This window comes from Glycine soja, chromosome 10 (genome assembly GCF_004193775.1).
Source record: "Glycine soja cultivar W05 chromosome 10, ASM419377v2, whole genome shotgun sequence".
In the NCBI taxonomy this organism is placed as follows: domain Eukaryota; kingdom Viridiplantae; phylum Streptophyta; class Magnoliopsida; order Fabales; family Fabaceae; genus Glycine; species Glycine soja.
The window spans coordinates 5,435,105-5,577,147 of NC_041011.1; the positions used below are offsets into that span (position 1 = coordinate 5,435,105).

The following is a 142,043-nucleotide window of genomic DNA, read 5'->3' on the forward strand; positions in this document are numbered from 1 at the left end:
AGAATATATTTATTTATTAAAAAATTATATGTGATTAACTTATTAAACTCTTTAATATTATGATAAATCAAAAGACTGTAGATGTTGTTATATCATCAGTTAATAATGTTATTTAACAATAAAGATTAAAGTTTTAAAAAAATTACTAGAGGCTAAAATATAAACTTAAAAAGTCTTTAAAAAAAACAAAATAAAAACACTCTATTATAGGGAATTTAAGTTAAATATTTATTTAAATTAAAATACACAATGAATAAATGAAAAAGAAAGTAAATAAAATAAGAGAAGTCGCAATCTTCGGAACATCTATTGAAATACAGATTTAAATTTAAAATTAGACTCATTTGAATAAATATTGAAATAGGGATTTAAATTTTAAATTAGACTCATTTGAATAAATGAAATAAGGAAAGTTTTATTTTCTTTTATTTTGAAGTCAAGTCTAAACTTATGCTCGATTTAGTAAAGATGAAAGAAATTGAGCACATAAAAATATAAAAAATATTTAAATTAAAGATAAAAGGTATGACATCCCCGCTGATTTTTGAACTTTTCCCTCCTCTGTTTTATTTCTACTTAATCAGACGGAGGTTTTTAGATTGTTCTATGCAAACTATGATTTAGTAAAAAAGATAAGTAACTTTTAATCTGTTAATCCCTTCTACTCAAACTACAATCTAGAATTCAAAATTATCTTTTAAACACTGCTCAACTAGAATTTTATCCAAATATTATGAGAAACCATTAACCATCTTTTCAGTTCTCTAAAATTACTATATTGCCATGGAAAATGCTAGTTGTTACAAAAATGTTTTCGTAAAACAATATAGGAAGGAGTTGATTGATTATTTTTTTCAAATTATATTGTTCCTTGAATACTGTTGTTGTAATCATATACATACTATTGACATGTATACGTTCCTACAATTAATGCGTGAAAGCTTTGGTACACAATAGCAATCCTCTATAGTCATATTAGTTCTTTAAAAAAAAGTTATTAAAATAGTTTTTCAAAAGTTTAAATAATCATATTAAACTTCTAAATTTGTAAGCAAATGTCTTTAAAAATTTGAACTTGTCACCTGATTAACCCCTAAAAAATTTAAATATCATCATATGTTTCTTACAAGGTAGAAATAGTAACAATCAATGTTAGAAGGAGTAATTAAAGACAAGATCTTTGAAAGATTCAAATAATCATAGAACTTATAAGAAAATTTTTATATATAATACAAAAATAATTTGAAAACCAAACTTTTGAAATAACTATGATGATAATGCATGCAACTTCAGAGAAATAAATTAAGAGATTTCTTAAACTCAATCTACACTTTCCAACCTACAATTAAAAAATTGAAATCTATAATCCAAATACTCAAATCAACTCAATTGGTTCACATATTAATGATACTGGAGCCTCTCTTCCTAATAGGCGACGGTTGCTATGGTTCCTCGAGACTGAGTAAGCATAATTACGAAATACGAATATGAAAACAAGTGATGTTAGGAAAAAGAAGACAGGATAAACAGATAACAGAGATTCAGGTGCCCTGTTAGGGGTACAAATACAACATAAACTGTAACCAAAAAGGAGAAAGGAAAAAAAAATGAAAAAGAAAAAAGATCACGAACAGCAATATGAGAATTGATGCCTGATCGGACTTCAAATATATGAACTTATTCAAGTTTTATCTCTTTTCCTGCAACTTTTTCACGTTGTTTTCCCTAGACGGGGGATTAAAAAACCCCACACCAGTTAGAGTGTGGCTGTTAAAATTCTTCTCAATGATAAAAAATAATAATAATAATTCATAGCAGTAACAGAAAAGGAGAAATCACTTAATGAAAATCAGGCTTCTCTGGGTATGTGCAGCCAGGCCTTTGGATGATAACATTGGCTGCATAACACCCAGCTCTCACACATTCTTCAATGGGCTTCTGCTTAACCAATTGCGAAAGAAATCCTCCCACAAAAGCATCTCCTGCAAAAACAAAAGAATATAAGTATATAACATTAATTTTTTAAGTTTCCACACACATTTAAAAGAGACAAAATTGGAATCGAGCTTGTCACTATCATCAAAATGTAATAAATTGGCCATAAACTTAACTGTACATATTTAAATATTAAAAACAATAGGTTTATACCTGCTCCATTTGTATCAATTAATTTCTCTTTAGGTAATAGTATCACAGGATACAATTTTACTTTTCCATCCTCAGCGACACAAACAGGATCTGCACCTTGGGTGATAACAGTAATCCTTTTATGTTTTTCTGATGCTTTTGGCAATTGAGAAATCTTTAAAGCTATTTCTTCAACATTATCAGTCTGTTCAATAGGACAATAAGAAAAGAGTCAAAATACACAAATTAAAACTTAAACCAAAACTGCAAGCCTTCAGATCTGTTAATTAATGATTACCTCCCAGCCTTGAGCTTTAGAAAATGTTCTTGCTTCAGTTTCATTTCCAAAAACATAATCCATATATCTGAATCCCAGAATGAACATTATTAAGATCAATATGTATAATTTTCTTTCTTCAAATTTAACAAAGAAGGATCCTTACGGCAGAACTTTGTCCAGTGCACCCTTAAAGAACTCACATATAAAGGGAGCAGAAAGGTTCATCATGAAGATCTGCATACAGAAATAGAATACTTAATCTCAAAAACTGCCAGTAAAACAGGAATGCCAAGTTCAAATCATATCTAACCTTGTTATTTGCAGCTGCATGTTCAGCAACCAATTGTATGGAATCAGGAGATACAGTGAGGAAAAAGCCAGAAATGTAGTAATACTTGGCCTTTTCAACTATTGAAAAAACAAACACACAATAACAAAATGTCAGTCATCTGGAATATTCAGGTATATGAGATAGAAACAGAACCAATATCAACAAGGTACCTAATGCCCAATTTTCCGGTCTCGTCAAATGCTCAGACTTGTAGCAATTTGCAGCTGATAAGTTGGCAACAAGGGACCTACATTTAGATGCAATCAAATAGAAGGCTTCAAATAATTGTCTTGCAATCAAGTATTATGTTAAGTTGAAGAAGTATACTATAAAAAAACAGCATAAAATATCATTATTATTGAGTTATATAATAAGTAGAATAAAACAATCAAGGAAAGCTTGATCGTCTGACCTTTCACCACCAACCACACAAACAGCACAAGTTCCTGTAGGTGTATTGTCGATTTCATAATAGTTAACCTGATTTTTGAATGAATAAAGTCAATTTCAGAAATGGTATTCTTAGGTCAGGCACAAAGTAGCTTATCACAAAGAAAGGAGGAGACAAATCACAAGATTAAACTTACCTTTACACCATCTAGTGTACATTTCTTCTTCATCTCCTCTCCAAATTTGTCCTTTCCTATGCAACCTATATAACTTGTGGCACCTGGTGCTTGAAGCATCCACTGTTATGAGTGAAGTGAAGACAAATGATTAGCTACACAAGTAACACAACTACTCCAGACTCAGCTTATAAAAGAAAGTGCATACCTGAGCAACCCTGATTGAATTCTGAGTAGCACCTGCCAAAAAGGAAATTATAGGAATCATCATTATGAAATGTGCATTTCCATCCCTTTCTTTTTTCCCCCTCTCTTTGTCAGCATTTTCATGATATTAATTAGTAAAGCAAGAATCTGTGACGTGAAATTCAATAATTCAGATCAAGTGTATTACCTCCAGCAATGTACTCCACATTAGGATTGTTAGCCAATTCTTCATACCTGAGATGATTATAGGATAATATGAACAAAAATATCATAAAAGAAAATATCCTGCTATTAAAATAGTAGCTCGAAAAGAATTTAGTGAGGAGAGAAAGCTAAAAATCTTTCCAGAACGAGGTCGAGTATCCAATTATTACATCAAGTTCTTAATTTACAAATTTTCTAAAAAAATATACACATCAAGTATTTAGTATAATAATTAACTAAAACTTGAGATTTTTCTTTTCCTTAACAACAGTCAAGCACAAAGCATAGGAAGAGAGCAAAGAGGATGAAAAGTGGGTTATAACAGTTTCATACATCCCAAAGACAAGAATCACATAATATTATTATGTTTACGAAATTAAGAACATGCCACACTTACAGCACCAGAATAACAGTACGTTTAATAAAATCGTCAAACAACTAACACAAATTCCTTTATCTCATGTTTTTAAAAAATGAACATTGATACTTTATATTTGACTGGGAAAGGTAAAATAGTTCTAAATCTTCCAATAAGTCATTGATAAAAAAAATCTTCCAATAAGTTCCCCTAATTATTAAATGAAGAATGCATTTAATGCTTTTAGATTTCCAATATTACATAGATTTACTTTTCACATTCTATACTTTCTTTATAAAGAGAACTATTAAGATGCTGTACTACTATACAACATTTCTCTCTTTTTTCAAAAGCTACTAATTATTAAATGAAGAATGCATTTAATGCTTTTAGATTTCCAATATTACATAGATTTACCTTTCACATTCTATACTTTCTTTATAAAGAGAACTATTAAGATGCTGTACTACCATACAACATTTCTCTCTTTTTTCAAAAGCTACTATTTATTATTATTATTATTATTATTATTATTATTATTATTATTATTATTATTATTTTACAACATCATGAAAACATTCTTTTAATAAATATTAACTATTTTCCATATTTCAGGTTATACCGACACATGATAAAGTTTATGAATTAAAAAAAAGAAGTAAAAAGTACATGAATCAATAATAAATTTTAATGAAAGAATCTCTCGAACTCAGTGCACTTCAAAACAAGCCTGAGTGCATAATAACTTTCTTACTTTACATTCGCTTTAATTTTGTCCGTCTTTAACTTTTCTCCAGAAAAACCTGATCTAACTATTACAAGAGCTTTAAACTATGTTTTCATTTTCTATTTTTAAGAAAATTACTTATCTCATTCAAGCAACCAAAAAAAAAAAAAAGAAACAAACACGAAGTTAGAGAAGAGAAAAAAATCTTACATAGGTTTGTGTTTATCCTCGGCGAGAATCGCATCGTTCAACTTGATACCGTATCTGTTCACAAAAATCCATAGCCATAAAACGTTAGATCTGATCCCTAACATCTCGTATTTTTTTCCAGATTCACAAATCAATCACGCAATAAACCTCATTCAACATTCTTCTTCACAGTTCTAAGCTCATAATAGTAATATATTCAACACATTATTATCAATAAATAAAAGAAACAGAGAGAGAGAGAGAGAAATGTGAGATAGTGGTAATACTTTTGCAAGAAAGCGTCGTCGACGACGGCAGAGATGTCGAGGAGAGGGTTGCACATGCCGAGGAGAACGCCGTCCAACTCCATTGATGCGAGGAAGAAGGAAAACAGAGAGAAGAAAGTGTTAGGATTGGGTAAAGTGACAGTGAACGAATGAGAATGAGATGCAGATCTACACAAATAGTGAGCAAATGGCTTTCTTTTATAGGCGCTTATTTCACACTTTTGTTCGTTTTCGGGTTATACCCGGGCTTTATCGTATTGGTGGTTATTGGTATTACCACCTGTCAGATTCTTACGTTTCTGTGACTTTAATTACCATGTTTGAACTTAGTTAAATTGTTAGTATTTTTACAAAATTTATAGAAACTTTGAGTTTAATTTTTTACTAAGTTTTATATTACACTGGTGACAGTGAGTGAGTTAAAGTATATTAGTTGACAAAGATTAATTTTCATGTGCTGTATAGTATAAAATAGTAAGAAATAGTAAGTTCATCTTAAAATATACGTTGATCTTAAGTTTAAAATATATTAAAACCCAAACCATTAACTATTTTAAAAACAAATTCATTTTTAAATTATAAGTTCATATTAAATAGATTCAAATATATTGTTCCCTTTTTTGTCTTATTAACAATATCTAAGAAAATATAATTTTTATTAAAATACTATATTTTTGTTAACAAGAAAGGCTTGGGAAAGAAAAACAAAAGGCTATAGTTTAAAAAGGGGCATTTTACTCAATGAATGAGGATCTTTTCATGTTAATAACTAAGATGCTACTATGTCATGTTGAAAACTAGAAAAATAGAAAAGATTTATAGTAAAAGTTACTGTTATTTATATAAAGAATATTGTTTTTAATTTCTAAAATAATAATGCCATGTAAATTCTTTCTTTAGATCTGCTACCCTCACCAATCCCCGGGTCACAATCCACCCACCAACCACACCATACCCTAATATTCAAATCTTCGGTCACCATTTTCTTAATCACTACTATTCGACTACCGAAAGTCCCTCCAACAACATACGGAAAATAACATATTTGTATTTATTTTTGTTTGGGAAAGAAAATTAAGGAAAAAAATGAGAATAATTTGCAATTATAATAATAAGACAACACCACCCAGGCACCCACCACCAGCTTCAGCTATAATAACTTACCATAGCCGTGTAGCACCTACCGCGAACTTGAAATTCCTTTAAGCACGTTGGAAGACAAAATAAAATAATATATATAATATAGTCAATGACGGATCCAAGATTCTAAATTAATGAGTGTAAATTATAAAAAATAAAATCAGTGAATTTAATTATATAAATATAGATGAAATAAAATATAAAAATATAAAATTTTATTTACAAATTTAATAGATTTTAAAAAATGAGAAGATACGACACTGAATATATCGACTAAATCTTATTAGTAATAAATAATAATAACCAGCTTACCATCATGAATTCGTCATATGACTGACTTGTAGGCTTGAACTTTAACCTTCTATTTGATACAAAAATAAAAAGACCAAGACAGCCTAGAATGACATAGACTGTTGCTGTCCCAGCATCTATGGCATACTCAGAACTGAGAGAATGGAAAAAATTTCTCATATCTTCAACATAACTTCGAGCAAGAGAAAATTCAGAGAACATTGCTACCACTTGGTTCATTCAGAACACAAACAAGAGTGAAAGCAATATATAGATGTTGCAGTGGAGATAGTCAAATGTTCATCGTGCAATTTGATTCTAGTCTTGGCAGATGGGTAATGGAAATATATATTGTTTTTCAGTAAAGAATTATGCCCTTAAATGAAAGTACAAGGTGGGGCTACAAATTAAGAGAAAAACGAGATCCTTCAATTTTTTTTTTAAAGGCTCAAACTTTTTTAATGAGGGAATCACTTTAACTTTAGCAATCTAAGTTAATTTTATGAAAAATAAATTGAAGGAAAATTTTAATAACCAAAATATAAAAAAAAAATCCCTAATAAAACAATGAACAGAAGGATATTATTCTATATGTGTTATTATTCCTTTTGTCGCGTGTGCTTTTACTCTTATTTATTAGTATTTATTTTTATATTTGTTAAAGAAGAAGATACTTTCCTTCCAAATGTGTATTCCACGCTTAATAACTTTTGTATTTGTATTAATCAACTTTTGAATATTTTTAATCTTTTTTGGAATATTTTTTATATTTCTTATTAGATTTTGCTTTATATAATTGGAATTTTTTATATGTGGATTTTTTTTTTCAAAAAAAAATACAAGAATCTAGAATCAAAAGGTAAAAGTTATATTTGAAAAAAAGACATGTTGTATTTAATTAAAAAATAGAACAAAAGATTAACTCACTGTCAAAGAAGTTAATTGTATTTTTTTTCCGAAGAAAAAATAAAAAGAAAAACATGTGGTATCAGAAGAAAGAACCATAAGTCCATAACCTTACCCCCCGAAAAAAAAGAAGAAAGAAAACAAAACAAAAACGCATTAACTCACCTACCAAAAAGTAATACTCTATATAGGGATAGATAGTAAAGTGTACACATAAAATAATATCAAGAAAATCCCTCTAAAATAAACTTTATAAATGAAGCAGGAGCCTTTTTTTTAGAGCTGAAAAGAATAATTAAATTCCTCTTTAGTCTTTTGACATCCAAATGTTTTACAACATACGAAAGGGCGTAAACTTCCCCATACTATGCCCAATTAATTCGAATACAATAGCTGCCCTCTACAATAACACTGTAATTAACTTGAATGGTTTACTTTGTAACATTTTTTAATCATATGTTCTTCCATTATATATTCTATCAAACTGTTCAATTTTTTTTTATCAAAACAAATGAGAATAATAACTTTTACCTAACATTAAACCATTTAATAGTCTTAAATTAAATAATTTTGTATCAAAACTCACTGAATTAAAAATCTCGTTCACATATATTATATTTACAAACAGTTACATTCCCTTTTTTAAAAATAAAAAATTATATACACTTAAAATCAATTAAAAATATAATATAAAAACATAAGTTTTATTAATATTGCTCAATTTTGACAATGACAAACAATTTTGATAATATATAATTATTAAATCACAAACAAAATATTATTAATTTAACAGTTGCATTAATAAAAAAATCACATACTATGTAAAAGTTATTAATTTATAATAATACAAGTTACAGATATAATTTAATCTATCTTCGAAAATATAAATGTTTAAAATAACAAAATGTGACCGTCAAATTCAAATATGATCAACCATGTATCATAATTCACAAAAAAAAAAAGAAATCACTTATCATAAATCAAGTATATTATTGCCTTTGACTTTGTTTGGAATAATTACGTAGACCTGTGGTACAAAACCCAACCATTGCAATTAAGTCTTAAGTTAAGGAGCACAAACAAGTCACATTTTGTTTTTTAAATAAGATTTTAAATATAAAAAAAAATAAAGCAAACAATATCCTGCACAAAGAAAGATGATAAAGATGAACAAATGAAACATCATCTGGTGTTTTTTTTTATTTAGCACTATATTATTGACAAAGAATACTAAAACGGACTACCAAGGGTTATCAATCAATGTGCATTGTGAAAGGGTGTCCTCTCAATGCCATAAGACTGCACTGGGCAACGAATATTTGAATCCCTGCCCATTCCTTGTCTTTGGTTGTAAAATGTCACACAAACATGGGTGAGTTTGCCTTTAAGCTGAGGTAATCCCATTCTTTCCGATTAATTGGGGAAATAGATAGAAAATTGACTGAAATTCAAAAATCATAAGCAAGAATTTCTTGCTGACTCCAACCAAAATTTAAAGATGATCAATGATTGCTTTTGTGAATTCAGTTGTCTTTGAACTGCCACCGAGATCAGCTGTTCGGTACTTCCCTTCTGCAATCGTGTTGAGGATAGCTTTCTGAATCTGTTCTGCTTTGTCGTGGAGGTCCAAATGGCGCAACATTGTAACACCACTCAGCAGTAAAGCAGTTGGATTAGCCAAATTCTGCATAAATACACAAGAAAAATAGCTGAGCAACAACAAAAGATTATCTAGGTAAAAAAAAGTTACCTAGGTTGCCACCCATTTTGGAGGGTTAGATATATGCAACCTTACTCCCATGAAACACGATGCTTCTTCTATTAGAACTCATAACCAGAGTCACAAGGCAACAACCTTAATGTTGCACCAAACCCTCTATAAATATTGCTCTAATATAAGAGATCATTTTCAAAAGGAAAAGAGAACATATATATTGCAGACAGAATTTTCTTAGGGGAAACTCACATTGGTAGGTAGCTTGCTTTCTTGAAAGGATTAACTTTGATAAAGTAAAAATTATCAAGAAAAGAATTTAATTAATTGAGACCACAATGTCACTTATTACAATATTAGAACTTTCTACTTCTTGGAAAGAAAAACTGCTAGAGGATTATTACAAAGAGAAACAATGCTACATATCTGGGTGACCTACTAATGAGCAAATCCTTGAATATCATTAAGCTAAATAATACACCAAAGTTGATTTCCCAGTCAAACAATTATACCATAAGTCTCAAAACGACACCCAATACCGCTATGGTTTTGTCACATCTTCAATTCTTGTAATTTTCTTCCGCCCGTCTAATCAGCTTCATATATTAGATACAATTTTTACCTTCTCAACATTTTTGTTTAAAGCAGTATTTTTTTAGGCTTCAGCGTCTCCATATTACGTATAACTAAAACTAGATGTTAGACCTTAAATGCAAAAGAAAAACTACTAATTGCAAGCAGACACAATAATTGTCAAAGTGTTTTCAACATTAATCTATTAACAGCTCTGAGTAGGATAAGAGATGAGGATAAGCCAGACAACTTCTAAGGAGCTTACAGCCCAGTGCCCCTACCTAGATTCAGCATACCTTCACCTAGACTATTGAGCAAACAAGACTTCGGCTTCTAAAAAAGTGTATATGGCCTACTAGGATGACCCATTTATTTATTATTAGATATTATATATATAATACACAATTTATTACAAATTAATATATCATTTTAATTTTATAAAACAATAAAACATATAATAATTTAATCAAATGCTATACCAATTTGAATTTTGAAAAATATAAGTGTAATTTCTCGGCCTGGTTGTAGGCTTTCAAGTAATCTAAACCTCAACATAGGATTTCAAGCTAGACCAATCCCAAAAATGAAGCCTGTGATAAATAATAGGTCAGGCTCAGGCTAACATTTTGCAAATAGGCAAATGTTATCAGCTTAAGCTCATTTCCAACCTGAATTACAATGGTGCCGAAAGCTTGCCCTGTTAGTTTTATCCAATGCCTTACAAAGGAAATATTGATCATGAGTATGAAACAACCTCTTAAAAAAATTTCACATTCCATGACAACAGGACACAAAGAGGTTTAGGACAGACAAAATAAGGTAGAATGAGTATTTTCACAGCTCACCTTTCCAGCAATATCAGGTGCTGAACCATGTACAGCCTCAGCAAGTGCAATACCGCCCTCACCAATGTTGCAGCTGCAAAAGACATAAAACATTCTCAGATTGATATAATTGTGAGCTTAACATTTCTTTGGATAAAATACAAAAAATACCTTGGTGTTAAGCCCAATCCTCCAATCAAGCCAGCACAAAGGTCACTGATAATATCACCATAAAGGTTAGGCATCACTAGTACATCGAAAAGTGCAGGATTCTTCACAAGCTGAGGAAGGTCAGAAAATTAAGCAGTGTCATTAATTTCCTGATACTAACTATTTCCAAATGCAGTTTTCTCATACATCAATTTCACCAATATTACCATCATGCAGCAATTGTCAATGACAACTTCCTCATAAGTTATCTCAGGATATTTCTCTGCAACCTCACGGCAACACTATAAATAATTTTTTTTTTTAAAAAAAAGTGTTAATAAAATTCATGAATAAAATTTGAGACCAAAAATTTATAGGCATTTATATGTATTGGTGGACCTTGAGGAAAAGGCCATCAGTCTTTTGCATAATATTGGCTTTGTGTATGGCAGAAACCCTCTCTCTTCCATGAGCCTTGGCATAGTGAAAAGCATACTCAGCTACCCTTAAACTTGCTTGACGTGTAATGATTTTGAGACTTTCTACAACACCTCTCACAACCTGAGACCCATAAATGCTAAACAAATTATATTGATCAGAATTAAAATGATAGTATGTAACATCAATTGTTGTGAAATTTACCTGATGTTCAAGTCCACTGTACTCGCCTTCCGTATTTTCACGAATTGTAATTAGATTGACATTATCATATCGAGTTTTGTAGCCTGGAAGACTGTAGCAAGGTCGAACATTGGCATACAAATTGAGCTCTTTTCTCAGAGTAAGATTTAACGAACGATGCCCTTTTCCAATAGGGGTGGCCATTGGCCCTTTCAAGCCAACCTTATTTTTCCTTACAGATTCTAAACTTTCCCATGTCAGAAAGCTCTGCGTTCTAGGGTCAATTTCAGTTCCTACATAGTGCTCTTCCCATTCTATTGGGACATCAGCTGCTTGGAATATCTAAGTATTACAACAGTAATAAATGACAGAGCATTAGATTTAATTCAACCAAGCAAGTCAATTTCTATGAATATACAAATCTACATAACAAGAAACAAAAATAGCAAGCAATTTGAAATAGAATAAAGTATAGCGAATGTTGATCAGAGATCACTTTCAATAGCAACCAAGAGGAAATGATTAGAGCAGATAACAGATTGCACAGCCATGACATAGTGAGAAAAGTAAAACAAATCAATATACCCTTAATACAAGCAACATTAGTAGAAATCAAGGGATAGAAAGTATTCACACATATGATGCTCCATGTCTTCCAAGAAGGGCTCACAAAATATCAAGTCTTGAAACATACAACTTATATCAAGGAATTGTAAATCTCAAAAGCTACACTATTATGAACTATGAGTCATATTCCTTAAATCTTTAACTATGTGTGTATCTGTGTCCATGCCATGCAATCTTTTCATCGATAAACTCTTTACATCCCCGTGCCTTAAAATTAGCAGTATATTATAGAAGAGCTATTTCAAGTACAGCTTAAATTACTGGAAAATATATAAAACAAAAATCAGCAGAAAGATGAAACTTGAGCATATCTTTCAACTTCAATGAAGAAGTTAGTCGTATTATATCTATCACCAGAAACAGAAAAAATGCCAATTTAAACATGTAAAAAGTTTGTCATTGACAAAGAGTTCATATTCCTTTTCAAGTTTTTGATCCTGCAATATTGATAGACAAGACAACCATATACATGTCATCACTCGCACACATCAAACAAGCTATAGCAATACTGACACCATAATAATTAGCCCCAGCAACTCCTCTTATAGCATCATCCCATAATGTTATCTTGGTACAAATCTCTTGTTCACTACAATTCTATTAATACTGAGAAACCACACATAAATTAAGTCAACTGTGGCTCAATACAGGGCACATATCGCATGCTTAAAACATGACACCACAGATAATTACACATATGCCTCAATTTGCATTTTTTTTTTCTCAAAACGAAAAGCAAAAGTTATATCTTCAAAAATCAACGTCAACAATAACTAGAATTAGAATAAAAAAAAAAAAAGCATTCCCCAAACGTTTGTGAAAATAAACATTAAAGACGATTTCAAGGTAAAACGAATTCCCCTCAAACAACTATTTAGATTTTGTATAATTTTTGTGAAATGTTTTCTAAATATATACATATATTATTTTTCTAAGATGAGTTAATTCTAAAAAAAGTACGGCTCGCTCAAGAAATTTTAGAACAATGATTATTATTTTTTCAAGGTGCGTGGTCAACTATTGTAAATCAAAACCACACAATAAAAAGAATGAAGGCAACAGAATCGAAAGAAATTGAAAAGGGCGCAATGATTTATGAGAGAGGAAGGGACCTGTTTGACGGAATCGGCGATCTCGGGGCCGATGCCGTCGCCGGGGAAGAGAGTGGCGCGGATCGGAGTGGAAGCAGCGGAGGAGAAGGCCCTAGGGTTTGCAAGGAAACGACTTCCGAAGGTTCGTCTCAGGAGCTGAGAAGCCATGCTTTTTCACCACGCGCACTTTCTCACGCACAACGCAACACAACGCGTAACGAAGAACCTAAAATTAATATTTGAAACGAGACTAGAGCGCAATGTATTGAGTAGAGAGTATTCAGAGAGAAAAGGGTTAATACTTGATTCCAATAGGAAGCAAATATCGGATTGTTCGGTTAAATCACCAGTTGAAGAGTCTTCTCAAGGGTAACACTAATATAGATCAAATTAAAATGTGTTGACAAAAACTGATTTCAGACAAGTTTTTTTTTATAATTGAGGAATGATGTAAAATTGTTTTATACATTAATTTCTTTTTATTAATATCATACTTTGTATATTATATTATAGATGACCAGGTGAATGTATGATTAATTTTTTTATTATTTATAGTAGTGTAAGTTTTTTTTTATAGAAGTTTTATTATTTATAGTAATGTAAATAATATTTTTTTAGGGAGGTAATTTTTTAATATTATTATATTAAATTTGTTATAATGTATTAAGATCTTTGACTTATTTGTTTTAAATATTAAACATGTTGACGGCATAAAAACTCTATAAGCATTTTTTTTATGATAACCAACATAAAAACTTATTAATTAATAAATTATTGATCCGATTAGTCAATCCTTTTAAAAAGATTTTGAATTTAAATTTAGTAGATATTGTGTCTTAATGTCATAGTCACAACAAAAAGTTACTAAAAAGTAACTTTATATCTTATTTATAAATTTTATTATAAAATAGATTTTTTAACAAGTTATGAAAGAGGTTAAATTACAGGTGTTATAATTATTTTTTTACAAAATCTAATATGTCTATTTCCACTATTAATATTGTCTCATGCTCTTGAGTATAGGTGATTTTAATTTCTGCAAATTATAATTTGTTTTACATGCATTAAAATATATTTTTAAGCCAATTCACTAATAATCAAAGATTGAATACAATCAGTGAAATCATAAAGGACATGGAGCAAGCATAGGAAATGGCAGCCCTTGACAAGACATGAGCAACCAAATTGGTTTGTCTCCTTACAAACTTGACACAGAAGTTTTGATGAATGGAGAGGATATCCTTGCATTGTTTGATAACACAACCCACCTCATATATATCAGTTATGAGAGAGCTCAATTTATGAACTTAACATAGCATATATAGCAGATAAAAGACCAATTGCTTCTCTTTGTAGCACCTCATATAAGAAATTCTGCAGAACTGAAAACCACAACTCAAAAAAGCTTTCACTTCGTTTCAAGAATGGGGGAATTTTGTCCCAAAGTTGACTCGTGGCCCAGCACTCCTAACTTCCTTTGCAGCCTATAGAATACAATAGATACAGCTAGTTGGACAATCAACACCTATAAAATACCGACACCGACACGGACACCAAACATGACATAGACACGGACACGAACATATGTAATGTCCAAAATATATAACATAGTATGGGTGTAGTATCGGTATCGGACACTGACACGGACACGGACGCGTGTCAGACGACACCGGACACAACAAGGAACTGGACATGCTTCATAATTGAACATCCTTGCTTTGAAGTCTCACACGAGTAGGGATAACATCACAGCAAAGGCAAATTTCTCAAACTAGGTTACTTTTAGAAACTAATTTCCAAAAGGGGGCTGTTTTGAAACTTTTTTCAGGGGGATCTGTTTTTGAAGGGGACTCGCCAGTGGGGTTGGCGAGTTGGACACGTGGCAGCGCCTGGTGGACTCGCCAGTGGAGTTGGCGAGTTGCTGTCCACGTGGCGGGTCCCGCCACTCGTAATGACGAAATGCTTTTTACGTAAGCAATTTGATTTTTGGAGGAACTTTTGTTTTCCAAAGCAAGTCCCAATTTCCTTCCACCTTGACATGGGAATTGTCCACCACCCTATCCATGAAGGTTTTGTAACCTAACCTCATTTAAGTATATGCCTGGTGACCAAGACCCACCTCTAAAAAAATCCAAATTTTGTTGGCAATCTTCAACAATCTCCATCAAGTTGTTACTCCACTCTCGGGTTCCATCATCTACCTTTTTCTCAACCTCTGAGATCTTCACTCCTTTGACTGGGCGTCAAACGTAAGCCATCCTCGATCTCCTTCATCAGATTTGTCTGTGAGGAACGTTCCAACCAAACAAAGGCTAAGGTCATTTTGCCTCTTCTTCTCTTCCTCCGCATTGAAGGTGAACCCATCTTCTTCGTCTCCAATCAACGACAATTTTTCCAACTCCTTTTCCATGGTATCTCGATAGAGCAGTAAACTAGGGCCAACACACCATAAACGTCTCACAGAAAGAGAGAGGGAGAGCAAAATGTCCAAAATAAATTTTAGTAGAAAGATAAGGGGAAAAAATTTAATCTTTTGCATGAAGGAAATTATACTTATATAATTTTTTTTCAATATGAAATAAGTTATGTCAAATTTAACTATTAAATTTATAAATAAGTCAAGCCAATTTATGCATTGCTCTGTTCGACCTAATGTATTTTTACCTTTATCCATTAACCATCTTAACATATGCATGCATTTTATTTTGTGTATTTCTCTCTTTCTTAAGATAATGAAAATTTTCATGTGAATAATAAAGTTGCATACTGGACCAGTGTCTAGTCCAAAAAGACTACTCATCAATATTACATACATCAAGGAACTTCTAAAATAATTCCAAAAAATTTAGGGGCCATGTAGCTTTACAAAATATTTATTTTATTAATTAAAATCAAATAAGTGGCTTTAACATGTCAACCATTAATGGTCCCTAATTTTTGTTTTTTTTCTTGGGTGACAATTAAGGTCATTGTTACAATTAATTACATCCTCAAGGATAGCTCCAGCCTCCAACCAGGAAAGCGAAATTGATAAATCCCTACTAATGACAACGTTCTTGGCAAGTGGGTAAGAATTATAAGCAACCAAAGATGATATAGACTTGGCCTATGGTGGCTAAAGATACTTTAAAAGCTCAAAAAGCTTCAAGTTAAAATGTTAATTTAATTTGTTAAAATGTTAATTTATTAATTTATAAGTATTTAATAAAATTAATTATTAAAATAATTAAAAATGAAAAATAAAATATTATAAAAAGTAAAAAATTTGAATAAATATTTTAAGGATAAAATAGAATAAAATATAAAAAGTTAAAAACTAAAAGTTAATTTTTTTAAAAGTAACATTTCAAAAAAATATTAGAAACTACGAAAAAAACGTTAGAGGTTATATTACAAATATTTCAGCTAGTTATTAATTTTTTTATTAGCTAGAAAACTTATTTAATTATTCGATAAACATATTTTTTTTAGTAATTTCTCAATAATTTTTAACATTTTTTAAAATACCTGAAGTAACATATTTTAAAATATTAGTTTCTAACTTTTAATTTTTTTATATTTTATTCATTTTTATCTTTAATATATTTATGAAATTTCATGCTAATATTTTTTAAATAAATAATGATTTTATTATTTTTCAATTATTTTATCCTTTTTAGTTATTTCAGTAGTTAGTTTTATCGAACATCTATAATTTAACTAGTTAACTTTCAAACTTTCTGTTAATTTTTTAAATAGTTTTGTCAAACATAACCAAAAATTACATAAAAATATTTATTTATCAAACAGACAAACCAACTTTTCAACTAATAAAAAATTAAAAACTAAGTGAATTATTTTTTTGAATATAGTCTCGTTACAATTCCTAATTAATCTAGTTTGATTTTTGGTTTACTAAGATTTTTTTAAAGATAATTTATAATTTTAGAAACTAAAAGAATTTAGTAAGTGAATGTTTTCGAAAATTATTTTTAAAAATAATATTTCTTTTTAGTTTTTAAAATAGACAATTATGGTATTTTTAGACTGTTTTAAATTTTAATTACTTTACTTTTAGTTTCCTTTCAGATTATTTCAACAAGAATTCAAATTATAAAATATAAAATATAATATTTTTTCGTTCCAAAAGTTAATTGTTAAAAATCATTTTTCAAAACAAATTTTAAGAACTTAAAAAACAAAAACTCAAATAAATACACCCTAAAAATCTGTAGCGTCCCCACATGGACCGTTCCACATTTTTAACTTTTTTCAATGTATCCATAAATTTTTTTTATCTGTCTCGCAACTGTCAACAGTCTTCGGTATCTTATAATAAATAAATAAAAAATCTTCAGTATCTGTCACTTTCTTTCCTTGTTTTATATAGCTAAATAGTATGTAGTTCTTTATTATCTTTGTCACGAATTACAAAAATTTGAATCTAATTCTGTATTTGACAATTTCCAGTAGGAAAATTTAATTACAAAAATGTAAAACATCTTCTCAAAGCTAATCGCTAGCATAAAGAAACAAATAAGTATTATTCAAGAGAAAACATCCTTCACATGGAAGGCCATGTATTGATATTTGCACGCAAAGCTACGGCAAACAAATGGAATTCTATTACATTATGAATTACAAGTTCCTTGCATGGCATACATCAAGGAAAACTGGGAAGTTGTTGTATGTGGATTGATTTGCCACAGCCTTATATAGACAAACCAAATGCTTAATATCAACACAAACACGTGTACAGAAAAGAAACCACTCTTCAAGAAAACAGAAAATAAGAAAAACTAACATATTGGAAGAGGTGCCCCATTCCACTCCCCAAGGCATTCCAAAAGTGGATCAATGATCTTCCCTTGGCACAAAGCAGTGAACACTTTGTCACACTCTTCACCCGGTGAGATAACCCTTTCACCAGTTAGCAATGCTGTCCCCAACTCCTCTCTCACAAACTTGTACAAGGGGTAAGACCTGCATTCCTTGATCTTGTTTGGAATTGCACATTGGTCATTCTCATATGCAACTCTTGCACCTTCCACTTCCTTAGGCAAAAGGGTCTTCAACTCTTCCTCAAATGTTGCAATCTTTTGGAAGATTGATGTGTTTGTGTTCTTCTCGTTCTCTCCATTGGCCAATGCATAGTCCACAAGCACTTGCCTTAGCTTTTGCATCAAAGGGTATGTTCCACTGCAGGGGTCATCAATGTATGCAAATGTGTACTCCCTATCAACAACCTTGAGCAAGTCCTTCTCACAAAACCTTGAAGGGTGAAGCTCTCCATTGACACCTGTGGTGAGAGTCCTCTTAGCAACTTGACTCACAACGTTCTTGACCGTGTTCTTCAAATTCTCCTCCAAATGCCTCAAGTCAATGGCTTGGCAAAGGGCGACCAGGAAAGTGGAGGACATGAGCTTGAGGATCTCAATAGCCTCATGAGTCTTCCTTGATGAAATCAGCCCCAGAGAGTTCACATCTTGGTTGTGTTGCTCCGCGCTTTGCACGTGGCTTGTCACCGGATTCGCCAAATATTGAAGTTCAGAACAATAAGATGCCATGGCAATTTCAGCTCCCTTGAATCCATAATCCAAGCTGGGGTTTCTGCTGGCAGTGAGATTTGAAGGCAAACCATTGTTGTAATAATCATTGACAAGCTCAGAGAATTGAGCAAACATGAGTTTACCAATTGAAGCAAGAGCCAAACGTGTATTATCCATGGAGACTCCAATAGGAGTTCCTTGGAAGTTACCACCATGAAGTGCCTTGTTCCTTGACACATCAATCAAAGGGTTGTCATTGACTGAGTTAATCTCCCTCTCAATTGACTTGGTAGAGAATCTAATCACTTCAATTAGAGGACCAAGCCATTGTGGTGAAGTCCTAAGAGCATAACGGTCCTGTTTAGGCTTTTGTAAAGGATCAATCTCATGCAACTTCTTAGCAGCTTTCACGTAAGAGCTTCCTTCCAAAATGTGTTCCATAATAGCAGCAGCTTCAATCTGACCAGGGTGGTGCTTTAGTTTATGAGTCAAATGGTCAGTGAATTCAGGCTTTCCTTGCATAACTTCAGCAAAAATTGCTGAAATAACTTCAGACAAGACAGCAATGATGTTGGCTTCAAATAGAACAATTGAGGCCAAGCCAGAACCAACAGCAGTGCCATTCACAAGGGCAAGGCCTTCCTTAGGTTGCAACTCAAAGAACTCAGCACCGATGTTGGCCAATTCAAAGGCTTCTTTGGCATTCAGAATCTCACCAGAGGGTCCAACAGCCTTGGAGTTTGGTCTACCAGTTAGCAAACCAGCAATGTAGGACAAAGGAACAAGATCACCAGATGCTGTGATTGTTCCCCTAAGTGGCAAACATGGGGTAATGTTGTTGTTCAGAAGCTTTGTGATTGCCTCCAAAATTTCAAACCTGATTCCTGAGTAGCCTTGGAGGAGTGTGTTGATTCTCACTAGCATAGCTGCTCTGGTTGCTGTGTGGGGTAGGGTGCAATTGGACTCTGTACCATTGCCAAATATTCCAGCATTCAAAAACCTGAAAGCAAAAGAATAATTAAAAAAAGATTAGCAATTATGAATTTTTTTATAAAGTACCGCTCATTAACTAAAGTAATAAAATAATATGATGTAGTTAGGTGAAGGGAGTTAAGTTGAAGGCGTCAATATTTAAAGCCAAGAAAAATAAAAGAAAAAAAAAATCTATCAACATCTGTTTTTATATATAGACACCAAAAGAGAAATGGGATAAAAGCGGAAATAAATAATTGATATTATTATTAATGTGATGTGATGCCAAAAAAAGAGAAATATAAAAAATAAAAATATTAATTTAGTGTTTGATCCCGTTAGGTATCTGAAAAAAAAAATTAAAAAAATGGGCAACTTGTAAGTCAAAGATGGGGTGTTAGGACTTTGAAAGGTAGGAATTAGGAGAGGCTAAGCAGTCTCACCAACCCCACGTCACGTGCGAATAAACTACTCGTGTCGTGCTTTGAGTTAGCTCACCACTCGACCGTTTCAACTCAGTAGGACAACGAGTCCAGATCTAAAGGTAGTAGTGGATCGATGTAGACCAACTCGTTTTTTTTCACCACTCACCTAAACGATTAAATCCGCGTTTATTATATGTTGAAAAAATGTATTTTAATTTTTTTTCTCTAATATATATAAATATTATTGTTATTTTTATTTTTTATCAATTATTTTTCTGAAGAGTTTCTATTTTTATATATAAAATGATAATTTATCTCAAAATGTATGCAGGTTTGAACAGATATTGCAGTAATATATATTGTTTAAGAACGCTTTAAAAATAAGTATGATCTCATACGTTAAATACATTTGATAAAAAATAGAATTTATAAGGATTTTAAAAATTATTTTTATTGATAATTAAAATTTAAGTATTTGAAATTTATATTTTTCCCCTTCTAATACCAAAAAAGTATGATTTTAAAAATATTAAATTAATAAAATATCATTTAAAATAATTTATAATTTAGTATACTTTACGTCGTTTAAAATATTGAAATTTTTACTAAAATTCTTCTTTAGCTGAAAGTGAAAAATTCGTAAAACATGTTCTAAATAAATGAAAAAAGTAACTGTATGAGAAGAAAAACACATATAACTAAATTTATTTTTCGGGAAATCGTAGGACGAATTTAAAATATATATAACAGCAAACTAATTTTTTTAAGTTCAAGAAACCAAGAAAAATATTGTTAAATTTGCCATGTTAGGTAAACCAACTTATCCACATATTTTCTCAACCTTGAGGATCAATGAATAACAAAAATTTGTTAGGTGGTTAATATTAATTAGTTATTTTAGGTAGTCGAACAACACTATTGGGCATGTGTCCCAGTGTTCGTACAACAATTAGAAAATGATGCCTGAGCATGTAGACACAGATATAAACCGAAGAGGGCATATAATTTATATAAATATGATGTAATAAAAAAATTAAGAGTATAAAGTAGTTGTATATATTTATATAGATAGTCCATCTATAATTTCTCGTATAATAGTATAGGATGTGAGATGGTCAGATGCAAAAAAAAAAAAAAAGTTAAAAAAGAAGAAGAGAGAAATAAATGTTATTAAAATTAATGTGATAAAAAAATGCAAAAAACGTTAGTGTTATTTAAAACTAAAAATCACCTAATTTTATAGATATTTCACCTTTATTTCATATTCAACGAGTCTCCTTAATTTGATGTGTATAAATTAATAATAAAAAAATTATATTGGTTAAAAGAACGTATATTAGGAAATTAACGTGCTTCTGTTCCTCCGGTTGATGATAACGTATATTGTCACGAGGTGCAACAACAGTTGGCTGTGTAATGTAACGTTGCAGATCCAACAAGTTGGTTGGCTTAAGCAGGGTTGAGTTAGGTTTAAATTCACGTATTATAATTAATTACCCATAATAAGGGTTTAAAGTTGAAGTTGAATTAAGCGTTAATTACCTAATTAGCTCCTTCTGCAAGGCACCGCCCTGTTTGGTTCTCCGGTGGGAGGTAGCACCGAACCCGGTGGTGACGCCGTAGCTGTCAGTGCCCTTGTTCATGCTCTCCATCACCCAGTCACTGCTGGCCTTAACACCGGCCCTGGAGGACTCCGCCAGCTCCACCTTCACCCCCTGGTCGTGGGCCGCGATCGCCGCGACCTGCGAGATGGTCAGGGTCTCTCCACCGAGCTTGACGACGGGCCTCCGGTACTCCTCTAGCATGCGCTTGACCTCGTCGAGGTGGCTCCCAGCCATAGCCTCCGCCGCCGCACCCCAGTTCAAGGGGTCATTAGCACTAATGTAGCCATTGTTGCTAACATTTACACAGAAGTTGGTGTTGGCAGCATTTGCTTCTGATGCCATGTTATGGTGAGTGGAGGGAGATGGAGCTAGGTTTAAAAATGAAGGAATGAGGAGAATAATATTGTTATTGATTTTTATTTTCCTGAGGGGGAGAGGGAGAGAGAGTGGGTTATATATAATGAAGAGTGCTGGGGGCAGTTTCCAATCCGGAGCGTTGGTGCTTGGTAGGTGGGGATAAAGGGTGGTAAAGATGCACAAGGGGGGGTTGGTGGAGAAGTAATTGCAGTCGTTCGATTACGGGGCAGGATCAGCGGTTCTCCTTGCGCAACGTGGCATTTTCAGATGTGACTATGTGGACACTTTCTCACCCCTTCCCTTGCTAGCTGGGTGAGACAAGTTTGAGGTTACAAGTTAGAGCTCAGAGCTCATCCCTTGTGGACAAGAAATTAAGTTATTATCGTGTTGTTCTTTTAAAACGACGTTATTTTAAGAGTTGTGTTTAAAAATATTAACATAATTCTTAATATAAAATCATTTTTAAAAAAAAAACACAAAAAAAACAACTTGAAAAGAGACAATAAAAAATAAAAAAGCCAGGTTGTTGGCTGGCCGCATGAAAGACTCTCTCTTATGCAAAATGCATCATGTGGAACTCGAGATGCACACAATAGCACGAAGAGACCCAACACCAACTACTAAACTATGTGTTCAAAAATAGTAATCAATCCTCACATTGTTTATAAATATCTTCTTTTTTTCTCTCGATCTATTATAACTTTTTTTATAAAGATCAAGTTGTGACAGTTTATTCTACATTTAAGCAAGTAATACTTAAAATATTGGAAATTTTAACATGCTTATGGACTTAAGATCGATATCGAAATAGCTAGAAATTAAAAAAGAAACAATAAAAATTTGTGAGAAATAAAATAATAAATAAATATGTTTGGTTGAAGAAAAAAAGTAAAGAAAAATAAGTGTAAAATAGCATAGCAAATTTTACCCATTTAATAGTTATTTTTCTTTATTCTCTCACAAAACAAACATATGTATCTTGTTTCTATTTCTATTTCACCAATATTATATTTCCATCCACTGTTCCGAACACACTGTTAATTTCTGCTACTTACTACTTTAGTTTCTAGTGTCACGTATCGCGCTTTTCGTTGCAGTTTCTTGTTTCTATTAATAAATAATGGGACCGGAGCCTCGAATAAAGAAAAAAAGAACACCATATTTTTAGTAGAAACTATTAGATGATTTTACTCAATTAATTATTATTTTGATATATAATTAAGACTTATTGAAAAAAATGTAAATTAAAAAATTCAAATACTTATTACACAGAATTGATCCGGATTATAGACGTATAATAGTTTGAGACCACGTAATAATATTTTCATTTTTAGGATGTATATGTTAAGGAATAGAGAGATAACACAATAAAAGATTACAAAAATAATAAATGTAAAAAATGATATCTGGATGGAGAGTTTTATTATTTGTAACCGTTGTATCTCATTTAAATAGAATAGTCTCTTATAAAATATATATTTATTTTTTTTTAAAAAAAAGAGTATGATAAAAATAAAAAAATTATAATTTTCATCTTTCTTATTTTTTAAATTCATGACTTTAATCCCTTTGATTTTTAATCATAAAATTTAGTCGTCTTAATTTTATAAATTAACAATTTTAGTTTCATAATATATTATTAACTTAATAATTCTATTGATCATAATTATTAGTTAATAATCAATTAAGAAAATAAAAACCATCAATTTATAAAACTAGGGAATTAAATATTATAATTAAAAATTAAACAGACTAAAATTATAAATTTAAAAAATTAAAGAATTAAAATTATAATTTAGCATGAGATAGAAGAGAACCTAACCACCTAAGTGTATTATGATAATAAATCTTCAAATGGAGCGTGAAAATGATTGGGGCATGCCAGAACGCCAGAGTGACGTAGAGAAATTAAGAATTAAAGATCGAACAGCTATTTATGACATGCATGATGCATGTTTGGGTGTTGCTATTTTAGAAATTAAGTTGAAGATTCAACGACAGCTTCGTGAAAGTAATTACAGATTCATAAACATTGACGATAAATTTATTAACTCTGACAATGGTTATTTCAAAATAATATTAATAATATTGAATTAAATGACAGTTTAAAAAATAAATATTTATTTTATATAATTAAAATTTATAATTTATATTAAAAAATTATTTTATTTATAAATAATATATATTGTGATATATTATTATTTTATTTATTGATATTTTTAATAAAATATTTAAATTTAAATTAAAACTAACGATATTGAAAATGAGAAATTAAAAGGGATAAGAAATTAAGTTGAGGTGCTAAACTGATATTAAAAGAATAAGATGATATATTAACTCATGCATGCATTTAAATTTTGAATATAAAATATATATTTAGAATTGATTTTTGAGATTCATTTACAGATTGTTAATATGTTTCCTTACCCCAAAAAAAAAAAAAAAAACTTGTGAATATGTGTGTTCATCAATTGATATTAAAAAGCCATATGCATGTTAGGATAGGAAATATTACAACTTTATGATACGATAGAATAGTGGAAGCTAAAGAAATCGATGGCTGGCACGTTTATATAGAGAGAGATAGGTAATTCAAACTAAATAACTCAAGAATCTATATATTTTAATATAAAAATCTGTTTGTAGAAAAGATAAATCATATATATGAACCGGAGAATATGATCTCTCATTTTTTTGTTTCGTCCAAAGTGTGGGTGGTCCTCAAGATGTCTCAGGAGAATAACATATGTTATGTCCTAACCACCAAGACCCAAAGATTATTTTATTCTTTTATTGAATATAAGCATTTTTAAAATACTTCTATTTTTATTTAACATTTTTAAACTCTAGCCGTGTTTTTCTCATAGACATTAATTTCAGAATACTTATTTTTTAAAACGTAAATTAATCCTGCTCTTTTGATATATGGTGAAGAAAATTTACAAACATACATTCACTTTCTTTTTTTATTTCATCTTCTATCGACAATGTTTAGTACTTTCTTCTCTTTCTCCTCTCTTTCTTTCGATCATTCTTCTCTCTAGCTATTCTAATCTACCTCTACAATTGGGTGGACACTTTGATAATCACTCTAATTTTATGAAGACTTTTTAGAAAGCAGTTATATAATTGCAAGATACATTTTTATTATATATGCATGCACTATAATAAAGAGTATGTGGATAATAGTTACCTTAAATGTAACTAGGTTGATTATAAAGCAACAAGAGTCTTAGTGCATGTTTTGAGATCTGTTCTGAAACCTGTGAACAGACTTTCACCGATGAATGTCCCCCCTTCCTTGTGCGAATAGTCGTTGAATAGGTCTTGTAACGTGTGCTGCCACCTGTTGGACCAACCCAACAGGGAAACAAATGCAGTCTTACTAAGTTATTTAAACTTTCTTGTCTTTAAAAGTGAGAAAATTCCTATAAGATTTGACAGAGAATCAGACACACTTTTAGGCGGTTTTTGTTTTAAAGGAGAAAAATAATAAATAAAAGAAATTTTATATTATGAAATTCATACATCTTATATTTTATTTTAATTCAATTTTATCTTCTTTTTATTATTTTTTTTCTAAATCAAACAAATGATTGATTACCAGTGCAAGTAAATGGTCCTGGCCAGTACAAAACACCTCTGGTGCTTTGTACGTACCAAAAAAAAAAAAAAAAGAACCTCCTCGATCTGCTACTTCCTTCAGTCCCATAGTCTCCCAAGTTATGATTTATGTTATGACTTATGAACATGATCACAAGTCACAAGGGGCAATAAAAGGAGAAAAACGTGTAAGGTAAAGGATTTACATGTCAGTAGCAGCTTGCAAGTACCTCCATGTACTGTTGAACTTGAAAGTTAAAACTCTCAAATCCCAATGCCATATCCCACCAAAATTTGGGCAATCGGTCCAATAGCTGGGACTTGGACATAATAACATTATCAGCTTTCACAAATATTATTTTTTTCAATTTTATTTTAAAATAACAATATTACCGAAAAAAATGTAAGCAAAAAGTTATTACTCAATTCATTAAAATTTTAAAAAAATAATTAACTTAATTGATAACAATAAATTTATATTAAATTTATAATTTTTTTAAAATTATTTGGATTGTTAATATTTTTTCTTTTAATTATTTGTTAATATTTTTTTAACTAAGAGTACTTCTAATCTAAAAATAATTAATATAAAAAATATTATAGATTAGATCTTATAAAAAATATTATTTTAAAGTTGAGTGTTATACATAATCACACCAAAGAATGAGTAATTGAGTTTATAACTACTATTTTGATGGCTATTACTTTCCCCTAAATAAACGTTTTATTTTTAAGTTAAGATTAAAAAGAACTACTATAAGCCATTCATAATGAGTGTAATTTTTTCATTGAATTTTTCAACATGTATATTATTTTTAATCGGTAAAATATCTATGAGATTAGAGCTTCCCATAAACGGTAAAGACTAGGATTCATGCAAAAATAGGGGGAATTCACCTTTAGAAGTCATCTTTCCCTCCATCTCCATCCCTCTTTATCTTTTTCTATCCCCATCAATCCTTTGCAATTGTAAAGTCTCTCATGACAAGGAGAGACCAAACCCTCCATTATTGGAAGCCTAACAACCAAACGTCTGTGATGTAATTTATTTTCTATTATCTATTTAATGTTATTTCTATTTCATTGTCTCTTTTTTGTGCTTAAATTTATTGATTATGACTTGATCACCCATATTCATGATATGTTTTAGGATTTAGGCATTGGAAAATATTTATCTTCTAAGAACTGGGAAATGACATTTAAATGATTCATATCTAAGGATAGAATGATATTGTTTAGCCTATTTTATGCATCTCTATTCATAATGTAATTTAACTAGTTTATTCTCTTAAGGGATTAGGACAATGATTAGATAAATTAGGTTCTTTCACTGGAGAGATCATGATTAGAGTAAATGAGTAGATGCAGGTGATAATTGAAATAATATTAAATAGAAAAAAATAATTAATATTACATCGAGAGTAATTTTAACAAGCTAGGTTACAACATATTTGTATTTTGAATCAACCTTCGTTTCATCACCCCCGAAGTGTTTGTTTTTCTTACTCTTGCCTATTTTAAATAATTAGTTTAATTTATGTTGATTTATTTTAGTGTCCTTTTCGCAAACCTTTAAATCAATTTATTAATTGCTTAAAAATTGAGTATACACCAATCTGAGTACAAACAAAGTCATTGTAGACTCGACACTCAGATTTTCGTTTTATTTTACTATTTCGAACAATTTGATGCACTTACCTATGAGTTAACAATGAGATAGTTGAAAAAATAAATTATTTTAATAACTGATTATATAATTAATTACTATTATAATTAAAATCAATTTTGTTTAGGTAAGTTTGTTAAAAAGTAGCATGAAAATAACTAATTTTGGTTGAATGTAAAAGAAATATATTGCAAACAATTATAAAAAGAACTATAAGAAAAAATTTATTAAAAAATAATTATAAGCTACAATATTTAAGATTCACACAAAAAATGATTTTATAAAAAATTACTTTTTCTTAATTTCTACTAACATTCTCAAACAAGCTGAAAAAAATTCTAAAATAAGTTTTTTGAAGATAAACCGCTTAAACATTACTACAAAAAGCAGATTTAACCTCGTCATATTAACATCGTTTTTTGACAAAACTGATGTTAAGATAAATTGCGGTGGCATAATTATAAATAATGTGTATCTGTTAACATCGGATTTGTGAAAATCGATGTTAAGGAAGTGACGTTAACATCGGTTCTGGAAAAACCGATGTTAACATTAATTAGTTAACATCGGTTTTGGAAGAACCGATGTTAACGTAAGTTCGTTAACATCGGTTTCTTCCAGAAAACCAATGTTAACGTTAACATCATTTTGTTAACATCGATTTTTTATTGAAAATTGATGTTGGACTTACATTTTAAAATATATCAGACGCGAGCCCTACTTTGCTTGCACTCTCTTCTTCTCTGTCTAAGCTTCTTCTTCTCCACCTAAGTATATTTTGTGACTCTTTCTTCTCTGTAACATGTTCTATTGAATACCTAGGTCTGTTTGGGGAACTCGTGCTCACTGCAAGGACCTTTGCTTGTTTCTACTGCAAGGATTTGGTTTGTGGAACTGGTGCTCACTTTGCAGTCCATTTGGCATGCTCACTCGTGCTCACAGGGTCTCATTTCGATTGAGGTAAGTCGTGCTCACTTTGCAGTCCTTTGAATGCTTAATGTCTATTGTAATGTGTATAGCACCATGGCGGCCACTTCTCACTTTGAGTGCGTTGTTCCAATACTTGTGACCACTGTAGTTTTGGCGGAGTTTCCAAAAGTAAAATAATGGGTAGTGTAGTGTTGTTCATTTTGATTGAGGTAGCGTAGTGTTCCAATAGTTGTGACCATTGTACTTGGTCTCATTTTGATTGAGGTAGCGTAGTGTTGTTCACTAATTGTAATCAACATTTAATATCTAAATTTCATTATGTATTTAGTGTAATAGACAAAAAGGAAGCACTGAGTGTGGCGCTATTACGTGATGCACTAGATGTCCACTATAATCTTAGAAAGTTTCAGGAATAATTGAGAAATGGTAATTGTTTATTTCAAACAAATTTGATTTTCTTATCATTGGTATTACATTATTAACTTATGTTTTATTTGATCATGCAGTATTTTTATGATGTTTGACCATTGGAAGCAGAGAGATTGAAGGCGCTTCGCTTTCAGTGGGCACAATATTATCTCAAAGTTAGAAATCAAACTTAGGATGTTAGGGAACTATGTAATTTTAGGTTACATAATTAGTTTATTAGCTTGCTTTACATTTTTTACAATTGTTGTTTCATTTTAACATTGAATATTCTTTATTGATAGTTATTAATAAATTATTTATTCATAGTTATCAATTGATAGTTTACTAGCTAGCTTTTTGCTAAAAACTATTTGAAAGCATAAGTTAATGTTTTGAAGTTAACAAAAACGATGTTAATATACCCAAATAACATCGGTTTTTCCAAAAAATCGATGTTAACGTATAAGTTAACATTGATTTTTCAAAAAAACTGATGTTGTTTGTGTATATTAACATCGGTTTTGTACAAAAACCGATGTTAACTTCAAAACGTTAACATCGATTTCTGTAAAAAAATCGATGTTAACTTCAAAACGTTAACATCGGTTTCTGAACAAAAACCGATGTTAACTTATACATTAACAAAAACCGATGTTAATATAAAAAATGTTAACATCCACTACTAAAAAAATGAGTTTTAACATTGTCCTATTAACATCGGTTATTTAAAAACTGATGTCGTTAAGCACTTACAACATCGATTTTCAAATAACCGATGTTAAAATCACACTAAATTCAGTTTTAACATTTGTTATTTGAAAACCGATGTTGTAAGTGCTTAACGATATCGGTTTTCAAATAACTGATGTTAATATATATTTTTTTAATTATTTATATATTTTTAAAAAAATCATATATTGCGTTATTAATTATCTTTTAATTAAAAAAATATAATAATTAATAAATAATAATAAATTCAAAAGGTAAACATTTAAAAATTAAACTAAATTTTTAAAATGAATTTCGTAATTTTAATTTTATTATTTCATGATTATCATTTAAATATAACACATATTTATATAAATTATTTGATATTAGTTAATTTGAAAAAAAATTGTTTTTAATAATAGAGTTTAACTTTTATAGAATTTTTATAGAATGTTGGTAAAAATAATTATATAGTAAAAAAATTAAAATTTATTATTAATATATTATTATTTAATTATTATATTTGAAAAAAAAATTATATTTTTATTATTTTTCAACAAATTTTTCAGAACAAAAATAAAAATATTTTCATGAGACACGAAAATTATGTTTTAAGTCTTTAAATATAGAGTTAATTATAATCCACATGTAATTTATTTTTATTATATTTGTCATTTTTTTATTATTTTTAACTTCATTTGTTAATTATGTGAATTTTTTGTTAATAAATTTAATAAAAAAATTATTTAGGAAAGAAGAAACAAAGAAAAAAAATTATATTTAAATAGTGATGAATATTTTTTGTCAAAAGTTATTTTAATACTCAATTAAATATTTTTTTTTTTAGATTTACTTAATAAAACTTTAAATTTTAATTCACGAACTAAGTTTGAGAACAGGAATAACATATTAGGTCTGGTAACCACGACACACTCAAATTTAGTATGATTATCATTTATGAAATGATTATCACCGAGTTCTTATTATAAAAAAGTCATCCTTATTAATATTTAATATTGTATTAAAACTTAAATTTAAAATCACTAGTTAAATTAAAACAATCTTATCAATTGATTTATATACTTAGTAGCAAACAAAAATTGTTACAATTTTTTTATAATATCAATTAATTGAAAAATATTTTGATATAATTTTTAATATAATTGTTACAGAAATTTACGATACTATAACTTACTGTCAAAAAAGTCATAGAATGTATGCATACATTATTTATTTGATTAAAACATATTTTTCGTTCATCTATTTTTTAAAAACTATAGTTTAGTAAAGGTATATCCTAATAAACATTAACAATTTTAGGACAAAATGAATCATAAGATAAATTCATTTTCTCTCTCGTGTGAGGATGGAAGAAAGTGACTATATATATATATACACACACGTCAATCAATTAATGAGTTGAAAAATAATAAAGTAAAAACACAAGATAATGAATCTTAATAATTTTAGAGTAATTTTTAAAGAATAAAACAAATTATTTAATCACATTTCTTAAAAAATTTGAATGACATAAAAAAATCTCATATTGTATTAAGAATACAAATAATAAAATTTAATGATGATATTTTAATAATGTAAAATAATTTAATTTTATTATTTAACCATAAATTAATATTGATATGATTTCTAAAATAATTTAAAATTCATATACCATATAAAATTATGTACACAGCTAATGCATAGTAAATTTTCTAAATCATAATAGTTTTAGAAAAAGTGTATTAGATAGTACCAACACTCCAAGGTACATCCACGCATCTATATAAACTCCGAGTTCATGATTTTTGTTTTTTTATTATTTAATTTATTGATTTATTGCTAGCTGCGTGAAGTGCACCTAGCTAACAGGTTGATATAAATTTTATTAAACTTGGGGAATATACTATTGGGATTTGAAATGTTAAAAATGCTTGTTTGATATTTGAAATTAATCATAAAATTGAAATTAGATTTATTAATTTAAATTCATATAGTTGAAACTTGAAAGTCTTTAAAAATCAAAATTATAATTTAATATCACGGTTTTATCAATTAATAAAAAAATATTAATTTTAATTATCTAGCTGAAAATCTTTAAAATCAAAGTTATAATTTAATATCATGATTTATCAAATAATAAAATAATTTTTTCACGTTCTTTCTAATTCTTACTTATGTTTGTTTCAGATTATCAAGAATTGATTTTGAAGAAATATATATTACATTAAAAATTCTTGTAAACATTTTACTAATTTTTAAAAAGTTTTTAAAATTTAAAAAAGGTTATCCTATATTAGGTTCAGTTGGGTCTACGTAAAATAAGACCCGAAACCAATTATAAAAATCATTGTGTCCAATTTCTATTACCTAAACCCACTTTAACTAGATTTTTGTCAAACCAAATTCTTAAATTGGGCCTATACGTCATTTCTCCTGTAAAACCCTAAACCCTCAAATTGGTCCCACAATTACTGCAAGAGTAGTATTCACAAATTCAAATTTAATACCTCTCCTTGAAGAACTCAGGTGCGCTTCCAGGTGCGCTTCTCTTTCCCCCCCTCTTCTGTTGTCTTTTACGGTTTTTAGAATTCATTTTTATATATTACTCTGCCATTTGCATTAATTTAATTTTTGTTTGGTGTTCTCCGTAATTCATGAAAATGTCACATGTTTTCTTAATTGTGGAGCATTTTGGGGATATCCCCTCCCTGGTTGCGCTTGAGGTGATTATTAGGAGAAAAGCACGTGTGTGTTTTTCTTGCTTATTGTTTATTTTATTTTTCCAACAATTTGGGGTGTGTGAATGAAAATGCCTCTATAATAGGAGATTCAAGTTGACTAATTGTTGAAATTCTGGGGTTATATGGGAAAAGGAAAAATTGATGCCACTGACGTGTTTAGATTGTGACAAAATGTATCCACATGATTTATAACAATATATAGTTAAATTGTTTTTAAGAGTAGTAGAAATAGAAATTACGTTAATAATAATATATAGTTAAATTTTTTTTATTGGAGTTGCAATTATTTTTATAAAATATAATTGGAAAATCTACGTTAAGCCCAAGCTTAATAATATTTATAGTTAAATTACGTTAAGTTGATAAATTGTAAAGGAAAGTCTACTTTTTTTTTCCAGGCACGTTAAGCCCAAGCTACTTAACTTTAGATAAAAAATAATAATAAATTATTGGAAAAAGGATGATTTTGCTGAATTGATACTGATAGACTTTCGTTGCGTATAGAAGAAGTTTGAATTGAAAAATTCTTTCTTCAACAAAAAGTTCCCTTCCCAATTCCTCCATCTCTCTTTCACAAAAAAAGTTCTTCTCACCGCAAACTTTCGTTCCTTAGCAATTCGAAGAATGGTAGTATGATTTCTGTTCAAATACATTTTACTTGATTGATCCATTAATTTGTTTTATCTTAACTCTTCTAGTTTCTGAAGCTAAAACAAAAATTAAAGATCATTTTCAGCAATAAAAATAATTGAAACTTAATAGAATGAAAGATGAATTTTTATATAGATAATAGCTGAAACCTTGTGCGCAAACTATGGTGGATAGGATTTTCTTGCTATCTTCGAATGGGCTAGTCACTTGTTTATTAAAGTTTGCATGTGGGTAGGAAGGTTGCTATTAATTGGATGGTCTTCGATGGTGCAGAATTGTGATCTGGTTGCTATTAATTGGATTTCATAGTTGCTATTAATTGGATTTCTCTTAGCACCTAGCATTTTGCTTGACAGAATGAGTGGGGCAGGCTCATGGTGAGTGTCTTTCAAACTGACTTGGCAGTGGGCTCACCTTAGCTTCCAAGTGCTTTTTTAGGAATAAATGGTACGGCTTGAAAGTGATTTTAAAAAATAATGCAATATGGATCCCTGTAAATTCGATTGGTTTTGAAAGGACAAGGAAAAAGATAATATTAGGAATTCAAGACTGAAACTATTTCTATGTAATGTGACGAAATAGTTAAACTATTGTGTGACTGAAACTAATGAATGCTTGCAGTGATCCTGAAATTATGTTGCTCTATTTGTGGATTTTTCCATAAATGATTTTTCCATAAATTATGTTAGCCACGTAAGTAAGAGTTTGGGTGCAAACAACACTGTATCCTTTCCGCCATATTATCCTTTATTCTTCTTCAGATTTTGAGTGTAGCATTCATATTGATATCTATTTTTCGGAATGATGATTGATGTAGGTGTTCATTCAGTTATTTCTTTGATTCTTGCTTTCATTTTGGACCGTGCTGCTCATCATCGCAGGTACAAATGTTTGTTACCAATGAATATTTTTATTACGTGTTCACTGCCATTAATGACAATTGATATATGCTATATAAATTGTGTTCATGAAAAGTGAACCTTTGATTCCCGTTTGAGATTGGATGCAATGATTCTTGCGGACAGTTTGCATTAATCATTGTATTTAATCTTGAATTGTCTGTTTGGACAGTTTGGGGAGACTAATATTTTTATGGTAGATTCATGTGTTAAGGTTAAAATTATTTTGTTTAATTTGATGAAATTTCGGTAATGCATTTATAGTTGTTCTCTGGGGGCATACTTGATTATCGAAAAATTAATTTCACCGATTTCATGTTGTGTACTTGGAGATCAATGCGAAATGCTACCAAAATTTTGTCAAATTTAACAAAATAGAATTAACCCTGATGTATGAAGCTACCATAAAAGACGGTCTTCCCAAATGGGATAGGGCCACACCTATAATAAAAAAGTGAGATTTTCATGCATCGAATAACTTTGAGAGTATGACCGAGTTATTACTTAGATGGATCGAAGTTGGATGAATGAAAGTCGTATCAGCCCAGAATATGAGGAAGGCGTCGAGCAATTCTTACAATTTGCTTCAGAAAGAGGTCAACCGGATGAAGATGGAAAATATTATTGTCCTTGCATCAATTGTTTGAACGGAAGACGACAAATACTGGATGACATACGAGAACATCTGTTGTGTGATGGAATTAAGAGGAATTATACGACGTGGATATGGCATGGTGAAATGACAGACATGCAGAGTGGGCAGCAATCCGAACCGTTTGATGTAGAAATGGGAGATCGCTTGGAGGATATGATTCGTGACCTTGGACAAGAGTCTTTTCAGCAAGCACATGCCCCTATGTATGATACATTACAAACTGATTCAAAGAAACCTTTGTATTCGGGGTGCAAGAATTCGTTGACGTTGTTGTCGGCAGTTTTAAGTCTGGTTAATATCAAAACCAGATATGGGTGGAGTAACAAAAGCTTTAGTTCACTGCTTCAAGTAGTGCACGACATGCTTCCAGAGGAAAACACATTGCCTAAAAGTTACTATCAAGCAAAGAAAATATTGTGTCCCATGGGTATGGAGTATCAAAAGATTCATGCTTGCCCGAATGACTGCATATTATACAGACATCAATTTCAAGAAATGTCGAAATGCCTTAGGTGTGGGGTATCACGGTACAAACTCAAGGATGATGAGGAGTGTAGTAGTGATGAAAACTCAAACAAGGGCCCCCCAGCGAAAGTGTTGTGGTATCTTCCGATCATTCCAAGGTTTAAGCGTCTGTTTGCTAATGAAGACGACGCAAAAGACCTTACATGGCATGCAAATGGGAGAAACTGTGATGGAATGCTTCGTCATCCGGCTGATTCCTTGCAATGGAAGAAGATAAACCGTTTGTATCCGGATTTTGGCAAAGAGGCAAGAAATCTTAGGCTTGGACTAGCCACTGATGGAATGAATCCATATGGCAGTTTAAGCACGCAACACAGTTCGTGGCCAATTTTGCTAGTGATTTACAATTTTCCTCCTTGGTTGTGTATGAAACGAAAATACATGATGTTGTCTATGATGATAACGGGCCCAAGACAGCCAGGAAATGACATCGATGTTTATCTCAATCCCTTGATTGAAGACCTTACAAAGTCGTGGGACGAAGGAGTTTTAGTGTTTGATGGGTTTCAAAATGAGAAATTTAATTTACGTGCAATGCTTTTTTGTACCATTAATGATTTTCCAGCATATGGGAATTTGAGCGGTTACAGTGTTAAAGGCCATCGTGCATGCCCCATCTGTGAAGAAGACACAAGCTACATACAACTGAAACATGGAAGAAAAACAGTTTACACTAGGTATCGACGTTTTCTTAAACCTCATCATCCTTACCGACGATTGAAAAAAGCATTTAATGGAAGTCAAGAGCATGAAAATGCACTGGTACCGTTGACTGGTGACCAGATTTTTCAACGGGTTCAACACCTAAATACAATATTTGGAAAAATCCAAAAGAAGGACAAAAATAAGACTTGCATATGGAAGAAAAGGTCAATTTTGTTTGATCTTCCGTACTGGGTTGATCTAGATGTTAGACATTGTATTGATGTTATGCATGTGGAGAGAAATGTATGTGATAGTCTCATTGGGACACTCCTTAACATTCACGGCAAGACAAAAGATGGTTTGAATACTCGTTAAGATCTAGCTGAGATGGGTATCCGAGCGTCGTTACATCCAAGGTCTGATGGTAGAAAAATATACTTGCCTCCAGCTTGTCATACTTTGTCCAGAAAGGAAAAGATCAGTTTTTGTCAGTGCCTACGACGGGTCAAAGTTCCACAAGGATACTCTTCAAATATTAAGAGCCTTGTGCATTTGAAGGATCTTAAGTTGGTAGGCTTAAAGTCTCATGATTGTCACGTCTTGATGCAACAATTGTTATCGGTGGCCATACGAGACATTTTGCCTAACAAAGTCAGGCTTGCCATAACTCGGCTTTGCTTTTTCTTCAATTCTATATGTTGCAAAGTTCTTGATCCTGTGAAGTTAGACGAACTGGAAAATGAGGCTGCTATTATATTGTGTGAGTTGGAGATGTATTTTCCACCTGCATTCTTTGACATCATGGTTCACTTAATTATTCATCTAGTCAGAGAAATCAAATGTTGTGGTCTTGTTTATTTGCGATGGATGTATCCGGTTGAGCGATACATGAAGATCTTAAAAGGGTATACCAAAAATCTACACCGTCCTGAAGCATCTATTGTTGAAAGGTACATTACAGAAGAAGCCATTAAATTTTGTTCAGTGTACATTGAAAAAGCTAAACCTGTTGGGCTTCCCGAGTCTCGGCATGACGAAAGAGTAAGAGGTAAGGGTTCAAGAGGATTGCATGTCATCACTCCAAGTGTAGGAGATTTGCAACAAGCTCACTTGTATGTGTTGAATAATAGTAATGAAGTTTTGCCATACATAGTTCGTCATGAAAATTTAGTCAAACAAAGTAATTCAAAAATGTCGAAGAACTCAGTGTTGAAAAAACATAACAAGACTTTCCTAGATTGGTTTAAACACACAATCTTGGCTGATGTTAATGCTTCTGAAATGTTGAGAAAGCTAGCAGATGGGCCTAAAAGAAATGTTATAACTTGGCAAGGATATGATATAAACAAGTATTCCTTCTATACAAAAGCACAAGACCAAAAAAGTACCATGCAAAACAGTGGGGTTACCCTAAGGGCTGAATCTCAACACTTCGCTAGTGTACATGATAACAATCCTTGTGTAGCTTTCATCCATTACTTTGGTTTCATTGAAGAAATTTGGGATCTTAACTATGTCAAATTCACTGTCTGTGTTTTCAAATGTAAGTGTGTTGACAGTAATACCGGTGTGCGGACCGATGATGTGGGATTTACGTTGGTGGATCTTAACAAACTCGCTTACCATAATGATCCTTTCATTATGGCAGAACAAGCGAAACAAGTATTTTATGTCGAAGACCCTTGTGATCAAAGGTGGTCAGTGGTTTTACATGGAAAAACAATAGGTGTCAATGTTGAAGATGAATATTCATACATTGATACTTATGTTAGTCCTTTGTCCACACAATTGTCACCTAATGTCGTCGGAGAAGAAACTGACGATGTTCATGCTAATCGTAATGATCACGATGAAGGAGAATTAATTAACATCGTCTAATGTAATTTTTTTATTTTGTACTTAATTTCAATTCATTTAATTACATTCATACACATTTATTTTTGATAACATATTGAATTAATGTTTTTTTTTCACAGCCAAATGGCTACACAGCCAAACTCTCCTCCGCCTCCTCCTCCTTTTACTGGTGTAGCATCGCATTCGTCGTCACCACCATTGAAGCGGACTAGAAAGGCCTCACGCCTAAGATTATTGGCGACTAGACCAGTTGGGGCAGAGAGACCCCTTGTCCATGCGGATCCTGTTACTGGCAAAGCAGACGGTCCCCACAGCAAAAAATTTAGAACATATTTAGGGATCGTTGCTCGTGATAAGGTGGATGTCACATACGAAAATTGGAAGCATGTCCCTATTACTCAGAAGGATTTGATATAGGAAGATATTCAGGTATCATGTATTATTTCATGTTCCATATTGTTTGTTAGCCAAATATTTAAATTTAGTATTAATAAAACCTAATTTACTCTTTGTTAGGCTGAATTTGATATCCCTGAAGCATCTGATTTAAGGACAAAAAAGAAAATACTTCAAACTGTGGGGGAGCGGTGGAGACAGTTTAAGTCTGATTTGACGTCGAAATGGGCACATGCAGTTGACAAGGATAGTGTTGATGACACTGTATGCAAAATGTACGGCATTAGCAAGGAGAAATGGACCCAATTTTGTCAAAGCCGTAGAGACCCTTCATGGGAGGTAACTAATTTGTCATTTTCATTTTTTTTAACTTTAAATGAACTTATTATAATACATTGTAATCATGAGTTTCATTAATGTTTCATTTTTACAGAATGTGCAAAAAAAAGCACAAGCCGTCCAAAAACAAAACACTGTCCCTCACGTGATGTCTCGTGGGGGTTATGAATATTTAGAAAAAAAGTTGATGGATGAGAAGAGAAAGAAAAAACTAGAGGAAGCTACTCAATCCGGAAGCACTGACACCGTCATTGATCCTCCATCTCCCATCAAACGACACGTGAAGTGGAAGCTAGCCCGCACCAAGAAAACTGGTGACATGACATCTGAAGCAGCAAAGGAAATTGTTGACAAGATTGTAAGTCACTTTCAATTCATAATTGTAATTATTTTTTTTTATTGTGTGATTAAGTATAGAATAAATGTGTTCTTTACAGGATGCGCTTAAGGAGCAGGCCTCACAGGGTTCCTCTGTTACCCATGGACATCATGATATACTGACTGCTGCCATTGGGCGACCTGAACACCCTGATCGTGTGCGTGCTGTAGGAGCCGGTATAACTATCAAACAATACTTTGGATCAGCTTCAAGGACCTCCTCCATTGCTCCCGAATACCTGCAACAGTTAACGCAACAAATCAAGAACCAACTAGAGGATTCAATCACAGAAAAAGTCACTCGACGGTTAATGTTATCCCTCAGCCAAATGCAATCACAGGGACTCGCACTGCCTCCTGAACCTGATGTTGGTCCTTCAGCTGCTCGTGTCAGCACAAAGGAGAGTTGTGTTGATCCCTCAGGGAACGATCCAGACACCGGTGATTAAATGCTTATTTTTCCAATTAAAATGTTTACTGTGATTAAATTATGTCAATTAATTATGTTGGATAAACAGGGAGCTGTGAGACTCGCGAAACCTGCAGATAGGCCAGATGATGAGGTCGATGATCCGCTATATCTAATGACATTGACCATCCCATAACTTTTTCTGAAGCCATTGCAGGTTATGTGGAATGCTACCTTGTTTGGCCTGTTTAATGAAAACTTTCCCTTGTACATAAAGCATGAAGATTTGTCTGAAATTGCACACGGTGTTCAATGTCTCAGCATATCTGTTATACTGTTGTGGATTCTGTAAGTCAATTTAGATTATTGTTAATTACCTAATTTATTGTTTTACCTTCATGCATAATTTACTTTGTGTTAACAACAATATGCATATGACTGAGACAAGTATGCGAGCTAGGAATATCGATGTGTATGGATTCCTCGAGCCACAGTCTATCCAGAGATCTGGCCAATCACAATTTGAATCAGAAAATTACATTAAGAACTGGATGCAAAATTCAAAACGGGATGTGTACCTAGGAGCCTACTTGAATGGGTAACTTAAACTCAACAAATGAATTTAAATAATGTATAATAATATAATAACCTATATTGGTCTCCACTGCAGTGCACATTGGCAAATGGTCGTCATTTTGCCTAAGGAAAACGTTGTCATTTAGTTTTGTTCGTTGCATAATAAGCCAGACAACTACCTCAAATGCATAATTAATATGTCAGTGTTGTTTTTCAATACATTTGCATTAGCATTAGTCAGGTAAATCAAAATTTTAAATGTACAATAAGAATCTATCTTTGTATTCAATAGTGCTTTGAAAGGACTTGACGATACTCAACAAAGTAAATCCAAGCCTCCTGCTAGGTGGATTGTTGTTAAAGTAAGTTATTTAAACAATATGTTTTCACTTATATTTTAGTACTGTGTAGACTAATTTGTACTGAATGTTGCATATCTAAATTTCATAATGTATTTAGTGTAATAGACAAAAAGGAAGCACTGAGTGTGGGTATTACGTCATGCATTGGATGTTAACTATAATCTTAGGAAATTTCCAGAATAATTGGGAAATGGTAATTTTTAATTCACCAAATTTCATATTATTATGATTACTAATATATTATTAACTTATGTTTTATTATATCATGCAGTATTTCACTGATCCTAGACCATTGGAACCAGAAAGATTGAAGGCGCTTCGTAACCAGTGGGCAAATTACTATTTGAAAGTGAAAAATGAAACTTAGGATGTTTAGACAATTTTGTAATTGTAGTTTATATTTACTTGCTTAATTTACAATTCATGTCTCAACATTAAATATGTTTTAAATTCATAGTAATTAGTAAATTTCTCATTGAATTTTCTGGTAAAAACTGTTTCAAAACAGAATGAAAATTATATGTTGTGTGGTCTGATTTTAAAATTTGCAGGTTATTTTTGGGATTTATTGAAAAAACAGACATCATGTTAAAAAAATTTTTCTAAAACAACATCGGTTTTTAAAAAAACTGATGTGAAATGTTACTTACAACATCAGTTTTCTTAAAAACTGATGTTAAATGTCACTTACCTCACCATTTTTTAACATCGGTTTTTTAAAAAACTAATGTTGTAAGTAACATTTCACATCAGTTTTTTTAAAAACTGATGTGAAATGTCACTTACAACATCAGTTTTTTTAAAAATGGATGTTGATTTATAGATTTATAACTTTTTTTTTTCATAATTCGTATCATATAACATCGCCTATTTAAATAACCGATGTTAAATATCACTTACAACATCAGCTTTTTAAAAAACTGATGTGAAATGTTACTTACAACACCAATTTTTAAAAAACCGATGTCACATGTCACATTTAACATCGGTTATTTAAAAAACCGATGTTAAATGTCACTTACAATATCAGTTTTTTAAAAAACTGATATTGATTTATAGATTTATAATTTTTTTTCCATAATTTGTATCATTTAACATCGCCTATTTAACTAACCGATGTTAAATATCACTTACAACATCAGCTTTTTAAAAAACCGATGTGAAATGTTATTTACAACATCAGTTTTTAAAAAACTGATGTCACATGTCACATTTAACATCGGTTATTTAAAAAATCGATGTTAAATGTCACTTACAACATCAGTTTTTTAAAAACCGATGTTGATTTATAGATTTATAACTTTTTTTTTCATAATTCGTATCATATAACATCGCTTATTTAAATAACCGATGTTGTATTTATTAGTTAACATCGGTTTTGAAAAACCGATGTTAATGATACTACTTTCCACATCGGTACTTTCAACATCAATTAATAACCGATGTTGAAAGTCTTAAATAACCGATGTTAAAACCTTATTTTCTAGTAGTGATCGATTTTTGAGTGAAATTGATGTTAACGTTTTGAAGTTAACATCAGTTTTTATACAAAACCGATGTTAACGTATAAGTTAATATCGATTTTACATAAAACCGATGTTAACATTGAAAATTAATATCAGTTCTGTATAAAAACTGATGTGAATTGTCAACATTCATATCTTTTTTTTGGTGTAATTTTTATTATATAACATCGGTTATTTAAATAGCCGATGTTGTCAATTTTACGTTAACATCGATTTTAAAAAATCGATGTTAACGATAATACTTTCAATATCGATTAAAAATTGATGTAGAAAGTCATAAATAATCAATGTAAAAATCATATTTTCATATAGGGAAATCAAATGTTTTAAGCTTTTCCAAACATGCGGATTAGCAAGCAATTTTTTTTAAAAGGAATCAAGCAATTGTTTCGGTGAATGTTATATTATAGCCATATTTGTTTTGCTAAGAAAAAGCATAATTAGATAATATGAAGTTTAGTAATGTTTAAAAACAATTACAATCCATGAATAACAGGTATTTACATTTTTTTAGTTTAAGCTAGATTAAGTCATGGTGATATAAATTCAAAAAAAAATGTGATCAATGAGAAGAATCCCATTATTCCCATTGTGCAAATGTAAATGAGTACATTATTATTATTATTATTATTATTATTATTATATACATATATATGCACGCGCGCCTCGCGTTGATTCGACCCACTAAGAATGAGTTGGTGGAGGGTTAATAATGGTACTATATGATAACCTTATGCGAACAACATATAGCCAATCTTGTTATATTTGGTAATTGGTGCTGATGTGGTTAATTACGTGTAGTCCACATTTTTTTTTACTTGTACTCCACATTTAGTGTGAACTCCTTTGCTTGAGCAATATAATAATTTTTTTTGGGTTTTATGGTACATTGATACTCTAATAAGAACTACTTTGAATAGTATATATCATCAATTTTTTATTTTGAAAACCCATTTGGCTGTGATTTGTGTTAAGACTAATTAACTCGTCTATTTAATTTTTAAGCATGTTTCCTAGAGAAAGGAAGATGACTGCTTCTGTGTCTTATTATAGTGCAGGGAAAATGTAAAATGTTTCCTCATGCAAGTGATTATCGCTTCGGTTGAAACATTATAGTTCGAAAACTTTCAAAATTAAAAGTAAAATAAAATAAGGAATCCACTGTTGAGATTTTTACTCGCTGTATTCTTTTTCTTTTTCTAATGTTTCAGAGCACAAGAAGACTCTTTAAATCTCCTTACACTACTGTGAACGTGTGTGATTACATGCTCTGTACGTGTTTATCATTAGCTTGTTGCTTACTCACTATAAAATAATTAAGGAGTATTTCATAGAAATTAGTATAAGAGAAGAGAAGTGATATGAAGGTACGTAGTAGTGTTTATAGGTATGAGAGAATTTCAGTTATGAATATGTAACATAGATTTTTGGAATAGAATTAGCCAACTTATTGAATATAAGAATAATATATATGAAGTTTGACGTGTATAATACAGGCTATCAAGTTAAAAGCGTGTCCTGCAATTTGAGAGACACAAAAATTTCGAATTTCCTTATTGGATAAACTTTTTATTGGAGTTTTTATAAATAGAAGGCAAGCATATAGATAAGATTAAAAAAAAGAACATAAAATGGTCGATTTTTATTAAAACCAGTACCATAAAAATTGAGACTAGCTACCAGTTTAATCTCTAATAGACATGTGTCAGTTCGCATGCATATATCTAGTTTCATAAGTTTTTAGTTCACCAATCAAACTTGTCAGTTTGATCCGTTAGACGAATTAGGATAGTTTTTACGTCACACAATGATTTGTTTAGTTCTAAATTTGGTAATTACTTACTTAAGCTTGTATTATCATGTTACTTCGATTATAAGGTCAGGTTTAGATTCAGCGAATTAATTGGTCCGAACAAAATTAAAGACTACAACAAAATGAAAACATTACTTGTTCTGCAAACACTCCAAATTAATTACAGTAATATCTAAGGAATATGTAATTATATTAAGCATCTGTTTATTTTATTTAGAAGATATATTTTATTAATTTAGGGTTTTATAAATTTAAACATGATTGTATAATTCAAAAATATATACATATTTTACAAGACAGGGTTATAAACGAAACGACGCAAGTACATAATTAATTCTTTTACAAAATTTTAAAAATAAACAAAATGAAAGTACGTATTGTAGTATTTATAATTAAGATTATCTTTTTTATTTTTGTAACATAAAAAAAGAAAGTAATGACAGTACGAGTCCGATTTGAATATTGAGAAAACAACCACATTTTTTTTACAGCAAAGAGAACTATACATTTTTAGACAACCACATTAAAATTCAGTTAGAAAAGTTTTGTCTTCCTTAATAAAATTGACCCTATTCAACTCAAACAAATTGGGCAAACTTAAGCAGATATGTTTACATTGGTGAAAAGGAATGGAATAGAGAAAGACAACATATCATGGGGATGTTATGCTCCCATATCCTATTATATTTGTTTACCTTGGTTTTTCTTTCTCCTCCTTTTCATATAAAATGAAATTAATTTTAATTTAAACATTTCATCATAACATGACTAAAAATAACTAAAAATGGAAGTTTTATTCCATTAATTTTCTTTTCACTCTAGTATTTTATTTTATTCACTCCATCATAACATGACTAAAACATTTCATTCATTTGTTCTTATCGATATAGCCTAATACTTACAAAATTAAAAAAATTCAAAGGATAAGGTGAGTTTAAAAATAAACATCAAAAGCCACCCCGTTTGAATGGCCAGCCTCTGACTCACTCGCCTCAAACAGACTGGTAAAAATTTACGACAAAAACAACTCTAATTTTATATTTCGTTACGGCTTTGACAATTAGTTGTTTCTGTAATTGTATTTTTAAGAATAAAAACAAAGTTCCCTAAAAAAAAAAGTTAAGGTTCAACATTCGAGTCTCTAAATCAAAATTTGCACTTCGATCTCCGATTTACACATAAAGAGAACTCAAGTTGCAGTTTATTTTCCTGGCTAAGCTTTAGAAATCACTGATTCTGTTGAACATCAGAACCGATGTTATAAAATTTGGATAATATACACAACACAAGGCCTTAAGCTTTAATTTTTTTGTCTATCATTGTAAAAAACAATGAACTAGTTAAAAAATTATTTAATATCAGGTTTTTACGTTTCTTTACCGCCTAAATGGCAATCAACTTAGTAATAATATGTTTGGTTTTAAAAAATAAAGTGAAAGGAAAAATGAATAAAAAATGTAATGATTTTTTAAAGTTGTTTGATAGAAAAAAAAAGAGAAAAAAAATAACAATATACATATAAAATAACATAAACACCCTCAAATAAAAAATGAAATTTACAATTAAATTGTAAGTATAAGCATATATTTAGAAGTAGTTAATATTATTATTTTTATTGTGGAAGTCTGTGCATGTTTATATATATATATTGTAAAATTAAAAAAAATACATATACTTTTTTGTAAAATTTGGAAATAATTACACATAGGATCTAGTTGAGCTGTCTTTGAGTATTATAATTTTTTTTGTTATTGTGTTTAATTTTTATGAATAAAAAATAAAAATAAAAAATAAAAATACAGAATATATATATATATATATATATATATATATATATATATATATAAAGATTCAAACTCAAAATCTTAGGTTAAAATTGAATATCCTGATGTCAATTAATTTACACTATCAACAATAAGTGATAACATGATTTATATTTAAGAATTAAAATAAATACATGTAAATTACCAATTCTTGATTTAAGTGTTTTTCAACAAAAATAACAAGTAACTTTATAGAATTTTTCTCATTAATCGAGTCTCTTTGAGTTCTTAATAAGTAATTCAATATATTAAAAACTATAACTTTTTTATAGTAATATTAACCTAAAATAATTTTCATTTTCTCCTAATTAATTACTCAACATTAACATTTACTCATTTAAATTTATGTTATCTTATCTAACAATTTTTAATTATATCATATAAAATGAAATCCACTATTAACAAATCATTAATATAATTATTTTATAATATTAACTAATTATTGAAACATAAAATTTCAATACATTGTACTAATTCTCATATGAAAAAAATGTGTTAAAATTATCATAAGACAATGATTTTGAGTCAGGTCTAGGACGAACTATGCAAGCTTTTTTTTTTTCTAAGATATCATAGTCCACACTCAATAAGTCATGAGAGAGACACTTTTGAGTAGGAGCAATGCGTACACTTGCACGTGGGAAATCAACAAAACTGTCAGAGTATGTAATAATTAATAAACATACTAGTCAACTGTCTGGGATTTATATTCTCTTCACACTTTTTCTTTATTATACTAAATAAATATTAAATTATTTATGTTTCAAGACTTTCTTCTGCTCACATTTTAACTTTTAAGGGTGAAAGCGTTAAAATATTTAATCATTAAAATTTGTAAGTAAATAACAGATTATAATATTTTTCTTAAAAATGATTTCATATAAAAACTTACAGTTCGAGATAAACAAGTTAATAGTATATGTCCTAATAATATATTTTTTTTATATAATCTTATTCTTTAATAAAATTTGTATGATGAATTTATTTATTTTTACGTTAATTATCTTTAAAATCACATCTGTAATAATTTTTATTATTTCATAATTTTTATATTAACATTACATAAAAATTAAATACAAATAGCAACAATTAAAAATTATATCTATAATAAAGGGAGAGATCACCTTACACCAACTCTCCATACTCATCATTCTTTTATTTTGGATTTAACGGATAACATTAATAATTCATTACGATGGTTAGATTTCAAAAAAATAATAAAGAAGATGAAAAACAATTTTTTTAAAAAATACTTTTAGTATAAGTTAATTCCTCCTTTTATATATATAGATATAGATAAGATTTATTAATATACTCCAACTAAAAATAAGGGAATACATTCACAATCTTATCTATATATAGATATAGATAAGATTTATTAGCAAATGTACAATTTAATTTTTTTTTTCAATTTTAAATGTGCAACATGTACTTTATCCACCAGAAAATGAACATGAGTCTCTCTGCTCTAGCTTCTGGGTAGCTTTTTCTGGGCTAAAGACTTAAGTCAAATCTGATTTCTGAATTTTGAAAAATAAGGATATCGTTTATATATACTGTGTGCGGATGCATGAGTATGAGTAGGTGTAAATGTGCAACAGTCTACTATAAGAAAGAATCGCGTTTACTTTGTTGACCATAAATAAAGACCAGAAATTTTCACATCCATTTATTATTTAAATATTACAAATCAAAATCAAAATCAAATCTAATTAATTAATTAATATATATATATATATATATATATATATATATATAACTTTTATATAGAGAATGACGCTCATAATAATCTTATACAATTCGATCAAAATTATTTTTATTAAAGAATAATCGTTAAAGGTCTTGATGCACTTAAAGTTGATATACGGTCCTGCTATCTTCCTGTTCCTGTCCACGTATTGTCATGCTTGCTTTATATAAAAGCGTAGGTTTTTAGTTCTTTAAATTAGGGTTATAATTATTTTTGTCTCCTAATTTAAAATATTTTTTTTTTAATTCCTCTACTCGTATGCCAATATAGTGCTGCTTATAAATAGAAACGAAAAAAAAATAACGCAATAACCTTTTTTTCTTGTGGTGTTTGTTTACTAGGCCTTTGGATCCTTTTTCCACTAAAAGATAAATACACCCATACAACGTGTCACTGCTTGTGATTGTCATAACTCATAACTACATATTTTGATATGCTTTACTTATTTTATTAGCGAGTAATTTGTTCTTCACATAATTATCTAGTTCTTTAATATTAATAGTTTTTAATTTGCACCAAATAATAATAATTTTTTTTATCAAATGTCAAGATGTAGTACTTCATTTTCTACCACGAAAAAATTCAGTCTTGAAGTTTTGATGCTAAACTTGTTTATGGCATCATAAAAAAATAGTGAACATGTCTATTGCTTGATGGTACACGTATATATAACAAGTAGTGTGTTTATCACACGTATATATAGTTACTGTGTGAGAGGTAATGAGGTATTATTAATAAAAATATCTTTGATACACACTTTCAATTATTTCATAGAGTTATTTATTGTGTACTTTTTTTTATCATGGCATCATATGATGTTTCCATCATATTTGATAATAATTAATTTTTATCAAAAAATTTGATTAATCACTTTTAATAAAATTTTATTTTCCAACCATGTATTTATATAAGATTCAAACTTAATATTATTTAAGAAGATTCAACTCAATATTAGTAATCAATTACTTGTTGATACCGATAATTTAATTAACCTTGATGTATTTTTGTTTTTAAAATCAAGCCCTAATTTGGTGTAGTTGGAAAGAATTTATAGTCGTTCTTTATTATTTTTTAAAGGAATTGTTCTTTATTGTTAATCATTATACTTGAAAGGGTACGATGAAACTCTATCAACCAAACTCCAAATATAGTAAGTACCAAAACTATACTAATATAATAGCCCCGTTTTAATTAGAAAAATTCATGTAGTTGAAAGGGTAGGAGCAAATTACGCAAGATTTTCCAACTTGTGGTCGCAATCCACTCTCCACCTACCACTGCGATATTGCGTAGTTGTTGGCTTCTGGTGAAGGTGGGGCAGTAGTTGTAACAGGACTATGAGGTTTTTTTGTAACGGCTCACTGATAATGTTTTTTTCTTTTTCTTTAACTAAAGCTAACTAGTTTAATTAATCTCGTCACCATGATCTCATATTCAAAGGACAAAAATAGAAAAGAAACGACTTCTTCAATGTTCAATCAACTTATGTTTTTTCTTTTTCTTTACTTTAATAAAAATCGAATTATGATGACACTTCAAATGGTTCGCATGCATGTTACACTAATATTTTAATTGCCAAGTAATTATGTGTTGTCATATTAATTAAAATCAAATAATTTACAATTAAAGCATAATAATCATTTCAATACTTTTTTTAATTTATATCTTTAATCATTTGAATACTTTTAAATTCTAATAACTAATGCGTAAATTACTATAGTATGTATTTTTTTTCTATAAAATTATGTTATTAATTAATATATAAAAATTGAACTCATTTTTATTGAAAATAATGCGTGCAAATAATGACAAGTATCAGATAGAATATATGCATGCATAATTTAAATAAAAACTCAAAATTTTTAAATTTCCAAATTATAAATTAAAAACTCATATATTAGAATATAGATATTACTTACCATGGCTCACCAACCTTTTAATTTATTACGTGAGTAGTAGTCACATTCACACCAGCTACAACCGCTTCACTTCCCACCTTTTTAGCTCCTATTACTCGTATCCGAATGAAAAGAAAGAACTAAAGTTTTTCAATTGGTTGGTTACACATTGTCTTATATCCAATTACGTTCCTTATTTGTGAAGAAGGATCTCACCTCTTTCACACGGTGCACCTCGATCATCTTTGTGGTCGACATTGTTTTAGTTGGCAACAATATGTTATTGAAAGCAATGGAATTGATGAGAATTGGTGTCAAAGGTGAAACATTTTGTTTAAGTTTCCTTCCTTTTTAGAATATAAAGGTTTAGAGTAGGTTGTTGCCCCGTTAAGTCAACCCTCGAACGAACAAGCTGTGAAACTTACTACAAAAGTAACGAAAATATAAAGTGATCGAGTTGAAAAACCTTTCCAATTCCAACTTGTAAATATATACTATTTTTTTTTTTACTATGAAAATCTTATATTTTATACACATAACCAGCAAATGATTCTAATGGGTGTTTTTAGAATTTAGAGATATTAATTAAATGGAATCATCTTGACTTACTCGTATTGTTCTAAAAGTGATGAGTTAACTCTACCGAGCTAGTTCACTCTTTGGGTGAGCCAAAATGTACATTAAGTGGGTCAATGTATCAGAACATTACATATTAGTGAATTAAATGGATTGAGTCGAGCTAATTCGTTAATTTTTTTTTAAAAAAAAGAAAAATCATATAAAAATGTAAAAAAAAAAAATCAAAAACATAAATACAACAAACTCAGGAATATATTATTTCAAAACAGCAAACTCAATGAATAAGAAAATAAAAATATCAAAGAAAATTTAAAACCAAAAAAGGAAAGAAAAACTAAATTAAAAAACTTTTAGCAGAATAAAAATGGGATAACACCATTTGACTCGACTCATTTGAATTGACTCACCTTAACCCCCGATTAAGTGAGCCAAACTAAATCAGTTCATAAAAAAGTAATTTGACATATTTTTTTAACTTATTTTGCTCGTGAGTTAAGTTGGATTAGGGTGAATTATATAAACTAGAACTCACTTTGACACTTCTACTATAAATATCTCAAAGAAGATTAATCTTTGGAAAAATAATCGTTGTCATGTCATGTGTATATACACACATATTAGTACAACATATACTGAGTTATACAACATCTTATTCGCTGCCTAAGCTCAACTCAAAAGTTTCTACATTAAAATACAATAACAACCGATTATTAATAGTGTTTATTAAGTTTTATATATACAGTAATTGAATATCAATGTTGAAAATTAATAAATAACAACGTTTGTTCATTAAAAAATCTTACAAGTAGAAGCAGTTAAGAAATTTTGTTAAGAATTTCTAAGTATAACAAATCTTGTAAAAAAAAATTAAAATTGAAAAATGCGTCAACAATCAACATTTTACATTGGTTATACAAAGAATTCATCTAAAACGTATTCAGTAAGTTTGGTAAGGCACTTAAAAAAACTTATAAATTTCTTTAACTAGATTATAAGTTAGTTTGACCAATTAATTTTAGATTGATTCTTTGTACAACTATTATAGAAAATTTTAAAAGTTGAAAGAAGGTATACATTCTATATTTATTGTTTTAAATTTGATCTAGTAAATATATATTTTGTATCAATATCTTGGTATAATTGATATAAAAAAGTATCTTCCATAGCATGTAGAATATATACTCTAATATTAAAAAAAAACATATTGCGTACTATCTCACATGCTATAACAATTTTCAATGAACCGTGGTAAATATTTAATTAGTATTCAAAGTTTTTTTAGTTATATTAAATATCAATTGTTTAATTTTGTTCTTGTAATTTGTTTCTTCAATATATTTGTGATCAATTGTAATGCTGATATTTGGATGGAACCCGATCGACAAAATAAACTCCACGTTTCTTGGACTTTGAAGAAGCTTGGAGCACCACTTTTGGGGGAAAACTTCCATGTGGCTGTAATATTCAGTCTTTAATTTAAGCTTTCAATTTTCGTAATAATTTTCCATTCCAGCATTCATATTCTTGATTGGTGAAGTATGTAAAAACAAGTTTGGAATCTTTAATATTTATTGAAGTTTGGAGTTTTCTTGTTTTAGGTTGGCTGTGAATTGTGATCGTAGTGTTTTTTTTTTCGGATGAGACACTCCATATATGCATGGTTTTGGAAAAGGAAACTAAGACAACTGATATAGGGTAGAGTTGCTCGTATTATAAAACTGTAGACTGGGGAGGCCATTTTACTAAGATGGTATGTATATATAATTTATAAGTTAATTTCATGGTATAAGTTAATTTTCTGAAATTTGATTTTGGTTTTGTAAAAATAATTTCTAACAGATTATCGCTCATAAAAAAATGTGGCATTTTTTAATCATAAAAAAGTATAAATACAAAAATTCGAGTCCATTTTATATTATGTAGGTAATTTTTTAAAGAAAAATATACTAGTTTAATGATTTTTTTTTAAAAGATACCATTTTAATAAAAACAGCTGGCCGGAGAAATTCTCAACTTATTGAAAGAGAACATGTAATAAAGGTGTGATTCATAATAGAGTTTGTGAATTTGACAGGACAACTATTAAAAAAAAAACAATGAAAAGAGACGAAAAGGGATTTTAGGAACCATTTTGTCATTTTATTCATTTTAGGAACCAATTTAATCGCTCGTCACAATTTCAAAGACTGCGTTGATTAATGATGTACAATTTTAAGGAACATTTGGAATTTTATTAATTTTAACGATTAATTTAGTATAATTAATCATTACAATTTCAGAGAATAAATTGCTAATTCACCTTTACTATATTTATAACTCTCTTCTCTTTATAGATAGATGTATTTATCTTTTGGATGTGAAAGGGTTATTTCATTATTCAAAGAATATTTTTTGTAATATCTATGTAAATTGTTTCTATTTAGAGTGCTACGGGTACAATGTACATAGTTATGGATTGAGTGGCATTGATTCAACGCGTGAAGACGATGAATAATAAAAAATATAAGGAGTGAAGAAGTAGGATAGGTAAACTCGCAGGTCTCAAATGGTGGATGTGATCACGTGGGTGGGCTGGCTCAGTCAATATATCGTCCACTTTGGCGACAGCAATAATTTCATCTAAGAACTAATAATAAATCCTAAAAAAAATACTGAGATGTGGTCATAATATAAAATAAAGAAGAAATATAAGGCTATATTAAAAACAACTAAGAAACTCACACCATAACCATAATCGTTTTATTTGGTGCGAACCTGTTCCCTCCAGGGTGTCCCCAAGGTAACCAAGTTTATTTAAGGAATTCATCATTTTCAATAAATGTTTTCTACATATATGTGTCGTGGATGAAACTCATAATTACATGTTCTACATATTAAAAAGATAAACTTATTTATTAATCATTATACCATGTTGTTATTTATATTAGAATTGTTTAAAAGTAATACTTAAATAAATGTAATTTAGTTTAAGCTAAAACATGTTTTTGATCTCATAAAATTTAAAATGTTAGGATTTTATTCTTCCAAAAAATTTAGTATTTTTTTATTGTAAAATTAAAATATGTTAAATTTTGACTTAGAACTATAATTAATGATTCTTTATATCATTCATGTATATAAATGATATAAATATATCACTTTTTACATTGATTAGACATAATACTTAATTTGATCATTAAATTTTGTGAAAGTGTTCAATTGGGTTCTGATATTTTTAAAAATTCCAATCATTTCCTCAAATTTTTAAAATGCATCAATGTTGTCCTTTTTACAATTTAGACTAATGGTTGTTAGAAGAAGAATAAACAAAGACAAAAATACTTTTTAATTGCATTTGTCAAAATTGATGGAAGGATAACATTGATATATTTATAAAAAAATTTGAGGACTAATACTTTAATAAAACTTAAGGAATAAATTGAATATTAAACTCATTAATTATATATATTATGCATATAATTAATGTAAAAAGGTCATATACCTTATTCTCAATAAAAAAAGACATATTTTAATTTTATCAGAACTAAAAACATATTAAAAAATTACAATTTTTTTTTTGAATATTTTCAATTAGAACAAAAAAAATATTTTAGGCTTCGGTTTATTTAAAAAAACTATACGAGAATGAGAGATCACCGTAACTTATTTAAGAGTCTTTAATATTATCATACGACAATTTTTTATCCAATATTTAAAGTATCTATATATTTCGAATTAAAAATATTAATTAAATTGAAATAATATACTATAAGTTAATCACGTAATCAATGATATTCAGAAGTATTTAATATAGTATGGATGGTGGGTACCAAATTATTTAAATTTGATTTCAATGTCTATATATATTCCAGAGTCACTGCTTGCGCTGACCATCACCAATTTATTTTCAACTAATGATGTTAAGCACCTACCACAGTTATCCAATTTTGTCAGATCATCGTTCACCTACCATCACTAGTTCGTTTCTATTGTAACCAGCGTATGCCCTTTTTGTTATACACAAAGTGAACAAAAAATTTAATTAATTTAGTTGGTCAAAATTCTATTAGGCATATAACGATTTATATTTTGGGTTTGCACTAAATTCCAACATGCTTGGTAGATATAAAGATTATCTCTAAACTTCAATCTAGGAATTCATATTTTATTAATGTTGTTTTTGACAAATTCAAACAGTAATAGCGGTAATAGCATCGATCTCTTTGCCTTTGGTGTTGCCATTGATCCCAAATATCAAGATGCTTAGTATTGTGCAACCGAGGGATAAATCGAGAAGAGAATTTTATATCAATGAGTCATGAAAAATCACATAAATAAACTTTATTATACCTTAACTTAATACCTTAAGGCTCACACTTATATTCCAATAATCTTTCTTTCAAGTGTGAGTCTCTTTCACATGGTAGTCTTTCTCTCGAGCGGAAGATGCGTCTGGGGGAGTAAACACTGGAGAAATTTACACCAATGGGTCATGAGCAACCATATAAGTAAACCTGATACCGCACTTTAATTCAAAATCTTAAGGCTCAGGTTTATGGGTCTTTTTCTTCATTTATATGGTATTCAATTAACCTTCTCATTCCTACTCAATGCGAGACCTCACCTCACACTTGTACTCCAACAATCTTCCCCTCAACTGTGAATCTCACCCACATGGTAGCCTCTCCCTCGAGCAGAAGCCATTTTCATCCATGAGTATTTCCATGGTGGCCTTTAGAGCTTAATCATGGTTGCCACAGCTCATCTAGTCATTGTTGCCAACATGCTTTAGTACCTTGCACTGCCACAACACCAATGGGACCCATTGCCTGGCCTCTATGCATGAACTCACCTACCAAGAAGACTTTCGATACTAGGGATCTCCAAGCCAAGGATCTATCACCACCATTTTGCTCATCTGAGCAAGTCACCAAGTTGAATCATTGACTCTAATATTAATTGTTGAAGTACAAGTGTAAGGTAAAATCTCACATCATGTAGGAGTAAGATGATGTTAGAGTACAAATATGAGGTAAAGTCTCACATCATGTAGGAAAGAAAAGATTGAGCATCATATAAGTGAGGAGAAAACCCATAAACTCGAGCCTTAAAGTTTTAGGTTACGGTGTAGTGTTAGTTTTACCTATATGATTTCTTATGACTCATTGGTGTAAATTTCTCTAGTTTATCCCCCTCGATTGCACAACAATTGGTATCAAAATTGATGGTTTGACTTTGTAACCGACTCAAACAAGTAAGATGGTGGTGACAAATCCATTAACATGGAAATCCTTTGTATCAAAAGTCTTCTTGGTGGATAAGTCCATGTATGGAGGTCAAGCAGCGGGTCCCACAGGTGTTATGATGCAAAGTACTAGAGTATAAGTAAGGAGAAAACTCATAAACTTAAACCTTAAGATTTTGAATTAAGGTGTAGTGTTAGGTTCACTTACATGGTGTGTAAAATCTCTCATGTGTTTATTCCTCTTGATTCCCAATAGTTGACAATTATTGATGTAGATTTTTTTTTATTTTTAAAAAGAGGTATTAATAATATATTATCCTCTTTCCCACCGGTTATAACATAAAATTTTAAAAATTACTACAAGTGAAAACTTTTATTATTATTTTTTCTTATATCCTGAAGGATTAAAGCATTTCATGCACACGCACAAAATAGAAGTTTAACTTTGACTAATATATATTTTTCAGTTTAATTTTATACATGTATGAAAATTTACACCGTTAATAAATAAGAAATGACCGAAATATTTTTTAAATGATTATTATAAAATTTACTAAATTTATCATATATAAAAATTTGTGATTGAATAATAATATAAAAATAAAATTATATTATTAATATATATATTCTTTAATATATTTTTTTTACATTATCATCTAATTTTATGTTGTTTATGAACTAATATAACAATTAAGGAGAGTATAATTCTTTTATATATATTTTGAGTGCTTAGTTGATACTTTCTGTAGGATCTTGTCCCTCGTCAATGAATGCCTATTGCTTTGGACTATATTAAATTAGTTTGGTTTATTTATATATACGTACGTTTGATATAAACTAAATTAATAAACTTCGATAATCTTATAATTTGGATATAAATTTCTTGATTTGAAACTTGATTACTCCCTAACTTTGCTTACTGCACACTTAAGCCTTTTATTTTAATTTTACTAACATACACTATGACGTTGTCTTGACTTAAAGAGTTGATTATTTGAACTAATCTAAATCCTCTATTTGTTTATACATATTACGAGGAAGAATAGCATTCTCATCATTCATATATATATATATATATATATATATATATATATATATATATATATATATATATAAAATACGACTCCTGTGAGAATACGTTTTTATGCAAGAATATGAAAATAATTAATAATAATTATTAAATTATGATTAAAAATAATAGATAATTGAGATTAAAATATTTAAAAATCAAAATATAATATAATTATTAAATCTCTAAAAGATTCATCAAACAAATCACGTCCTAAAATATCTTAATTATCGTTGACCTATCACTATCATCATGACTGTCACTACCTCTGTCGGCATGATCATTGCTATTGTCATCACCATCACTGTCATGACCGTCATCGTCGTCATCACTGTCGTTGCCACCACCGCCAATGACAATGGTGACAACAACAATCATGGGGACAACGATGGTGACAGTTGATGATGGTGGTGGCGACAACGACAATCATGATGGTTATTGCAACGGTAGTCATGGTGGTGGCAACGACGGTGACGAAGGTCATGACAGCAAAGGTGACCTCAAATGTCATTACATGAAACACTAAGATTTTAACACGGAAAGATCCATTTTTAGTCCCTTTAAAACTCTTGAATTATTTTAACTAATGAAAATATGTATAACTTTTTTTTTTAATGCAAGCGTGTCATATAAACTTCACTCATAAAAGGTCCTCAAGTCCTAAAACATAAAAGTACATGTGCCCCAAGACACTACATCATCAAACATCATAAACAAATTTCCAAACAAAACTCAAGGGTTTCATTCATGAAATAAATACAGCATAGATCCATGAAGATATATAAACCCTAAACTAGTCCCTATTAAGACAAAACATAAATAAATGATGAAGGGTCGAATTTCGCCCCTAAGTCCACCACTAAGTCTACATCAACCACAAGTGACATACTCCTCAGAGGCTACATCATAATCTATTCCCGTATCAAATGACACGATCATCATAATTTAACAGAAAACCCAAAGATAAACTCATTTTAGAAGAAAATAACATATAAAAGAAATATAAGATCAAGATGTTAAGAAGAGATATAGAAATTCTCCATTTTTTCAATAGTCATGTACTAATACAACTCCTCAAGTAACTCATCATTCTTAAGTCACAATTATCAATGCACATGTCTAACTATCATGTTATGTCATGTTGGCTTTTTACTCCTAGAAGATTTTACCTTTTGAGTGATTAACCCAAGTGCATCTCTTAACATAGTTGCATGTTATGATCTGACCATTCGGGGAGACTTGAATTAACCCTGCGAAAGAAGTGTGGTTTTATCAAAAATGGATGAACGTGGGCAGTGGCTTATCTTAGTAAGACTTACAAAGACCTTAACCTATCTAGGAATTTGTCAACCCATCCATTCTATAGGCTCATTCGACGTTAGCTACCACCACAACCTCCAACACTAGGTTGAGGATCGTCCTAGCACCACCAACTTACTTACCTACTGACATGCAATGTCATTCATCAATACATGTATGTTATGATTATTCAAATCAATATCATACGCCATCACAAATTCATTCACCAATCTCAACATCATAAGAGGTTATAACATCATAGATTCATCATTCATACGTTCATCACACTCATAAACCCACATATAGTTCAATAAGCATGACAAGACATTCCAACACCTTGAATTCTTGCAAACAACTCACCAAAAACTCATATGAATGTGAATCTCATAATCTTAACATAAAGTTAACTCTAATGATAAAATAACATCATCTCAACTGCATCTCATATCATAAATTCTCAAAATAGTAAAACCATGCAAGGAAAACAAACATTAATCACATCCATATTAAAAATGGTCGTTGGACTCAAGATTGACTACTGGACTCGAAATTGGTCATTGGATTCAAAATGGTCACTAAACGTGAAAATGGTCACTAGACATTGGATGTGACACTGGGCATGAAAATAGTCATTAGACGTTGGACACAACACTGGACGCGAAAATAGTCATTGGATGCGAATTCTACAGAATTTAAAAATTTCTGCAAAATTACCTCTCAAGGCTTCCAAATCATCCCAAAATAAACTCAAACTATTTCTCATCAATTCCAAATACATAAACAACATCAAAACACTTCACAAATAAGAACTTTTAACCAATATTCATCAAATAAACAGCAACCCAAATTTAAAACTCAACCCCAAATGCTCAAACTTCCATTTTTAACAACATAATTCATTTTTCAGCAACCTTAAAAACAATTCACAACAACCTAAGCATAAAAAAGGATAAAGTTTCCCTTACCTATCAAACCCAAGAAACTTGCTTTGAGGTGAAGAAAAGGAAGATAAGAGGGAACTTTGGATTCAAGGAGGAAGTTTTCTTTAACTCCACTAGTAATTCAAACTACAAGGACATTATCCATACCCAAAACCAACCCAAAGTCAGATTCAAACCCAAAAACTAAGCCTTTTCCAGGGAGCCCACATGGGTGCCTTTGGAAAAAAAGAAAATGGAATATAAAAGGGGGAGGAGAGGTATTTACCACACAAAGGGACAACCAATGGACACCAAATAGAGGAGAAAAAGACCTGCTTTGAGCAAGAAAACCAAGTTCTCAACTCTTCAAGGAATGCGTTTTCTTGGAGAGAAAGAAGAGAGCAAAATGAGAGCTTTTGTGTAGATTTTTTAAAGTTGAATGAGAGTTTATGACTCTTGTAATTTCTCTTTTTCACACCTAAATCTTGCAATACACAAAAGCCCAAAATACTAAAACTCACTAACCACGTACGCGCATATAATCAAATCACCAAATTTATTAATGCATTCAAGTACTTAAACTAAATTTAATTTCTCTTATTATTTAATTAAATCACTTGAACAAACAAATTACAAAAACACAATGTTACATGTGGTGGCGGTTGATGATGGCAACGACAATTAAATTTTAATTTAAAATTTTAAATATTTTAATCTCAATCCTTTATTATTTTTAATCTTGATTTGATGGTTGTCATTAGTTGTTCTTAGTTTCTCACATAAGATAGTGTTCTCACTAATAAACGATTGATATTAAAATATTTAAAATTTCAAATTAAAATTTAATATATCGTCAAATCTAAAAAAGAAAAAACATAATTCCCGCCACCATTATGACCTTCTTCATCATCGTTATCATCATCATGACCACCGTTGTAGCCATCACCATGATTGTTAATGTTGTCACCACCATCGCCATCAACTGTCACTGTCGCCGCCTCCATGTTCATCATCGTCATCACTACCACCATCGACGATGACGACAGTGGTGGTGGCAACAACGACAACGACAACAGTCATGATGGTGGAGGTGGTGATAGTCGTGGTGATGACAATAATGACGATGACAACAATCATGTTGGCGAAGGTGATGACAATCATGGTGATGATGGTAGTAATAGGTTAACGAGAATTGAGATATTTTAAGATATAATTTGATTGATGAATCTTTTAGATATTTAATAATTATATTAGATTTTAATTTAAATTTCTAAATATTTTAATCTCAATTGTTTATTATTATTAATCATAATCTAATTATTATTATTATTAATTATTCTTATCGTAAGAAAGTGTTTACATGATATATATACTCTTGCATGTATTTTTAGGAAAAATTTGATCTAAAATTGTGATGGTGTGATTGAGAGCTGTTGCTACTGTTGTGTTTGATGAAGGATGGGCAAAGAAAGAAACTTTTGTTGGAGTTGGTAATGGGTTATTTGGTTGGAGAGAAGGGAAAAGATAAGAAATATTTAAATTAAAATAAAGAGATAAAGATATGAGTTTCACATACAAATTTAAAAGTTTCTTCTCATTTTTTCCTTGTCTGATCTCTATCAAATCAAGGATAAAGGTGATTGAAGCTGGAAACAAATTGAAAATTGTGAGGTCCACAAATAACTTCTATTTTTTTGGATACCAATGGTGAATGAGTGATCATGTGTAAGGATATACACTAATGACAACTTGGTAGTGGATATGTGTGTTTTGAAATTAAAAACACACACAATTGTAACTTTATGCTTTTTTTAAAATATTCCCTTCCCTTTCATTCAAACCAAATAATTTTACTATTTTACTTTTATCATATTTATCTTCAACCAAATAATTAACATTCAATTTTATTTCTACTCTATTTTTTCCTTTTTTTCATATGATCTCTTCTATTCCTTAAAAAAAAAAGAGTGAACTATTCTATTTTCATACACTATTTCTATCTTCATAATCAAAGAGAGCCTAAATCTCTTGGTACTCTTCTCCGGTAAACTTGCAATTGATGATTATATAGCTGAAAATTAAAATATTTAGAGAGCAATGTATCTTGTTGGATGTTAGTATGATGTTCCGTGAAGGTTTGTTTTTGTTTTCATATTCCGAAATGACTGCGAAATTGATTCTTTAATTCAACGTACGTTAATGACTATTTTGGCATGCGGATAACAAGTGCATATATGGCAAGTCTTGTGTGATATGGGGAGAAAGTATTTTAAAGATTTAAAATATTGATCTAAATTTCTTTCATCTAAAGCGTGTTCAATTGACATCAAGTTTAATTTGTTTCCTCATTTTTTTTTTGTCATTTAGCATCTTTTTAAGACATTATAGTATACTTCCCATTTTAGTTCTCGTTTTTACATCACCCTGGATTTGATTTTGTTTTGAACCAAATAACTGGTAAACATTGCAGTGTTAAAATAGAATGTGCAATTTTTTCTTTAAAAAAAATGTTCCGTTTATGTAAATGGATTCCGCTCCTTTAGAATAAGGAAAATGCTTAAAATACTTGTATACAATAATAGAGTGCAGTTATAGTTACTAATTTAAATATCAACATTTGAGTTGATCTGCACTCATGATGAAACAATAAATTGGAATTTTTTATATACAAGTATTATAAAATATAAACACATGTTAAAAAAATTAATTTCATTAAAATGTATATATTTCATACTCAAAAATGCATACAAAAGCAAAATATTACCAAATATTACATGTGAATAGATGTTTAATGTTTTGGATCGGTCATAATTACGCACTTAATTTATGATTCAATGAGTTAGGGACTAAAGACAAAAAAAGAGTCAATTTATTTAAATTTATTTGTTAAAAAAAAATAAAAATAAGTATTTTTCTATGTTTTTAGTGTATTTATCTAAAATTCTTTTAAAAAAAAAAACTGACAAGATTAAAGTTTTTTTGCCCCGTCAGTCAGTGAACCTAGTGTCTTCACCCCTATAATAGTCCTTAGGATCATGTCTACTTTGTCAATCAAAGTGGCACTACCTCATTCAACGAAAAATCCACTATCCTTTTTATCTTTGTCTATTTTTTGTATTGACAAATTTTAATTTTTAGTTTGTTAGCAAGAGGAATTACTCAATCAATCAATAATTTTTTGTTAGTAGAAGGGATTGAACCTACAACCTTCTCTTTTTATCTTTCTCTATATGTTTAATACTATGATCACCTATTTCTGTAAATCTATCATTCTCATCTTTACTTTTAAATTGAATTTGAATATTTTTTTAAAAAATATATTAAGTAGTTAAAAGTAACTTGTATCGCAATTTAAATTATTTATTATAAATCTAAAATATAATTTATAAGTTTAAAAATATTTTCTATTATTAATTTTAGTTATAAAATAATTTATTTATTCAATAATATTTATTTCTTATATATTTTACTTATATAAAAATAATATTGAATATGTACATTGTATAAGTTATAATACTAGTTGATTAGGTAACATGATAGGAAATTCCTATCGAACTCAGTATATTTTGCAGCAAAGAAAAGACAAAAACAACAACAAAGGGCTAAAGCCCCCAAGCTAGAGAAACTGTGTGAGCTCCAATTACAATTTAAATAAAACCCTACTATTCCCAATATTCCTTTATTCTCTTATATAATAGATTCCACTATGAAACTAACATGGTGTAGGTTGGTAAATAATCTTGTGCCTTTAAGTATAGGATCTTATGTTAGATTCTTGATTCTTACATATTAAATTAATCTCAGGATTAATTATTGGCTTTTGACCATGAATACAAGAGTATAATAGATTTGACCATCTTCTTTCTCCCGTAACTAAGCATAAGGAGGAGTTAAGGCCCTCTATGTTTGGGCCTTTAATAGGCTTCTCTCTATTGGACCGCTGCTTGAGACCCATAGGACTCGGGTTCCTATCATAACACATAAAAGTTATAATCAGGATGAACAGTATTAATAAGTATCCTATGCATTTTACAATTTATTGGGTAAATATTTAAAATATAAATTAAAAATATTTATAAGGAAAAACATTGACAAGCAAAAGAAAAATAAACGTAATTTATTTAAATAAATAAGTAAAAATATGTAAATAACTTTAATTTACGAGGACAATGATAAAATTAAAAAGAACTACTTTGATAGCATGAATAATTAGAGTTTGAAGCCTATGGTGCATATTAATGGTGTGTTTTTAGGAGCTGTACATTCCATGGAAAGGCACCAAATGCCATGGCCTCCCATGATGGGGAAGAACGTAGAGTTTTGAACATTAGAGAGATGAATGAGGAGTAATATAGTAATACACTCCCTAATACAGTTTTTTTTCCATACATATTCTCTTGTTCAAAATGTATTCAAAACTATAAAATTATGAATAAACTTCATTAAGTAAGAGTAAGACCTACAAAATTTAATGATTTCCAACAAATTTTAGATAATAGTAGAGAGTGTGTAGGCATTATTCCCGAAGAATTTGATAGCATAAGTGACTTGTTGCAGCAGCTTGGATTCAACACCTCCAGTTTTAAAAAAAATGCTGGGATAAGACCTTTGGTCTTCCTTCCAGATTGGAGATGGTTAAAGACTGACAAGGATTCTTTAAATTTTAATAAGGACAGATTTGACAATATTTTTGGTCCGAAGCATTTGTTGGAAGCTAGAATCAAAGGTAATAGCAATTGGACCTTTATTCAAAGTAACTTCATTATTGAGAGACTGAGAGAGGTACATTAGATAATGTGATTATTGATCGGGAGGGCTGTGCCAAAAAAAAAATTATAAGGTGGAGTTGGTTAACTTTATGCTCCCAAAAGAAAAAGTAGGATTGGAATTTTTTTTATTTAATATTGATTCGGAGAAAAATTACAATAGAAATAAGATCGATCGAAGAAAAAGTGAGACCTAAAGTAAAAATTGAAAAAAATCTTTTATATTTTAAAAACGAGAGTGATATATGAAACCTTTTAGTCAATGTGTGAGACTTTTACTTTAAAAATTAATAATAGATACTTTTTTATTAGTGAGCTTCAAATTTAAATTTTAATTACTTTATCCTTAGACTAATTCTTTTGGTAGAGATTTTCTTAGACTTACTTTGATGAAGTTTAGCTTTCCATTTTCTCTTAATTATTGGTGATGCCAATCTATACTCTTTGTGGTAAGATTATGATAAGTAACTTGATTGATGAATTTCGCTTTATGTTTTCATGTTCTTGAGACATGTTTAATGATGGGAAAGGAGGTTGAATATTTTTTTTATGATGATCATATTCACAATCACACCTTTACGTTCCATATAAAGGACTGGATAAGCGGATAACTATATATATGCAGGGGTTAGATTTTTCTCGAGATTGGAACATCATTTAGCTAAGAATGACTCTCATTTCATGCTTTGGGAAAATTGTCCCTCTAGTATTCACCTTAATTTACTGTCTGTTTAGATTTGGTATAGTTTATATCAGGGAGTAGAATGTTTTGTTTGTTTTATATCTACAACATTAAAAAATGGTATTTTGAATATAATTATTCTAAGAAATCTAATATTTGAAGAGAAAACAAAAGAATATTTTAACTTGTAAATTAGAAAATTCGCTACTATATCATAAATTTGAGTATTCATTTTGGATAGTGAGACTCTCTATTTTCTTACTTTCTTTTCTCCTTACACGTTGATCTATACACATAGTATATTATGAGAATGAGATTAATTTTTTAAGGTTTTAATTTTTTTAAAATCGTTATTATGATATTTTATTGACTATAAATTTAAATTTACATATAAAATAAATTATATTTAATTATAACAATTAAATTTTAAATTAAATTGTATTAATTATTGTTATTATGGATATACTATTATCTTCAAATCCAAATTAAATTCTATTTTATGTTAAGTTTTGATAAAATTTATTGTTGTAAAATATTATTTCTATTATATTAATTTGATTCATTAAAAGAATATAATAAAGTAATTTTAATTTATGCAATTAAATGGTTGTATATAAAAAATATTTACCCTGTATATTTACAAATGCTAAAAATGCTATTAGTTAATAATTTGATTTTTAAAAAAATGAAAAATACAAAATTAATGGCAAGGTCTTGAAGAAGAAAAAATGTTCTCACTCTCAAGAGTGATCATAACTTATTTTATTGCATAAAAAATTAAAAATGAAATATCGGCCCACCCAATAGAAACAGCACCCGCAAACCCATTCTGAATTTTCAAACCATCAATTGCATGGAGATGCTAGGTGCACCCAATATTTTTTAAAAATATCAAAACTATTCCTGTGCTTTTTACGTATTTGTGTTGGGTGTGCGTGACCGTAAAAGGCTTACGGATCAACTTGATTTGTAAGCCTTTTACGGATCAAGGGTATTTCAATTCTTCTTCTTCTTCTTTCCAGTGGTTCAGAAACTCTTCTTCATCACTGTGGTTGAAAAAATCGAAGCCTTTCTCTTTGCAATAAAGTAAAATGCATCAGAGAAATTCAATTCAATTCAATTTAATGGATGCGAATCGCGAGCAAATTGTTGTTGACGTTGGATCGATGGTGGAAATCGTTTCTGCTGACGACGGTCACGCTCCTCTATACAGCATCGAAAGTCTCTGCATGTGTTGCCATGAAAACGTAAAATTTTTTCTCCTTTAACGCTTTTTCAATTAATTCATTGTGTCAGTTTCTTCTTTTTCACGCACTTCCTACGTTTTGTAACTAAGCTATTCAATTTTCCATTTTTTTTTACTCTTACATATTCATTAATTGAGTCAGTGAACGTTAGTATGAAGTTTATGCATTGCTATTTGTTTTCTTCTCCTCCTTCTGCGTTTAATTGGTATTCAATTTGTTTTTACTCTTTTTATTTCTGCATCTTTATTACTCGGCGGTGATCGTTATTATGAAGCTTATATATTGCACTTTGTTTCCTTCCTCTTCTACATTTAATTTGTATTCAATGCACCATTTTTTTAACTCTTCTTTTTCCTTCCTAATTGCTCCCTCAATGTTGAGCTTTGTTTTTTTTCTTCCAAAGTCAAATGCATTTAATTCGTATTCAATACTTGATTTTTTTTACTCTTCTTTCTTAATTTACTCGGTGAATGTTTCTCAAATTTATTGAGGTGTCTTTTTTTTTCTTCCAAAGTCAATACATTTAACTTGTATTCCATACTCAATTTTATCTACTCTGTCTCCCGCCCCCCCCCCCCTCCCTAATTGCTCAGTGAAAAAGTTTTGTAGTTTAAAGGTCTTGTTTATTTCTTTCCGAGTCAATGCTTTAAGGTTGATACTAGTATACCATACGAATCAACTTAAAAGAGTTACGGATCAAGAATATTTCAATCTTTTTCCCTTAAGTACTGGGTGCACCTAGCAACACCCTTTTATTTATATTATGCCTACGGGCTACGGCACCTTATCCTTATCGTTATTTTTGTTAAAACTCAAAAAATAATTTATGAGCGGGTTGCCTTATATTAATCCAATTCGTAATAGATAAGTTGCTAGAGATAAACAAAAGAATTAATGTATGAAAAGTTTAATTGGAGCCTAAAATAGTTAAAGTGAAATGGTTGAAATAGAGTAGATTACAGTGAGTGCTTATCTGTTATTGATACTGTCAAAAGACAGAAACTCACAACCTCAAATTATGAAATGCATCTTAGACGTTGCCTTATCATACATCATTACTAAAAAAAGTAAAAGCAAAATACTTAATATGAGCAGAGAATAAAATAAGCTGATTTCAGAGAACTGGACCAACCAAAAAACGTAACCACTTCCATCATTTTAACGCTTGAAAGACTTGATGAAAACGAAAATTTGGCAACCATAACAGGTACCTTAATAAAAAAAACAAAAATTAAAAACACATCGATAATTTTTTTCCCTGTTAAGATGACAAGATGTCGACAATTTTCTTCCCATTTTGTTTCCCCACCTTGCATGCAGTAGCGAGTGAAGTAATGAAAAATAAGCCAAAATGGTAGAAGTCAGTTTCCATCTAACCATCTTTTTCCTTTGATTTTTTGTTGCAATTACATATAGTAACTCTAACCCTATGTGTATATAACATTACAAGGAAATAAAATCTGCAGCGAGGATTGGTACACGGAGACAGCAGTCTTGTGGCGAGGAACTTCCTATGGTAATCCTTTGATCTACAGCATGAACTGCTTCACAAATCAAAACAGCCCAAGGAACACTGCTTATGTTAATGCATAGTGAAAGGCAAAATGCTACAAGTATATCTTGCGAATCCCTTCTTGAGTAGTGCCAACTGGTTTGTTGGATAATCTACGCTTATACCGTTTGAGAACAGATGCCAAATTCTCCTTTCCCTTTGGGAAGGCTACGTCACCAGCAGCGGTTCCTGTGCGACCTTTCCGGCTGGAGATTGCTATCTCCACATCCTTGACCATCTCAAACACCACTGATGCAGTTGTGCATTTTCCACGGCCCGGTTTTGACGCAGGGGGCAGCATCCCATTGGAAGGAGGCGAGCTTGACTTCTGCTGGTAAGTCATGGGAACTTGAAGGCAAAAGCATGGGGTCATGGGACTACGAGGCTTGGAGAAAGCCAGATCAATGATGCCCTGTTCATAAAGGCGAGAAATTGACAAATAAGACCAATGAAATGTAGAGAACTAAAGAGAGTAGCCTTGACTAGGAAATGAATGGTTGTATCCTTTAACAGCAGATTATGACATGCAACCAACAATGCCTACATTATAGTGCCTACTTAATGGATGAGTTCTATGTTGATGAGTGATGAATGCATACAAATATCACTTTGGAACAACATCTCCAAGTGAACAACAACCAAAGGAAATACCCCACTTAAGAGAAAAAATATTTAGTTCTCCATGAGGCATGAAACAGACTATCTCCACAAATAGCATCTACTTTTAGACTGGTGAGTGCTTTGTGAAAAGAGCAGCTAAAACTCAAACTTCAAGATTACTAAAATTTACCTGGAGGCGATTGAGTACATAAGTGTACTTCCCCCACAGCTCTGGTCGGCTCTCCATTAGGGAGAGGTCCAGAACACGTTTGATACACCACACTCCAAAGCTTATTATTATATCTGCTCTCCAAACACATCCTTCCCCACAGTTAGGGATTGAGGTTACAGAAAAACTAGACCAATTTGCCTCATTATTCTTCATTGAAGAACAAGCCTTCCCATCAGAAGAAAGATATCGAGTTTCTCCCATATGATTGCGGTTCATCTCTGTGGTTTCAATTTCATAAACAAATTTCTCCCTTGCAGCAACACGGTCAATCAGATCTTCATCAGCCCCATCATTCTGTTTAAACAACCAATCAGACCCTTCCAATTTTAAGAGTTTCAAAATACATTGTCTAAAAGATTGAAGAAGCTTGCCATCAATATCCACAACTGAAGTAATTTCATGAGTAGTTGCACTAGGCCTATTTCCAACATCTTCTGTTGCAGCATTATGAATTTTATCATCCACCCCAAACTGCTCAAAAGGCTGTCTGGACCAGAGGGATCCAGTGCCAAAACCAGAACTCAACTGAGAAGAAAGTACACCACCGTAGACTTTTGATGGAGAGAGTACATCAAAGGCTAAAGGAGCTCCTGTACTTGATCCAGAATTTGAATATAATGACGGTTCATAATGAGTCCTACTTGCAGAAGATCTATATCCACCAACAGAATCATCCCATGGAGCACTTTTATCAGACAGGTAAACATCCCTGTGAGGGATGGCATATCCTGAAATGTCTGGCAAGCTGTGGAACTTCTTAGCATAGACTGAACTGACTGTACTATCCACAGGTCCGGAAGGGCGAGAATCATAATAGGACCTCTCAGATGGCAATTGGCTATTCTTAGAGACAGCAATGTTCGGGAATCCTGGGGGTTGGCTTAAACCAGAACCGTTTTGCAACTTTTTACCCAAAGCAAATGCAATAGAATTCCTGTAGTTGTTTGTATTACCCATGGAAGGGGATTCCCTCAGACCATTTAATTTATCAGAATTTGTGTCTTTACCAACTTGATTAATATATGATGAAACCTGATAACCATGTATGGTAGCTGGCTGATAATCCCAGGCTGCAGATGTAGGTAGATTGTGCACACTAAAATAGCGCCTTTCACCAGCATCAAGGAGATTGCGGCTGGAGGTCTGAACATATTCATCCATAAACTGGACAGGATTTGCCTGCAGTGAGGAAGAACTCCTTTGAGGCCCAAAGGAAGCCTCTAAATTACTTTGCATCCTATTCAGCCTGGGAGATTCATATGGAGCAGAGTTCATTAAAGTATCTGGAGCTCTACTTCCTACAGATTTGAAGTATTCATAACATGCCTTACATGAATCCATTTTTTGCAAAGAACCAGTGAGTGTTGAATCTACTCCCAGTAAAACATCAAGTTTCTTGGCCTTAGCTTCCTGGGTAAATTGACCATGGAAATGAAAAAGTTGTCCCCAGAATTCATCAAGAATAGCAGCTAGTTGACGTCTTGCACCGCGCCCTAAACCTGCTAATCTTGAAAGACTTCCAATGCTATTCCCTCCATCATCACTTTTCCCACTAAGGCTCCTGAATGATGCTGGGCCATCTGATGCTGAAGATGGGGCTAGTGAGACCACTTTTGGTATTTCTTCAGTTTCCCATGAATCTCCATAATCATCATCCCTTTCGGCATTTGAATCTCCCTCAACTTCTACAGTTTTCTCAACAGGGGCAGTAGTTTCTGTTTTCAAAGTTTTGGAATCTCCCAATATAATATCAGAAGTCTCATTACTTACAGCTGGTACTGCCTCTGATTCTGAAGTGGAAGCTGATTCCTTAACAACAGAAGTTGGGGAGAAAGGAAATGATGTAAATGGATGAGTCTCCCTTACAGTAGTCACAGGAACATCAGGCTCCATGATAGTTTCAGGTAGATCATGATGAAAACTTGCAATTGGTACATCTGAGTATTCCAGGGTCCTTGCTAGAACTGGTGATGGTTCCTTCACCTGAACTGATGCATCTCCATGATATCTTGTTTCTTTTAAATCTGTTTCCTCGTTATCAATCCGTGACTTTGGTATGGCTTGTGGCATGTCCCAGTTCCATGCCTGATCATCCAATTGAACACTTGCAGATTTTAAAGGTGTGGCAGCTAACCAAAGCATCAGACAGAAAGATGCAAAAGCAGTGCACAGAAGGACCAAATAAGAGAGAGACACACCAGTCTCCACATTCCATCTCAAATTGCCCACCCAATCACTACTGCCAAATACCATTTCTACAACAAAGACAATATTCAAGCCAAGCATCCCAATGAATATGATCAATGCCAAAAATTCCACAAATTGAGGGATCTTGTGTACCCCCATTATTGATCTAGATGAGGCGATCCGAAAAAGGGGGATCACAGAAGAAGGAAGTTGCAGAGCTACCACAATCTGAGTGAATATAAGTAGTTGATACATCCCTTCAGCTCCTGAATTCCAAACGCAATAAAGGGCAGGCAGAACAGCAATTACTCTAATTGTAGCATAATGAAGCCAACCCGGAATATCCAATTTTAAGAAATTTCGCACTACTACTTCTCCACCGAAACTCCAAGTTAATGCTGTGGTTTGATTTGAAAAAAACAGAATGAGTAAAAAAGCAAGCATGGCTATTGGACTACGCAACACCTGCAATAAGAATCTTAGAATTAGTTTTGTTAGGAATGTTTAAGACAGATGTGGCTTTGTAAGTTGTAAATAAATATCTAGATGTAGATCAATCATGGGCAGAAAGGAGACCTGTTCCATTGGCGATAATGCGTCCTGAAAAGTAGTCAAAACAAGACCCATACTGTAGAACTCATTTGCTGCAGCATTCATCAGCACATTATTGACCAAATAAAGGCCACTGAAGACACACATGATGGCCAAAAAATGGTTATGACACAAAGCATCCTTAGAAATGGTAGTTGATCCCTGATGCCACTGCAGAAAAAGTAAACCAAGTCTCAGATTGACAAAACAGAAATGAATATGAAATGGTACACTATATGCAGTCCTTACAAAAAAATGCAAGAAAGTAATCAGATCAGACAAGCTTAAGCAATATATTTTCATGCAAGGGTTCCTAAGACTGGACTAGACTGACCAAATATAACCTCACTTAGCCGTGTCTGAGGAAAGGATTGTGATCATGACCTCCCCACTCAGACATTTATACAGGGGTAGTCTTAATGATGGTTCGAACACAAGACTAAATTAGAGAGATTGCTGAAATTCTAGTGGGACATTGAATGAGTAAATTGTATATTCATGATGATCACCCCATAGGACATTCTTTAATCAGACACGGGTGGTGCAGCTAGCAGCTTAATTACAGTCAAGATGTCCTCAGAGATCATAGGCTGAGATATTCTCACATGTACAGAACTGAGGTATTCCTGCTTGGTACAAAGCCCCCTAATCCCTAGCTTTTAAGAAACATTGGGGCTTATAAACTGAGGTTTTAGAAGAGGTATTCCCGGATGGTACACAGCTCCATAAACACTACATATGCATAAGCAGCAGTATCTAAGTGTAACATGAAATCTTCTAAGTTTTTTAAAGTGAACCACCCAATAATATCATTTTATGGTTCCAGAAACAATCCTGGGCACATGATTTCTGGAGAATTTTAAAGTAAAACAAGGCAAAGAACAAAACTTCTATTAGCTTATTAAGCTATTCTCAATTTTTATAATGAAGAGATTATTTTTACACTATTGACCTCATACTTAAGAATAAACCTATAAAATACATTGTGTTTTCTGAAACGCCCCCAAAGTTCCTCATTGTTGGACCATAAATTTGTTTCATCAAGCTTTTTGTTTTAGGGTCTTAGTCTTAGAAGTTAGAGCAGAATCAGAAAATTATCAAAAAAAAAAGGGAAATGCATTCTGAGAACAAGAATCAATTATATTAGTAGTTTGAATAGCGCAAAGGGCATCACCATGTGACAATCAATTCAAGAGCCTATTAACGAATGTTACATTTCCCCAACAAAAATATCTGGCGATAAAGTGTTAGTTTTTCCCTCTAGTTTTTGCATGACACCCAATTATAAAACAGTTCCTGATTTTTACCCACCAATAAGCAAACTTTCCCAAGCATGTAATATCTAATTACCAATCCATATCCCAAAGCACTAGCATAGTTGGTCCTTCCTTTTACAACTCTACTTGCAAGACTAACTTTAACCAATAGGAAATTCATGTTTTGGTTTAGAGTCTTTAGACCATTATCAGATGTAGGCAAAAATGATACTGTGATTACTTATTTTATGATGAGCACTAAAATCATGTTTTGGTTTAGAGTCTTTAGACCATTCAAATTAGCAAGAAATGCAAACATTGGCAAAATAATATTCAACAGATTATCAGATAAAAGTAACACTCTGATTTGGATAAAATAGCTGTAAAAAAATAAAGCAAAATAAAAAAATTCGACACACAAAGATTTGGATAAATCTATGCAAAAACAAGTAAGGAAAATGATGGAACAACAGGCAAACCACAAGATGTAAACATATCCAGAAGAACACAAAAGATATAAGCTTGGAAGCAATGAAGCATGCTATGATGCTGATGTTAGAAAAATTAAAAACCACACGAAATATTACCTGTACAATAGAGGAATGAAGGTAGAAGTTGTGAGGCACAAGAATTGCTCCTAATAGACTCATCAGCACAAATGCACTCTCCCCATTCAACTTTGTTAGTATTCCATTAATGGATAATGGAATGTCTGGTTGATTAATGAGTGTTCCAAGTACAAATGAAAGAAATACAAAACCTGACACAAACAGTCCCAGGATCTTTGCCTTCTCAATGTCCTAGAGAAAGGATATATCATAAGTGTATTGTAGATCAACAGAGATTCATGAATAAACAAATAATGATACTTACAAGGATGACAAAAAGAAGGAGATGGAAAACAGCACCAGTAGCAGTTAAAAAGACACAAGTGAACAAGTCCCACCCAAAAAGAATATTTAATCCATGTGCCATGCCCAATATCTTGCAAAAACAGGTAAAATCACATGATCATGTCAAAATAAGTTCAGTCATGTATATAGTGCCTTAAAGCACTGATAAATCATATTCTTTGCTAAAGAGACACGAAATCATGAGTGAGAAATATTACCATGTTAAGGTCTAGCATAATCACCGAAAGTTCTGCTTGAACTCCAAGAAGCATGCACGTCCAATTATCGTACTCATCACTGCAAATCTTTGGCACAGAGAAAGTGAAGCCCCATAAGCAAAACACACTGATTTAAGATTATGCATGAAGTTACTAGAGTGTGTATCTGAGTGGATTTGTAGGATAGAGAAATGCCGGAAACCAACTACCAACTTAGTAATCAACTTAACACGTAAATTAAAGAAACACCAAACAACCCAACCCATAACCCGTACATTACATAGTATATCACACCGCCAGACACATTCCTTTACTTATCATTTTTAGGATCAAAGAAACAATTAATATTAATACGTATAATGTCCTTACTTCCAAGTTGTATCTACAAGGGTAGAATTAGGATAGAATAGAAATGTCCATCAATCAACATATTTTTATAAACTTCTAACTTATAAGTCAAATAAAACACTGACAGAGAATGGAAATAATCATCAATATTCTTAATTTCCTGATTAACTAAAACTAGAAACATAAAAAAGGTGGGGGAACACAAAAAATCTTTCTAGCTTCATTTTCTCTTGACAAGAACCTTCTTTTCTATAGCCTTCCATCTTATCATTTCCTACTATGCAATTGCTTACTTGAGAGGGGTGAAGGACAAACATTACAAAATCACAAACCAACAAATTGTTCAAAACCTCCTTTTATTGTTTTGAGGGGGGAGCCCAGAAAATTTTCAAATTGTACAATTGTACTGCATTAACAGTGAATATAAATCCATGAACTGGAAGGTATAATACCTGAGCAAGATCTTTTCCTGTGATAACACCAATTTTTGCTGCTATGTACTGACAGAAGATGGCAGCAAGATTAAAGATAAGTGTGAAGGCCATCAGATCGAACCCAAATCGTGCACCTCCTTCAGCAATTGCCACCCACTTTCCAGGGTCAACATATCCTATTGAAATCAAAAGCATAGGCACAACAGCAGGAAGCGACCGGTGAAGAAAACCGGGAGGGTGATTTGCGTTCAAAGTCTCTGCTTCCATTCTTCCTCTTCTACTAGTACCACCAGGATTAGGTCTACAAGCAATTGGAAGTACCAATGCTCAGCGAGCCATAAATTATATTGCTGCTAGATAAATACTATATTACTAGCAAAACATTCCATCTATTACAATTTACAAGTCATCCACCAAGATGTTAGCAGCTTCAAACATTAACCATAATAATCCATATAATTAAAGGACAAAGGACTTTCAACTTGCAAGCCAGTCCAAGACACCTTCAACAATTCAACAACTAGCTTCTCTTCCTCGTACCCCAACAGCAACCCAGCGGATGATGTTCCAACATCAACTATGATCATATATCATGCATAAATCTGACTTCATTAGTAAAGTCAACCTGCTTCCCATCCCAAAATCTCTTCACCACAACCTTACAAATGATTCCACTCATTGATAAATCAATCCAATCCATCTCAAACTTCCAAAACAAAGCACTCCATGATAAATCAACCTCCTCGAACTCCTCAAATCCTGCATCGAATTAGTTCACATAAACAACAACACAACCGCCATAATAGAAATAACAAATTACAGTGAAAAAAATCCATCAACAACACAAAAAAAAATCATTTTATCTTTCTTAAATTTGATTTAAAAAGCACCAAAAAAAAACGGTAACAAAAAGACCACCACAGCAACAAAGTTTACAGCATCCACCACAGTTAAATAATTACCAATTTATCAAGGAGATATAAGGTTGGTTGGGTGGTTAAAAAAGGAAGGAGAAAAAAATGGTGGATTCTATCTTCTTAGTCTCTGCTAACAAACTAATAATTAATATTTTTTATAAAAAAAAAAGTTACATAATTAACAACAACAAAAAATTAGATCTCTAGAAGAAAACAAAACGCTAAAAAATGTTGAGAAACTTGGAAGCAAAACAAAAACCCTACCCTGTGTACGGTCATGAAATAGATAAAAAAAAGAGGAACTGAAAGAGTTGGCGTGGATCTGATGCAAGAAGAAACACAGGAAGAAGGAAGAAGAAAGAGAAAATAAGGGGGAAAAACAGAAGCACGAATTTCGACGAGGACGATGATTGGGGTTTCACGACTAAGAATTAAAAAGACCGTACAATACAACAGAAAAACAGTTTCACCAGAGTCTGAGAGTAGTTGTTATTAGGGTTCTGAAATCTCTCTACCTTTTCTCTGAGTTTCTTTTCAGCTGCCACAAGTCTCTGTCTCAGCTGTGCTATTTACTCCTGCAAAGTAGATCTCACGGATCATATATATAAACATTAAATCAAATTAATTAATTCATTGTTTAATAATTTAGCATAGGTAATGATGTAAGGTACTACTACTAACTTATGTGAAAATGGAGAGAGAGATTTTCCCGGAAAGCTGAGAGAAAGCTAAGAAAGAAAAAAGAAAATTTATGGCATGGGTGAAGGGTTTCAACTTTCTAGGCCACATTGAAGAGAGAGAAAGTGTGAGTGAATGAAGCGAGAAAAGAAGGAAAGAAAAGTTTCATATTTCATAAATGTGTTCCAATAAGTATCTCAAAAAACGAAAAACGCTATTAACGTTTTTTAGTATTTTTCTCTTTTATTTGTCTTTTTTATTTTAACCGAAAGATATTTAAAACTTCTATTTCACACTCAATTAATATTCTACCATCACAATTTTAATTCTTAATTATTACTTATGTCTAATTTTTTAATAAAAAAATTGGTTATCATATTATTCATAAGGAATATCTACACGCTTTTATTAGTAAGCAATCTCCATTAAAAAAAATTGATGGACTAAATTTGATGATTTTTCAATTACTATTTTCATTCACATTCAAACATGAGAATTGAATCTAGTGCTCCTCTAATCAATATCTCATTGTTATCTTTTATAAAATTTATTTATATATTTATAAATAAAAAAATGTATTATTATGCAATTTTACTAAAACAGTGAGGTGTCTACAATAAATGATGATTGTGGATTTTATCAATGCTAGTGTTAATATTGGTAATGTAATCCTTTGTACGTTTTCATGGTGCATATCAGATTACATATCTATGAAATGATAAATCAGAGATTAATTACTCAACAATACATATCTTTGCACTTACGATATTATAATTAAACTTGAAAATAATATGATTAATTATACTAGATGATAAAATATATGCTCATATGAATATATAATAATATAACCAATAAAAACTAAATCTGTATAGATTAACTAATATTTTTTTAAATGGTAAATCTCATTTTTTTTAATCTCCAATAGAAAAGTTGTCTATACCTAGTGTTTAAATATATCTCGGATAAAATTATTTCCTATGAAATATTGTTTTAGAAGGAACTTAGTTTATTTGAGATAAAAAAAAAAGACATTAAATATAGATACTTTTTTTTTACTAGATGTAATGCATCGCACAAATTTATTTAAATATGAAAATATAATTTGAATATATAAAAGTATATTAAAAATTAATTTTTTTATGATTTTACAATTTATTATAAACAATTCAATATATTCAAGGAAAAAAATATTCATAATAAATAGTATTATAAAGATATTATGTTTTTTTTATTAAAATTAGTCATATTAACTATCAACTTTTTTATTATAATATATATATTATGTAGTTCATTGAAATAATTAAACAACTATTTTTTAATAAACTATATATCTCATATTCATTAATACTTTAAAAAAGAAAAGTAAAAAATATTTAAGCTATTTCTATAATCATTGAAGCTTTGAATTTAGTTTTATAGCATCTAATCATAGCAATGGTTTGAGTGATTTTATACTCATCAAATAATATGAAACAAAAAAATATGATCATACATTTTTTTTTGTCCATGGATGTTTTAATATAAAAAAATAGAATATATTCTTAATAATTGAATGATATATATATACACACAAATGCTGGCCTAATTTAAAATTAAAAGTATGCTACTTTGACTATCTATCATAGTTAAATTTAATTAATTTTATATAAATTAAGAAGAAGCAATATTCAAATAGAATTACAGTTTAAAAGATTAGATGTACTAACTACATGAAATGATTAGTAAAACATAAATATAGTTAAATCAATTATATTATGGGTGTACTAATTTTTATTAATATTTTCTATTAAAAATGTTGATCTTTTTCTTTGAATGTGTAGTATTATAAAAAAAAATCAATATTATTCAACCATTAATTTATATAGATTTTTTTATGATGATTTGATCATCTCCTACTATAGGTTATAAAGTGTCAAAACAATGAAGCATCAATTAAAATCTTTATTAAGAGAGATATAGTAAAATAATGATGTAAAAAAATTTCGTGTGTTGAATTTGATAATATAAATAACACATGACAAAATGAGATTTGTATACACTTTTGCCAAGGAATAAGGGTGCTCTTGGATTGTTTATTTAAATAACTATAACCATAATTAATAAATAACTAGATTATAAGTAAATATTATAACTATAACTAGTTATTTTTATTAATTATTTTTTTTGCTGATACTAGTTATTATTTTTAAAAAGCAATTGTATAACCTGTTATAAATAAACTAATATAAAATCAATTATATAATAAGTTATATATAAATTCAGTTACATAACCGAATATGAATGAATTAAAACCAGTTATTTAAAAATATACTTAATTATATAATTGATCTCTTAATTATAATTAAAAGATCGGTTGAGTCTCTTAATTATTATAAAATTCAATAAAATCCTTTAATTATTTAAAAAGATTCAATTGGATCCTTCATTTGTAAAAAAAAATGGTTTAATTATCCATTTAATCTTTATAGTTTTCAAACTTATCCAATTTAGTTTCTATACTTAATAAGTTGTTTTTTTAGTCCACGTAGTTTACCTTTTAATTCTCAATAGGTCCCTACCGTTAAAATTGTTTAACACTGTTAACGAACATTGGCAAAACTCCCTCTGCACCGCACCGCCGCGCAACGTCCTCTGCATTTTCAATTCATCTCCCTCTCGGCCATTGTCGTCCATTGTTGGGAATTAAAACTCATTGCGATTTGCTGCAACCAAGGGTTGGCCCATGTCATCCATTGTTGCAACCAACTGAAAACCAGACGTGTTCTTCTTTAACAGAGGATGAAGGCACGAGCGGTGCGAGGTGTCGTGTGGTGCAAAAACACACCTGAGCATTTTACATGCAAGTGAGAGTTATGAGTGAATTTCCTTCCTTTGCACGCTTAAAACTATTGAATTCCCTCCCAATTAAAAACTCACATATACAAAACAGTGTTAAACAACTTTAACGGTACTACCGTAGGGATCTATTGGAAATTAAAAGATAAACTACATGACTAAAAAAACCACTTATTAAGGAACTAAATTGAATAAGTTTGGAAACTATAGGGACTAAATGGATAATTAAATAAATAAAAAAATCAATGGTATTCTTTAAAGTTTTTTTAAAAAAATCAATTAGATCTCTCAATTATTAAACGACTCAATTAGATCCTTTAATTAGGTCCTTCAAATTAAGAAGTTCAATAAAAATAATTATATATTTTATTATAAAAAAAACCTAATTGTAATGTTTTAAATAATTAAAAAAACTACTTTTTGAATTTTTAAATAATTGAGGGATTCAATTGAAAAACTTAATTAAAATTTTTAATAATTGAGAAACTCATTTTTAATAAAACAAGTTAAATTTATAATCAGGGACCAAATTAAGTCTTTAAAATAACCTTTTCTATAAAATTGTTTATAGTTTTATTACTATAATCATTTTTAATAAAACAAGTTATTAATTAATAAATCATAAGTCTTTGAGAGGAACATACTCATATTGGCAAGGAAGCCCAAAGTTCGTACTAACCAGGTCTTGGCAAGGAAGGATTAATTAATAAATTATAAGTCTTTGAGAGGATCAATATGCAAATCATTTGTTTGAATCATGTTTGGGATGGTCAAAATTACATTTCTCAATCTCTTTTATGTTTTGATGTAAAGCTTGCAAAAGCAATAATAAATATCAATAAATATAATTTTTGTGCCATTAATTTTTAGTTTTAGTGTTTCTCAATTCTCATTACAGTGATGACTCTATCAAGCTAGAGTAATCTACATGAACGGATACATAAAAACTGAGATGTGTCATAACTCATAACTAATGAATTTTTTTAGATTAAATTGTAATTTTGTTCTTTTTAAAAATTTAAATTATTTATAGATAAGATAACAAATCACTAACATATTAACTTTATTTAATAAATTACATTAATATTATTTTTTATATATCATTAGTAAAGAGTTATTAATTTTTTAAAATTATTAAAATTTATAAATTAAAAAATATTTAATATATAAATATATTTAATTTTATTTTATATCATTTTATATGTTTTTATTTTGAATAATTTACATATTTTTATTTTACCAATTTATAATTAAATTTTATAAATTAATATGTAAATTATTTACATAAATTTTTTTAAATTGATTTTAATATACAATTTTTTTACTATGTAAAATTAAAAACATATATGTATTAAATATTTTTTAATTTATAAATTTTTATAATTTTAAAAATAATAATTTTTTACTATTGGCACGTAGAAAGTAATGTTAATATAATTAATTAAATAAAGTAAGTATTTTATTGTCTTGTTTATGAATAATTTTACATAAATAATCAGAGTAAAAATAATATGTTTGTTAAAATCAATTTATAAAAAAATTATGTAAATAATTTACATATTAATTTATAAAATTTAATTGTAAATTGGTAAAAAAAAAACTATTCAAAATCAAAACATATAAAATGATATAAAATAAAATTAAAAAGATTTATATATTAAATATTTTTAATTTATAAATTTTGATAATTTAAAAAAAATAATTGATTAATGTTATTTTAAAAATAATATTAACATAATTAATTAAACAAAATATATATTTTAGTGATTTATTATTTTGTCTATAAATAAAAAATCATAAGTTCAATTTCTATTAAGATATTTTTTATTTTTTATTTCATTTAATCATTTTCACATAAACATAAATAAAAAAACTAAATATCATGATTTAAAGATTGAAAAACCAAAATCACGAATTTAAAATATATAACACCAAGATTACTGTCTACCCTAAAAATCATCATGTTACTCTTTTCAAATTAAAGTAATTAATAGCCACCCAAACAGATAAAAAAAATTATCTTCCCTATCAAACTCCCCTTAAAGTAAGAGTCATTTTATAAAGATTTGAGTTAATCATTTGTATATGTGGAAGAGTGTTCAAAGCCAATTAAACCATGTGTAAGTTGTCTCTTTCACACAACTGATTTTTTTTTTTACTGTTTTCTTGATAATATAATTTTATTTTGAACTTTTTATATTGTGATTTATACTTCCTTTTACCTTGAGGTTTTCTCTCCTAGTTTATTTTGAAGCAAAAGGTTGAATTATATAATTTTATGTTCAGATTAATGTTGATATATTTTACTTGTATGATCTTGCTGACAAAGTTATTTAAGAATAATTATATTGGTCTTATATATACACAAAATCAATTATAAGAACTCTGATCCTTGCCTTGCCAGCATATTTGGATTGCGAGTGCCCCACTAAATAATTCCCAACATTCAAATGTATGGATAAAGTTATACCCTGCTTTTATGGAATTTTATTTCTCTATTGTCTCTTTCCATATTGTTGATGTACTATCCTATAAAAAAAAATTATATTAATATTTAATAATAATATTTAATTTTTAAAATCATTAAAACTGTATAATTTTAAAGAAATAAAACGACAGCACAAGAAAAGTCAGATCGGTTTTTATGGTCAACCGTCATCCTGAAATTTTTACTCGAAATCGAGCACTTTTAATAAGGACGCATTATATCTCATGATTCACCTCTCTTGTACTCATTTTTTTTTTTATTATGCATGAATACTTTATTAGATGACATGAAATACTACTAAATCAGAGTCACTTTGTATCTTAGATATTAAGAGGGTTGAGCGTCCTGATCACGATATATTTTTTGGTTTAATTGTAATTTTTACATTCAACATTTTAATTTTTGATGAATTTTTTAATATATTAATTTAATGCACTTTACTCATAATTTTTATGAAATTTGTAAATTTTACTCTTTATTAATTTATTTATAGTATAATTATATTTTTTACTTTCAACCTTTTTTTATTTATTTTGATAAATTTTATATTCAACTTTTTTATTTTTTGATGAATTTTACTTTTAGTTATTATTCTTTTGGGTAAATTTTATCTCAAACTTTTGTCTTTATTAATGGATAAATGGCATAAATAAAATTTATAAATTTCTTAAAATATGGAAATTAAATATGTCAAATTAATTTGTTGAAAGTAAAATTTATCAAAAATGGAAAAGTTAAAGGTAAAAAGAGACTATATTTTTTTTTCCTTACGATTTAACTCTTCATTAGCAGCGGTTTGGAAAAGTGTACTTGCGAAAGATAGTTTGGTATTTAGTTATCAAAGGAGTTCGTGTTACCTTCGTGATCAAAATAGTATAAAGAGTATTAGTTTAAAGTTTTTTTTAATACTATCAATCAATTACCCTATTTATATATATAAAGTCAATGCTGGTAAGTCAAGAAAGCTAAGGTCTTCCTAATAAGAAAAGTAATTTCTCTGGTTCGATAAAGAAAATGAGCAAGTGTGATTTTCTTGTAATCATATCCATTAACAGTAGATAATTCATTGGATAAAGATTTTTAAAAGTCTTTCTAGATTATGGTCCACAAGATGTACATTTTGAAGTGAAAAACCAATCATTTCAATGATAAAAAAAACTTGCTGTTTGATTTGCATCAATTTGAAATAATATCAAATCTAAAATAATTTAAATTGAACCGATCATTTCAGTTGTTTTCTTACTCTTTTATATTTTTAAAGGGATCACATGTTTATTTATTTTTAGAGCATTTCCAATGAGAGTTGTTTAGCTATATTATACCCTAGTAGTTTTGTAAAAACAAAACCATATTTTTTTATGTCACGTATTTTTAGATTACTTGAAATTAAAAAGAGTTGCTTATATAATAATTATTCTTTGTGGATTCTTAGCATTTTTAGAGCAATTCCTTTTGTAGTTGCTATCCTGAGAGCAGCAATATTAGTAACCAAAAACTAAAATTTGCACCATTGGAGAGTTGTGTGAGATCCACTTAAGCTTTGGGTTACTCCCCATAGCAATCCTTTCTTATCTCTAAATTGTGGGTTCTGAGTAAAATATATCATTATAATATTGCTTGGAGTAAAAATTATATAGATTCATTTGAGAAACATTAGTGAATTTTTTGATTGGTGTAAAAATTATTATATAGTAGAAAGTATGATATGTTGTTATAGAAAAGTGTGAAATATTATTAAAAAAGATGTATATAATAGATAAATTCATTTGTAAATATAAGAGAGAAAATATGAGACGTTGAAGAGAGATAAAAAATATTTGTAAGTTAAACAAGTTATTGATAGAAAGTGAAAATTAGTTAAATTCATTAAAATTGAGATAACATGCACGAATCCATTTAAAGAAATAAATTGAGTTATATATATATATATATATATATATGAAGAGCATTAAAGATCCTCCTTGTCAATAAACAAATAAAATTTCTTTAACCAAAATATGAATATGTTTCCTATTCTAGGCTAAATTAGAATATAGCACAAACATTTGTAAAGTTTTATATTTTTTTATATGTAAAAATCGAAAGTAGATGCTAAGGAGTTTATAAAGTATTGTATATAATTTTTAAAAGTGTTAGACAATGGAGTTCTATCTTTATGTTAACTACTAAACATAAGCTAGTAGTTAGTTAACGTAATGATAGCCTCCATTGTAAATCTTTTATCAGCACAAATTATTTATCTTAAGACTTCTTCCATTATAAATCTTTTACATAAATTAATGTAATGTCTACATTAAATTTAAAGTAGTTTCTCCAAAGATTTTTACTGATGAGGTCATGTTTTCCATAACAACAAATTCGCGACGCAATCTTCACATTGGACCTTTGATATGATTTTGTTCGAATTTCATGGTCTAGTTACTTTTTTTTTTTGTTGGCTTTAGGTTGCTATCACCATATTCACGAGACATTCAAACGTAGAATGAAAATCAAATATTCGGGACTACGATGAGGATTTTTTTATTATATTGACTTAAACAATTGCTTTTGAAATGCGCCACCATATTTGTGACTGTCATAATTTTGTGTCAATTAGCATATTCCTTCGTTGAATTTGTGAAATTTGACGATTTCTTAAAAGAAACTATAAATATATTCTATGGGAAGTAAATATTATGCTCAAATCAGGTAGAATACAGTAAAGTTTTTCTCCTGAGTATTTAGTGGAGTTCTATACATAAAATTTGAATTTAAAACTATTATTAAACTGAAAACTTCCTCAATAAAAAATATCTGAGTACAAAGAGAAATATATATTTTTAAGCAGGTACAAAGAGAAATATGAACTTTTAAAGAAATTATTTTACATTTACGTGCTTTAATTCTGACTATATAATAAATAAATAATATACTATTACTATTCGTAGAGATTGGAGGGAGGGAGAAGAGAGAGACAATTAATTAAGGATTTGGCTAGCATACATCAGCTAAAAGAACAAATCATAATGTATTTTGCAAAAAACTATAATATTGTACTTTAATTTTCATCACACAACAATATATAATAGGCTTAATTATAGATTTTATCATTTAATTTTTATTATTTTATAAATTTTATCACTTAAAATTTATTTCCATAAATTTTATCATTTAAGTATCAAATTTTTAAGTATTTTACCACCATTGACCTATCAAAAAAAGTTAAAAATAAAAAAATTGATTTCATTTTGTTACCAACAAAAGTCAAAAAATTGGATGATAAATTTATAAAAATTAAAAGTTAGGTGGTAAAATTTATGAAAAAAATAAGTGATAAAATCAACTAAATTATAAAAGTTTAATAATAAAATTTGTGAAAATAAAACTTAAATGATTAAATTCAAGTTATAATAAAAGTTTGATGATAAATTTTACAATTAAGACTATATAATAATATCCAATACCCAATACTTATTTCTTCTACTCTCGTGCAAAATTAAGTTCACTCGTTTCATATAGTATTTTCTTTCTATTCTTCTCATGGTGTGAAACGACTACGCAAATTCTTCCACCTTTTGACTTGCTTTCAATATTTTGCTTGGTTTAGTAAGTACGAAGTACTCACGTTTTGGTTTTTTAAGCTAACAAACTATCTCCCAATGCATGGACGGTTCAATCTCTCTCATCTATATCCTGTTGGTTAATCATTCAGTGCATCGCATAATTGCATATGATCCACGCCACATGTTCATTGAACTTAGCTTACTAAGTGTAATGCACAGTCTTCCACTCATTAATCAAATAATTTTACTAGTTTTTTCAATTGAAGCCACAAAATTATACTTTTTCATATAATTTCTCTAAAAGATAAAAAAAAAACATCTACATGATCAATCAACAAAGAATTGATTTTAATTTATGAAAAAACTCATTTCATTTTTTTCTCCCAATAGTATTTCTGAAAAAATTTACCCAAACAGACATATATACACTTCTTTTTTTTTTTATCTATATTCATCTTTATCACTGAAAGCTAGGGGTTAACAACTCGGATCCATGTGTAACCAACATGGTCCAAACCACCATGCTGCCAAGAATTTAGTATGAGTATGTGTATATTTGTTTACATGACCTAGATTGATATTTTTGGGCCACTGTGAATTCGATCTGTGTTCAAGAAATATACATAAATTAAACTGTATGCGATTAGAAAAATATTTTTCTTTTTTGTTTGTAAGAAAATGATAAAATAATTTTGATCAGTGGTTTAAGGGTGACTTGATTCAACGCATCTTATCCAAAACTAGTTGGGCCAACTCGTGAATTGGCACGTGTCTGTGTAAAGAAAGGGTATTATGTGCATCATTGAATGAAACTCGTGTGTAGCTCTACAGTGATACCAAAGTGTAGATGGGAAAAAGATAAAGAAAAAACCTACATATGTATACTGTAACATACCTTATTCTCATAGATGAATCTTCTTTTTTCTTCTTCACAGGGCAGGGTAAAAGTGATGTTCTGCTTTGCAGCTGTGCTTTTTCTTCTTCTACGGAGTGAAATTAGAGAGATAAAAAATCCAAGCACAACAAAATATCAATGAATTATTAGTTACATTGATTTTTTCATCTCATTTCTCTTTCTAACTTTTTATGTTAGTTGGTGGCTAATCTGTGATTTTCTAGTAGTATATATTTATCATTTTCTCTCTATCTGTTTTCTCCCTCAACTCCAATCATCCCAAAACAGTCTGGGTTGACACTTATAATTTTGCATGAGTTAGTAATGAGATTTATTAATGAAAATTCTATCTTTTTTATTAATATTATCTCCATAAAATTTTTAGTGAATGATCTTTTTTAAATTCATATAAATTGTTTTGTCATTAAGTGGTAGAATAAGAAAACACTTTCAATATTATCAAATAGAAAGTAAATAGTATGTTGATATAGCAGGGTTGTTAGTAGATACTTACTTAGAAGATTATTGAATAATAAGTAATTTTACTGTTTTAACTATTTAAATAATTTTTCAGTGTTGAACTTGTCTTCTCTGTTGTTCTTTTCTAATTTTTGTGTTGTTCCTTCAAAACGACGTCGTTTTGAAGGGACAACACGAAGACATCTTGAAAAGGGACGACAAAAAAATTGATAAAAATGATTGTCTATCAAATGAAAAAAAGTGATTGTATTGTATGAATATAGAAATTTATGTCGAAAAAATGAAAATTCTTGTGTTCATCCTTTTCATGTAAACTGGATTGATTCATTTTTATTTTTGCTTTTTATCTAATTGGGATCTCCTACTGAGTAATTTTAAATTGATAATAGTTTTTTACACCCTATTCTTAATACCCATTTTACACACGTTTTATTTTAATTTCCTTTTTATTATTTTATCATCTATGACCTTTCCTCCTATCCACGGTCTATTTTACCTCTTTAGCCACGTGAAAACATTATTTTTTGAAATTTGAATATGCATTACTCTTATAATTAAATATCACTTTATCTATTTAACTATACTCCTATATACTGAATGGGATCCAAATCTTTCTACGTTAACGTCAATAGGGTTTCTTTTGTGCAATCTTAGCATAGGACCTTTTTTCTTTACTGCTTTAAATTACTTTCCATTCCCTATTTTTTTATGGCTTTATTCAAGATTTCCCTCGTGGCTTGATGGTGACAAACTTGACGGCCGCATTGACCAGTCATCTTGTTTTCCAGTTGTTTTCTTATCTTGTAGATATTATATTTTTCTTTTGTTAGTAAAATAAAATATTTATAGATTTGATGTTTTCATATTAGTTTTAACTTTATATTTTAGCTAGGTTCGGCTTTTCCAACCATCATTGGACCATAATGAGATAACATACATATTAAAAGTTAATTTTTATTTTTTAAAGGTGTATAAATCCTTTTTTTCCCCGAACTAAAACTCTTTGTTAAAGGTAGATATCTAACTTTATCTTTGTTAACTCTAGAAATAGAGTGGAAAAGCTAAAATAAAAATAAAAACTAAATTTTCATTATTTATTTAAGAAGAAAATAAGAAAGAAATAAGTTATTTCTTTTAAGAAACTTAGGAAAAATTCTCCTTGCAGAATGGTATGAAATAGACGGAATGATTTTTTTTTATTTACGTAAAAATTTCTTAAAAATCAAATAAATTTTTAGTAATTTGATTTTGTTAAAAATAATGGAGTAAATGATATTTTAATTAATATAATTTTTATATATTTTTAATTAATTAATTTTCAAAATTTTATTTTTCATTTAAATAAGTAAAGACATTTTTTCTTTCTTTCTTATTTCTATTCGTCTAAATAATGTTTCTCTTTAATTATATTTTTGTTCTTTTTCTCTTTCATTTCTAATTTAAATAAATTAAGAATAAATAAAGAAAACTTAATGAAGTGTCATAAGTGCTAATTAAGTGGAGCAGGAAACGAGACACAAAAATAAGAAAACATATTTGAATCCCTCTTGTATATATTAAGAACGGAAAAAAAATGAAAAATGCTAATTAATTAAGGTCACACTCTCTCCTTTAAACACACCTAACTTAATGCCATTAACAGTAGATCACATGGCATTGACGTTTAGTACCTATACAAAAATTCTTTTTATGTTTTACTCCCTATCAAGTATCTCCCTTTTATTTTGTGTTCCCTTTTTGCTTCATTCTTTCCTTTTTCCACATCAATACCTCTTTCCTCTTTTTATTTTGTGTGTGCGTGTGTGCGTTTTTAAAATCATCATACGGCTAATTATTCGAGCTAGGTTGCAGAGTTTAGATGCACTTTTTGAATAAGACAAGGTAGTTTAATTTGCAAGTAACAATTTGTATTGATAATATTCCTTCCGGTGGCAGGACTTGTTGCATAAAACGTTTGGAAACTTATTGCATTAAAATGCTTGGTTATTCTTGTCATGTTACTTCATTTACTTTAGTCTTTAGGTTCTCTAAGATTTCCACAAAACGCTGTCAAGTTTTTTTTTTATACCGTTGTTAAATTGCCAAAAGATTGAAAATGAAAATGCTTCCTCCATGTTAGAGGTGCATGGCAGATGCATTGTGTGATGTAGAAAATAAATTAAATGACAATTTTCATGTTTCTTAACTTATTAACAATTGTTGCCACTATAAGAAGTGTCAACATAAATTGCTACTTTTTGCAGGCTAATATGTCTTGAAAAAAAATATGTTTGAACTCTACTGTCTCAAAAACTCTCCTATTTAAGAGTCAATGAGACTTAAGAAGGAAATGTTGATAGGAACTAAAAAAAAACTTGTATAAAAACTGAAATGAGTAATCTTATGATGCAAAATACATCAATTAATGTTATGTCATCCACTCTTAATGATGTGAAGTTTTTTTTATCACTAATAACCAAAATGGAACTAAAAGTATTTGTATAAACACTAAAACAAGTTATTTTGAAATGTATGAATTAGAAGGTAAAAATTATGTAATTATTGAGACCAAAATGTAAAAATGGTGCAAGTATGAGAACTAAAACATAAAACCTAACACATGTGAATGACATGTTAGTATCACATTAGCACCCATTAATAATGTTAAACTTTTTTAACGGAACATAATTAAAAGTGTTTGTATAAGTACTAAAACATATAGTTTTTAGGTTTAAAAACTAAAAGATAAAATTTATGCACCTACAAGGGTAAGGGAATAATTAAATCATATTTAATTATTTGTTTGAATTCTATTAAGTTTATCCAAAACTCATTATTGGTTACAACAAATATCATATAGTTTGTTGTTTCCTATATATATATATATGCTTGTACTTAATTAGCTGGTAGATGTACACATATTTGCTGCACCTAGCTGGAATAATTTTAATAAGACCCCTTTTGTCGACATTAAATTACCACAGTTTTGGAAATATATTCGTCCCAGCAGGGGAAGGTAAGTAACTAGTAGACATTTTGAGACTAATATAAGTAGCTTTGGTTTATGATTCTAAAGCATTTAATTTTAATCGCATGCTGACAATTTAGGTTAAAGTTCATACATTAGTGGATATTATGGCAATGCCTGGTTTATATATCATCAATCTGTTCACGGGTTCACTGTAGGGGGTATATTATAGGTGTTGGATGTATCTGATGAAGTTTCACATTGATAACCAAGTATAGGTAGGTTAAGCAACTTCATTTATAAGTGGTAATGACTTAATTAGAATTTTGGAATATTAGTATATATGTAGCTTTATTGGAGACTTTGATAGTATTTTAGTTCCCTATTATTTTCCCAACAGAAAATATCTAAATATCTATGTAGAGTAGGTATCTAAATATCTAAATATATAGACTAAACGAAGGTTTGTTAAAAAGTCCACTAATATCCAACCATAAAATCCTGAACAACTTAGATTATATTTTAATTTTGTCATCATAGTATAGATGATAAAATAATATATCATATATATGTTGTATACCATAGGATTTCCAAAGCCTATTATTCACTACTCATTTGTCAATCCAGAGTTTCCGGCGAGATATATAGAATTAAAATTATGTCACTATCTTTTAACGCTTATCTTAAATTTAGATGTCGACGCAGCACTTTCATTATATTTAATTCTTTCGTAAATGCTGCATAACAGGAAGAGTATTATATATGAGTATATATAAATATAATTGTATATAATATGCACAGGTGTCTGAATACGAAACTTGTAGTATTATTTGACGAAAGATAATTTAACCTTCCTCATAAGGATATATGCCTATCTGGAGAAGGAAAAAAATAAAAAGAGAAAGTGAGAAAATGATAAATATAAGAGATGATATATATGAGAATTGACTCAAGGATAAAATAACGAAATTCAAATTTTAGGTTTACAAGTAAAATTATTTATTTTTAGTTTTTATAAAATATAAAAGGTTTTATATGTGATAAAAAGATCACATATATTGAAAAAGAAAGATTAATATATAGCTTTTACTTAAAGTAATAAATTTTTCTTTCAAATTTACTTTAGATATCTTACTTAAGAATGATAGGATTGCAAAGGAAGAGAGAGGCCGATAAAAAAAAAATAAAAGAAAAAAAGGAAAGAGAGAGATAGAAAAAATATATAAAATAAGTGTAAATGATTAAATTTATTACTTAATAGAAGTAGCAAGTATGTACATTCGGTATTGAAGTAACAGTACATGACTCTATGTAAGTTCCAATAACCCAAATTTAGGAAAATATGGGGTGATCATTAGGTATCTGTTCTGAAGTTTTTGTCTTGTTAATTTCTTTTCATTTGGACTTTCTGGCTAGCAATAATAAAAATTCTCCATCTCAAAGCCAAAACAGAAATGTGCTTAATTAATTAATTTATCGTTTGAATTTATCATATATTTACATATAAAAAAATTATTAGATGATCCTTGACTATCATTTAATTCACTCAACTAATCTTTAATTAAGTGTTATTAATTATTTTCTCTTAAACTTTTTTTTTCTAAATATATGTCAAGTAGAAATTGGTCAAGATCTTCAACATAAAGTACTTCAGAACTACCTAATTGAGGGACTGCAAAAAGGCATGCTGGTGTTATTATGAGGGCACTCGACCTGTTTTAAATCAAATATACTAGGAACCTCTGACCCTTAGTTATGTTAAATTAAGTGGAATGAGAGTTCACAAGGACCATTAATCATAATTTGTTCAGCTTCATGTTCATGATTGGGAAAGGGTTCATTTCTTTCTTTCCCACACTCCACATGCATAGATGGTGGCATCAGTTAGAGTCAACTTAATGATTGAAGCACCTGCTGTTTACAAGATATGCTGATTTTTAAAAAAAGGTAGTTATAAGATTACTAAGCAATTCTTCACATGCATATTCTATCATATGAAACGTAAAATAATATTGGGGGAATCTTTCTTCAATGAGATGATAATATTTTTATGAATTTGAAGGTACAATTATTGAACTTCTTTATTCTTAATATTTATTTTGCATGCTGATGATGTTATTATTAGTCTATAAATAATTGGGGTAAATTACAGTTTTTTTATACAATAAAATCAACAAGTTTTAACTTAAAATATTGTACAAACTATCGAAACTCCTTCATCACTCACTAGATCAATAATAATGAATTAACAATTTAACATATATGAAAGTTTTTTTTTGACACAAAACATATATGAAAGTTGAAAAGTCTCTTTATTGTAATTTTTGATATTTTGTAATAGTATTACTTATAACAAAAAAAAATACTTACCAGCAAAATTAGTTGGCATATATGATTAGATACTTGTGTCTTTTAACCAGAAATTTGATTCTTGACTTGGGTGTGGAGTTATGATTAGAGATAACATTTTATTTCTAAAATGAATTAATTCAATAAGAGAAAGATTAGTTAGGTACTAAAAAAAAGTTACAGTATATTATTATGGTTTTTAAGGTGAACTTTTTTTTAATCATAATATGGTTAATAGTTCCGTAGGTTGTATAAGAACACACAACTTATGGTGAAGTTAACATTTAAGAAAGGACTATAGTGATTATGGGACAAAGCCACATGGGGTTCAGGATATGTTATGCACAAAATGATTTTGTGACCAAAGCCACTTGCAAACCAAAAGAAAGAAACCAAGCTTTCGTATGGTTCTACGCTTAGAAACGAACAAAAACAAAGAAATTGGTTTTTCTACTGTCGTTTTTTCAGCTGTCCTTATATTATCCATATAATTGTGTTAATATTTAATTTTGTTAATATTTAATTTTATAATTCAATTTTAAAATTATATGATTTTCTAAAGACAACATAAAAACAACAAGTAAAAGAATAACAGAGAAATCAGGTCCAAAAAATAACATAACACACTTGCCCAATACCCACTTCCACTTGGATTTCAAATTTCAATGACTTGAACTTGGGCCTTCGTGCCTGCGTGCCACTATTCTCTTCAGATTTTCACTCAAGCCCATTAAGTGTAAATATATGCCTAGATTTCACCCACTGCAAAAATATCTGAACCTCATCATGGCCACGAGTACAAATATTTTTCTACCAAAAATATCCTTGTTGCACATAAAAAGGAGATTGAATATTCAATTTCGTAACTGAAATAAACCACTCCCTTCAATCTAAATTATTTGAAGAAAAAAGGACCAATGTTTTCCAGAGTCTAAATAAACAAAATCTATTTAATATTATTATTTTAAAAAATAAATGTTAAATTGTGTTTTTTATCTCTATTTTCTCATTTTACAAATTTTATCATTTTTTTTTTGTTTACGGATTTGATCTTTACTGACTGTGTAATTTTTTTATTTTGTTATGTAATTTCAATTCATCGGTTAATTTAACATCTAATTAATAGAAGTTAAATAAAATAACAAAAATGCAAGATAATAAGAAAGAAGATAAAAATTACAATTAAATAATGGTTAAAATACTAGAATTCTTTTTAGAGATATTATTACATTTTAAAGTACATGATTACACCTAGCTTGCAAAATAAGGATGAAGTTGATTAGCATGATAAAAATATATTTTCTTTATTTCTTTCTCTCATGACCTCTCCTGAACAAATAAAAACACACAAGAAAGAACAAAATATCTGTGATAAGAAGGATAAATGAGTAAATAGATGAGGCTACCTTACCTTATCGATATGCATTGTGATTCTCTGATTGATTCCAACCCTTGCTTTGTTTGTGCATAAATATCACAGTGCACACCCACTCTGAAATCCTCTCCTTTTTTCATAAACCCTACTTCTGCTTCCCCCCTTTGCTCTCAAACCTTATCACCTAATCCTTATCCTCCCAAACCAGAAAACCATGTCTACCTCCGCAGCTTCCCTCGCACTCCCAACCCTCACTCTCCGAACCCGACAACCTCTATGTTCTCCCCAATGCTTCTCCTCGTCCCTCTCCCTCACACCCAACAACAAACCCATTTCCATTTCTGCTGTTTTTCTCAAACCAACAACTCTGTCGTCGTCTCGCTTCGTTCCCCGCGTCGTGGTGTCGTCGGATTTGGGGCAGGAGGAGGACACCTTCAGTGACGGAGACGGCCCCAGCTTCTCCCCCGACCTTAAGCTCTTTGTCGGGAATCTTCCGTTCAACGTCGACAGCGCGCAGCTCGCGGAGCTCTTTGAGAGTGCCGGGAATGTGGAGGTGGTTGAGGTGATGTTTCTGTTTTTGACTTTTTGTTTTGCAGGTTTGGTTTTTGATGGGTTTTTTGTGTACCCTTTTGGGAGATTTGGAATGGGTTGTGACTTGTTGTTTTTGTTGTTGTTGTTTTATGCAGGTGATTTATGATAAGACTACTGGGAGGAGCAGGGGGTTTGGGTTTGTCACCATGTCTTCGGTTGAGGAAGCTGAAGCGGCTGCTCAGCAGTTCAATGGCTATGTGAGTTTATTATAATTTGGTTGTGTTTAAAATTCTAGTTTTTCGTTTAGGGTTTGTTTTTTTTTGTTTTTAATTTTGGAATTATTGATGTTGAAAGGATTGGATTTGATAAAATTGACTTGTGTGTGGGAGTGATGTTTTGAACGTGATTTTAGGATATTTGATTTTGAAGTATATAGGTATTTGATTGGGTATTTTTTAAAATATAATGTGTGTTTTACATGAATGTTAACAAAATTGATTTTGAAGTGATGTGGTTAATGTTTGAATGTTTTTATTCTAAAAGCTAGTAGAAAATCTTGTTATAAATTTTTCATCCAATGCAAAAACTACTTAAAAGTTGTTTCAATTCAAAATCAATTATGGACTCAATCAATTTGTCAATGTGAAACTAAACATACATGTGAAAATTTACTTAAAATAAGATCAACTAGCAGTGTTTAACAGTGTTGGTTGTCAGAGATATAGTTTATATGATGTGAAATGTTGATATGTTTGTCATTATCTGTTATGTTTGTCTTTGAATATTTGTTTATCACGTCTAAGTAATTAATCTTTTGAAATTCATAGGAACTTGATGGAAGAGCATTGAGAGTGAATTCTGGGCCACCTCCTGCTCGGAATGAGAGTGCTCCTCGTTTTAGAGGTGGTTCTTCTTTCGGTTCCAGAGGTGGTGGTCCTTCAGATAGTGAAAACCGTGTTCATGTAAGTAATCTTGCTTGGGGTGTTGACAATGTAGCACTTAAGTCATTGTTTCGTGAACAAGGGAATGTCTTGGAAGCTAGGGTAATCTATGACAGGGAAAGTGGACGATCAAGAGGCTTTGGATTTGTGACTTTCAGTAGCCCTGATGAGGTCAACAGTGCAATTCAGTCCTTAAATGGCGTGGTAAGCATGTTAATCCTTCCCCTTTGCAAAGTGGATGTTCATTAGTGTTTGGAAAATCTACATTTTGGAATTCAATCAATGAAAATATCTGTGCTATAAATAAAATGCAATTTAATGAGTTGAAGTTTGTGAATTTGTATGGTTACATCAACGAGTTTTATCTTAATTATAGGTGAGCTAAATCCCTTGCAAGAGTGTAATACTTTTAAAAATAGTGAATTTATGTCTTCTTGTATGAATTGGTGTTGTAAAAAACAATTTTCTCACTTGCTTTAGTTGGGTGCATATTTATAGTTATCTACTCATTGATACACCATCTTCACTTTAGTATTTAACCACCAAAATCTGATCATTTGATATTTTGGCTGCAGGACTTGAATGGCAGAGCTATACGAGTCTCATTAGCAGATTCCAAGCCCAAGCAGTTCTGAGGATTTAGCTTTTCATCTATACCCGAGAGAGGATTTCGGTACCATTTCTGTGCCGTGTTTAATATATGTTGTGTTTTCTAATGCAATAACATCTTATACTTATAAATTTATGCATTGTGCTGAATGTTCCAAGCTTCTGATAATGTCTGACCTGAACAGGTATTTGGGACTTGGGAGTTATACAGCTGCAAGATGTCATTGGCAAAAACAGTTTGGGAAAGAAATACACTTACATGCATTGAGACTACATGTACACAGTTTCAATATCTGACAGGCTTCTTCCTAGATGAGTGTCTGTTGAAAGTTTAAATGTATGTTCCAAATTTGATGGTTGTCATTTGAAACTGATTTGTAGTCCGTATTTTCACTATAGAAGTAGATGTCTCAAATTTATTGGTTACCCCGTTCCAATATTGTTGTGGAAGAATTTTATAATCGTGATGTGCCTGGAAAATTATCTACCACGGATTTATCTGTTGGTTCAATTGTTTGCTGGGGAGAGCTTCTGTTGAGGACTTGAGGTAAATGACCAAGAATTTGGTTCTCGTTGTGGTATCGTCACAATTTGGTTAGGGATTTCCTATTCAAGACATATCATGAGAGATCTGAACTGTATAATCAAACAACATACAGTTAAAATTTAATATTTAATGTCATGTGATTACTTAAAAGGTTTTGTCAAATTTTTTAAAAATTATATAATTTTTTGACATTAAATCTCAATTTTGTATGTATAATTAAATGATTCATCTTTCATGTATGATTAATGATTTGGATTTAATTTTTTTATATAAGATGTTTTCTCTCATAAGATATGTTATTTTCCTATTTTTAAATTTTTTTTTATTAGGTTCTATTATGTACTTGGGCTTTTTTATAATTTGAGGTAGTTTGTTTTTCAAAATTCCCAAATAAGGATTTTTTTTGAATAAATTTTCATTTAGGGGAAAGTTGTACAAATAGTTACAATTTTGTATTGGCATTTGTTAAAAAAGTATTTCCATTTGATAATTTCAAAAAATTATCCCCAAATTATAAAAAAAATGTGCATTTGACATTTTATTCTCATTCATTTTTTTGTTAATGCTTAATATAGTGTTGCCTAACCAACTATTCATTTACGGAGTATTTGATGTGTGGACACTTCCAAATAAATGGATATAAAGTACTTGTTTTATGTAATAATGAAAGAACCATATATAGATAAAGTTTAGATTATATAGGCTTTGTAAAAAATACCGTACCTCAATTGTGGAAACCACTATGATCAATGAGCACACCAAATCGAACAACTTCATTGTCATTCCTCCGCCTTGTCGTCCACTAGCATTGGTGCCGCCATGTTGTCTTCCTCGAACCACCACAAAATTGGGTTTCCCCTCTCACCTCAAGATGCCACTTAATATGTGAACAATCAAAGGGTTGGTAACTTGTGAAATATGTAAAGTCATTTTGTATTCACCTGAGTGAGAATGATTTATTAATATTTGAACTACTGGGTTGTGAGAAACCCGTGATTTCTAACTTTTAACAAAAAAATAATATGAGAACACATAGTATTGGATGATTAAGCCTCATCAATAAGTGATATTATCAGAAAAAAGATGACTATAAGTCAACATTGTTTAAATGAGATATTAAAAACAAATATTATCATATATTGTGTTATAGGGATAAAAAAATATTTAACTCTTATAATTTTTAAGTGAAACAATGAAGGCAAACTTTAAAAAGCACACCACTTAAATTTCTTGTGTTTTTTGTTTATATATTTGCTCTTTTACTTTGATTTTTGTGGGTAGGGGGTTTTCTCTAAAATAGCCAATTGCCTCAATTCACGTAATTTAAACGAGGCTTTTTGTTCACAGGAGTTCTAGCTAGCAACACACTATACATTCCACGTAATATTGATTAAAGTTTATTTAAAATTATAAAATTATGAGAAAGACTTATTAAATGAGGCCGAAATTTGTAATTTTTAATATATTTCAATAATAAAAAAGTGTATCCATAAAAGCACATTAGAAAATATGTTGACAACATTTCTCTTTCTTTGTAGTAAAAAAAGAAGCATTTCTCTTTCACTAATTGGAAAAGCAAAATAAAACATTGTTAGATATTGTTTCCAAAGGCAAGTCCGCAATATCTTCCACTTTGTTTCAGCTCATAAAGAAAATAAACCAGTCAAACAAAATGGGCCAAACTCTTTTATACAGCCACATTTTTTTTTAATCTAGCAGAACATTCAACCGTTTTACACCGAAAATATAATAGAAACAATATTTTTTTAGGAGACAAAAACTGTAATTAGTTTTTTTTTAATTAGTCTACTACCAATGAGTAATTGATTCCAGGAGTGATGCCTAATTCTCTTTAATTTATGTTGTTATTGTTAATTTATTATGTTTACAATGCTAATGTATTTTAGGGTGAAAAATTTTAGCTTAAGAAATTAGGTCATTTTTTCTCTTAATTTTATACAATTTTCACTTTTTAAAAATGATTTGTTTTATAATTTTTTTATAAATTAATATTTGAGTTTATGTACTGGTCGATTTATATTTGGGCTTTTACGGGCTAAATACAAACCTTAAAAAAATTCATTTATTTCATGGAAAGAGCATGTTTGATCTGTCTAAAATGTGAACTTCATGCATCAAGCTTTAATCTAGTCACCCTATATTAATAGTTTCTTTAAAGGGAATGCACAGTGGCTCCAATAGACTAACATATGTTTTTCATCCCGATAAATATCAAAAGTTTAAAATTCATCATTGTAAAATTTTTGATATATTTTTTATCCTCATAAAATTGAAATATGTTATTTTTTGGCCTAAAGTTAAACTTAGACGAAATAGAACCTATGAGACATTTTTTTTTAGTTTATATTTGAAAATGTAATTTTTAGTGGTTAAAAACCACCACAAATTATAGGATTTTTTTTTTTTTTTTTGGTTTCCCAAACCCAAAACAACCACCACCAAACACCACCCTAGCACCACCACCTATGATCATCAACACCACCATTAAAATCAAACACCACCCCAAACACTACCATCAAACAACAAAACATCATGACCATCAAACCACCATCCTGTGGCCGATGCGACCATCACAATCCCAACATCGTCATTGTGACCTCGATCCCATCACCTCAAAGGCGTGTGTGTACCTCTCTCCCTCAAATTTGTGGCCCTAATGCTGTCGCGTGTCTCCACCACCACTATATCACCATTTGTGACCTCGACAGCGTCATGCACGCTGTGCTGGTTGGTGCGGGTAGTGGCTAGCGGTAGAGGAGGTGGTGTAGGAGGCGGTGTGACGCAGAGGAGATGGGTAGGGTACTTGATTGGTTGGTCGTGCGGTGGTCAGGGTTGTGGTGATGATGGCATGCGCGAATTTTGAGTCTAGGGTGATGTTTAACCGGAGGGGGTCGAAGGAGAGAGAATTGGGAAAAGAGAAAGAAGAAATATAACTCCATGTGTCCAATTTTTAGTAGACATATATTAGACATTTAAGTTCAAATTCGTCTAAGTCTAATTCCGGACAAAAATAACATTTTAATTTTACGAAAAATATATAATTTTTTTTGCACGAACAAATTTCAAACTTTTTAATATTTATAAAGATAAAAAAAAAATATTTTAATCCTTCAATATTCATTTAGTTGCTGGTGACATGTAAGTTGAACAAACGTCCACATTAGCCCACATCATATGCAGTATATATGCATCGCCATGACTTTGCGAATATTCTTTTGGTACATTTCATTGTGAATGATTTAATTTCACTATATAGTATCTAAATATATATGAGTATCTAAATGAATCTATGGAATCCATATTCCCACTCTACCGTTTCTTTTTTCTATTTATTTAGTTAATGAATTTGGAGGGTCCTTAGTACTTTCCATCATTATAAATTTAAATAGTACATAATATAATGTTGCTTTAACTTTAACTAACCGTATTATTATATTCGCAGTGAGGGAAGAAATAATTCCACTTTTTTCTGTGTGTTAAATTAATCCAAAAATATTTGATCGAGTTGAATGAATGTGAAACGAAAAGGAAAAATAACAAAAACAAGAGGTGGCGTTAATGCTGTTTTGAAGTGCATGCCCTAGATTATGTTCACCGGCGCCGCCGGTGGCCAGTTTGGTGGTCATGCCCCACATGTGGTATACGACCGACAAAGCAACCGGCCTAAGATTCTATTCCATTATAAAATTCAATAATTGTTTATTATTATAGTAAAATAATGCCATCAAAGTTGGATAGGTTTAATTTGTTTGATTAAATTTAAATATTCGTCCTTAGTCTTAGAATGGATGTAAGCAAGTGGAATATCAACGTGTCTAGTATTTCTGGTAGTTTTTATAATCTTCTCATGAAAAGTGCTTAGTGGAGCAATTGAATTTTCAAACGACCTCAGACACATTGCATGGGCATTTCTTTTGGGTCTTACATTGATCATGAAGTACTAGTATCTTTCATAGATTAAGTGCGTATTTGATTTAATGTTGCAGATAAATATTGATAGAAAAAACTTTTACAAAAATATTTACACTTTTTTTTGCGTTCAATTTGTGTTAGACAGTTGATTTTTTTTTTCCTAAAAATTTGTGTACAATAAGTTAGATGGTAAACAAAAAATTCTCAGTGTAGTTATTTTTTATTCAAATCAGATACAGCTCTCACCATAGTGTGATACAACTTAAATATTTAAGGAGCTATCCTTTTAACCCTTTTCTTCAATATCAAATCAGAACACCCCGTCCGTACAAGAACTTTTATATAAAAGGTTCATGAAATGCATGATCGTTTGTTTAATTTGTTTTCTAGCTAGTTTGGTTATGATTATAATTATGCGTTCCAGATTAATGTATGCTTCATTATTTTAGAAGATATATTGTACTTACTTCAAAAGGGTTGCCCTAATTGTTAAGAATAAAGTTAACATTGTGCTTGCATTCGGAAGAATTATTTCTTAATACATGAGACAACGTGAGAGATAGTACGTTCTTAAGTACTTCAGTCTCAAATGATCCAAATCAAAAATCGATGTTATGATTGTAGGACGAGTAGTTTATAATGGTTTGGGTGAGCAGTTATAAATTCGATTTTAAAAAATTAATTTTAGTTAAAATTAAGTTGAACTAGAGTAATTTATATTTAAAATAGTTTTGTAGGAAAATTTAATATAAAATTTCACCACGATACAAAAGTTACATTTTTAGTATATAATCAATGTATGTTTTTTTATAATGTCATTTAGTTACATACTATCCATATCATTAAATAAACTTTAATTGATTTTCTAAAATAATAGCTATTTTGCACTGAGACTAATCTAAATTTAAAAAATAAGGTGTCCCTGCAGCTATAGGGTTTTTTTCTTCTTCTTCTTATCTCTAAAAATAAATATTATTAAAATATTTAAAATTTTACATAATGGAAACATAAATGAATTCTACATAAGGTTGTGTTCAGGACGAATCGACCTTAAATATTATGGGGACAATTGTCTCTACTAAGATTTTTTTTTACTTAAATATATTTGATAAAAAAAAATATTTCCATAAAAATAGATGTGGCCCTCATAATATGAAACTTTTTTTTAAATAAATATAAAAAATATAAGAGTAAAATAAACAATAAATTGATACTAATTTTATGATCACTTTATCTTTTAACCAAACAAGTGACACAAACACACACATTAATCCAATTATAATTTTTAGAAGCTTAAATAATTTTAATTTTTTTACCATGAGATTATGTATTTTGTAAAAAAATAAAATTAATATTTTTCTTTGAAAATATTCTAAACTAGTATTTTTTTTGCCCTATTGTAAAATATTTATGGATCCGTCACTGGTTGTGCTAATTATTAAGAATACAAAATGCACGATTACACATAACACTTAACAGAAAAAATCTAAGCTGAGAAAGAAAACAATTTTAGAGGAGTATAAATTATTAATTTATATTCGTATATCATTCAGTATTATTCTTTTACACAATAATATTTTGCACCTTGCTTTTATCCCTATAATTTTTTAAACATATAGATTTAAAAATATATTTCTTTGTTTTATTATTAAAAGAAGTATAAATCCGTGTAAGAAAAATTGTTAAAAAAGAGAAGAAAATCCCTAAATATATACATATATCTTTGGAGAAACCTGTTCTCATTTACAATTACAAGTCATGAGGCTGGCCCACCATATCTCTATCTTATGATAAGGAGTGGCCCACAAAGTAAGGCCGTAAGAAACAAAACGTAGGACAACAAAGTCAACCAGTTTAATTATAGTAAATGAAGAATGCATAAAAATAAGGACAAATTGTAATACTAATAGCTAAAGTATATTCTCTAATGTGTGTAAAGCACATGTGGTTTAAGAGTGTCTTTATCAGCATAGTTGGTCACACATGAGTGCTAATTGGACACTCACTAGTAATATAAGTAGCGTGGGTGGGTAACTTTGGTTGTGTTCCCATCAGACATAACATAACAAAGCCTGGTTTTGTTGTGTGCTTTAAGTACCTAAAAGGCTAAAAGTCACACTGATCCAACGTGATTTTCAAACAGATGCACGTCATGAAAGATAGATTCTCAAATACATGTCTCCCTTGTAAAACTCACTCTTTTCGTTTCCACATTAAAATAATTACACTGTTTTATAACATTTCTGAAAGATTACTATTTTCTTACATTAATGTAAAATATCTATTAGTTTCATTAGAAAACTTAACTCATTATCTTCCGTGAAATTTTTTCTTCTGATTTTATTTTTTCTATTTACAAGACTTAAATCTAAAACTTTATTTAAAATGATTAAACTTAATATTACTCTAACCAACTTCTTATTCATTCTGAAGTATTTGAATTGTGTAAGTGTCGAAATACTAGTTGATGATTGATTTTGAATATTCAATATGGAAGGTATTGATTTTCAACAAAAATCAATTAAGTTGTTGTAAGTTTTTTTTTTTTTAGACTCAATTGAATTTAGTGGAGAATTACTTTCATAATTAATATAAACTTTTAATACCAGTCACGTTTTTGTACATTATTAATGAGTATGAAGTGTCAATGTAGTTTTTTAAAAAATTATATGTCATTTCTTATTAATTAGTTTTTTTGGTAGAAATTAAAAGTTAATGCAAGAAAATTTATAATAACTCAGATATTGGATTGATTTAATTGAGTTTGATTCCTTGACATCTCTTATTATCTAGTAATTTAAATTTTTCATGAAAAGGATATATAAAGATATCTCTCTATATAGTAATTATATTCCAAGGATCAATATATAATTTTTTCCTGAATTAATTTTTTTTTTAAAATAATGAAGCAAATGCAGAAAGAATTTATAAAACAAATCAAAGTACATCATCAACTAATATGAAAGAACAAAGAATTAAAAATATAATTTATCAATAAAAATTCCATTCAACTTCTTGATAATGTAATTTTACTTAAATAATATTTTACTTGAATAATGTAAGTCTCATGTTATCACCCCATCAATTAATATTTTACTTGACACTATTAAAAAAAGTTATAGAGATTAAAAAACAGGAAATATTTTGTTTTGAGATCAAAAATGAATTTTAGTAAATTTAACTTTTATTTCATATATTGATTGACACGGGTACTTAATAACATATTTGGTTAATGTGTTGAAGTATTAACAATAACATATTTAACTTTTATTACTGATAAAAAAATTCATATATTGATTCACTCGCGTACTTAATAGCATAATTATTTTTGTAGTTTTATTTATTGTTCCTTTTGGGTAAGCACTTTTTTTTTGTGTTGGTGACAAGCAAACATTGAATTGAAGCCTTGAAGTTGAAGGATGCTTTGTTGCCTTGAGTTGCTAGAAATAACCGAGCATGCAAAAGCGTGTGAGTGACAAAGTATTAAAAACAAACACTAATAAATTTGTTTCTCTTCCACCTTCTCGTACAAAATTGAAAGAAAAAACAGAAAGGGAGGTAATTTAGTCTATGTGATTGTGAGGTGGTGAGACATAAGAACAGAATAAATTAAACCTCCACTGTCAAGGAGTTTTATTCCAGTTGAATAATTATGTGAATTGTTATAAATTTTTGAATATTTGTTTTTGATTTTTACAAATAAGAAAAAAATGTAAAAATGTCTTTAAAAAAGAAAAGAGATTTAGAAAAATTCCTAAAATTATTATTTTGAAGAAAAAAAATTAAAAACATTTTCTTTAAAAAAATAATTCCTAAAAATGTTTTGATTCAAAATTCAAGATAGCTATTCTAATTCTTATATATTGAGGTTTGTAAAATTTATTTTAGTTCATTTTTATTGATATTGAAGATTAAAATCAATATTTTATATATTTTGTAAAATCAGAAATTAAAGTATGATACTTACAATCTTCAGGATCCGTGAGAGAAGATAAAAGTAATGTTTTTACCTGTTTTCCTTATTGGTGGTAGGTACCCATAGAAATGAACATTTCTTTTCTTGAATCCCCATTTAAGACTTTCTTGTGATACTCTCTCGTGAGGAGATCTTATTTTTATTTTCTGAAAATGACTTCTGTTTATCTATCTTTTTTTTAAAAAAAATTATTATTTTTTAATTATTTTCTTTGTGGTTTTGTGTTGTTGCTTTGACCACCCGATTCCTTTCGGTCCAAGTAGTTGGTACTGGGTGGATAGATACCCAATGGCATAAACATAAATGCTCTTAGATACGAGACAATATGAGATATGCTACGAGATGGTTCCTTTCTACTTCTCGTATGAGTTTATGAATCTTGGAGGAAGTACTTACTATATGTTCAAGACAATTTTTTTTTAAGTATGTCCTATGTGTTTAAGACAATTTCTTTTACTATACTATAAATAATCTATTATACACATTCATTGATTATTAATTTTATTAATGATTAATCTTCATCGAAAAATTTAATTAATTATCTTTAATAATTTTTCTTTTCTTAATCACTTTTTTTCATCTACAAATATTGAATCTAAATTGTTACTTAGTGTGTATAAGACAATTTAGGTTCACTGCTTTAAATACTTTTCATTATATTATTAATTAAAATTTGAATTTAAAGAAAATTAATCATTCTTCTTCTTATAAGATAAGTATAAAAAATCTGGGTTTCTATTATTATAGATGAATTTCGAAAAGCAAACAATAGCTGCCAATGTCTTTGGATCATGACAGCGGAACAGTATTTAGAAGGATGGTGGGACTGCAATAGCCAATGACAAATCCTTTTGTCTTTTTTTTTTTTTCCTTTTTTGGTAAAATATCATAACCTCCTTTTATTATTATTATTTTTTTATATTTTGAAAAAAAAATTATTTTCAACACCCAAATTTATTTTCTTAAGAATTTTATGAGAAAAAGTATCAAGTATTGATTAATATTCATAATATGTTCTCGTTGCACCATTTTTTATAAATAAAAAATAAAGTATTTTTCTTAAAAAAGAGGATAAGGGTACAAGGGCATCCATCCTTAAATAAAATTGCTATCCTCTAACCCAACATAGTCATATCCCACCATTTAATTAAATGAAAGACTTGGAATGTAGGTACTTGGTGAAAAATTTGAATGTATACAATCTCGATGCTATTCTGTGGAAAAGCAAATGAGAAAACTATTTTCTATCTAGTTACTAGAATTTCCCTATAATTGTGCACACTAAACAATCAAATGGGACAATAACTTTGGTAGCCAAATCATGTGAGCAAATGCCCCTTATTGAACATTAAGACATTGTTTGTATGAGGAAAATGAAGGAGAGGGGAGGGATATTTATAAATTTGTGCGGTTGGTTCAATTTTTAAAAAGCGAACAGAATGGAAGAGAACAAAATCTCTGTTCATCCAAATTTTGTTTCCATCCAATATTGAAGGATTTGAAAAGGAAATGAGCAAATTTAAAACATTTTAAGTATAATGACTAAAATATTTGTGCATATATTTTGAAATTTAAAATTTATAACGATATAAAAGTAAATTATTTTTAAACACCATATTATGAACTAAAAAAAAGAATTATTCCTCTTTCCATTCTATCAACCAGACAAAATGCCTAATCAAAATCTCTTAATTTTGATATTTTCTTCTCCTAGTTTTTCTTCCCTTTCTCTTCTCTCATTTCAACTAAACAATCCCTAAGTGAGTGACTCAACATAACATGGATCATTCACATCAAAATCTAAAAATTTGAATAATTACTATTATTTAATAATCTAAAAATATTTTAATAATTAAATAATGTTAATCCATAAAAAGAAAATCCAATATTTATCATTTAGATAACATTAATTTAATTATTAGAGAAAAAAATGACCACTATAATTATACGTCAATCATGATAAATTAAAAGACTCACCTTATGTTGATAATTATCCAAAGAAACTTGTGTTTGTTTACCACTCTTTCAAGAAATAACACTTTTTGTCATTATCTATATCTATTAATAAAGACAATTATTTCTTTTGATATATATATTTTATTGGATAATTTTATCCTTAAATCACTTCTTAAATTTCAAAATTTTCTTCTAACCTACATTAACTTCTCATTATTTTTATTTTTTATTCTCATTTTTTATTATCTGTATGTATTTTATATTTTTTATTTAAGAAATTTAGAGAGTTACAGGGTGCCTCTCTTCTCCTAGTTAAAGAATATCCTTTTTTTTTCATGTCTACAAATTTCAGACAATTTTATTCTTTATCAGTATTTAAATTTTACTACTCCCAGTAACTATCCACTCATGTTTGTTAGTTTTTTTTTTTTTTTTTTTTTTACTTCTTAGTTTTTTTATTATTTAAAATATGTTAAGAGACATAGGATGTCTCTCTGCCCCTACCCCTAGTAAAGATAAAGCAAGAAGTAGACTTCAGTCATTAGGACAACCTGCAAAATTAGAGTTATATTAATCAATGACTTAAAGTTTCTTACTTGGACTTCATACAGGTCAACAGGTGGTCCTTAGTGCCCTACAAGAATATCATGACCCTTTTTGCGACTTTCCAAAACCTAAACTTGGGTTAGTCAAATATCTTCTTAAAACATTTACAGCAAAAGCAATATTAGAGCGGATAAAAACTTCAATAAACTACTAATAGCAAAAACATATGAGACCTCATCCATTTCATCTATATCTCTTTATGGTTATTTTGGTTATATATATCTTTATCATTTTGAGAACATTGAGATTGAAAAAGTAAAAAAATACTTCTAATTTTTTGAATTCTAATCACAAATGTTAAATTTGGATTTAAATATTTTTTTAAATTACACAATATGCTATAGAAAAATAGTTAATATTATTTTATAAGTTGTGCATGTATTAAGAAAGCCAGGGCGGTTGGTTCAATTGTTAAAACTTGATTTTGATTCAATTGTTAAAACTTCTCGGATCACTTTTAATTCTTCAAATAAAATTTCACCTTCAAGATCATAAGAATTATCATATTTTAGAAAAAATCCAATTTTTATTATTTATGTTCCTAATTTATCCATTTTTATATTTTGCAACCCAATAAAATAGAAATGGTTCTTTGAAACCCACATTAGCATTTCTGCATTATATAGCACATTATATAAAAAATTTATTTTAATATTTATATAGATTTAATAAAAAAATTTGGTGAATTTTTTAAAAATGAGCTCATCCTCGCCTAACCTGCCAATCCAACAGGCCACAAGTAAGACAGGGCGGGTTGGCCTATTGATCCGCCTCTATTTTTTTCTTTTAAGAATAAATAAATATTTGTATATATTATAATCTCAATCTTTATTACTATTATAATTAATTGTTAAGTGGGTTGACAATTAAAATTAACAACTAATTATTTTCTAATTTATATGGCAAAATAATTTGTCATTTATATGCACTTTCTGTTATTCTATAATAGATTTGTAGATAAAGAATATTTATCTTTTTCTATCAACAATGTAGTCATTCAATTTTCAAATTAATTTTTTTTATTACATCCAAACATTCATATATAAAAGTTTTTACTCATCTAATATTGTATAGTCATAGAGCACATTATTTTTGTACAACAATCTTGCACGGTACAATTACACTATATTCAAGTCATTGCACTAGAACTATATTAATATCAACATGAATTTTCTTTTTCTACTCTTCAAGTTAATACCTTATTGTTATTGGATTAATATATTATTTGATATATTTACTGTATTTGTATAGTCACTTCTAATTCTCTTTTAAAATTTTCATCTTACTACCTACTTTACTTGTCAAGATATGTTGTCACTTGTTAAAATATTTATTTATTTTAAATTTATGCTTTGAGAATTAATTTTTTTAAAATATAATATAACAATTTTAATATAATTTAAAGTTAATTTTATTTATTTTTTAAAATATGATAGGACAGCCTGCTAGTCCACCCATATGTGAAATAAACCAAGATGTCTAGCCTAACTAAACAGATTAGTCTGTGCCTCCCCCGCATTGTGTTCCTTACTAATGGGAAAAACAAGAAACATAATTTTGATTTGGTATAATAAATAAACATTTTAAAATATATAAATTATATTATAAAGTTTGTTTATAACCTAATATTATAATATAGTTTGTTTATCATACATCTAAAATATAACTTATATGTTAAAAATATTTTTTACAGGTTTTATTATTTTTCTTATGCATTACATCATATACTAAAATACAACTCCTTAGAGGCTTTATTGAATGAGTTTAGTTGAGTTGATTGAATAGATGACAGTGTGTTATTGTAAATTTTCTCGGATATTATATCTGTCTTTGTTTTCTATTAATAATAAAAAAAACAAAACTCCTTTCAAATAATATGAAAAAAACCCTTCCTGGATAAATCCAAAATTTCACAAACAAATACGCGAGGAATAAAAAAGTCGCACGTTCCAAAAAAATGAAATAAAAAAAAACAGTTAATAATCCAGAGCTCCAATCTAGCACTATATCTCGTTTTCTCGATATATCGTCAATTTGGCTCCAACTTCTCTCGACAACGATTCAACACCACCAACCGCCACTAACCATCCTTCATAGTTAAGAAAAACACAAGTACACAACACAAACCTCTCCACAGTGACTTCATTCGCACACCTTAAACTTTTCGTTTCTTTTTACACCCCCAACAACAACGAGAAGTAGATTATTGATGGGTATACTGTACGACGACGTAGTGATCATAAGGCCGCCAGAAAAAGACGGCGACCCAACTCTCCTCACGGTCAATTGCCCCGACAAAACCGGTCTTGGCTGCGATTTGTGTCGAATCATGCTCTTCTTCGGCCTCAACATAATCAGAGGAGGTAATTAATAATCTCTCGTTTTAATTCGACAAGATTGAGAGGCTGTTTATCTTTTTTGCTTATTTTGCTGCAAATAATACAATGAAGATGTGTCCACGGATGGGAAATGGTGCTACATAGTTTTCTGGGTGGTTGGGAAACAGAGGACGAGGTGGAGTTTGTTGAAAAAGAGGCTCATTGAGGCCTGCCCTTCTTGCTCCTCCGCCTCTGGAATCTCTTATTATCGCTCTGACTTGCAGCCCTCCAAGCCTTCTGATGTCTTTCTTTTGAATTTCTCCTGTCACGACCGGAAGGGCCTGTTGCACGGTAATTTTCTGGAACTCATGATGAGTTATTTATCCTTCTCTATGTGTGTTATTTTGCTTTTGTTGATAGGACTTAGATACTTAATGGAAAGTCGTCTTAATTGCGGTCACCCCCTAGCCTGCCTTAATTGGGGGCCATTGAGAGTTGATTGCCAATGTCTCAGAATGGTTGAGTGAAGCGTCCTAGTGTGCAGCCATCAGGGACATCGGCTATTAGGTGCTTGAGATCCCACGTCCACTATATACAATTCGGCTTTTTTGGATTGAGTTAGGCCTTAAGTCCAAATTTTAAGAACACCATTGGATGGTCTAAGACTATGTTGTTGTTTGATAACTTTTCTTTATTGTTTCTAGGGTAAATTACACTAATTCCCCTTAATTGTTTTGACATTACACCCCTCTTACCCAAGGAAACACATTGCACTGTGTAATGTACCCATATGCAATCTCAAGAAACCTCAACGAGTTTTAGTGTAATTTGCTCTTGTTTCTATATGATATAAGCTTAAGAATCAACACTTTGGAGCTTCATGATATAATGAAGGTTTTTAAGCTTTTAATTTCTCCAACTTCTAGTGTTACACCTCTAAACCCCTTTGTTTTAACTTTTGTGGGGAGTGGTATATGAACCGTAGGGTTTGGTTTGATTGTTGTGAAAATCATGCAAAGAGGAAAATGAAACTGGCTGTCTTAAATGGCCATTGATGTCATATTCTAAAATGCATTCTGAATTCTGATTCTAAAGCTTCATTGTGTACTATTCACAATGCATATACTATGCCTGTTGTGCATTTTGCCTCCTTTCATGGATATATTGATTGGAAGTTATCTGGTTTTTATGAGATTGTTGCTCTGTGATATTGATGTTGTGCGAAATTGGTAGACAGAACAAAATGACTGAATGTCTTTATAATATGGTAGCAGATGTCACTGAGGTTCTTTGTGAGCTAGAACTTACTATAAAGAAAGTGAAGGTATCTACTACACCTGATGGCAAAGTGATGGATCTGTTTTTCATCACAGATACCAGGTTTACATTTTACATTTGCTGTCCTATAATTGTTAGTTTATTTCTATTGAAACTTGGTGATCCATTTATTAAGTCTGTGGATGAATTGGAATGCAAATTTATTTTGCCTTCTCTCTTTTCAATGAAATTAACATATAAAGTTCTGAGTTGAAAAAAAAATGTAATCACTTCTGAACTTGTGTGCAGAATTACTGTCATCTTGATGGTCACCCTATTGGTTTCTATTAAAAAATCTTTTTGGGTTTGTTCCGGGTAATGTGCTAATACAGTAATACTACAAGATCAAATCTTTTCAATAGCTGATCTGTTTCATTAGAGAATGTTGCAATGTGTTTGATGAGAATGGAAGCTTCTTTTCTTATGTACAAATGCCCATTTGATGACAATTCCATCTCCTTTAAGAGCTTACTAATGTAGTGTACTCTATCTTACATCTGTATCAGGGAACTTCTACATACAAAGAAGAGAAAGGATGAAACGATTGAACACTTAACAGAGATTATGGGAGATGCCATCATTTCTATTGACATTGAATTGGTTGGCCCTGAAATTACAGCTTGTTCCAAGGCACCTCCATTCCTTCCAACTGCAATCACAGATATCTTTGATTTGGAATTGCCTGATTTGGCTCGAGGCGGAACTCTCAGATCAGATTATGTTTCGATCACAATGGACAACTTGCTTAGTCCTGCTCACACCCTTGTCCAAATTATGTGCCAGGACCACAAAGGTCTTCTTTATGACATCATGAGAACTCTGAAGGACTACAACATTCAGGTAGAGAAATTTGAAATCTAGATAATGCTATATTTCTTAAAGTTGATTTTATGCTGCTATAAATTGGAGTGTCACCAGGAAAAAAAAACTAAAACTAATAAGCCTATAAACTTCATTTCATCTCAGTTTTGCAGTTTTTGTACAGGAATACTGCATAGTGAATTTTCACTTTCCTTCTACTGATGCTGATATGTCTTTGTTTTTCTAAGCTTCTTTGTTCACTGGTATACTTATACTTAGTCATCTTTAGTATCTTAAGGGTACAACCTATTTTGTCATTCAACCAGATTTCTTATGGGCGTTTCACTACAAAACCTAGAGGAAAATGTGAGATTGACTTGTTCATCATGCAAGCAGATGGCAAAAAGATAGTTGACCCCAACAAGCAGAATTCCTTGTCATCACGCCTTAGAATGGAACTACTACGACCACTCAGAGTAGCCATCGTGAGTAGGGGCCCTGATACCGAGCTTCTGGTATCAAATCCTGTGGAATTATCTGGCAAGGGCCGGCCTCTTGTTTTTTATGATATCACTCTTGCTCTCAAAATGCTTGACACTTGCATCTTTTCGGTAATCACTGATCTGCTTAATATGCTTCCTACTGTTTAGTGAAGTCATAATTTGGATTTCCCCAATATCATATCTTCTCACTTTCTTGAATCATGCTCCGTTTCTCATTAGTTGAACACAGTTTTACTAGATTTCACGTACTTTGTGTTTTTGTTCTAGCAACTTGATACATTTGTGTTTGCTTGCTATTCATTAATTTGTTCTCTATCTTGTTTTTCAACAGAACAATGTGTTCATATTGTGGTTAATTATTGTTGTAACAGGCTAAAATTGGAAGACACTTGATCGGAGATCGTGAGTGGGAGGTATATAGAATCTTGCTTGATGAAGGGGAGGGGTTATCTGTTCCAAGGAACAAGGTTGAGGAGGGAGTTTGGAAAATGCTGATGGGTTGGGAGTAATGCATGGTTGCTGTCATGGTGCCATCATACCCTTTAGATGAACCTCTCTACCTGTGTACAGATAACATGGTCTAATATCATATATTTTACTGTTATTAGAAGTAATTGTGAAATATATGTATTGTGCACGAATGGTAGTCTTTGCCACGCTATACTTTTGAGCTGTTGTAATTCTAACTTCATGTATATAAATGAGAAAGCAGTAACAAGTAGAACATTATGGAGGAGGGGTTCTTGCTTAGAGGCTTTTTTTTAAAATTTTTTTTTTACAATGACTGAAAATGAAAATATTGTAAAGTGATTAGTATACACAGTTCTCTGCTATTCCGGTAATAATAATAAACCTCTAGCCTTAACTGCAGCACTTTTGGTCTGGCATTTTCCATTTTTAATTAATTTTTCATCGTGCACTCAATTTGCTTGAAAATGAAGAGTGATAACTTTTAGTGATTTTATCTTACTCATACGATTTTGTTGTGAAAATACTTGTAATCTGTACCAACAAAAAAAAAAACGGCAGAGCAAATTATTTGAGGATTCATGAACATAGTTTTACATTAGAAAATCAATGGATAAGTCCATGTAATTAGAATTCATGAGTTTTTAATACATTATGGCTTAGGATCAAGAAGTAAGATCAAAGCGTACACGTGTACTTTGTTTTTAACGTTAAGGTTTTTAATTTTTAATACAAGATGTATGCCATCAAGGCTTACAAGTGTTCTTCTGTAAAAAAAAAATGGCTTACAAGTGTACTTCGTTTTTAACGCCAAGTTTTTTAATTTTTAATAGATGATATGCCATCAAAGCTTACAATTGTACTTCGTTTTTAACGCAAGGTTTTTTAATACAAGATATGCATCACATATTTTATAGTGATATTTGTAGCATCAAATCTTCAGTTATTTGTTTCTCGAAATATATGTTATTTCTCAATATATTTCTTTCACCCACTTTCAGCTGACAGTGTGTGATTGCCACTGTCAATAAAAAACGAGACAATATATCATGAGAGATTGAATTTATATATTTATAATTTATATTTCGTAACTTAATTAATTGAATTAATTCGAGAATTTGATCCTGTACTTGTTAGAGAGAATAATTTTATGCTGATTTTTTATATGATATAATTATGTAAAATTCCCGCCCTTCTTACCCCTCAATGATAGCTAAATAACGTAAAATTTTGTATGATATTTTTTTATAAATATTAAATACAGAAAAATCTTTTAAAGCTTTTGGTTTTAAAAAAATTCTATATTATTTTTTTTATAAATATTAAATCTTATAAATATACGTAAAATTTATAGTTAAAAAAACCAGTAAACAAAAAATAACATGACAACACCTATTCATTTTTTTCCTTCTAATATTAAGATTTTGACTTCATCAGCTGTCCCCTACAGGGATATCAAAGAATAGATCAAGTCATATTCAGAGATCTTAAATCTGTGACAATTCATTAATTTGTTGTTATATACTTCCAAGTTCCAACATTTGTTTGCCAACAGATATTTCTCAGGAAACCTACCTCCAATTAATGGTTCGTCCACGGCTGGTATCTATCTTTACCAAAATTATTTATAATAAATTTATTAACTTTTATAAAATTATCTTATAAGTTATATTAATAGTGATTTATGATTGAATAATAATGTGAAATTATTTTATATAGTGAGTATATCATAATTAAACTCAAAAGTTAATATACATCAAATTTATTTGTATGAGTGTATGAATTATGAATATTATATTAAAAAGGTGACTGAATGGTTTTTTTTATATGCCTCCTATTAGAGAAAACAAAGTTAAATATATATTAATAGTTGGATTGGTAATTTAGATGAAAATCATCAATGACAAAGATGAGAGAAGGAAATATAAAAAAAAATGTTCAAATTGTTGATAAAAATATAAAAAATTAGTGAAACTGATATTTTTCATTTTTTTTTGTTTTCATTCCCAAATGTCAGGATCATATAGTGGCTCCGTGATGTGCAACGGTACAAATCACATGATTCTTTTCATGCTTGTGTAAGATATTTTGGTGCTTTACGTTCATATTTTGCTTGCATTATTGGTTCATTTTGTAAAGGTAGAAAATTACCAAGTAACCTTTGTTTAGAGTTTGTTTGTCAAATAGTACAAAAAGAACTTGTGAATCATTGCACGGGTCCATCCACGATTAGCTGAATGATACCAAAAAGAAAAACAAAGATGGGTTACAATGCAACGTGTGCTTTTGATTTTCCTTTGCTTTTGGAAATTGAACCATCATACGGAACTTTGTGGAAACTCTTTTTGACAAGTTGGGCAAGAGACAATTAAGAAACAAAACTAATTAGGACAATTTTTGGATTGTATAAATTATAGAGTAACCAATTAAAACCACCAATCATTGCATAGAAGAATTGACATATTACACTATTGTAGGTCTCTTCCATTAATTAACATGGTTGATTCTGTAATTAGCTTATAATTTCCAGTATATTCCTAATTTGTGCAAGATGCCAGAAACCACACCCCAGAAAGTGATTTCTGCAAAGATGACATATAACAGAGTTCCCAACCTCTCTGAGTGCCAAACATTGGTAAACACATGGTTCTGAATCCAGTATACCTGATTAATGATATGCCATAAAAAATGGTAAGCTTTTTAGTGCATATTTGAATTAAAGGTGGTAAACTTTGCAAATGCAATTCAAGTTTTACTTTTACAAAACTGAGTTTACTCTAGCACCCCAAACAGAAAATCAAACAGCCTTAGTCTTAGCTACTTGAAATCAAACAGGAAAAAAAATGTAAAAATATGTTTTATATCTCTCAAAATTTAGATAAGTTTGATTTTAGTTCGTACGTTTTTAAAGATGATTGTTTTGGTCTTTATGTTTTTAAAAACTTGATAGATTTTTTCCTGATTGAGTCAAATGAAATAAGGGTCATAGACGAAATTCACCATATTTTAAAAATACGTGAGGATTAAAATAACTATTTTTAAAAGAATAAGAAAGCCTTAAAATACATTTTATCCAAAAAAAATCATATGAAAAAATATGACGACTAAATGAAAGTATACACCCTTTATAGTAGTATAAATCAAAAGGTAAGATTCTTACTATTGTGTTATCTGGGTCTTTGTAGTACCACCCGTTTACAAATGCAGCGAAGATGCCCTGTGCTGCCATAACAAACACTAGCATTGCATTCATTCCTATCCATTCCAAGAACAAGAATGGAGTACGAATCCCCCAAACATCGATCTGTATGATTTTGAGGAATATTAAATAAGAACTCATAATTAATTAATGACCAATAAAGAATTCTTCTACTTTAATTACTTAATTAAGATTCCATTTAGCAGTAGGTAGAACACAGAGAAGACAATTCCAGCTGCCCCAGCTGTGAAACAAACATAGCTGAAGCTGTAGAGTTGCTTGTTAATTGGGATAGCTGCATTATTCCATGGAAATTTTGTCACTATATTTTGCACTAATGTGTGTGTGTGTGTCTATATATATATATGTTGGTGGATGGGTTTTTAACTTGTAACATATGGGACAATTTTTTTACCAGCTTACCCTCTGTAAAATGAAGCATGAGGCCTAGGGTTAATAACAGAAACCCCATTAAGAGCCATTGCTTGAGTCTCTCGGAATGACCCTGTAAAAAATATTGTTTCACTTCTTCACTAACTTGCATTTATAAAGTAAAATTTTAGTGTGTGCACAAGCACTAGGCATGGGAGCTTAATGGGTAGAGTTTGTAACCTTGAAGTGAATCAAGACATGCCCATAGTGAATGCCAATGGTGCCAGAGAGGCTAGCTGATATGCAACTAGATAATAAGAAACAAAGTACAATTTAAACATATATTGATCATCTAGACCGAATGATTGATTATTATAAAACTTTCTAAAAGGATAGGTATCTAATTCACTATGTATATAGGGTTTTCATATAATCAACATTTGAGATAAACTACAAAATGATAAAAAAAATATAAGGTGAATTAAATGATTAAAAATAAAAAAAGAATTACGAATTTGATTCTTCTACTAACAAAGTATATGATGCACAAATACGATATATAAGTATCCGATACGGATACGTAATGCAAATTGAAGTATATATTTTTTTCAAGGGACCAAAATAATTAAAATTTTAATTATAAATGATGGGTTTTTTAAATAAAATTAAAGACTAAAAATAAAAAATATCAATTTTATACGCCAAGAGTATAGTTAAACTTTTTTCATATTTTTAGTTGAGTTTTGAGAATGAAATGTGTTGTTGTTTTTCTCATTGCCATCGATAGGCTGTGAAAATGGATAGGTGTCCTGGCTTCAAGGTAGGGGTCTAAGCTTGGTGGTGTATGTTTCTATTAGAGCTACAGCACAGTACACAAGGGCTATTCTCTGCATAAACACACAATATATATATATATATATATATATATATATATATATATATATATATATATGTTGGTTAATTTTGAAAATCGAGATAATCCTGGATAAATCTGAAGTCGTGTATAAACACTTTCAGATTGAATCAAATTTCGGGGTTCAACCAAAATTGTTCAATCGGATAAAATCAGAAAATTATAATTCAAGAGTTTTGTTTTGGTCTTGTGAGTTTTTCACATGTTATGCTTTCTGAACCAGGATGATTATTTATAATCAAAGAACAGGTGGTTTTTGGCGGTTGATGGAAGTTATTTATTTTTAAAAATTGTCGTTAATGGAAGTTTTAGTAACTTCCATGTAACTTCCAACCGTTGATGGAAGTTTTAGTAACTTCCATGTAACTTCCAACCTTTGCCTAAACCGAACATCTCGTTATTACATTAAAACAAGCGTGCACTCTTATTTTAACATAATAAAGAGATCAATTACACTAAAATGTCCAACAGACCTCCCCCATTTTAGTGTAATTACCGATCAAATCACCAAAGTCATAACATACAACAAACTACTGCATAGATGAAATATCGTGACGATTGAATTTCATCTTAGCAAATTACACGTTTCAAATATTCGAATATCAGGGTGTCACTAAGGATTGAACCCTTTCTATTCATAATGAATACATGAAGATAATCTGCACAATAGTTTATAACATTACTCTTGCTCGACACTAGTTTTACTAGCCTGTGTCCCTATCCTTCATAAGCATATCAAAGCCAAGTCCCAGCTTCTTGAAGCGGCTAAACTTCATGCTTATATAGGTAGTCATTTTCTTTCTTGCACCTGTAAATGCAATTTTTCAAAAGAACCATTGAGAAGTTATACTTCAACCTCCTTAACTTACAGAACCGAACACATTCCTTTTGGGATACTTTCGATGATGTGTTCCAATCTCTACATGTTAAGCTTTCCACATTGAATTCAGCACCTAATGTCATATTAGATGGGAATTGGGTATCTTAACATAAGAGATTTCAGATGGACTTTAATCCTAATCCCACAGCCGACCTTTTTACGAGATCTCTACTTAACCCTTTGGTTAAATGATCGGCCAAATTATGCTGAGTTCTCACAAACTCCACTGATATCACACCATGCATGATTAACTCCCGAACCATGTTGTGTCTAACACCCAAGTGTCTAGACTTCCCATTATACACTTGACTATATGCCTTAGCCAAAGTTGCCTGACTATCACACCTGATAGACATGGGAGGTATAGGTTTGGGCCACAATGGAATCTCATAGATTAGATTTCTTAGCCACTCAGCTTCTTTACCAGCTGCTGCTAAAGCTACAAATTCAGATTCCATTGTTGAATTTGTAATGCAGGTCTGTTTCTTGGATGCCCAAGAGATAGCACCTCCTCCAAGGAGGAATACCCAACCACTTGTGGATGAATAATCCTCCATATTGGTTATCCAACTTGCATCAGAGTAACCTTCAATAACCGAAGGGAATCCAGTATATGTCAAACCATAGTCAATGGTTCCCTTTAAGTACTTGAATACTCTATTCATAGCTTGCCAATGATGAGAACTAGGATTACTTGTAAACCTACTGAGTTTAGCAACAGCATAAGCTATATCAGGCCTAGTACTAATCATTGCATACATGAGTGATCCTATCGCCCTTGAGTATTCAAGTTGAGACACTGCTACACCTTTATTAGGTAATAGCTTCAGGTTAGGATCAATGGGAGTACTTACCGGAGAACAATCTTTAAAATTAAATTTCTCCAATATCTTCTCAATATAATGTGATTGAGAGATGGAAATACCATTGTTTCCACGTTTGATCTTTATTCCTAAGATCACATCCGCCTCCCCCATATCTTTCATATCAAACTTAGAAGACAAAAATGCCTTAGTTTCATCAACTTGATCTTGGTCGGTACCAAAGATCAACATGTCGTCTACATACAGACAAATGATAACTCCTTTGCCATGAGTATCAAACTTGCTGTATAGACATTTATTTGCTTGGTTTATAACAAAACCACTAGACAACACAACCTCATCAAATTTTTGATGCCATTGCTTAGGCGCTTGTTTCAAGCCATAAAGAGATTTCATCAGTTTACACACCTTATTTTCATTTCCTGGCATAACAAACCCTTCAGGTTGTTTCATGTATATCTCTTCATCCAATTCACCATTTAAGAATGCAGTTTTCACATCCATTTGGTGAATCATCAGATTGTGGATAGCAGCAAGTGCTAACAACAGTCTAATAGTGGATATCCTAGCAACAGGAGCATATGTATCGGAAAAATCAATACCCTCCTTTTGCCTAAAGCCTTGGATAACCAATCTGGCTTTGTACTTGTCAACAGTACCATCCACTTTCATCTTTCTCCTAAAGATCATCTTACATCCTAATGGCTTACATCCAGGAGGTAAGTCAACCAATTTCCATGTATTATTTTGCATGATGGAATCCATCTCACTTTGGATTGCTTCTTTCCAGAATACAGCATCCCTTGAAGCCATTGCTTCACTAAAAGTCTTTGGGTCTTCCTCAACATTAAGGCAATATTGATATTGAAATTCAATATCATTCCTTGACCCTTCAACCAAATAGAGTTGAAAGTCATAACCAAATGACTTAGCTTTTCTTACTCTCGTACTCTTTCTAGTTTCAGTACTAGTTAAAGGTATATCCTCAATATTAACTGAGACTTTCGACATGGAATTCATGTCCTTTGGCCTAGGTATAGATGTAAACCTTTGTTCATCAAAGATAGCATCCCGTGACTCTATAACCGAGTTCACAGCAACAGAATCATTAGATTCTAGCACATAGAATCTATATACTTTAGAATGTTCAGCATATCCAATAAATATGCAATCTATACCTCTTTCACCTATGGTTTTCCTTTTAGGTTCTGTAAGCCTGACTATAGCCCTACATCCCCAAATTTTGAGATAACTCAAATTTGGTGTCTTTTTGTGCCAAAGTTCATATGGGGTAACCTTATTCCTTTTGTTAGGAATTCGGTTCAACAAGTAACAGGCTGTCAACATAGCCTCACCCCAAAATCCTTCACTTAAACCCGAATAGGATAACATGGAATTCACCATTTCTTTCAAGGTTCTATTCTTCCTTTCGGCTACACCATTCTGTTGTGGTGTATAGGGAGCTGTAGTTTGATGTATTATTCCAGTAGATTGAAAATAAACCGGATCATAATACTCACCTCCCCTATCCGTACGAAGAGTTTTGATTAGTCCATTTTGATGAAGTTCTACCTCTTTCTTATAAATTTTAAATTTATCAAGAGCTTCATCTTTTGTATTTAATAAATATACATAACAATACCTTGATGCATCATCAATAAAAGTAACAAGATATTTTTTATGACCTAATGATGGAGTAGCATGCAAATCACACAAATCACTATGAATAAGGTCTAAGACTTTAGTCTCACTTTTAACATCCTTAAAAGGTTTCCTAGTGATCTTGGTCAACATGCAAGTTTTGCATTTTTCAATGTTCATATCAAAAGGAGGAATCATACTTGTTTTTTACATATCTTTTAATCTTTTGTAATGAACATGTCCTAATCTAGCATGCCAAATTTCTGAATTTGTCATATTAGTTATAGAACTACACAAGGCCATACAAACAGATTCATGAACAAAAGGAACAGCAATGTTTAATTTAAATATTCCATTACAATGATAACCAAATCCAACAAACGAACCATGTCTTGACAAGATGTACTTGTCACTTTCAAGTACTTGCTTGAAACCACAATTATTTAAAACCATACCAGACAATAAGTTCTTACGAATACCAGGTACAAATAAGACATTATCCAAATACAAACTTTTTCCGGAAGTAAAAACTAAATTAACACAACCTAATCCTAGGATTGGTTCAGTTGCAACATTGCCCATCTTCACAATAGAGCCATCATCGATTGGTCTAAATTCCTTGAACCAACGACGATCTTTGCACACATGGCTTGTAGCTCCCGAATCAAACTACCAAGCAACGTCATCATCCTGCACATAGAATGCATCAGATATTAGTGATACATAATTTGAATTCGTATTCGAATTAAAATTATTCACTACAATCTGACCTTGTTGCTTTTCAGGATCATTAGACCCACTTGGACCAGCCTTGTTCTTTCCTTTGAACACCCGGCAATCCCTCTTTAAATGACCAGGTTTCCCACACTTCCAACATGACAATTTTGTCTGTTTGTTTGGACCTTTGTTCTTATTTCCTTGAAATTTTCGTTTGTTACCTTTAGCATTGTAATTTTTCTTAACTGTTCCACTTTCCTCTACCATATTAACGGAAAAGGAACCTGCTACGGTTTTATCATTGACTTTGTCAATTTCCTGAGCCCTCAGCGACTCCTCAATCATGAAATGACTACCGAGTTGAACCAGAGTCAACTCTTCCTTCTTATGTTTCAAGGTATGCTTGAAGTCTTTCCAAGAAGAAGGCAGTTTATCAATTATAGATGAAACTGCAATGGATTCATCCATTTTCAAATCATGTTGAGTAAACTGACCCAAAATCCGCAGCAGTTCATTATATTGCTCCATAACAGGCCTCGAATCAATCATTTTGTAATTAAAGAAATTACTAACTAAGAATTTGTTACTTGAGGCATCTTCTGCCATATACTTGGATTCAAGAGAGTCCCATAATTCCTTAGCAGACTCAACATTTTGATAAATATCAAAGAGAGAGTCAGACATACCGTTCAGAATGTGTCCACGACAAATGTAATCGTCGTTCTCCCATTTCGAACGCTTCCTTGTTTGATCCAGAGTTTCGCCTTCCATATACACCGGCATCGGTGTACTCAGCACATACACCACATTCAATGTTGTCAAGAGAAAGTGCATCTTCTTCTGCCATCTTCTGAAATCCTGCCCTTCAAACTTGTCCAACTTCGCAAACTTGCTTGTCATCTTCGAACTATCGTTCGTCATCTCGAAAGATTTGATTCAATCTTTTGTTGGTTAATTTTGAAAATCGAGATAATCCTGGATAAATCTGAAGTCGTGTATAAACACTTTCAGATTGAATCAAATTTCGGGGTTCAACCAAAATTGTTCAATCGGATAAAATCAGAAGATTATAATTCAAGAGTTTTGTTTTGGTCTTGTGAGTTTTTCACATGTTATGCTTTCTGAACCAGGATGATTATTTATAATCAAAGAACAGGTGGTTTTTGGCGGTTGATGGAAGTTATTTATTTTTAAAAATTGCCGTTAATGGAAGTTTTAGTAACTTCCATGTAACTTCCAACCGTTGATGGAAGTTTTAGTAACTTCCATGTAACTTCCAACCTTTGCCTAAACCGAACATCTCGTTATTACATTAAAACAAGCGTGCACTCTTATTTTAACATAATAAAGAGATCAATTACACTAAAATGTCCAACAATATATATATATATATATATATATATATATATATATATATATATAAAGAATCATGGTTACTAAAGAATTTAATAATGTAATTTTGGTCAGCATGTATGTATTAATTAAACTCGATATAAACCTGGAGAATGCCACACCATCGGATAAATCTCATGTCAACTCCATATGATAGATCATCAGGGGCATGAGAGTATCCACCTGCTAATCAAATTTATGAGTGCTCTTACATATGTATAGATATAAACATACATCATACATGGGTTTGCATGATATGCATTGACCATCAGATCATCCTACTGAAATTTCCAAGTGACATTATTAATTGTAAATTTAAATACTATATGCAAATATAACAGAATCCTTCAAAGTTTCATTTATTGGCAAATGGTCTAGTATCTCTAGAAGTTTATAATCTATGTTGCCAAGTTTGAGTTTCATCTTCTACAATATGTAGATTAAAACAGTGAGCCAGAGGGGTTTTGCTTACCTTGCAAAAGTATACCCCAGAAGAGAAGCTTCAATGTCCTAAGGATAATGTTCTTCACAGCATACTTAACTTTGGGGATTCTCTGTGTTGTCACAAGTTACAACCAAGAGATTATAATTTTTTTTTATAAAAAAAAGCCCAAAAGATTATAAATGAGTTAATACATTATAATATGCTGACTAGCTAAAGTTCTATGCTATGGAATGAATAAATAATTCAGAAAATTATAAATTAATATATGCAGAATGAAAAATTAATACATCAATGACAGATTAGTACGTAACATAGTGAGAGAAATAGAACAATAAGCCAATAAGTATTAACTAATATTGATCATTAAATCTTTGTACAATTTATTCAATATAAAACAGTTTGGTGTAATAAAAAGAACTAACTATAAATAACATTTTATAACAGTACTACTATGCAGAGTAAAAAAATTCAAAAACAACCCTCTTCAAGACAAATAATTAGAGAAATGGAAACTTTACATAAAACACATAATAAAACTCTTGCTAATCTGTACTTTAAGGGTATTGGTTAAAAAATTAAAACAAAAAATTTAATATATAAATCATAAAAAAACGTAAAAGAAATTATGAAAAACACAATTTTGTGTCTCCCAATAAAAAAAATTTCTACTCAGAGTTTTTTGACTAATGCTCTTACGACACTTGTTAGTATTTGTCAAACTCTTAATTAGTAATACTTAGTACCTTTAGTGCCAGGGCTATAGCAACCCCAACAATGAAAAGAAAGAAAGGCATCACGAAATCAGCCAATGTACATCCATTCCATGGGGAGTGATCAATGCGTGGATAAGCTCCACCAGCATCAGCATCATCTACTAGTACCATCAGCTGCACATATAGGTAACTCGATTACAGTTATATACAACAGTTTTTAGTCTTGTTGCCTATTCAAAATGTATATAGATTATGAGAAAAGAAATGTATTACACTATCATCTAATCAAAATACGATGTATAATAAATTTCTTAATTTTTTGTAATAACTATTTTACGTACAAGCATACTTATCATGATTTTTTTATCAATCGCCTGCGTCAATTTCATTTTACGTACACTAGTAGTGCATAAATTGAAAGCCAAAGATTATTTAAGAAATTAAGAGCTATGTAGAAAACTTTGCTAAAATTATGTTGTAGTACACTTCACCAATGGTTGCTCTTGCTCCACTATTTGCTGAACGGACTCACCCTCTTGGGTAATCCTTGCGTCTTTGTCATGCTCAATGGAATCTCCATTACCGTTAGTTCTTTCAATTTCATGTTTCAACTCGCCCTTATGGTAATCATTATAGGTTGTCTTTAGCCCTTCTTCCATTCTCTTGGCTTCATCCATGGTAGAATATTCACAATTCTAACCCTTTTTCTCTTTTGGTGGAATCAATCTATAACCTTGTTATCAATACACAAAGGTGTAGGACATATATATACGAGACAGAAAAAAAGTCCTTGGGGAGAAAGACAGAGAAATGGATCCACGCACATTCTCATTTGACTGAGAAACTCATAATTTATTAACTTAGAGAAACCTCGTTTGGGGTCTTCTAAATAAATGTAGCAGATCAACATGTTTGTCATTAGATAAAATGTTGAGTATATATTTTGTAGAAGAATCTATAAAACATAAAATCATAAATGATGGATTTCGCCGTGGTTTCTCAACATAATTAATCACGTATAAGTAAAATCAATAAATTTTGTAAAATGTACGCGAAACACATGCGTTAATTTAATTGGCATGTTATTTCAGGTGGGTGTTTAGATTGCATTTGTTTTAACTAAACAATAGTTTTGTGCCAAAAGTTCTCTATAAAATAGTTTAGTCATAAACTTTTAATTTAAACAACATAAAAAATAAATAATAGTAGCCAGTAGAACCTAACAAGATTGTGCATCATGTTAATCAGTGCAGCCAGTATCTTGTTTCTTTTTCTTGGCCCAGAAACCAGAATTACTGTAACCCTGTAAGTACGCAATCTAATTGATAATCTTTCACAACAAAAATCTCTCTTTCTGTCTTTTTGACCCAAATTTCGTAACATTTTTGTTCGATATGTTCGTACTTTACCAAGAGCGGAATTTCTTTTACGTGAGATTTATTTTTTGGGTCCAATCTTAGTGTTCGATTTTTGGAACCACAACACGTTTGTTGCTATTCTCATCAATTTAATGCTCTTCCCACCTCATTCTTTTACAAAAACTTAAGAAGACATTTTTTCCCTTCTTCTTGAAGATAATACTTATTCTTCGAAAAAAATGTATTATTATAACAATTGAGAAATTTTTACTAAATGATTATATTAATAAATGAATATTTAAAGATAAAACATAAAATTCATTTTTGATTACAAGTTCTTTTTTATCAAACAAGCAACTTTATAGTTTTTAACTTATTAGAAAATTATCTAACACTTAATACATATAATAGTAATTTCGATAAAAATATCCATAAATAATTATAATAGTGTTATATAACGGTTTGTAAGATAATTGGTAAGCAGATTTTATAATAGTGTTTTTGATTTAATAGTTAATTTCTATAATGATTATATTTTAATAGCAATTCTAATAGTAGTTAGAAGTAGAGATTGAAATAGTAAAAATTTCGAAAAAAAATTGAAATTGGAAAAAGTAATGGGTTTAGAAAAATAAAGAAACATAAATTCATTGAAAATGAAAATAAATACATACACGGAAACCTTTTAAACTAATAGCCAATTTCGATATGCAACATTGTCGGTGTTTGAAAAATTAAGTAATAATGATTCAGTCCACCGAAAATTGATAATTAGAGATCTTATTTATAAACTTTTTAGTACTAATAGTTGAATTTTATAATTTTGACATGTGTACAACAAAGTTCCCAAGTACATAAATATAGTTATTTGATAACTTTTTCCGCTTCAAATGATATTTCAAATTTGGAAATGATCCCACTTCTAAGTGTTTTTCAACCACACATGTCTCAAATAAGTTGTCAAAAACATCAATTTCTATTGAGACAAATTCTTTTGACAACACATTTAACTTCTTGAATTAAATATCAACTCACATATTCATCACTTTCTAATGTATTTTTTTCGAAATAAATTCATCAAAATTATATAAATTTCATAACTTAAACAAATTTTACATAACACATGTTTCCAACACCCCCTCAACCTCCTTTATTTTGCTCACCCACGGGCCACGACTTTTCTCTCAGGCTGTGACCCTCTTCGGTCACCCACATATTATGATATTGTTCGTCGTTATGGTATCGTGTTGGTCCACTTATCCATGGTGCAAAGCTGAATATTTTTTCCACTTAGGGGTAGAGACCCTCATCTACTAGACATCACTGATGACTTATTACTATGTACACACTTCAAATCTCAATCAATAAAGAACATACTTAAACCAAAGTAACTCCAAAATTCATTCCAAGAATATACTTCGAATTTATTTGGATATAAATAACATAATTCCCAATCAAGTTAAACTAGAATTTGTTTATGTTGTGTTTATTTAGACCAACGAAGAGATGGCGCTTGGTGTCTATTTTCCAAGATGAATTTATTTGGGAGATAATTCTACAATAATGAGGATCCCAACATGTCACTCAAAAGTTGGATAATGTGGTGTTTAAAATCTATTAAAAATGAATAATTTATTAATGTGAGAGAGAATGGTCCTACTTTTATTCTGCAACGTTCACATAAAAATAAGGAATAAACAAAATAACCTTGTTTCAAAGAAAAAGGTTGAGAGGATTGTGCAGTCAAAAGCAGGATTCGTTGATATTTTTTTCTTCTTCACCTTTTTGGTTGATGAATTCGTTAATGATGCGTGTCCATCTTAATCATGAAGTTGCGGTCCTATCCCAAATTGATCTTCAATGGCAATTTTTTAAATGAATTTTTTTTAGTTCTTATATTATTTTTTCCCCAAAATACTATATTATTATAAAAAATTCATATTTATATTTTCATTTAACTATAGTTTAATTATGTATAAATAAATGTTATTTTCTATTACTATGAAACAGTTTCTCACCGAAGATACATATTTTATCCTTAAGAAACTTTTCTTGCCAAATAGATTTACTCCAATGAGGAATTAAATATATATAAAAAAAATTACTTAAGAAATCCTTGAAAAAATTACAATTAAAGATGCTCTAAGTAACTAATAAGTTGAGAATAGTGATTATGGGATCTCCTACTACAATATATTGTCAAACCAAGAGGATTTAAAAGAATTTAAGCAAAATTTAGTTGACTATAAAAATAATTTATGAATTTCATGTTGTTTTTTAATCAAAGTATTTTTTTTTTGTCAAAAGTTAATGATTAATCTTTTGAGATATTAAGATTAATTAGAAAAATTATTCTCTTTTAATATATATTTTTTCATACAGATGAGTCAATGATTTATGATCACATGCTTAAAAGATAAGGTTAACAACTAATCATACGATACCATATTCATAATTTCATGTTTTAAATGTAATTAATCGGTTTTCATATAAATTTATTAATTTTTTGGTTTATTCTAATCAATTTTGTAGTTAAATTTGTGATATTTATATAATAAAAATGTAGAAACGTTTATTTCAGTTAAGATTAAATATGTTTTTTAATTTTTAAATTTGGGGTAATTTTAATTTTTGTCCCTAAATTTGAAATTAAACATTTTATTTCCTGTAATTTGAAAGAGAAAAAAAAAACATGTTTTAGTATGCCTTCCTAAACATCGCTAGAGACATCGCTGATGCGCCTAATTACGTGTTAGTTGTGTGCCAAAACATTTTGATTTTGCATTCATATATATAATCAAACACTCCACCACATGTGTGTGTTGGTATTTATTTGGACGGTGTTTGTGCAGAGGTAATTTAGGCGTGCATAAAGACTAAAACAAAAAAATTTCTTAAAATAAAAACTAAAAATATAGTTAAATCTTTAAGTTATTTATTTAAGTTCATGACTCTTAAACACACCCTTTTTAATATAAAAGCTAGGAGTATCTCTTCATTATATGCAAAATATTAAAAACAACAACTTATTCTTATATTATAAATTAAAGTACACAATTTTTTGGAGGTTGATATTCTTATGTAAAATTTTCGATTACCAATTATATATTTTCTCTCCTCTTCATTCTTTTCTTAAAATGTGTATTTTACATTCTACTTTTGTAATTATTTCATTTTTTTAATAAAAAATTAACTATTAAGAATTTTAATTAAAATATAATCTATATATATATATTCAAAATATTTATTTATTATAAATTTTAATTATATGAAACAAGAAACTATCTTATATAATATAGGGTTAAATATTTTTTTTCCATTCTTACAATTTTGGTATTTTTTTTTATTTTTATTCCTAAAAAAAATGTTTTAATCTTATAAGATGTATTTGTTCTATTTTTAGTCCTTAAAGTATTATCTAAACATTTTAAGGATAAAAACAAAACAAATATATTTTACCATGACTAAAATGAAATAAATTTTTTGTAGGAATAAAAATAAATAAATAAATATTAAATTACAGGTTAAATGAAATTTAAGACTATAATATATAACATAAAATACTACTGTAGTATATTTTTTATAATATCATTTTGTTAATATTTCAATATTATTTTATAAAAATATTGAATAAAAATGAATTTATTTAATATTTTAAAAACATAAACACAATTAAATACGATTACATATAGTAAGTAGAATAATAAATTATAAGCCATTATATAAAGGTTTGGAATTATTTTAATCTAATTCAATAAATTTTCTACATGATAGTATATATATATATATATATATATATATATATGTATATGTATATGATCGAATAAATATTTTATAGTGTAAGTACATAACTTTTTTTTATAGGAATTTTATAAATTATTAAACGCTTACTACTTGCTAGTAAACAATTAATAAGTCACCAACAATTTGCTACTCACCGTACAATGTGAGGGGTTGACCATTTCCCACATCTTCGTTTCACGATTATTATTGGTTGGACGAGAATGGATAATAATGATTACGTTAATTACTGTAAAAAATTTATTGCACTAAAGCAATTATATTTTTTTATTAGACAGATCAAATCCATCAAGTTTCCCTTATTTATCTCATTCTTAATCACTCATGATTCAACTAATCTTATATTGAATATACTTAATTTCACCCAACAATCTTACTCTTTAGATCTTAATTGTTTGTAATTAATTTAAAGGATAAATACTTATTTTCATGTAAAATGGAAATAAATTAATTTATAAAAAATAAAAAATTTAAATTTAATTTTTAAATATAAAAAATATGTGACTAATTTGTTATTAAATTTGTGAGATTATTTTATTATTAAGTTTTAATATGTAACGATAAAATTGATAATAAATTATATTTTTTAAAATCAATTTTTCATTAAATTTCACCTTTTGGACAAATTGACAATCTTCAACTCCACCCAACTTTGTTTTATAAAAGCAAAATTTTACGGCAGCTGGTTGAGAATTACAATAATTTATTTAAGGTATTATAAAAATAATTTAATTAATTAAATGTAATATATATATATATATATATAATTAAGGAATCAATCAAAATTTAAAAAATAAAAAATTAAATATTTCTATTTTAAAACAAGAGATTAAAATTATAGATTTAATAAAATAGGATTAACGCGAAATTGAAATTATAATTATATACTAAAGTTTCAATTGCATGTGCTAGATGAATACTTACATTCCTTTGGTACTCTATTTTATAAACTTATAGAAGCAACTCCAATTCTCTATAGTTTCTCGTTTAATTTGAGTTCTATTATGATATTTCTATGGCCTATTCATATCAATATCATCAACAATTACAGACATTGAGCAAATTATATATTCAAATGTTATGCTAAGGAAATCGATTTCAGAATCCAGGGTGGTCTCCCTCTTCAACTAATTAGCCTCTCTGATTGATGCACTTGATAGGCTTTTGTGAGGCTTCAATTATTTCTGCAATTTCTTTTGTGATGACAAGAAGAAGAAAGAGTATATATATATATATATATATTTATGAAATATTTTAATGATGAACAATTACTTAATTATATATGCCCACATGAAGATACTGTCTCATCTCGTATGGTACTTAGTTTTCTATTTTGATTTTTTTAATTTATTAAACTGCAGATCAATTTACATACCAATCAATATAGCTGCTAGCTAGGCATTGGATTCTTGAATACTATACGTCGTGACAATCCATAAACAGGACAGCCACCAATGCAATCACATGATTGTGTTTTGTTACGACAAATATATACCATGTGGCTCTCTAATAAAAGACAAAATTTCTTAGTAAATAATCATATTTAATTTGACGCTTCTTGTGTTCACGTACGTAAAAAAAAAAAAAAAAAAAGTTGACTTAGGGTTCTTTCAATGTATACCCCTCTCCTTATATATAAATAATACGGCATGACAATATTTAGTGAATATTATACACATGATGATACCGAATAATAAGATAATTTTTGGTAGTAAATGACATGACACAGTACCCGGCTTTCTTTCACCTTTTACTGACAGATTCTTCAAAAAAGTGTGACTAATGGCAATTCAAAATTCATTAATTTATGCTTCTTAATAATCAATCATTTCATAGTACACATGCCAAAAAGAAAATCAATCAAACAAAGTGATAAGGAAATACTGCTACTAATTGTTTTCCATTTCAGTCACGAATTAATATAGAGCTTTTACTACCATTATCAGATATATATCCCCTGCTTTAAACGAACGAGTATAAACTGCAGAAAGACCATGTTCATTGGAACTCCTCATAAAAAATATTACCTAAGTTTCCCACAGAATCCCTTCTCTTCACTCAATGGATGGTTCAACAAGCATCCTCTATAGTGCTTGTCATTTTCTCAGATCACACACAATTTCTTTCCCCAAGGATTAGAATCTGGTTCCACTTTTGGTGGAGAATCTACTTACCAAAAAGTAACCTTAATTTATGTTTTTATCTCATCGTAGTCATAGCATTTAATTGCATCCTCTAGTTATATATGTTCTTATCCTACACTCAAAGTTCAAGTCCGTGTGCAACATATACACTTACTCACACAAACCTCGTTCCAAATTCACAACAATAAAAGAGTGTTTGTTAATTTGTTTGATCTATACACAATAACAAAACACAACCCTCTTACCACACACCATGTTATCATTGGCTTTCATACACCATGTTATCACAGGTCGTTGGTTCATGATCTTTGCATCATGTCTTATCATGGCAGTTTCAGGAGCAACCTACATGTTTGGTTTGTACTCAAACGAGGTCAAAGCCTCTTTAGGGTATGACCAATCAACCCTCAACTTGATAAGCTTCTTCAAGGACCTTGGTGCAAACCTTGGAATTTTTTCAGGGTTAATCAATGAGATAAGCCCTCCATGGGTGATCCTAGCCATGGGAGCCACCATGAACTTCATTGGCTACTTCATGATATGGCTCTCGGTCACCTCACGCATTGCCAAACCCCAAGTGTGGCAAATGTGTCTCTATTTTTACATTGGTGCAAATTCTCAGTCTTTTGCCAACACTGGTGCTTTGGTTAACTGTGTCAAGAGCTTCCCTAGAAGCCGTGGAAGTGTCATTGGTCTTCTTAAGGGTTATGTGGGTCTAAGTGGTGCTATTTTCACTCAGTTTTACCATGCTTTCTATGGTGATGACTCTAAGGCTCTTATTTTTCTCATTGGGTGGCTTCCTGCTGCTATTTCCTTCATTTTTCTTCCAACGGTTAGGGTGTTGAGTATCACCCCACAACCAAAAGAGATTAAGGTTTTTTACCAACTTCTTTATATCTCACTTGGGGTTGCAGGGTTCTAATGGTGTTGATTGTTGTACAAAACAAGTTGAGTTTCACAAGGGTGGAGTTCATAGTGGATGGCATGGTGGTTCTTTTATTACTTCTTCTCCCACTTGGTATCGTGTTTAAAGAAGAATTCAAAATTTGGAAGAACCAAAACCAAAACTTCACTGATGCTGCTGCTTCAGTTGTTGAATTGTCACAGCCAGAAGAAGCACCATCTCATTCAGAAAGGAAAAACAACAACTCATGCTTGAAGAACGTTTTCAAGCCTCCAAAAAGGGGTGAGGACTACACCATCTTCCAAGCTCTCTTCAGCATTGACATGTTAATTCTGTTCATTGCAACAGTTTTTGGTGTTGGTGGAACACTAACAGCACTTGACAATTTAGGACAGATTGGGAACTCATTAGGGTACCCCAAAAAGAGCCTCACAACTTTTGTGTCCCTTGTGAGCATATGGAACTATTTGGGAAGAGCATCTTCGGGCTTTGTTTCTGAGTACTTATTGACCAAATACAAGTTCCCTCGTCCCTTGTTGCTCACTCTAGTCATGCTTCTATCTTGTGTTGGCCACATTCTAATAGCCTTTGGTATTCCAAACTCTCTTTACTTCTCCTCAGTGATTATCGGGTTTTGCTTTGGGGCCATATGGCCGTTAATGTTTGCCATCATATCTGAAATATTTGGCCTCAAATACTACTCCACTTTGTACAATTTTGGGGCAGTGGCAAGCCCTGTTGGCTCTTACATTCTCAATGTGAGAGTGACCGGTTATTTGTATGATAAAGAGGCTTTGAAGCAATTGGGGGTGAAGGGACTCATAAGGCAAAAGGGGAAGGACTTAACTTGTGTGGGAGTGCAATGCTATAGGATGGCTTTTCTCATAATCACTGCTTCAACTTTGGTTGGTTGTGTTGTTTCTTTTATTCTTGTGTTGAGGACTAGAAATTTTTACAAAGGTGACATTTATGAGAAGTTCAGAGTTGTTGAACTAGACACAGGAGAAAGTCTTCCAACTTTTGGCAGCACTGGCACCACCACTACCACCACAAACCGCACTGAAGAACCAGATAAAATCAATAGGAAATAATAATGTATGCTTGGTTTAACTTGTTTGGTTTGAGTAAAAAAAAAAATATCCTCTTACAAGGTTTGTCTATAAACAATCATGCAATTATTTTTGCATCAACGATGTTGAACTCTGTATATCAAAGTTTAGTTATATATTTTTATTTCTTATCTTAGTCAATAGTCTCAAATTTAAACTTTAAAAATACAACTACATAAATGTTCCTAATAATTATTTCTGACTTGTACAGTGTTACCTTCATTAAAATAAATAATTGTGGTATGTAAAAAAAAACATGATATTTCAACATTTGTTTATTCGAGATCAAGTAATTATGTTCCGGTATAATTTCCCACTAATTATCATCCCCAGCCCCTTTTCTACCGCTTGTTTTCCTTTGAACTTTGTCACAACCCTGACAAGATCTGTCACCATTGGACAGATATTTAGATTGAGATTTGTTTATTCTCGTTTTGTTTTTTATTTAGCTTTGGGTTGGGATTTGTAAATCAACCCCGTGAATTTGAGTTGGACATTTTTCAGTTTATAGGTCAACAACTTGCCTTATTTGTTTATTTTTAATAATAGTAGAGATTTTCGGTCTTTTTTGGTTGACATTTTTTTAGAGTTTATGTCCTTCACAAATTGTTTAATCAGTAAAGGATAAAAAAAGTGACAGATACTGTAGGATATTACCACGTAACAGCAATTGCAACAAACAAGTAGTGATTGGAATAATAATTCTCTGTATTCAACTTTTAATGCTACAGTACACAGAGACTGAAATCAAGTATATAATAGTAAATGACTAAGACAGAAATATGAATTCTAGTCCATTTCGGGAAAAACTAGTGTAATATTAGCAAAAAGGTGATAAAAGCATAAGAGACCTTGTAGAGAGAGAGATAGAGACTATCAGAGAATGAAAAGGTAATTGACATCACATGCTGCCCTCCTTCCTTTATCACACATAGTCTTCAACATATTTTCTGTTATGTTTTCTCTCTCTATTTCCTCTTCTCACTACCTGATTGTCTGGATCAATAGCCACTTGTCCCCTTCCTTTAACTGAATCTGTTAGGCCAGGTGTCATTTCACATGTGGCATTCTCTGTCATAACATTACTTCCCCCATTGAAAACAACCTTGTCCTCAAGGTTGAGAGAAGGGTACGCATGGTGCAAAGGCACCCAGTCTTTCCAAGTAGCCTCTGAACCAGGAAGACCTTCCCAATGGACTAAAACTTGTGGAACATGTTGATTATTTCGAAGCAAAATTCGAAATTGCAGAATTGACTTGGGAATCAGCAAAGGACCGTTTTCATTGGTGAGTAGAGGCAAAGGCATATACTGAGTGTCATGGACTCCCTTGCAAGGCTTCAAAAGTGAAATATGAAATACGGGATGAATTTTAGCTGAAGGAGGCAACATTAGTTTGTACACAACCTCTCCTATTTTTTCAATGATAGGAAAAGGACCAAAATACCGTAAGCCCAGTTTTTGGTTGCTGCGCAAAGCGACTGAGTGTTGTCTATAAGGCTGAAGTTTAACTAAAACCATATCGCCAATGTTGAAATCCATTGCTCTTCTCTTACTATCAGCAAATTTCTTCATGAAAATTTGAGCTTTGGTCAGATTGGCCTTCAATTGTACGATAACAACATCCCTCTCCATCAACATTTCCTGGAGTTTAGGAGGATCTATAGGGGAATGTTCATATTTGATCAAGGCAGGGGGGGTCACGTCCATACACCGCCCTAAACTGTGTCATACCGATGCTGCTATGAAAAGAGGTATTATACCAAAATTCTGCCCACGAGAGCAATCAAGACCAGGATCGGGGATTATCTCTAGTGAAGCATCTAAGATAGAGTTCCACACATTTATTCAAAGCCTCAGATTGGCCATCCGTTTGTGGATGATATGAAGAGCTCATAGCTAATGAAGTGCCACTTAATTTAAATAGGTGTTGCCAGAACTTGCTCGTGAAAACCTTGTCTCTATCAGAGACAATACTTTTGGGGAATCCATGTAATTTGACAACTGAATGCATGAAGGTTTCTGCGACCTTGAGACTAGAAAAATCAGCCTTAAGAGGGGCAAAGTGACCATATTTAGATAAGCGATCAACCACAACCAAAATCACCGTGTAACCATTTGAGGGAGGGAGTCCAGTGATGAAATCCATAACAACATCCTCCCAAACTTGAAATGGAATAGGCAAAGGCTGTAAAAGTCCAGCAGGAACTGTGTTAGAAGATTTGGCCTGTTGACAGGTAAGGCATTCAGAGAGAAGCACTCGGATGTCTTTTTTCATAGATGGCCAATAAAATTGGCGAGCAATTCTAGCCTTGGTTCGGCTAATGCCGGAATGGCCACCAATGGGAGATGAATGATACTCTTTGAGAATGGAAGTAATTAATTCGGGTTGCTGGGGCACAACTAGCCTGGAATTCCAAAATAGCATATTATTGTGAACCTGATAATGTGAATCAGATTGGACTCCCTGCAAACATCGATTTTTTAGCTCAATCAAAGAGGAATCTGCACTAACAGCCTAGTGAATCTGCTGAATAAGTGTGGAATGAGGAGAGGATACTGCCATGAAGAATGATCGAGATAAGGAATCAGCAGCAATATTATCCTTTCCTGGTTTATACTCGATAGAGAAATCATAGCCAAGGAATTTATGAAGCCAAGCTTGTTGCTCCAGAGTTTGTATAGATTGATCATGAAGAGACCACAAACTTTTTTTATCAGTGCATATAATGAATTTATGACCAAGAAGATAGTGTCTAAATTTGGCAATAGCTTCAGATATGGCATACAATTCTCGAACATATGCTGATTGGTGCTACATTTTGACAGTAAGCCGCTTAGAAAAATATGCAATAGGATGAGAACCTTGGCTGAGTATAGCTCCTATGCCTGAACCGGATGCATCCGTCTCAAGGGTAAAAGGTTGAGTGAAGTCAGGGAGAGCCAACACAGGAGCATGGGTGATGGCTTGTTTCAACTGCTGGAAAGCCAAATCAGCCTGTGCATCCCACTTAAAACTATCTTTCTTGAGCAAAGATGTCAATGGTAGAGCAATAGAGGCATACCCCTGTATAAACCGACGATAATACCCCGTGAGACCAAGGAAACCTCTCAATTGTTTGATAGATGTAGGACTGGGCCAATCTAAAACCGCCTGGACCTTAGACTGATCCATTTCCACTCCATTTCCTGAAACAGTATGGCCTAGATAGTCCACTTTAGTAAGCCCGAAACTGCATTTGGATAATTTGGCAAATAAACAATGTTGTCGAAGTAACTGGAGTACCTCTTCAAGGTGCAATAAGTGAGCAGACCATGAGGGGCTATAAACCAAAATATCATCGAAAAAAACCAAAACAGATTTGCAGAGCTGTTGATGGAAAACATGATTCATCAAACTTTGAAATGAGGCAGGGGCATTAGTAAGGCCAAATGGCATGACCAGCCATTCACAGAGGCCTTGGTGAGTTTTGAAAGCCATTTTGTATCGATCCTCGGGCTTAACCAGAATTTGATGATACCCGGAACGCAAATCTAACTTGGAAAAATGAGTCGCACCACCTAACTCATCAAGGAGTTCATCCACAGTGGGAATAGGAAAACTATCCTTAATCGTGATGGCATTTAAAGCTCGATAATCTGTACAAAAACGCCAAGTACCATCCTTTTTCTTGACGAGTAAGACAGGTGAAGAAAACGGACTAGTACTAGGTTGGATGATACCTTGAAAGAGCATGTCGTGAACCATTTGTTAGATTTGAGCTTTTTGACTATGAGGGTATCGATACGGCTTCACCTTGACTGGGTTGGTGCCCTCAAGAAGAGGACAAATGAATCACCCAAATAAAATTTCAGTGTCAGAGCACTATAATCAGCAATATGTGGACCCAAGGTAGCCAACCAAGGAGCGCCCAAAACTAAGTCTGCACCAGTCACAGGCAGTAAATAAACTGGGAGCTGCAAGACATGACCTTGCACATGCACCTGTAAATTTGGGATATACCCTTCAGCTGTCAGACAATTACTGTTGCCCACTAACACTGAAAAATTCTCAGCAGGTAAGACAGGTAATTTGAGACAATGGGCAATCCGGGGTTGCAAGAAATTGTCGGAACTACCACTATCCAAGAGGATTTGCAGTTTGATTCCCTGAATCGAGCCTTGAAACCTTAATGTACCCAACCCATGTGAACCTTTGAGAGCATTAAAGGATAGGTGATGTTCATGGGCAGTAAGAGAATTGTCATTCGTTGGAGCATCTGGAGGTTCCAGTTCCGGGGTGAATGTATCCTCATCATCCCCTAAGAGTAGTAAGTATTGTTGATTGGGACACTTGTGATTAATGGAGAACTTGTCATCACAAGTGTAACAGAGCCCTTTCTCTCAGCGAAGTTGCATCTCAGCTGGACTCATTTTCTTTATACTAGGGGCTCGGTGGGGAAAAGAAAATGGTTTATGTGTGGGTGTGGGCAATAAGGGTGGCAGATTGGTATTTTTTGAAGCTGAAGGTTGGGGCTGCTGGACAGGTTTAACACCGGTGGAGGCAAAATAAGGTTTAGGTTTAGGGGCATATTTTTCTTCAAATAATCGAGCTAATGAAACAGCTTTAGACATAGAAAAGGGACTCTGTGAAATCACATCACGTCGAATATTCGGTTTTAGTCCACTGATGAAAAAATCTAACAAAGCATCTGGACTAATGCCCTGGGTCCGATTAGCCAAAGCAGTAAACTCCAAATAATAATCATTAACAGAAGTAGTATGCGTGAGTTTAAACAAGGTGGCTCGAGGAGAATCATAAGGTGAGGGACCAAACTCAATCTCTAAGGCTCGAGTAAATTGAACCCAAGACTAAAACGGATTGTGCCGAGTCATCATTTGAAACCAAGGTACCACATCTTTCTCGAGATGGACCGCAGCAATGGTGAGGCGATGTGCATCAGGGGTGGAGTAATAATCAAAAAACTGTTCAGCTTTAAAGACCCAGTGCAAAACATCAGACCCATAAAATCTAGGGAAATCAAGCTTAATGTTGCAAACCTGGAAGGGTGGAGGAGAAGATGGAACGGCGTTGTGTGAGTGGGACCCAGCAGATGGTGAACCCATTTGCACGGAACTGAGGTGGGACTCAAGACGATCCATGCGGGCCAAATCAGCAGCACGATGTTGCGAGTATTCCTGGTAGCGGGAGTCCATCATTTCCAACATCTTTTTGATATCAGCTTGAAGATCCTTGAGTCGTGTACCTTCAGCCATGGAGTTAGATGAAAGCACCAATGTAGGATATTACCACGTAACAGCAATTGCAATAAACAAGTAGTGATTGGAATAATAATTCTCTGTATTCAACTTTCAATGCCACAGCACACAGAGACTGAAATCAAGTATATAATAGTAAATGACTAAGACAGAAATATGAATTCTAGTCCATTTCGGGAAAAACTAGTGTAATAGCAAAAAGGTGATAAAAGCATAAGAGGCCTTGTAGAGAGAGAGATAGAGACTATAAGAGAATGAAAAGGTAATTGACATCACACGCTGCCCCCCTTCCTTCCCATTCCTTCCTTTATCACACATAGTCTTCAACGTATTTTTTGTTATGCTTTCTCTCTCTATTTCCTCTTCTCACTCCCTGATTGTCTGGATCAATAGCCACCTGTCCCCTTCCTTTAACTGAATCTGTTAGGTCAGGTGTCATTTCACATGTGGCATTCTCTGTCATAATAGATACCTCATTTGTTTGTTTCAATAAAAATGATAAAAAGAAATGTTTGGACCAATTAAGTTAAGTTCACTCCCAAAATAAAGAATTGGGTAGTTGTAGACTTGTAGGTGGAGTGAATCTTAGGGTAAATCCGCAATCTTGTCACGGGCATTGCTATTCCCACCCTGTTGTTGCTAAGTTAAATCCCAACTTTTCCCCAAAGAAACATTGAAAAATACCATTGACAAAAATATGTTTATATAGCTCCTTATGGATCCATACTAAATTTGTATTCTATCACTGTTTTTTACTAGTTAGTTGGGGTTTGTTAATAATTATAGTAGTGAAATGGTAACAACAAATTTTTAATACGCTATGATGAACACATTTTATTTTATAAATTGAAAATTATAAAATTTTGTAAGACTCACTTTTTATTATGATGAGAAAATAGGTTATGCAGTTACAATGTAAAAATAATTTTACACTATCATTCAATCATAAATCTTTATGTATGATAAATTTATTGACTTTAACAATAATCACTTTAAAAGTTGTACCAATTGTGATTTTTGATTGATTGACTTTATATTGATAATACATAACTAATTAAACTCTTTAATAATTTTTATTGATGATTTTATAGTTTTTAATTAATTTTAACTAATATAACAGAGTGTGTTAGAGAGTATACATATCAGTCCAGCTCGTTTAAGGCTTGGCCCACAAAACCCGTGTTTAGACAGACCAATAAGTCTATAGTGTGAAATAAATAGATTTTTTACAAGATTCATATCTGGCCGGTAAAAGTCCACAGATAAATGGATCGGTCTGCAGACCCAAATATTAACTTGAAAAAAATATTTTAAAAAAAAACAAAAAATGTATAAAATTAAAATAAAAAAATTGACTTCATTTTTTAAATTTATCACATTAAAAAATATCAACATTTTTAAAAAAATAAATTAACAATAACAGTCTAAATTAAAGATCAAAATAATAACATAACAAATTAACAATATTTTCACATTGGACATAGGCATATTAAACTTGTACTTTAAAGATCAAAATAATAACATAACAAATTAACAATATTTTCACATTGGACATAGGCATATTAAACTTGTACTTTAAAGATCAAAATGATAACATAACAAATTAACAATATTTTTACATTGGACATAGACATATTAAACTTGTACTCTAGGAGTCCATGAACAAAGTCAGCTAAGTCCAGAACTTAACGTGTCAGACTTTAAAAGAGACTCTTTATTCGCTCGGTCCATGATGAACAATTCAATCCGCGAATCTGAATTTGTATACTCACCCGTACCACTAGGTATCTCCACAGCCAATTTTCAATCTTTTTGAGACAATTATAAGATTAACCTTCAATTCAAAACTTAGTTAAACAAACTATTGACGACGCGGATCCAAAAATAAAAAACTATTAATGACTTCTAACACTTTTCTTCTGTTTTTTTTTTCTTCTCCTGGGACACCAATTTAATTTTCCACTTTTTTTTTTTCTTGTTGAACTAATATGATACTCAAAGCCCAAAGGACAAAGGCAGTGGCCTTAAAGAAAACAAGGCTAGAAAGGCTGTTATTTCAGGCACCCCACAAATTGCATCTTACATTCCCTTTTAATTTTATAATTTTCAAAATCTATAAATTTTCCTCCTTTGTTTATATGTGTTTTGTTTTCTTTTTTCAATCTAATAAATACTAATATTATGAATTAGTTGTTCCAGAATATATGTATATATATATATATATATATATATATATATATATATATATATATATATATATTCCAAAAGATTTTTTCCACGTTTTGGATTGGTTGCTCCGAAATACATTTAAGGAAATGTAAAAATGTGTTTTGAAACACCATTCTGGAATTAAAAAATGTGTTTTGGAACTGACATATATTGGGTGCTTGTAAAAAATGTGTTCTAGATTGAATAAAAATATGTCAATAAAGTCGAATGCAGAAGGAAACAATAACATCAAAGTGCATGTAAACAGTGCACAACAAAGGTGAACGGATTGAAGGGATAAAAAATTTAGAAGGTAGAGGAGTCACAAAGGGGTAGTTTTGTAATTTTGAAAATAAGGAGGTGCAGAAGGAAATTTTATGGTGTAGGAAGTAACAGTTGGCTAGAAAGCTCTCTTAAGTCCAAAATAATACGCTTGCTAGGCCAAGGCCCAATACACGATAGATAGAGACTCTGCCATAAGAGAAAGTGACCAATTCTAATTTGCAATTGCAAGTTGCAACAGCTGAACTTTGAGTCTTTGACCATCTAATATCTATGATAGAAAGTATAACATTACTAAACAAATTATTTATCACCAAGTGAACTGATAGTGATAGCCCATTATTTAATATTAAATAAGAATAATTTTAAGTTATCCTATAACATTTTTTTAATAATTTTCTTACTTATATATATTATTTTACGGTATCAAATATTGAATGATATAAAAACTTTTCATACTCATTTTATCTTATTCTTATCCAAACTCTTTTATCTTATCCTATTTGATTTCATTTTAATCACCAAACAAACTCTAAATCCCACCCTTCTCATATCAAAATCACCAGCGAATTGCTATAATGTATGATTTTGAACTTGTTATTTTTTATTTATAGAATCAATTATTATATAAACAATTACATGATATTTTTGGCGTGACACATATATCCCTGAGAATTATGCTCAACCTTATCTACTTTTTTTATTTATTAAATCACATATTTTTTTCTCCATACTTCCGTAGATTTCAGTTAACATTTTTTTTTTACTAAAGTGATGGAAACTAAATGAAAACTGAATGTGTGTAAAAAAACATGAAAACTGAAAAAAGGGCGAGGGATATCAGAAAATGACCATTCCACAAAAAAAGAAAAAAATTCAGAAAATGACTATATTTTTGTAATAAATTTATAATCCTGCTTCTAATAAGAGAAAAAGTGTAACATCGTTGGCAATTAAATTGATGCTAATAAATGTTTAAAGAAACTGCAGCTTATGTGACACTAACCTTTTTCAGATATTATTTAAGTACGCGAAGCTTCTATTTAGCACACAATTAATTCCTTTCTTGCTAAGTTGGCTTATTTAAAATAAAGTGTATTTACATATGCAACTTTATGTCTAACAGTCTAAGTTGTGAATTAAATTTTAAACCTTGATTTTTTTATCTACAAAATATAATTACATTAAGAGAGAAGACAAAGGATACAAGGGATACTCAACCCTTTCAAAACCTGCCAACTTCTAATTCAGTGATAAGATATTATTATTCTCTAACTTAAACTAACCAAAAAATACAGTAGAATTCAACTGTAAGGACCCTATTTTGTATCCCCATCATGTTGAAATTTACATTACCCACTCATAACATTCTCCTAACCCATATGTAACTTCAAATGATTTCTGGCCACTAAGTCTAAAATCTTGATTAAAGGATCTGAGATTATATATAACTTTGTATCAATAACTTCTTTTTTTAATTTCTACTATATGTTTTTCTCTTCTTTTTGATATTCAAAATCTATTTTAAGAAGAGTTATATATAGGCACACACTTAAGTATTTAATAAGTTTTGATTATTGAGTAAAATATAATTTTTGTTATTTTAAATTTTTAGAAGTTTCCTTTTAGTCTCTCTAAAACTTTTGAAATGAATTACTTCTTGTTCCTCAAGTGTTATCTAATTTACTTTTTATCCCTCTATAAAATGTTGCCTAAATCATTTTGAAAAGAATACAAGTGATATATTTTTAAATTAGAGGGATGAAATATAGAGAAAAAAGTTAGATGGAATAAAATCAATCATAAATATTTTTAGAAGAAAGAAATAGGCTAATCACATATACAACAATGCCTAGCTTTTAACAACTTTAATTTGATACATGCATTATCTTTTATATATATATATGTTTTTTTTTTGAACTAATATATTTACCAATCGAAAGTCAAAAATCAATCTTTTAAAATACCAAAATTTATTTAAAAAATTGACCTCTTACAACAAATATTTTTTTATACACATTTATTATATATCAAATCCATAACTATATACTTAAAAAAAACAAAATTATTTATTAATATATCATATTTGGTTGCATCCTCTCTATCCAGAACAACTCTCCACCATCCATAAACATGTGCCACTTGGTCTACATCCCTTGTGATAGTGCCGAATTTGATGATTTGCTAAAGATAGACTAGTAGAAACAATCATCCATAGCTACGTGGGAGTAGCTCTATGAGCTTTGAGCGCATTAGTACATTCATTAATTATCTATGCTTCCCCAAAATAATGTTGAATTTTTGTCATATGGTTCGAATCTAAGATAGATTACATTATATTAATCAATGGTGACCCACCTCATTCATAATTGCATATTATTATACGATATTTTTGTATCTGGCGCATCATATCATATTCATAAAATAAAAACTCTTGTATGTCAATTAAAACACCCGTTACACAATTGAACAATTAGTTTAAATCCATCGAGCAATTTTGAAATGAACCATCAAACATAGACTTTTTGGGTTAACCATGAAGAATCTTACGACCACTTTATAGCCTTTATTACCTCTCACCCCAGCAATTCACGTAGCAACAAACAACAGACAAACAGAAACATGTGGCAGTTAATAACAAAGAGTACTGTATACGACATTAACATGCCACGTGGCGAACTCACAATCCCTCATTCTTCACTTATAAGCCACGTATATTATTATACCCCAACCACAACTACTTTACACTTGTGGCTTTCAATCATCTCACTCACTCACTTAATCCATTTTCCTCCTTTATCCATTTCAAATTCAACCATCCAAGTAAAAGAAAACCACAAAAACTAGAAAACAAACCCAACTTCAATTATTATTTGAATTCAAATAAGAAATAGACAATACTAGATAAATAAATAGAACATCATAATTCAAAACCTAACTGTTTCCAAAAGCGATTATTGTAATCTATAATCACTCACTTTCCACACTCTCTCTAATCCCATCCCTTAATTATCGTTCTTTCTCCTCTGTGTTGCGCCATTCCTTTGTTCTCAGCTTCTTCTCCTTCGCCGGAACACTTCTCCGAACGATCAATTTTCCGGCATTCTCTCCGGCGATTCTTCTCCGATTATTCCTCACTCAGATCCATAGCTCTCACAATCTCCGAACCACTTTTTTTCCTCTTCCAGATCCGAATCCCGGCGCGAAAATCCGGGAAGAACGAACGAACCGTTCACCGTTGATACATGGATTAGCATCACCTCGATGAAAACCTCTTCCACAAGCGTCTCACGAAACGATTCGTTTTCCTCTTCCACAAAATCACCACCATCACCATCACCATCACCATCATCGTTCAGTCCTAGGGTTAGGGTTTTTTGCTCAGTACGACAAAATGTTCAAGAAAATCATGAAAGGCGGGCACAAGAAGCCCGCTAAGTCCGACGCCAGCGATCCGGTTCCGCCGCCGTACGCCGCCGCCAACCGTAGCGCTCCGGCGGCTCCCTCCGCCAATGCCGTCTCCAACCACGCCTCGCGCATCTCCTCGACCCCGCTGACACTCTCTTCCGGCGGCTCCATCGAGCCGGTGCCGCTGTTCCGCGACGCTCCTGTCGCGGAACGCCAGAACCTCTTCCTCCGGAAGCTCCACGTGTGCTGCTACGTCCTCGACTTCTCCGACACGCTGAAGAACGTTAGGGAGAAAGAAATCAAACGCCAGGCGCTCATGGACCTCGTCGATTTCATCCAATCCGGTTCCGGCAAGATAAACGAGAATTGCCAGGAAGAGATGATCAGGATGATCTCCGTCAACATTTTCCGGTGCCTCCCTCCGGCGTCGCACGAAAACACCGGCCAAGAACCCACCGATCCCGAGGAAGAAGAACCTTCCTTGGACCCTTCCTGGCCCCACCTTCAGCTCGTCTACGAACTTCTCCTCAGATACATTGTTTCCTCCGACACCGATACGAAAATCGCGAAACGGTACATCGATCACTCCTTCGTTCTTAAATTGCTCGATTTGTTTGACTCTGAGGACCCGCGCGAGAGAGAGTATTTGAAAACCATACTGCATCGTATATACGGGAAATTCATGGTGCATAGGCCCTTTATTAGGAAAG

General features: G+C 30.6%; 8 protein-coding genes and 1 pseudogene across 10 annotated transcripts in view; 4 read left to right on the forward strand and 5 right to left on the reverse strand.

Moving 5' to 3' along the window:
- Positions 1–1,503: 1,503 nt before the first annotated feature.
- LOC114372470 (adenosine kinase 2-like) lies at positions 1,504–5,442 on the reverse strand. Its single transcript, XM_028330035.1, has 12 exons — positions 5,277–5,442; positions 5,011–5,064; positions 3,699–3,745; positions 3,513–3,544; positions 3,326–3,427; positions 3,151–3,218; positions 2,909–2,985; positions 2,718–2,815; positions 2,571–2,641; positions 2,426–2,492; positions 2,149–2,332; positions 1,504–1,982 (listed from the first exon to the last, which is right to left on the reverse strand). The coding sequence occupies exons 1-12, from the start codon at positions 5,357–5,359 to the stop codon at positions 1,840–1,842; spliced, it is 1,026 nt and encodes a 341-aa protein (XP_028185836.1). The 5' UTR covers positions 5,360–5,442; the 3' UTR covers positions 1,504–1,839.
- A 3,329-nt stretch (positions 5,443–8,771) lies between these two features.
- Positions 8,772–13,572, reverse strand: LOC114371911 (isocitrate dehydrogenase [NAD] catalytic subunit 5, mitochondrial). Its single transcript, XM_028329229.1, has 7 exons — positions 13,235–13,572; positions 11,517–11,837; positions 11,274–11,435; positions 11,102–11,176; positions 10,896–11,005; positions 10,746–10,818; positions 8,772–9,297 (listed from the first exon to the last, which is right to left on the reverse strand). Exons 1-7 carry the CDS (start codon positions 13,379–13,381, stop codon positions 9,106–9,108), a joined length of 1,080 nt encoding a protein of 359 aa, XP_028185030.1. The 5' UTR covers positions 13,382–13,572; the 3' UTR covers positions 8,772–9,105.
- A 4,140-nt stretch (positions 13,573–17,712) lies between these two features.
- On the reverse strand, positions 17,713–22,178 carry LOC114371946 (phenylalanine ammonia-lyase class 2-like). The gene is made up of 2 exons (XM_028329282.1): positions 21,681–22,178; positions 17,713–19,741 (listed from the first exon to the last, which is right to left on the reverse strand). The coding sequence occupies exons 1-2, from the start codon at positions 22,082–22,084 to the stop codon at positions 17,992–17,994; spliced, it is 2,154 nt and encodes a 717-aa protein (XP_028185083.1). The 5' UTR covers positions 22,085–22,178; the 3' UTR covers positions 17,713–17,991.
- Positions 22,179–65,623: 43,445 nt separating this feature from the next.
- LOC114371150 (ethylene-insensitive protein 2-like) lies at positions 65,624–74,511 on the reverse strand. 3 transcript variants are annotated; one of them, XM_028328581.1, is made up of 10 exons: positions 74,353–74,511; positions 74,187–74,246; positions 73,258–73,513; positions 72,773–73,055; positions 71,973–72,059; positions 71,735–71,845; positions 71,449–71,661; positions 69,591–69,776; positions 66,786–69,479; positions 65,624–66,407 (listed from the first exon to the last, which is right to left on the reverse strand). In XM_028328581.1, the coding sequence occupies exons 4-10, from the start codon at positions 73,019–73,021 to the stop codon at positions 66,051–66,053; spliced, it is 3,897 nt and encodes a 1,298-aa protein (XP_028184382.1). In that variant the 5' UTR covers positions 73,022–73,055; positions 73,258–73,513; positions 74,187–74,246; positions 74,353–74,511; the 3' UTR covers positions 65,624–66,050. The 3 variants fall into 3 exon arrangements, with proteins under 3 accessions (XP_028184382.1, XP_028184381.1, XP_028184383.1); XM_028328580.1 differs by having other exon boundaries at positions 73,151–73,513; XM_028328582.1 differs by lacking the exon at positions 73,258–73,513.
- A 16,846-nt stretch (positions 74,512–91,357) lies between these two features.
- LOC114371269 (29 kDa ribonucleoprotein A, chloroplastic-like) lies at positions 91,358–93,852 on the forward strand. Its single transcript, XM_028328741.1, has 5 exons — positions 91,358–91,822; positions 91,947–92,048; positions 92,619–92,936; positions 93,308–93,405; positions 93,527–93,852. Exons 1-4 carry the CDS (start codon positions 91,475–91,477, stop codon positions 93,365–93,367), a joined length of 828 nt encoding a protein of 275 aa, XP_028184542.1. The 5' UTR covers positions 91,358–91,474; the 3' UTR covers positions 93,368–93,405; positions 93,527–93,852.
- A 12,549-nt stretch (positions 93,853–106,401) lies between these two features.
- LOC114369248 (ACT domain-containing protein ACR10-like) lies at positions 106,402–110,163 on the forward strand. The gene is made up of 6 exons (XM_028326438.1): positions 106,402–106,722; positions 106,810–107,028; positions 107,952–108,057; positions 108,501–108,834; positions 109,122–109,406; positions 109,670–110,163. Exons 1-6 carry the CDS (start codon positions 106,569–106,571, stop codon positions 109,805–109,807), a joined length of 1,236 nt encoding a protein of 411 aa, XP_028182239.1. The 5' UTR covers positions 106,402–106,568; the 3' UTR covers positions 109,808–110,163.
- Positions 110,164–112,197: 2,034 nt separating this feature from the next.
- LOC114370355 lies at positions 112,198–121,539 on the reverse strand. The gene is made up of 10 exons (XM_028327671.1): positions 121,354–121,539; positions 120,893–121,036; positions 120,177–120,258; positions 119,811–119,887; positions 114,172–114,224; positions 113,578–113,644; positions 113,389–113,470; positions 113,176–113,260; positions 112,927–113,077; positions 112,198–112,430 (listed from the first exon to the last, which is right to left on the reverse strand). Exons 1-10 carry the CDS (start codon positions 121,537–121,539, stop codon positions 112,284–112,286), a joined length of 1,074 nt encoding a protein of 357 aa, XP_028183472.1. The 3' UTR covers positions 112,198–112,283.
- A 6,398-nt stretch (positions 121,540–127,937) lies between these two features.
- Positions 127,938–130,314, forward strand: LOC114370280 (annotated as a pseudogene).
- Positions 130,315–140,837: 10,523 nt separating this feature from the next.
- The window catches only part of LOC114372261 (serine/threonine protein phosphatase 2A 57 kDa regulatory subunit B' beta isoform-like), a 7,308-nt gene continuing 6,102 nt past the window's right edge, over positions 140,838–142,043 (forward strand). Inside the window, exon 1 of the mRNA XM_028329738.1 lies at positions 140,838–142,043. This exon is cut by the window's right edge and continues 416 nt beyond it. Within this exon, the coding sequence (XP_028185539.1) occupies positions 141,320–142,043 (724 nt within the window). The 5' untranslated portion in view covers positions 140,838–141,319.

Coding starts and splice junctions, on each gene's coding strand:
- LOC114370355 (XM_028327671.1), bottom strand. CDS start 121,539: ATGGATGAAGCCAAGAGAATGGAAGAAGGGCTAAAGACAACCTATAAT. Junction 121,037..121,353: donor TGGAGCAAGAGCAACCATTG/GTGAAGTGTACT, acceptor CTATATGTGCAG/CTGATGGTACTAGTAGATGA. Junction 113,078..113,175: donor ATTGTCTTCTCTGTGTTCTA/CCTACTGCTAAA, acceptor ATTCCTCAAAAT/CATACAGATCGATGTTTGGG.
- LOC114371150 (XM_028328580.1), bottom strand. Junction 72,060..72,772: donor CAGGAAAAGATCTTGCTCAG/GTATTATACCTT, acceptor TCTGTGCCAAAG/ATTTGCAGTGATGAGTACGA. Junction 69,480..69,590: donor CATTATCGCCAATGGAACAG/GTCTCCTTTCTG, acceptor TTCTTATTGCAG/GTGTTGCGTAGTCCAATAGC.
- LOC114371946 (XM_028329282.1), bottom strand. CDS start 22,084: ATGGCATCAGAAGCAAATGCTGCCAACACCAACTTCTGTGTAAATGTT. Junction 19,742..21,680: donor TTGCAGAAGGAGCTAATTAG/GTAATTAACGCT, acceptor TTTTGCTTTCAG/GTTTTTGAATGCTGGAATAT.
- LOC114371911 (XM_028329229.1), bottom strand. CDS start 13,381: ATGGCTTCTCAGCTCCTGAGACGAACCTTCGGAAGTCGTTTCCTTGCA. Junction 11,838..13,234: donor TCGCCGATTCCGTCAAACAG/GTCCCTTCCTCT, acceptor TGTAATACTTAG/ATATTCCAAGCAGCTGATGT. Junction 11,436..11,516: donor ACAGTGGACTTGAACATCAG/GTAAATTTCACA, acceptor TATGGGTCTCAG/GTTGTGAGAGGTGTTGTAGA.
- LOC114372470 (XM_028330035.1), bottom strand. CDS start 5,359: ATGGAGTTGGACGGCGTTCTCCTCGGCATGTGCAACCCTCTCCTCGAC. Junction 2,493..2,570: donor GCACTGGACAAAGTTCTGCC/GTAAGGATCCTT, acceptor TCTGGGATTCAG/ATATATGGATTATGTTTTTG. Junction 1,983..2,148: donor AATTGATACAAATGGAGCAG/GTATAAACCTAT, acceptor TTGTTTTTGCAG/GAGATGCTTTTGTGGGAGGA.
- LOC114369248 (XM_028326438.1), top strand. CDS start 106,569: ATGGGTATACTGTACGACGACGTAGTGATCATAAGGCCGCCAGAAAAA. Junction 107,029..107,951: donor CCGGAAGGGCCTGTTGCACG/GTAATTTTCTGG, acceptor ATATGGTAGCAG/ATGTCACTGAGGTTCTTTGT. Junction 108,058..108,500: donor TTTTTCATCACAGATACCAG/GTTTACATTTTA, acceptor CATCTGTATCAG/GGAACTTCTACATACAAAGA.
- LOC114371269 (XM_028328741.1), top strand. CDS start 91,475: ATGTCTACCTCCGCAGCTTCCCTCGCACTCCCAACCCTCACTCTCCGA. Junction 91,823..91,946: donor GGAATGTGGAGGTGGTTGAG/GTGATGTTTCTG, acceptor TGTTTTATGCAG/GTGATTTATGATAAGACTAC. Junction 92,049..92,618: donor CTCAGCAGTTCAATGGCTAT/GTGAGTTTATTA, acceptor TGAAATTCATAG/GAACTTGATGGAAGAGCATT.